Source organism: Oncorhynchus kisutch, unplaced genomic scaffold (assembly GCF_002021735.2).
Source record: "Oncorhynchus kisutch isolate 150728-3 unplaced genomic scaffold, Okis_V2 scaffold496, whole genome shotgun sequence".
Lineage (NCBI taxonomy): Eukaryota > Metazoa > Chordata > Actinopteri > Salmoniformes > Salmonidae > Oncorhynchus > Oncorhynchus kisutch.
In genome coordinates, this window is record NW_022262441.1 from 10,333 (window position 1) to 154,511 (window position 144,179).

The 144,179-nt window shown below is 47.4% G+C and overlaps 1 protein-coding gene across 2 annotated transcripts; it reads right to left on the reverse strand.

Annotated features, from left to right (window-relative positions):
* Positions 1–48,277: 48,277 nt before the first annotated feature.
* LOC109884263 (isthmin-1) lies at positions 48,278–118,040 on the reverse strand. Of its 2 annotated transcripts, XM_031815696.1 has the most exons (7): positions 117,285–118,014; positions 116,791–117,062; positions 99,698–99,922; positions 83,051–83,366; positions 76,891–77,034; positions 71,833–71,922; positions 48,278–50,891 (listed from the first exon to the last, which is right to left on the reverse strand). In XM_031815696.1, exons 2-7 carry the CDS (start codon positions 116,929–116,931, stop codon positions 50,374–50,376), a joined length of 1,434 nt encoding a protein of 477 aa, XP_031671556.1. In that variant the 5' UTR covers positions 116,932–117,062; positions 117,285–118,014; the 3' UTR covers positions 48,278–50,373. The 2 variants fall into 2 exon arrangements, with proteins under 2 accessions (XP_031671556.1, XP_031671555.1); XM_031815695.1 differs by having other exon boundaries at positions 116,791–118,040.
* Positions 118,041–144,179: the final 26,139 nt, after the last annotated feature.

Sequence of the window (144,179 nt, forward strand, 5' to 3'; positions counted from 1 at the left end):
GGGCGGGGGGAGAGGGAGGGGGGGGAGAGAGGGAAGTAGGAAGAGAGAGAGAGAGAGAGAGAGAGAGAGAGAGAGAGAGAGGGAGGGGGGAGAGAGAGAGGGAGGGGGAGAGAGAGGGAGGGAGGGGGGAGAGAGAGAGGGGGAGAGAGAGAGAGGGAGGGAGGGGGAGAGAGAGGGAGGGAGGGGGGAGAGAGAGAGAGGGAGGGAGGGGGGGGAGAGAGAGAGAGGGAGGGAGGGGGAGAGAGAGGGAGGGAGGGGGAGAGAGAGAGGGGGAGAGAGAGAGAGAGAGAGGGGGAGAGAGGGAGGGGGAGAGAGAGGGAGGGAGGGGGGAGAGAGAGAGAGGGAGGGAGGGGGGAGAGAGGGAGGGAGGGGAGAGAGAGGGAGGGAGGGGGGGGAAAGAGAGGGAGGGAGGGGGAAAGAAGAGAGGGAGGGAGGGAGGGGGAAAGAGAGGGAGGGAGGGGGGAGAGAGAGAGAGGGAGGGAGGGGGGGGAAACGAGAGGAAGGGGGGAGGTGTTAGCTTTTGCTTCCAGCACTACAGAACTATCCCTATAGCCACTGTCTGCTTCCAGCATGTACTGTATGCCAACTTTACCTTAACGCCCCCAGCCTACAATACCACAATCCACATACCAACACCTCGCCTCCAGTCTCTCACCTAAACTAGACTTCATGGTATCATCATCGGTTTGTTTCATTCTTTTTCTTCTTCGTCTTTTTGTTAACTAAAGGCACTGTCCTTCTACTGTATATAATCTAGGAAAACAGGGTGAACAATATTCATTTCTATTGTACATTTTTCTTAGTTTTTAATACTTGAGATTTATTAATGGTTATTATTGCGAACTTTCAAGTGCTGCTGCTCCTTGAATGCGGAAAAAAAACAACAACAACAACATTGGTTTTGTGTAATTTGGAAACATGTTGAATTGTGATGGTTTTTAGGATGTTACTCGACGGCTTCTGTTACAGAAAGGATCCTAAACGTGTGTAACATTGTGTCTGGGAGAATTTTGTACGTAAGGGTTGAGAAATATTATAATTAATGATAAAAGCAATCCTTTGGGATCACTTTTCAAGAGGCTAAGTTGACTTATGTACAGGTGCACTGCTTAGTTAAAACCTAGAATCATCACATTTGATTGGACTGTAAAAGTAAGCATCAAATCTGATTGGACTGTAAAACTAAGCATCATCAAATCTGATTGGACTATGTCTGTAGCGTAGAGAATCCTTCTATGGTCCATAGCCTTACCATTCCACCAAATTTGATGAAAATTGCAAAAAATGAGAAATTAAAGCTAGAATCCTCAGTTGTTACATTTGACATTTGTGGACTTACAAATGAATGGTACATTTCCTTCAAAAAGTTGTTTTCACACCCCTTGATTTTTTTAAATACATGTTTTGTTGTTGCAGACTGAATTTTAAATGGATTAAATTGCGATGCAAGATGTCACTGGCCTACACACAACATCATGTCAAAGTGAAATTATGTTTTAAAAAATGTTTATAAGTTCATTAAAAATTAAAAGCTGGAACGTCTTGAGTCAATCCATTTTCAACCCCAAACCTAAACAATTTCCAAAATGTGCTTAACAATTTACATAAGTTGGCTGGACTAATAGTTAAGAAATAAAATGAAAAGCCTTGAGCTGGTGAAGTCATTAATTACACATTGGATGGTGTATCAATACACCTAGTCACTATAAAGATACATGCATCCTTCCTAACTCAGTTGCCGGAGAGGAAGGAAACCACTCAGCGATTTTCACCATGAGGCCAATGGTGACTTTAAAACAGTTACAGAGGTTAATGGCTGTGATCAAGAGAACTGAGGATGGATCAACAACATTGTAGTTACTCCACAATACTAATATAAATGACGGAGGGAATAGAAGGAAGCCTGTACAGAATACAAATATTCCAAAACTTGCATCCTGTTTGCAACAAGGCACTAAAGTAAAACTGTTGAAAATGTGGCATAGATATTAACTTTGTCATGAATATAAAGTGTTATGTTTGGGGCAAATCCAACTCATCACTGAGTACCACTCTTCATATTTTCAAGCATGTTGGTGGCTGCATCATGTTATGGGTATACTTGTCATCGGCAAGGAATTAGGGAGTTTTTTTTTGGGATAAAACAAAACGGAATAGAGATAAGCGCAAGCAAAATCCGAGAGGAAAACCTGGTTCATTCTTCTTTCCAACAGACACTGGGAAATTAATTCACCTTTCAGCAGAACAATAACCTATAACACAAGGCCAAATCTACACTGGAGTTGCTCACCAAGAAGATGGTAAATGTTCCTGACTGGCCGAGTTACAGTTTTGACTTCAATCTACTTGAAAATCTATGGCAAGACCTGAAGATGGTTGTCTAGCAATGATCAACAGCCAACTTGACAGAGAATTTGGAAAATAATTTAATGGGTAACTTTTGCACAATCCAGGTGTGCAAAGCTCTTAGAGACTCAGCCAGAGCTGAGCTGAGCAGAACAGCTCTTAGCAACTTACTCAGAAAGACTCACAGCTGTAATCGCTGCCAAAAGTGATTCTAACATGTATTGACTCAGGGGTGTGAATACTTATGTAAATTAGATATTTCTGTATTTCATTTTCAAAAAATGTTTTTTTTTACAGGGTATCGTGTGTAAATGGGTGAGAAGAATTATATATTTAATCCAATTAAATCAGGCTGTAACATAACAAAATGTGGAATAAGTCAAGGGGTATAAATATCTTCTGAAGGTTGTTTTGTCTGATTCTTGAAGAATAGAAATGCCTCATCAACAAGCTGTAATAAAAATAAATGTGAAAAAAAACTGCATGTACAAAAACAAGAACCTAAGTCAACCTCTACCTACGTGTGTACGTAGGGTCTTCTTGATGACCTGTCGATATACAGGTGTTTCAATATGTCATGTTTTCAGTACTGAAGCTGCATAGGGCTCAGGTATATAACTTGACCCCATCACCACCACCACCACCACCACCCAGTTAGTAAGTCACCGTTTAAGAAACAACACTTTATATTTGTAAAAGTCACATGACAAGACATCTGTATTTTGTAGTTTAAGAGAGAATTAAGACGTCATTTTGCCAATGAATGATGCTATTAAAGGTCGGAGTTAAACTACTGTATTGGACAACATGAAAAAAGGGTCTATTGTTACTGAGGTCTTTTCATAGGATAATAAAAAATGGAGAAAGGTGTATATTCTTTTACTATCTTAGTTTTCATTTTGAGACTCTCGCTTATTTCGTTATAATTAAAGTACACGTATGTTTTCAATAAATAAATACAGCATAAATGTATTATTCCTTGAAACCGTAAAGAAATGTAATATGAAGTGTTATAAAGCTATTATTAATATCACTGCCATGTAAAACCGTAAGCAATAAATAGCAATATTAGTGTTTTTTTAAAACAGTTGGAAGTATATTATATATAGTATATAGTATATATATAATATATGTATTAAAGTATATTATATATATAGATAGTACATGTATTAAAGTATATTTTATATAGTATATATATAATATATGTATTAAAGTATATTATATACATATATTATAGTATGTTTTAAAGTATATTATATATAGTATATATAGTATATGTATTAAAGTATATTATATATAGTATATATATAATATATGTATTAAAGTATATTTATATAGTATATATATAATATATGTATTAAAGTATATTATATACATATATTATAGTATGTTTTAAAGTATATTATATATAGTATATATAGTATATGTATTAAAGTATATTATATATAGTATATATATAATATATGTATTAAAGTATATTATATACATATATTATAGTATGTTTTAAAGTATATTATATATAGTATATAGTGTATATATAGTATATGTATTAAAGTATATTATATATAGTATATACTATATGTATTAAAGTATATTATATATATATATACTATATATATAGTATATGTATTAAAGTATACTATATATACATATAGTATATAGTATATGTATTAAAGTATATTATATATATATATATATAGTAAATAGTATATATATAGTATATGTATTAAAGTATATTATATATACATATAGTATATAGTATATGTATTAAAGTATATTATATATATATATATATTATAGTATGTTTTAAAGTATATTATATATAGTATATAGTGTATATATAGTATATGTATTAAAGTATATTATATATAGTATATAGTATATGTATTAAAGTATATTATATATATATACTATATATATAGTATATGTATTAAAGTATATTATATATACATATAGTATATAGTATATGTATTAAAGTATATTATATATATATATATATTATAGTATGTTTTAAAGTATATTATATATAGTATATAGTGTATATATATAGTATATGTATTAAAGTATATTATATATAGTATATAGTATATGTATTAAAGTATATTATATATATATACTATATATATATAGTATATGTATTAAAGTATATTATATATACATATATATAGTAAATAGTATATATATAGTATATGTATTAAAGTATATTATATATACATATAGTATATAGTATATGTATTAAAGTATATTATATATACATATAGTATATAGTATATGTATTAAAGTATATTATATATACATATAGTATATAGTATATGTATTAAAGTATATTATATATACATATAGTATATAGTATATGTATTAAAGTATATTATATATACATATAGTATATAGTATATGTATTAAAGTATATTATATATACATATAGTATATAGTATATGTATTAAAGTATATTATATATACATATAGTATATAGTATATGTATTAAGTATATTATATATATATATAGTAAATAGTATATATATAGTATATGTATTAAAGTATCATCTGTATTTATGTATCTATCTGCATGCAGATATATACAGTGGGGCAAAAGAGAGGCCTGTAATTTTCATCATAGGTACACTTCAACTATGACAGAGAAAATAAGAAGAAAAAAATCCAGAAAATCACATTGTAGGATTTTTAATGAATTTATTTGCAAATTATGGTGGAAAATGAGTATTTGGTCAATAACAAAAGTTTACCTCAATACTTTGTTATATACCCTTTGTTGGCATTGACAGAGGTCAAATGTTTTCTGGAAGTCAAGTGTACCTATGATGAAAATTACAGGCCTCCCTCATATTTTTAAGTGGGAGAACTTGCACAATTGGTGGCTGACTAAATACTTTTTTTTGCCCCACTGTATACATCACGTAATGACATGCGGAGTGGCATTTACAGCTGCACTGAACTAAACTATAAACGCCACATGCAACAATTTCAACGATTTTACTGAAGTTACAATTTCATATGAGGAAATTGGTCAATTGAGAACTTAATTCGGCCTATATGTCTATGGATTTCACACGACTGGGAATACAGATATGGATCTGTTGGTCTTAAAAGAAAAAGGTAGTGTCACGTCCCCTGATCTGTTTTTCCCCTGTCTTTGTGATTGTCTCCACCCATCTCCAGGTGTCGCCCATCTTCTCCCATTATCCCCTGTGTATTTATACCTGTGTTCTCTGTTTGTCTGTTGCCTGTTCGTCTTGATTGTCAAGTCAACCAGCTGTTTTGTTCTCAGCTCTTCTGCTTTTCCCCAAGTCGCTCTTTTTCTTCGCCCTCCTGGTTTTGACCCATTCCTGTCCTGACTCTGAGCTCGCCTGCCTGACAACTCTGCCTTAGTCTGCCTTATCGACCCCTGCCTGCCTCGACCTGTCGTTTGCCTGCCCCTGTTACTGTAATTAACATTGTTACTTCAACACAGTCTGCACTTGGGTCTTACCTGAAATGTAATAGGTAGGGGCGTGGATCAGAAAAAACAGTCAGTATCTGGTGTGACCACCATTTGCCTCATGCATGCAGCGCAACACATCTCCTTCACATAGAGTTGATCAGGCTGTTGATTGTGGCCTGTGAAATGTTGGTCCCACTCCTCTTCAATGTGAAGTTGCTGGATATTGTCAGGAAGTGGAACACGCTGTCATACATGTCAATCCAGAGCATCCCAAACATGCTCAATGGGTGACATGTCTGGTGAGAATGCAGTCCATGGAAGAACTGGGACATTTTATTTTATTTGTGTTCGTTGTCTGTAGTTTATGCCTGCCCGTACCACAACCCCACCACCACCATGGGGCACTCTGCTCACAACGTAGAGATTAGCAAACCGCTCGCCCACACGACGGCCGGTACAGTTGAACCAGTGAAGAGTGAACCGTGAAGAGAACTTTTCCCGTAGCCATCGAGGGTAAACATTTTTCCACAGAAGTTGGTTACGACGCCGAACTGCATTCATGTCAAGACCCTGGTGAGGACGACGAGCACGCAGATGAACTTCCCTGAGATGGGTTTCTGACTGTGCGGAAGTTTTTCGGTTGTGCAAACCCACAGTGTCATCAGCTGTCTCAGACATCTTCCCGCAGGTGAAGAAGCCGGATATGTTGGTCCTTGACTGGCATGGTGAGTCTGGTTGGACGTACTGACCAAATGTTGGATGACATTTGAGGTGGCTTATGGTAGAGAAATTAAATGTAAATGATCTGGTAATAGTTCTAGTGGACATTCCAGCAGTCATCTGTGGCATTGTGCTGTCTGACAAAACTGCACATATTAGAGTGGCCTTGTATTGTCCCCAGCACAAGGTGCACCTGTGTAATGATCATGCTGTTTAATCAGTTTCTTGATATGCCACTCCATTCAGGTGGTTTGATTATCTTGGCAAAGGAGAAATGCTCACTAAAAGGGATCTAAACATTTTTTTTTCTCCAGAAAATGTAAGATAAATATAATTTTTTGTGTTTGGAAAATGTCTGAGATATTTTTATTTCAGCTCATGAAAACATGTGACCAAAACCTTACATTTGTTCAGTACTGTGATGGTCCTAAGACTGATCCCTGAGGAACCCCCATTGTAAACAATGTCATTTTCTAATTGATTCTAACAGATAGTTGAGATTTGTTACTTTCATCCAAACATGTAAGTATATTATGCTGCTGTGTGTCTTGTATAGCATGAGATGTAGGCTGCTGTAGTTCTCCACTTCCATAGCCTTGTCATCTTGAAACCTAAACACATCATGCTATTTGTAGACCAGCATATATTTTTTTTGTTAGGCCAATGCCAGACAGACAGCTTATAGGTCTGTCCCTATCCACTCCACATATCATAGCTATAACTGTGGGCTGCCAAAGATTTGTAGTCTAGGGATAAATTACACCCTGGACAATAACCCTTAAGCAGAAATAGAAGTCTGCAGAAAAAGCTTCTGAACATATAAATGGTTTGTTAGTCTGAAGTTAAATTAGAGATAATGATTGTGTCTGCTAGTCCAGGTTCCCTTCTCCGGAGAACCTTGCCGGGCACTAAAATGTTCAGCCTTATGTTCATTTTTAGTAACATTTTTTTTCACTTGAGGTTTGTTTTAAACAAGCTTCACTCTATTCTCTTGCCTTTTTAGTCATCCAGAGAATATTTCTGTTTTTCTCTTAGTGAAGCGTTTCCCAAACTCGGTCCTGGGGACTCCAAGGGGTACACACCTGATTCAAATAATAAATTTTTTATCACGTTTTGATGATCTGAATCAGTTGTGTAGTGCTAGGGCCCCCCCCAAAAAAATGGCAATGTGCACCCCTTTGGAGTCCCTAGGACAGATTTGAAAAACGCTTTTTAGTGTAGAGGTAGCATAGCGTAACATATAGTATTAGCTTAGCACAGTGTAAAACATAGCGTAACATATAGTATTAGCTTAGCACAGTGTAAAACCTAGCATAGCATATAGTATTAGCTTAGCACAGTGTAAAACGTAGCGTAGCATATATTATTAGCTTAGCACAGTTTAAAATGTAGCGTAGCACCTCTTCTTCTGGAAGTCTGTGTATCACTGAGAATCCCCATTGTTTCCCCCTCTGCTGGCCTGAATAAGGTCTAATGGTGTCTGGTCTTTGATGCTTCTCGGTCATCCAGCCCCAAGGCAAACCACATGTCCTGGAGGATACTTTGTGTTGCTATATCTAACACACGTGTCTAACACCCACATGCCCAGCACAGATTGGTTCCAGGTTAATGAAATGGTCCAATAGCCAGAGAGTAGTACTTTTAACAGTCGTATCAGTCAGTCTCCTTAAGACCAGAGTTTATCCAGCTGTTGATTCTGGAAGGGAACTAAGAGGGAATGTTATGTATGATAGAGATGTTAAGAAGGATAAATATATTCTCTGTCCTAGAGAGATCAGAGAGAGAGGGGGGGGGGGGGGTGAGATGCTTCCCTGGCAGTCACTTGCATGTTTCCTTTTGTGTTTTTGGCTTCTGGAGGGGATGAAAGGCTATTTCTGCCTGGCGCTCTTCAGACCCGGGTAGGCTCGGTCATTATTAATTTCTCGAGCGAGGACAAAGAGCCAGCCGATTTGAAATTCAGGAGATAAGCTTGACCATACGATATATATATCTCTGTCTCTCTCGCGAGTAGTAGACCACGGCGCATTTCGTTGCTTGCCGCGTGTTCCGGTTAAAACATCGTCAAAATACGCCACAAAGGGTTTGAACATAATACGTTATAACCTTTCCTTTGCCAAGGGAATCCTATGTGCTGCATTTTCAGGCACAAAGGAGGGTTTAGCTTGCATGCTAAAGCTAACAAGGGAATCCTATGTGCTGCAGTTTCAGGCACAAAGGAGGGTTTAGCTTGCATGCTAAAGCTAACAAGGGAATCCTATGTGCTGCAGTTTCAGGCACAAAGGAGGGTTTAGCTTGCATGCTAAAGCTAACAAGGGAAAATAGCCATTTTGTTTTCTTGTGCTACGTTGAAATTCCTCCGCCTTGCGGAAACAGAAGTCCCACCCCGGGTATTACCGTTTGATTTCAGCGTGTGAAATCATTGATCGTGGAAGTGTGCCCAGTATATTCGTTCATGAAGAATTATTCAGGTCACACTCAAGTCATTACTTATGATATCCAGACGGATATCAATGTCTCATTCAAATTTAACTAATAAGTGTAAATCTGGCTATTTACATTCTGAAATAGATATATTAAATCATTTCCAAATTGATGAGTTTTCTAAATAAGACATTGTAAACTTTTCCCGAACTATCCTAGATGAAGGAACTTCTCAGGTTAATTAAAGTTTAATTCCCAAATAGCCTATACAGGTCTACTTTATCATTAAATTGATCAATCAGTAAAATTTGTTTTTTGCAAAACCATTCAGTAATCCAGTACTGACAGAAGCCCCGCCCCCAGCGGGAATCCCATGTGGCTTCGGGAGAAGTGCACCAGTGTTGAATGTTTCCAACATTTGATCTACTGTTTACACTTATGATATCCAATCAATGGAGATTGTATGGATTATCGTCTCAGTCAATTTAATAAGTTAAATTGTCGAACATAACTTAATGTTCTTCCAATCAAATGAGACACTTTTAAACTTCTCATATTAACCTGGATGAAGAAACTTCTCATATTAACCTGGATGAAGAAACTTCTCATATTAACCTGGATGAAGAAACTTCTCATATTAACCTGGATGAAGCAACTTCTCATATTAACCTGGATGAAGAAACTTCTCATATTAACCTGGATGAAGAAACATCTCATATTAACCTGGATGAAGAAACTTCTCATATTAACCTGGATGAAGAAACTTCTCATATTAACCTGGATGAAGAAACTTCTCATATTAACCTGGATGAAGCAACTTCTCATATTAACCTGGATGAAGAAACTTCTCATATTAACCTGGATGAAGAAACTTCTCATATTAACCTGGATGAAGAAACTTCTCATATTAACCTGGATGAAGAAACTTCTCATATTAACCTGGATGAAGAAACTTCTCATATTAACCTGGATGAAGAAACTTCTCATATTAACCTGGATGAAGAAACTTCTCATATTAACCTGGATGAAGAAACTTCTCATATTAACCTGGATGAAGAAACCTCTCATATTAACCTGGATGAAGAAACTTCTCATATTAACCTGGATGAAGAAACTTCTCATATTAACCTGGATGAAGCAACATCTCATATTAACCTGGATGAAGAACTTCTCATATTAACCTAGATGAAGAAACTTCTCATATTAACCTGGACGAAACCTTCCTCATAGGAACCTGATGAAGAAACTTCTCATATTAACCTAGATGAAGAAACTTCTCATATTAACCTAGATGAAGAAACTTCTCATATTAACCTGGATGAAGAAACTTCTCATATTAACCTGGATGAAGAAACTTCTCATATTAACCTAGATGAAGAAACTTCTCATATTAACTGGATGAAAGAAACTTCATATTAACCTGGATGAAGAAACTTCTCATATTAACCTGGATGAAGCAACCTCTCATATTAACCTGGATGAAGCAACTTCTCCTATGAACCTGGATGAAGAAACTTCTCATATTGAACCTGGATGAAGAAACTTCTCATATTAACCTGGATGAAGAAACTTCTCATATTAACCTGGATGAAGAAACTTCTCATATTACCTGGATGAAGAAACTTCTCATATTAACCTGGATGAAGAAACTTCTCATATTAACCTGGATGAAAGACTTCTCATATGAACCTGATGAGAAACTTCTCATATTAACCTGGATGAAGAAACTTCTCATATTAACCTGGATGAAGAAACATTCCATATTAACCGTGGATGAAGAAACTCTCATATTAACCTTGATGAAGAAACTTCTCATTGAACCTAGATTAATGACAACTTCTCATATTAAACCTGGATGAAGAAACTTCCTCATATGTAACCTGGATGAAGAAAGACTTCTCAATATTAACCTGGATGAAGAAACTTCGCAGATTAACCTGGATGAAGAAACTTCTCATATTAAACCTGGATGAAGAACTTCTCATAGTAACCTAGAATGAAGAAACTTCTCATATTAAACCTAGAGGAAGAAACTTCTCATATTAACCTGGATGAAGAAACTTCTATATTAACCTGGATGAAGGAAACTTCTCATATTAACCTGGATGAAGAAACTGTGCTGTCAATATTAACCTGGATGAAGAAACTTCCTCATATTAACCTGGATGAAAGAAACTTCTCATATTAACCTGGATGAAGAAACTTCTCATATTAACCTAGATGAAGAAACTTCTCATATTAACCTAGGATGAAGAAACTTCTCATATTAAACCTGGATGAAGAAACTTCTCATATTAACCTGATGAAGAAAACTTCTCATATTAACCTGGATGAAGAAACTTCTCATATTAACCTGGATGAAGAAACTTCTCATATTAACCTGGATGAAGAAACTTCTCATATTAACCTAGATGAAGAAACTTCTCATATTAACCTAGATGAAGAAACTTCTCATATTAACCTGGATGAAGAAACTTCTCATATTAACCTGGATGAAGAAACTTCTCATATTAACCTGGATGAAGAAACTTCTCATATTAACCTGGATGAAGAAACTTCTCATATTACCGGATGAAGAAACTTCTCATATTAACCTGGATGAAGAAACTTCTCATATTAACCTAGATGAAGAAACTTCTCATATTAACCTGGATGAAGAAACTTCTCATATTAACCTGGATGAAGAAACTTCTCATATTAACCTGGATGAAGAAACTTCTCATATTAACCTGGATGAAGAAACTTCTCATATTAACCTGGATGAAGAAACTTCTCATATTAACCTAGATGAAGAAACTTCTCATATTAACCTGGATGAAGAAACTTCTCATATTAAACCTGGATGAAGAAACTTCTCATATTAACCTGGATGAAGAAACTTCTCATATTAACCTGGATGAAGAAACTTCTCATATTAACCTGGATGAAGAAACTTCTCATATTAACCTAGATGAAGAAACTTCTCATATTAACCTGGATGAAGAAACTTCTCATATTAACCTGGATGAAGAAACTTCTCATATAACCTGGATGAAGAAACTTCTCATATTAACCTAGATGAAGAAACTTCTCATATTAACCTGGATGAAGAAACTTCTCATATTAACCTGGATGAAGAAACTTCTCATATTAACCTGGATGAAGAAACTTCTCATATTAACCTGGATGAAGAAACTTCTCATATTAACCTGGATGAAGAAACTTCTCATATTAACCTAGATGAAGAAACTTCTCATATTAACCTGGATGAAGAAACTTCTCATATTAACCTGGATGAAGAAACTTCTCATATTAACCTGGATGAAGAAACTTCTCATATTAACCTGGATGAAGAAACTTCTCATATTAACCTGGATGAAGAAACTTCTCATATTAACCTAGATGAAGAAACTTCTCATATTAACCTGGATGAAGAAACTTCTCATATTAACCTAGATGAAGAAACTTCTCATATTAACCTGGATGAAGAAACTTCTCATATTAACCTGGATGAAGAAACTTCTCATATTAACCTGGATGAAGAAACTTCTCATATTAACCTGGATGAAGAACTTCTCATATTAACCTGGATGAAGAAACCTCTCATATTAACCTGGATGAAGCAACCTCTCATATTAACCTGGATGAAGAAACTTCTCATATTAACCTAGATGAAGAAACTTCTCATATTAACCTGGATGAAGAAACCTCTCATATTAACCTGGATGAAGAAACTTCTCATATTAACCTGGATGAAGAAACTTCTCATATTAACCTGGATGAAGAAACTTCTCATATTAACCTGGATGAAGAAACCTCTCATATTAACCTGGATGAAGCAACCTCTCATATTAACCTGGATGAAGAAAACTTCTCATATTAACCTAGATGAAGAAACTTCTCATATTAACCTAGATGAAGAAACTTCTCATATTAACCTGGATGAAGAAACTTCTCATATTAACCTGGATGAAGAAACTTCTCATATTAACCTGGATGAAGAAACTTCTCATATTAACCTAGATGAAGAAACTTCTCATATTAACCTGGATGAAGAAACTTCTCATATTAACCTAGATGAAGAAACTTCTCATATTAACCTGGATGAAGAAACTTCTCATATTAACCTGGATGAAGAAACTTCTCATATTAACCTAGATGAAGAAACTTCTCATATTAACCTAGATGAAGAAACTTCTCATATTAACCTGGATGAAGAAACTTCTCATATTAACCTGGATGAAGAAACTTCTCATATTAACCTAGATGAAGAAAACTTCTCATATTAACCTGGATGAAGAAACTTCTCATATTAACCTGGATGAAGAAACTTCTCATATTAACCTGGATGAAGAAACTTCTCATATTAACCTGGATGAAGAAACTTCTCATATTAACCTGGATGAAGAAACTTCTCATATTAACCTGGATGAAGAAACTTCTCATATTAACCTGGATGAAGAAACTTCTCATATTAACCTAGGATGAAGAAACTTCTCATATTAACCTGGATGAAGAAACTTCTCATATTAACCTGGATGAAGAAACTTCTCATATTAACCTGGATGAAGAAACTTCTCATATTACCTGGATGAAGAAACTTCTCATATTAACCTGGATGAAGAAACTTCTCATATTAACCTGATGAAGAAACTTCTCATATTAACCTGGATGAAGAAACTTCTCATATTAACCTGGATGAAGAACTTCTCATATTAACCTGGATGAAGAAACTTCTCATATTAACCTGGATGAAGAAACTTCTCATATTAACCTGGATGAAGAAACTTCTCATATTAACCTGGATGAAGAAACTTCTCATATTAACCTGGATGAAGAAACTTCTCATATTAACCTGGATGAAGAAACTTCTCATATTAACCTGGATGAAGAACTTCTCATATTAACCTGGATAAGAAACTTCTCATATTAACCTGGATGAAGAAACTTCTCATATTAACCTGGATGAAGAAACTTCTCATATTAACCTGGATGAAGAAACTTCTGAGGTTAATTAAAGTTTAATACCCAGAAAGCCTACCCAGGTAGGATTAATCATTGGCATTGATTAATTAATTCAATTTGCTTTGCAAATTCATTCACGTCCAAGTTTTCGAATAATGTGCAAGCTGGTGGTCGCCACTCCTCCGCTAATTAGTGAACCTCCACCCATAAATGGATTGACCTCTGCCCTCAGCAGCGATACCAACCCTAATTATACCATTAGCGAAAAAAAAGCCGAAATTGCGAACACTCTCCAAAATCAACCATCAAACACAGGCTTTGTGACGGTTCTCTCCACTTTTGCATTGATGTATCGCCATAAAAATGTGTCATCGGTCCAATACCACAGTGCACAGCTGAAGCATGTGCCAGACATGGCTAACATGAGGGGACAGGTGGAGAGAACTGAGCAACTATTGACAAAAGCAGGAAATTAAAACATTCTGCTAGTCAAGGAACTGCTATTGAAATCTGAACAACAAAATCGTTGTCTCCAGGAACAACTCGATTTAGCCAAAATGAAATACGATGTTGTCCACTCCAAACTAGATAAATCTGTTGAATTATCTACAAACAGAAGCGCGCAACTTGATAACATGCAGGCAGTTCTGTTGAACGTTACTCAGAGTAACACGGTTCTATTCAAAATTCTGGAGACCAAAGACGATCAGATAATGGACACAATGACCAAGTTGGATGACAAATCAGCAGAACTCATTGAAGTCGCTGACCAAATGAATGATGAGCGAACTCAGGTGAGGAAGGTGGAAATCTTGCTTTCTAAGCAAGAGCAAGAAATCTCATCACTGAATATCTCACTCCGTACTCAAGACCTCTATCTGCAAACCATGACAGATAAGTTTGAGACCGAAAAGAGCAAGTGCGACACTCACGTGTCCAAAATCGGGGAGAGGGGGAGTGGTGGTGGGGGGGGGTTGGGGTGAGAGGGGGAGTGGTAGGGGAGGTTTGGTGTGAAAGGGGGAGTGGTAGGGGGAGGTTTGGGGTGAGAGGGGGAGTGGTCGGGGGAGGTTTGGGGTGAGGTAGGGGGGATGTTTGGGGTGAGAGGGGGAGTGGTAGGGGTGAGAGGGGGAGTGGTAGGGGGAGGTTTGGGGTGAGAGGGGGAGTGGTAGGGGGAGGTTTGGGGTGAGAGGGGGAGTAGTAGGGGGGAGGTTTGGGGTGAGAGGGGGAGGTTTGGGGTGAGAGGAGGAGTGGTAGGGGGAGGTTTGGGGTGAGAGGGGGAGTGGTAGGGGGGAGGTTTGGGTGAGAGGGAGTGGTAGGGGTCCGTGTTGCTAGGGTCTGGAGGTTCTCTGTGTTGCTAGGGTCTGGAGGTTCTCTGTGTTGGGTCTGGAGGTTCTCTGTGTTGGGTCTGGAGGTTCTCTGTGTTGGGTCTGGAGGTTCTCTCTGTTGCTAGGGTCTGGAGGTTCTCTGTGTTGCTAGGATCTGGAGATTCTCTGTGTTGCTAGGATCTGGAGGTTCTATGCTCGAGACACAGGCAGATGCACCATTTGGTTGATTGTGTGTCATTTCAGAGAGTGGAGACCCCCATTCATCAGAGTTATTCTGGGTTACTGGAAGACCCTGAAGAACCCCCGCCACACACACACACACACTTTGAAACAAAACCCCCGGTCTTAAAAAGAGGTCAGTTGTGCCAGGCTGAGCCAGTCTGTAAAAGAGTACCTGGGTCCCAGACTGAGCCAGTTTTAAAAGAGAACCTGGGTGCCAGGCTGAGCCAGTCTTTAAAGAGGACCTGGGTGCCAGACTGATCCAGTCTTCAAAAGAGGACCTGGGTGCCAGGCTGAGCCAGTCTTTAAAGAGGACCTGGGTTCCAGGCTGAGCCAGTCTTTAAAAGAGGACCTGGGTGCCAGGCTGAGCCAGTCTTTAAAAGAGGACCTGGGTGCCAGGCTGAGCCAGTCTTTAAAAGAGGACCTGGGTGCCAGGCTGAGCCAGTCTTTAAAAGAGGACCTGGGTGCCAGGCTGAGCCAGTCTTTAAAAGAGAACCTGGGTGCCAGGCTGAGCCAGTCTTTAAAAGAGGACCTGGGTGCCAGGCTGAGCCAGTCTTTAAAGAGGACCTGGGTGCCAGGCTGAGCCAGTCTATAAAAGAGGACCTGGGTGCCAGGCTGAGCCAGTCTTTAAAGAGGACCTGGGTGCCAGGCTGAGCCAGTCTTTAAAAGAGGACCTGGGTGCCAGGCTGAGCCAGTCAAGGTGTCAAAAGCCTTTCTCTCTCAGCACGACCTCCTAAACTCAAACCAGACGACAGAGAAAATGAAAATCAAGGCCTCCACCAGCCCAGCCTGCTGTCCTCACATGACAAGCACTGGTGTCACTGTGAATCACAACTATGGGGCTCAACGTGCACACTTACACACACACACATACATACATACACACCCCATGGCTACAAAGCCTCACAACACACCCCCCCAACGGACCACTGTCTTACACCACGACCACCACACACACACACACACACAAAGCACAACCCATGGGCTAGTCATACCTTTGTCTCACAGGGGCAGGCTAGAAATAATCATATGTGACCCTGACACGTGAGCTCAACCAGCTAACAGCACGCTCTCCCCTCTCTTCTCTCCTCCCCTCTTCTCTCCTCCCCTCTCCTCCCCTCTCCTCTTCTCCCCTCTCTTCTCTCCTCCCCTCTTCTCTCCTCCCCTCTCCTCCCCTCTCTTCTCTTCTCTCCTCCCCTCTTCTCTCCGCCTCTTCTCTCTTCCCCTCTCCCCTCTCTTCTCTCCTCCCCTCTCCCCTCTCTTCTCTCCTCCCCTCTCTCCTCTTCTCTCTCCTCTTCTCCCCTCTCTCATCTGCTCCTCTTCCCTTCCTTCCTCTCCTCTCTTCCTCTCCTCTCCTCCCTGCTTTGCCTGGATGCTGTCCGTCCGTCAGACAGACAGCAGGGTTAAACAAGGCCCTTTCAGATGCTCTACAGCTAGTTGACCAGCCGGCCCGGGCACGTCTGACACGCGCACAAACCTCACTCACTCACCCACCCCCCTTGTTCCTGTGCCAACGAGGCAAGCATGGGTCAGATTCGGCGCTGGGGCAAGCGTCTCCTCTACTCAGACGGATCGCTCAGGATCCACTGTGAAGTTAAGCAGGATGTCAGGAGATGATGCCAAACCGGCAACTAGGGGCGATACTGAGCTCGATTACCATGAAGTAGGCATGGGTTTTGCTAGGATGCTGTGTTAGGGAATAGCGAATGTGCGTAAACCGTGAGATCCAGCTTCGAGGGTCGCACTTTCAATCCCAGTGGGGGACACTTATTTGGTGAGGACAGTGGAGAGGGTGAGGACAGTGGAGAGGGTGAGGAGGGGAGGGTGAGGAGGGGAGAGTGAGGACATTGGAGAGGGTGAGGAGGGGAGAGTGAGGACAGTGGAGAGGGTGAGGACAGTGGAGAGAGTGAGGAGGGGAGAGTGAGGAGGGGAGGGTGAGGACAGTGGAGAGGGTGAGGAGGGGAGGGTGAGGACAGTGGAGAGGGTGAGGAGGGGAGGGGAGGGTGAGGACAGTGGAGAGGGTGAGGAGGGGAGGGTGAGGACAGTGGAGAGCGTGAGGAGGGGAGGGTGAGGACAGTGGAGAGGGTGAGGAGGGGAGGGTGAGGACAGTGGAGAGGGTGAGGACAGTGGAGAGGGGAGGGTGAGGACAGTGGAGAGGGTGAGGAGGGGAGGGTGAGGACAGTGGGGAGGGTGAGGACAGTGGAGAGGGTGAGGAGGGGAGGGTGAGGACAGTGGAGAGGGTGAGGAGGGGAGGGTGAGGACAGTAGAGAGGGTGAGGACAGTGGAGAGGGTGAGGACAGTGGAGAGGGTGAGGAGGGGAGGGTGAGGACAGTGGAGAGGGTGAGGACAGTGGAGAGGGTGAGGACAGTGGAGAGGGTGAGGACAGTGGAGAGGGTGAGGACAGTGGGGAGGATGAGGACAGTGGAGAGGGTGAGGACAGTAGAGAGGGTGAGGACAGTGGAGATGGTGAGGACATTGGAGATGGTGAGGACAGGGAAGACGGTGAGGACATTGGCGAGTATGAGGACAGTGGAGAGGGTGAGGGATGACAGTGGAGATGGTGAGGACAGTGGAGAGGAGGTTCAGCCTCAGTGTCAGCGACATTGTGTTCCAGGTCAGCTATGTATTGGAAAGGAGTGGAGAAGAGAGGAGAGGGGGAGAGGAGAGGAAGCACCCAAGTCAACCTTTTAATTAGGTCTGCCATGCAGCTCAGCGAGGCCCTGCGGTACTGCGGCCCAGACACTTCCTGCTGCAGTACACCACCCATAAAGTGGAAGAGCAAACGAGGGAGCGAGAGAAAGAAAGAGGTGGAGGCTAAATGTGGCCCTCGTGCCACATCTGCAGCACCACGTCAGAAGAAGACAAAGATCTGCCTACACGGTCTGTCTGAGGCCTGGTCTGTCTGAGTTCTCCCTGGGCACCGTCTGTCTGAGTTCTCCCTGGGCACGGTCGGTCTGAGTTCTCCCTGGGCACGGTCGGTCTGAGTTCTCCCTGGGCACGGTCGGTCTGAGTTCTCCCTGGGCACGGTCGGTCTGAGTTCTCCCTGGGCACGGTCTGTCTGAGTTCTCCCTGAGCACGGTCTGTCTGAGTTCTCCCTGGGCACGGTCGGTCTGAGTTCTCCCTGGGCACGGTCGGTCTGAGTTCTCCCTGGGCACGGTCGGTCTGAGTTCTCCCTGGGCACGGTCTGTCTGTCTACAACCATGTGTGTACCCAGTGGTCTCCTGCATTGAGTTTAACCAGTAGTAGTAGTCCCAAAGCAAAGTCCCAAAGCAAAGCACCTGCATTTCTCAAAATCAGCATCAGATATTTTTATTTATTTGTGCAGTCATGATAGCGAAAAGAGGGCTAGGGATAGGGTTAGAAGTTACCAAGGTTACAATAACATTCTGTCTCCCCCCGTATAACAAGGTTAGAACAACAGACCCACTGCTCTCTGTTCGTCTCTCTCCTCATCTCCTTGTCAACCAGAGGACTCAGACTTCCCAGAACCCTTAGCCTTTTCAGACTGCACAGGAGACCAGCGTATTGGACACAGCTTCACTCTCGTAATGGAACTAGAGGTAAAATAGCAGCAATCCCATTATCTTGGTAACATTAATGAGCCCCTTTCAGATTTTTTGACAATAAACCACTAATATGCTGGTTCACATCCTGTGCTCTCATACTCAGCAGACAGGATAAACATGAATCCTGAGCCTCAGGTCACACCGCTGCTGCTGTGTAGTGTGTGCAGGGTAGTATGTAGTGAAATCTGTGTAGTGAGCAGGGTAGTGTGTAGTGTAATCTATGTAGTGAGCAGGGTAGTATGTAGTGTAATCTGTGTAGTGAGCAGGGTAGTATGTCGTGTAATCTGTGTAGTGTGTGCAGGGTAGTATGTAGTGTAATCTGTGTAGTGAGCAGGGTAGTATGTAGTGTAATCTGTGTAGTGTGCAGGGTAGTGTGTAGTGTAATCTGTTTAGTGAGCAGGGTAGTATGTAGTGTAATCTGTGTAGTGTGTGCAGGGTAGTAAGTAGTGTAATCTGTGTAGTGTGTGCAGGGTAGTGTGTAGTGTAGTGAGGACAGTAGAGAGGGTGAGGACAGTGGAGATGGTGAGGGATGACAGTGGAGATGGTGAGGACAATGGAGATAGTGGAGAGGGTGAGGACAGTGGAGAGGAGGTTCAGCCTCGGTGTCAGCGACATTGTGTTCCAGGTCAGCTAATCTGTGTAGTGAGCAGGGTAGTATGTAGTGTAATCTGTGTAGTGTGCAGGGTAGTGTGTAGTGTAATCTATGTAGTGTGTGCAGGGTAGTATGTAGTGTAATCTGTGTAGTGAGCAGGGTAGTATGTAGTGTAATCTGTGTAGTGTGCAGGGTAGTATGTAGTGTAATCTATGTAGTGTCGCAGGGTAGTGTGTAGTGTAATCTGTGTAGTGTGCAGGGTAGTATGTAGTGTAATCTGTCTAGTGTGCAGGGTAGTATGTCGTGAAATCTATGTAGTGTGTGCAGGGTAGTATGTAGTGTAATCTGTGTAGTGTGCAGGGTAGTATGTAGTGTAATCTATGTAGTGTGTGCAGGGTAGTATGTAGTGTAATCTGTGCAGTGAGCATGGTAGTATGTAGTGTAATCTATGTAGTGTGTGCAGGGTAGTGTGTAGTGTAATCTGTGTAGTGTGTGCAGGGTAGTGTGTAGTGTAATCTGTGTAGTGTGTGCAGGGTAGTGTGTAGTGTAATCTGTGTAGTGTGTGCAGGGTAGTATGTAGTGTCATCTATGTAGTGTGTGCAGGGTAGTGTGTAGTGTAATCTATGTAGTGTGTGCAGGGTAGTATGTAGTTTAATCTATGTAGTGTGTGCAGGGTAGTATGTAGTGTAATCTGTGTAGTGAGCAGGGGAGTGTGTAGTGTAATCTGTGCAGTGAGCATGGTAGTATGTATTGTGTAGGGTAGTGTAATCTGTAGTGTGTAGTGTAATCTGTGCAGTAAGCAGGGTAGTATGTCGTGTAATCTATGTAGTGTGTGCAGGGTAGTATGTAGTGTAATCTGTGTAGTGTGCAGGGTAGTATGTAGTGTAATCTATGTAGTGTGTGCAGGGTAGTATGTAGTGTAATCTGTGCAGTGAGCATGGTAGTATGTAGTGTAATCTATGTAGTGTGTGCAGGGTAGTGTGTAGTGTAATCTGTGTAGTGTGTGCAGGGTAGTGTGTAGTGTAATCTGTGTAGTGTGTGCAGGGTAGTATGTAGTGTAATCTATGTAGTGTGTGCAGGGTAGTGTGTAGTGTAATCTATGTAGTGTGTGCAGGGTAGTATGTAGTTTAATCTATGTAGTGTGTGCAGGGTAGTATGTAGTGTAATCTGTGTAGTGAGCAGGGGAGTGTGTAGTGTAATCTGTGCAGTGAGCATGGTAGTATGTATTGTGTAGGGTAGTGTAATCTGTAGTGTGTAGTGTAATCTGTGCAGTAAGCAGGGTAGTATGTAGTGTGCAGGGTAGTGTAATCTGTAGTGTGTAGTGTAGTGTGTGCAGGGTAGTATGTAGTGTAATCTGTGTAGTGAGCAGGGTAGTAAGTAGTGTAATCTATGTAGTGTGTGCAGGGTAGTGTGTAGTGTAATCTATGTAGTGTGTGCAGGGTAGTGTGTAGTGTAATCTGTGTAGTGTGCAGGGTAGTGGTAGTGTAATCTGTGTAGTGTGCAGGGTAGTATGTAGTGTAATCTGTGTAGTGTGCAGGGTAGTATGTAGTGTAATCTATGTAGTGTGTGCAGGGTAGTGTGTAGTGTAATCTGTGTAGTGAGCAGGGTAGTATGTAGTGTAATCTGTGTAGTGTGCAGGGTAGTATGTAGTGTAATCTATGTAGTGTGTGCAGGGTAGTGTGTAGTTTAATCTGTGTAGTGTGCAGGGTAGTAAGTAGTGTAATCTATGTAGTGAGCAGGGTAGTATGTAGTGTAATCTATGTAGTGTGTGCAGGGTAGTATGTAGTGTAATCTGTGTAGTGAGCAGGGTAGTATGTAGTGTAATCTATGTAGTGTGTGCAGGGTAGTGTGTAGTGTAATCTGTGTAGTGAGCAGGGTAGTATGTAGTGTGCAGGGTAGTAAGTAGTGTAATCTATGTAGTGTGTGCAGGGTAGTGTGTAGTGTAATCTGTGTAGTGTGCAGGGTAGTATGTAGTGTAATCTGTGTAGTGTGTGCAGGGTAGTAAGTAGTGTAATCTGTGTAGTGTGCAGGGTAGTATGTAGTGTAATCTATGTAGTGTGTGCAGGGTAGTGTGTAGTGTAATCTGTGTAGTGTGCAGGGTAGTATGTAGTGTAATCTATGTAGTGTGTGCAGGGTAGTATGTAGTGTAATCTGTGTAGTGTGTGCAGGGTAGTATGTAGTGTAATCTGTGTAGTGTGTGCAGGGTAGTATGTAGTGTAATCTGTGTAGTGTGTGCAGGGTAGTATGTAGTGTAATCTATGTAGTGTGTGCAGGGTAGTGTGTAGTGTAATCTGTGTAGTGTGTGCAGGGTAGTATGTAGTGTAATCTGTGTAGTGAGCAGGGTAGTATGTAGTGTAATCTGTGTAGTGAGCAGGGTAGTAAGTAGTGTAATCTGTGTAGTGTGCAGGGTAGTATGTAGTGTAATCTGTGTAGTGAGCAGGGTAGTAAGTAGTGTAATCTATGTAGTGTGTGCAGGGTAGTATGTAGTGTAATCTGTGTAGTGTGCAGGGTAGTATGTAGTGTAATCTATGTAGTGTGTGCAGGGTAGTATGTAGTGTAATCTGTGTAGTGAGCAGGGTAGTATGTAGTGTAATCTATGTAGTGTGTGCAGGGTAGTATGTAGTGTAATCTGTGTAGTGTGTGCAGGGTAGTATGTAGTGTAATCTGTGTAGTGAGCAGGGTAGTATGTAGTGTAATCTATGTAGTGTGTGCAGGGTAGTATGTAGTTTAATCTATGTAGTGTGTGCAGGGTAGTATGTAGTGTAATCTGTGTAGTGAGCAGGGGAGTGTGTAGTGTAATCTGTGCAGTGAGCATGGTAGTATGTATTGTGTAGGGTAGTGTAATCTGTAGTGTGTAGTGTAATCTGTGCAGTAAGCAGGGTAGTATGTAGTGTGTGCAGGGTAGTGTAATCTGTAGTGTGTAGTGTAGTGTGTGCAGGGTAGTATGTAGTGTAATCTGTGTAGTGAGCAGGGTAGTAAGTAGTGTAATCTGTGTAGTGAGCAGGGTAGTAAGTAGTGTAATCTATGTAGTGTGCAGGGTAGTATGTAGTGTAATCTGTGAGGTGAGCAGGGTAGTAAATAGTGTAATCTATGTAGTGTGTGCAGGGTAGTGTGTAGTGTAATCTGTTTAGTGTGCAGGGTAGTATGTAGTGCAATCTGTGTACTGTGCAGGGTAGTATGTAGTGTAATCTGTGTAGTGTGCAGGGTAGTAAGTAGTGCAATCTGTGTAGTGAGCAGGGTAGTACGTAGTTTAGTCTATGTAGTGTGTGCAGGGTAGTATGTAGTGTAATCTGTGTAGTGAGCAGGGTAATATGTAGTGTAATCTGTGTAGTGTGCAGGGTAGTATGTAGTGTAATCTATGTAGTGTGTGCAGGGTAGTATGTAGTGTAATCTATGTAGTGTGTGCAGGGTAGTGTGTAGTGTAATCTGTGTAGTGTGCAGGGTAGTATGTAGTGTAATCTATGTAGTGTGTGCAGGGTAGTATGTAGTGTAATCTGTGTAGTGAGCAGGGTAGTATGTAGTGTAATCTATGTAGTGTGTGCAGGGTAGTATGTAGTGTAATCTATGTAGTGTGTGCAGGGTAGTATGGAGTGTAATCTGTGCAGTGAGCAGGGTAGTATGTAGTTTGTAGGGTAGTGTAATCTGTAATGTGTAGTGTAGTGTGTGCAGGGTAGTATGTAGTGTAATCTGTGTAGTGAGCAGGGGAGTGTGTAGTGTAATCTGTGCAGTGAGCAGGGTAGTATGTAGTGTGTAGGGTAGTGTAATCTGTAGTGTGTAGTGTAATCTGTGCAGTGAGCAGGGTAGTATGTAGTGTGTAGGGTAGTGTGATCTGTAGTGTGTAGTGTAATCTGTGCAGTGAGCAGGGTAGTATGTAGTCTGTAGGGTAGTGTAATCTGTAGTGTGTAGTGTAATCTGTGCAGTGAGCAGGGTAGTATGTAGTCTGTAGGGTAGTGTAATTTGTAGTGTGTAGTGTAATATGTGTAGTATGCACGCTATTGTGTAGTGTAATCTGTGTCGTAAGCAGGGTAGTGTGGAGGGTAGTATTTAGTGTGTAGTGTAATCTGTGTCGTGAGCAGGGTAGTGTGGAGGGTAGTGTGTAGTGTAATCTGTGTCGTGAGCAGGGTAGTGTGGAGGGTAGTATGTAGTGTCTAGTGTAGTATGTAGTGTGTAGTGTAGTGTGGAGGGTAGTATGTAGTGTGTAGTGCAGTATGTAGTGTGTAGTGTAATCAAATCAAACTTTATTGGCCACGTTCGTCGAATACAAGTGTAGACTTCACCGTGAAATGCTTACTGACAAGCCCTTAACCAACAGCACAGTTTAAGAAGAAGAAAATATTTACCAAGTAGACTAAAATAAAAAGTAACAATAAGAATAACAATAACGAGAATGTATACAGGGTAGTGTGCAGGGTAGTGTGTAGGGTAGTGTGTAGTGTAGTATGTAGTGTGCAGGGAAGTGTGTAGGGTAGTGTGTAATGTAATCTGTGTAGTGTGGAAGGTAGTGTGTAGTGTAGTATGTAGGGTGCAGGGAAGTGTGTAGTGTGTAGGGTAGTGTGTGTTGTGCAGGGTAGTGTGTAGTGTAGTATGTAGTGTGCAAGGAAGTGTGTAGTGTGCAGGGAAGTGTGTAGTGTGCAGGGTAGTGTAGTATGTAGTGTGCAGGGAAGTGTGTACTGTGTAGTGTGTAGGGTAGTGTGTGTTGTGCAGGGTAGTGTGTAGTGTAGTATGTAGTGTGCAGGGAAGTGTGTTGTGTAGTATGTAGTGTGCAGGGTAGTGTGTTGTGTAGTATGTAGTGTGCAGAGTAGTGTGTAGTGTAGTATGTAGTGTGCAGGGAAGTGTGTACTGTGTAGTGTGCAGGGTAGTGTGTGTAGTGTAGTATGTAGTGTGCAGGGAAGTGTGTAGTGTGCAGGGTATAGTGTTATGTAGTGTGCAGGTTAGTGTGTAGTGTGCAGGGTAGTGTAGTATGTAGTGTGCAGGGAAGTGTGTATTGTGTAGTGTAGTGTGTAGGATAGTGTGTTGTGCAGGGTAGTGTGCAGGGAAGTGTGTAGTGTGCAGGGTAGTGTGTAGTGTTGTATGTAGTGTGCAGGGAAGTATGTAGTGTGCAGGGAAGTGTGTAGTGTAATGACGAGGACCAGGTGTGTGTAATGATGAGGACCAGGTGTGTGTAATGACGAGGACCAGGTGTGTGTAATGACGAGGACCAGGTGTGTGTAATGATGGGGACCAGGTGTGTGTAATGATGAGGACCAGGTGTGTGTAATGATGAGGACCATGTGTGTGTAATGATGATTGCCAGGACTGGTTGTTAGTAGACTGGCGACATTGAGAGGGGGAGAGGGAGTTAGCGTGACAGTACCTGCTCCCGAAGCGGCTCCAGCCGCAGGACGACGCCAGCCAGGAGTACGGCCCAGAGGGCGAGGAACGGTCCGGACATGGAAATGCCTGACGATGTTGGGGTCCAGGCTGTTGGCCATCGTGACCCAACAGCACTCCTACGGACCTTACCCCTCCTATTCCACCAAGTACTGAAGCCGTCCCCCACAACGCCGAGAGTCTAGTAGGGATCTGACGGCATAGGCGGTGTTCCCATCGATGTCCAGGGAGGCGGAGGGGTGTCGTGGGGGTACGGCATCAGCCAGAAGACCAAGAACCACCGGCCGGTGGAGGTAAACATTAAAAGAGGATGAGATCTGGTAGTTGGTGGGGAGTTGTAAGTGATATGCTACCTCGTTGACCCTCCGGAGGACCTTGAAGGGCCCCACAAACCAGGGGCTCAGCTTCCAGCAGGGCAAGCGGAACGGGATGTTCCCGGTGGAGAGCCAGATGTGGTCACTAGGATGGAACACAGGAGCCTCACTGCGGTGGTGGTCCGCCTGCTCCTTCTGGCGGTAGAACCCCTCGTCCACCGCAGGGGCTTCGGTCTGGCTCGGGGTCCACGGGGCCAGGGCCGGCTGATATCCCATTACGCACAGGGATATCAGCCCGGTGGAGGAGTGACGAAGTGAGTTCTGGCCGTACTCCGCCCAGGGAAGGAACCGTGTCCTGGCAGTGGCTTTCTTGGCGCATGGGTCCCACGGTGAGGGTGAGTGGTGCTGTGATGTGCGTGATTGTGCCTGATCCCAACGGTCGATTATCCGGAAAGGGAAAGGAGAGCGGGTACGAGGTGATGTTCAGGGAAAGGCTAGGGCCTGGTCGATGAAATTCCCCATAGCACCGGAGTCCACCGGAGCAGTAGAGACAACACCTGAGGGACACCTGAGGGACAGCCAGCCAGTGAAAATGATGATGATGGAATACCCACACCTACCCTGGGAGACGGAAGATCATGGAGCCGCCCCTCTGCTCTAGTGGACCCGGGGTTGGGACGCACCGGATACCGCTGAAGCTGGTCCCCCTCCTGGCCGCAATAGGAACCCAGCACTTCCTCTCTCCCAAACACCCTCACGGTCAGCAGGGAAAATACTGTGGCAATCTTGGACCTGTCGGTGGTGGGGGCTCCCATCTGATGGGAGGGATCACTGGAGTAGGAAGCTACGGCATTTGGATGGAGTTCCGTCATACTTGTCCGGGAGGGACAGTCAGTCATTGCCTCCCTGGGCGGACTGCTAGGTAGGCTGGGTGGCTGGCTCGCTGAGACAACTCATGGTAGGAAGCCCTCCCTCCCTGGGCATACTGCTGGGTAGGCTGGGGGGCTGGGTCCCTGGGTCCCTGGGTGTACCGCTGGGGGGCTGGGTCCCTGGGTGGACCGCTGGGTCCCTGGGTGGACCGCTGGGGGGCTGGGTCTCTGGGTGGACTGCTGGGGGGCTGGGGAGCTGGGTCCCTGGGTGGACTGCTGGGGGGCTGGTTCCCTGGGTGGACTGCTGGGGGGCTGGGTCCCTGGGTGGACCGCTGGGGGGCTGGGTCCCTGGGTGGACCACTGGGGGGCTGGCTCGCTGAGTTGACTCATGGTAAGAGGTCCTCTGCTAGTTTTGGGCGGTGTCGAGGCGGTGGAAGATCTCATCCATAGCCACACCCAGTTGTGCCAGCTGATCGTGGTGTTGGCGGAGTAGGCGTCCCTGTTCACCAACTGTCTGGGAGATGTCTTTCTCTTCTGCTACTTTCATATAGTGAGGCAATATTCTGTAACGTGCACACTGGTAGTCAGGTGAGTTTAATGACGAGACAGAAGGCAGGTAAACAAAACAGGAGAAGCGTACTGAACGTGACCAAAACCAACTGCCTGACGACTGAGGCTACTGAGGGCTAAATAAAGGCAGATTAATCAAGGTGATGATGAGGTCCAGGTGTACGTAATGACCGGTGGTTAGTAGACTGGTGATGTTGAGCGCTGGAGATGGTAACGGGAGTAGTTGTGGCACTTCTAAAGAAAATTCATCTAGTTTCTTCAGCTCTTAGCAATTTTCGGGTTAATCTCCAACCTTCCATTTTTAAGAAAAATTCTGGAAAAATTGGTTTTCAAACAGCTAAATTATTTATCAAGTGCCAATTGTATTTTTCAAAAATTCCAATCTGGTTTTTGTGCCCACCACAGCACAGAGACAGCCTTATTAAAGTGGTACATGATCTTAGAGGCAGCATAGATGCCAAACAGATTTAAGTGCTGCCTTCAACACTGTTGACCATGATGTTCTTCTGGACAGACTGGAGAGGTGGGTTGACCTCCCAGGTCCAGTTCTAAATTGGTTTAGAACCTAAACATGGCTCAGAGAAAACACATATCACATGTTGCGTTCCACAAGATTCCATTTTGGGTCCGTGTGTAGCGAGTCAGGCGCAGGACAGCAGATATGAGTAATCAACGTACTTTACTCAAAATTACAAAAAAACAAGGCAACATAGCGAGCCCACAAAAACAAATGTACAAAGAACAACCACTCACAAACAACACATGGGGAACAGAGAGTTAAAGGTTGAGTGAAGCCAGGTGTGATAAGACAAAGACAAAACAAATGGAAAAGCGGATCGGCGGTGGCTAGAAGGCCGGTGACGTCGACCGCCGCCCGAACAAGTAGAGGGACCAACTTCGGCGGAGGTCGTGACAGTCCGGTACTGTTCAGTTTATATATGTTACCCCTTTCTCCAGATAAATCAAGGCAAGACCGAATGCTGCAGCACGGGTACTGACCAAGACCAGATGGAGGGCAGACATTACACTAGTGTTAAGGTCTCTGCACTGGCTGCCTGTGAGTTCTAGAATACATTTGAAGATTCTTCTATTGGTTTTTAAATCAACGATTGTGCACCCCCGATACATGTCAGACATACTTTTAAGTTATGTACCCAGTAGGTCCCTCATGTCCTCTGGCTCTATCCCAAAGTCTAGGACCAAAAGGCATGGAGAGGCCTCCTTTAGTTATTATGCCCCCAGCCTTTAGCTATTATGCCCCCAGCCTCTGGAATAGCCTGCCAGAGATCCTGAGGAGGACCAAGAGGCATGGAGAGGCAGCCTTTAGTTACTATGTCCCCAGCCTTTAGTTACTATGCACCCCAGCCTTTAGTTACTATGCCCCCAGCCTGTAGTTACTATGCCCCCAGCCTTTAGTTACTATGTCCCCAACCTCTAGTTACTATGTCCCCAGCCTTTAGTTATTATGTCCCCAGCCTTTAGTTATTATGTCCCCAGTCTTTAGTTATGTCCCCAGCCTTTAGTTATTATGCCCCCAGCCTTTAGTTATTATGCCCCCAGCCTTTTAGTTATTATGTCCCCAGCCTTTAGTTACTATGACCCCAGCCTCTGGAATAGTATGCCAGAGGTCCTGAGGAGGACCAAGAGGCATGGAGAGGCAGCCTTTAGTTATTATGCCCCCAGCCTTTAGTTATTATGTCCCCAGCCTTTAGTTATTATGCCCCCAGCCTCTGGAATAGTATGCCAGAGATCCTGAGGAGGACCAAGAGGCATGGAGAGGCAGCCTTTAGCTATTATGCCCCCAGCCTCTGGAATAGCCTGCCAGAGATCCTGAGGGGGACCAAGAGGCATGGAGAGGCAGTCTTTAGTTACTATGTCCCCAGCCTTTAGTTACTATGCCCCCAGCCTGTAGTTACTATGCCCCCAGCCTTTAGTTACTATGTCCCCAACCTCTAGTTACAATGTCCCCAGCCTTTAGTTATTATGCCCCCAGCCTTTAGTTATTATGTCCCCAGCCTTTAGTTACTATGCCCCCAGTCTTTAGTTACTATGCTCCCAACCTCTAGTTACTATGTCCCCAGCCTTTAGTTATTATGTCCCCAGCCTTTAGTTATTATGTCCCCAGCCTTTAGTTATTATGTCCCCAGCCTTTAGTTACTATGCCCCCAGCCTCTGGAATAGTATGCCAGAGATCCTGAGGAGGACCAAGAGGCATGGAGAGGCAGCCTTTAGTTATTATGCCCCCAGCCTTTAGTTACTATGTCCCCAGCCTTTAGTTACTATGTCCCCAGCCTCTGGAATAGCCTGCCAGAGATCCTGAGGGGGACCAAGAGGCATGGAGAGACAGCCTTTAGTTATTATGTCCCCAGCCTCTGGAATAGCCTGCCAGAGATCCTGAGGGGGACCAAGAGGCATGGAGAGACAGCCTTTAGTTACTATGTCCCCAGCCTTTAGTTACTATGCTCCCAGCTCCCAAACAGCCTGCCAGAGAACCTGAGGAGGCCGAAACTGTGGACATATTTAGAAGAGATCTTAAAACACACCTTTTTAGATTTGCTTTTCCTTAGGTTGCTTTTTAAATATGATTTTTAATTGTTATTATTTAGTTTTTTCATCCTCTTAAATTTGTTGAGTAGTAAATGTTTCCATTTGTAAAGATAGCCGTAAAAATATTTTTTGGGGTGGAGTTTTCATTCAGTAGTGTTTTCAGTAGTTTTATCTTAAGCCATCCCTTTAAGTGCGGTGTACCTTTTAATTAGAAGTTTGCCTAAATATCTAAATATACGCATTTTCGTCTCTGTTTCAGCATTGATTGATAGATTTAAAAATACTCTGATCTTGTAGATTATTTAGTCAAATATTTATGAACCAATAAACAAACAAACAATAACAAACAAACAATAACAAACAAACAATAACAAACAGGTTTAGAAAGCTTTTAAATTACATTTATATTGATGGATAAAAACAATTAAAAAGTTGGTTTGATTCATCCTGAAAGTTGCCATATTCAAGTTCATCAACCCATGGTAATGTTGGAAGATTAGTGTACATTTAATTATAACAGGGAGAATCGTGTACAAAAGTAGGCTATATCCTGGTTTATTGCCCGCACTGACCGTGGAACTGTGTGATGGCACAGCCAATGTCATGTTCTGACCTTAGTTCTTTTGTTATGTCTTTGTTTTTTTAGTATGGTCAGGGCGTGAGTTGGGGTGGGTTGTCTATGTTCGTTTTTCTATGTTGTGTTTTTTGTGTTTGGCCTGGTATGGTTCTCAATCAGAGGCAAGTGTCGTTAGTTGTCTTCTGATTGAGAATCATACTTAGGTAGCCTTTTTCCACCTGTGTTTCGTGGGTGTTTATTTCCTGTTCTGTGTTTGTATTTCACCGTTCAGGACTGTTTTCATTTCGTTCTCGTGTTTTGTTGGTTTTGTTCGAGAATTCGTTTTCATTAAAAGAGAATATGAATACTTACCACGCTGCACCTTGGTCCTCCTCTCTCTCTCCCATCGACGAGCGTTACAGCCAAGTATTGCGTCATGTGTCGGCTTCAAACTGTTAGTGTCTGCACACCTTTCTACACCGCTCTTTTTACATGTCATTTGTTTTAGGACCATTCTGATGCCTCTGAACCACACATGCAGAGATTATCCTTGTACATGTCATTTGTTTTAGGACCATACTGATGCCTCTGAACCACACATGCAGAGATTATCCTTGTACATGTAATTTGTTTTAGGACCATACTGATGCCTCTGAACCACACATGCGGAGATTATCCTACTCTACGTCTCACAAAGACATGTCGGTTGGAATCCCAAAAAATCTCAAATTTGGACTCATCAGACCAGAAGTCAAATAACCACCGGTCTAATGTCCATACTGATGCCTCTGAGGGGATGAAGTTGAATTGTTTTTGGAAAAAATACCTCTAACATGCTGACCACATTGCGTTACGTGCGCAAGCATTGCAAAATAAATGTACACGTGTATGTTGTTGATCAATTGTTAAATCCAAACTGCTTGCGTGCGTCAATGAGCATCTGCGTAGTCAATGAGCATCTGCATAGTCAATGAGCATCGGCGTAGTCAATGAGCATCTGCGTAGCCAATGAGCATCTGCGTAGCCAATGAGCATCTGCGTAGTCAATGAGCATCTGCGTAGCCAATGAGCATCAGCGTAGTCAATGAGCATCAGCGTAGCCAATGAGCATCTGCGTAGTCAATGAGCATCTGCGTAGTCAGGCGCTAAAAACAGAACTTGGTTCTATTTGCAAGTCCCGCCTCTCCTCATTGGTTTTTAGGAGCATATACAGTTGCTATGGGGTGTTTATGTTGCTATGGGGGGGGGGGGGGTTATGTTGCTATGGGGTGTTTACGGTGGGGCAAAAAAGTATTTAGTCAGCCACCAATTGTGCAAGTTCTCCCACTTAAAAAGATGAGGCCTGTAATTTTCATCATAGGTACACTTCAACTATGACAGACAAAATTATAAAAATAAAAAAATTACAGGAAATCACATTGTAGGATTTTTAATGAATTTATTTGCAAATTATGGTGGAAAATAAGTATTTGGTCAATAACAAAAGTTTATCTCAATACTTTGTTATATGCCCTTTGTTGGCAATGACAGAGGTCAAATGTTTTCTGTAAGTCTTCACAAGGTTTTCACACACTGTTGCTGGTATTTTGGCCCATTCCTCCATGCAGATCTCCTCTAGACCACTGTACCCGCGTGGGTGATTGAAAAATAAACTGAGGTCCACACTCCAGTCCAGTTGGTGGTGGTAATGCACCTTAAAGTTGGTTGCCAACCGCCATATAGTCCAAAGAAGAAGAAGAAGAAGCCTGAAGGAGAAGAGATTACTAGAAACTAACTAGGTTTAAACTAACTAGGTTTACCCTTTTATCTGTGGATTAATCATAGGAGTAGAGGATCTTGTGCATTTCAGGTAAAATAACAACCCAATGTTTATTTCCCAGAACAAATTAGCTAGCTAGTGAGCAGCCGCACACAAGCCTAAGATCACCATGCATAATGCCAAGAATTGTCTGGAGTGGTGTAAAGCTCGCTGCCATTGGCCCCCGGAGCAGTGGATACGGGTTCTCTGGTGAGATGATTTAACACTTCACCATCTAGCAGTCCAACGGATGAATCTGGGTTTGGCGGATGCCATGAGAACGCTACCTGCCCGAATGCATAGTGCCAACTGTAAAGTTTGGTGGAGGACGAATAATGGTTGAGGGCTGTTTTTAATGGTTTGGGCCCATTAGTTCCAGTGAAGGGAAACATCAACTATACATTACCAGTCAAAAGTTTGGACACATCTACTCATTCAAGGGTTTTTCTTTATGTTCACTATTTTATACATTGTAGAATAATACTGAAGATAGCTAAACTATGAAATAACACATATGGAATCATTTAGTAACCAGAAATCTGTTTCACAAAGATTCTTCAAAGTAGTCAAACATTTAAGACGATTTGAGTCCAAACTGTTACTAGGCCACTCAGGAACATTCAATGTCATCTTGGTAAGCAACTCCAGCATATATTTGGCTTTGTGTTGTAGGTTATTGTCCTGGTGAAAGATGCATTAATCTCCCAGTGTCTGGTGGAAACAGACTGAACCAGGTTTTCTAGGATTTTGCCAGTGCTCTTTCCATTCCTTTTTTTTATCCCAAAAATCTCCCTAGTAGTTGTCGATGGCAAGCATACCCATAACACGATGCAGCCACCACCATGCTTGAAAACATTGGGAGTGGTACTCAGTGATGTGTTGTGTTGGATTTGCCCCAAACATTACACTTTGTATTCAGGACATTAAGTTCATTTCTGAAGTTTTACTTTAGTGCCTTATTGCCAACAGGAAGCATGTTTTGGAAAAAAATTATTCTGTACAAGCTTTCTTCTTTTCACTCTGTCCTTTAGGTTAGTATTGTGGAGTGACTACAATGTTGTTGATCCATTCTCAGTTTTCTCCTATCACAGCCATAAAACTCTGTAACTGTTTTAAAGTCACCATTGGCCTCATGGTGAAAATCCCTGAGCGGTTTCTTTTCTCTCCAGCAACTGAGTTAGGAAGGACGCCTGTATCTTTGTAGTGACTGGGTGTATTGATACACTATCCAAAGTGTAATTAATAACTTAATCATTCTCAAAGGGATATTCAATGTCTGCTTTTAATTTTTATTTTGTAGCCATCTACCAATAGGTGTCTTTGTGAGGCGTTGGCCAGTTGCTTCGTGGGATGTATTGTTGTCTCTACCTTCTTGCCTTTGTGTTGTTGTCTGTGCCCAATAATGTTTGTACCACATTTTGTGCTGCTACCATGTTGTTCTGCTGCCATGTTGTGTTGCTACCATGTTGTTGTCATGTTGCTACCATGCTGTGTTTTTGTCTTAGGTCTGTCTTTATGTAGTGTTGTGTTGTCTCTCTTGTTGTGATGTGGTCTCTCTATGTGTTTTTGTCCTATATTTTTTTACATTTTTAATCCCCGCAGGAGGCCTTTTGCCTTTTGGTAGGCCATCATTATAAATAAGAATTTGTGATCCCAGAAATCATTCAGAGTATCTCTACCGCTCCTGCTGTCTCTAGAGAGTTGAAGCAGCAGGTCAGAGACAGGAAGCACATCCGGTGAACAGGTCAGGGTTCCATAGCCGCAGGCAGAACAGTTGAAACTGGAGCAGCAGCACGACCAGGTGGACTGGGGACAGCAAGGAGATATCAGGCCAGGTAGTCCTGAGGCATGGTCCTAGGGCTCAGGTCCTCCGAGAGAGAGAAAGAGAGAAAGAATGAAAAAGAGAGAATTAGAGAGAGCATACTTAAATTCACACAGGACACCGCATAAGACAGGAGAAATACTCCAGATATAACAGACTGACCCTAGCCCCCCGACACATAAACTACTGCAGCATAAATACTGGAGGCTGAGACAGGAGGGGTCGGGAGACAATAACCCCGGACAGGGCCAAACAGGCAGGATATAACCCCACCCACTTTGCCAAAGCACAGCCCCCACACCACTAGAGGGATATCTTCAACCACCAACTTAACATCCTGAGACAAGGCTGAGTATAGCCCACAAAGATCTCCGCCACAGCACAACCCAAGGGGGGAGCCAACCCAGACAGGAAGATAACGTCAGTGACTCAACCCACTCAAGTGACGCACCCTTCCTAGGGATGGCATGAAAGAGCACCAGCAAGCCAGTGACTCAGCCCCTGTAATAGGGTTAGAGGCAGTGAATCCCATTGGAGAGAGGAACCGGCCAGGCAGAGACAGCAAGGGCGGTTCGTTGCTCCAGAGCCTTTCCGTTCACCTTCCCACTCCTGGGCCAGACTACACTCAATCATATGACCCACTGAAGAGATGAGTCTTCAGTAAAGACTTAAAGGTCGTGACCGAGTCTGTCTCTCACATGGACAGTGTCATTGACATCATTATTTTATCAAATCAATTCTCATTAATTATAATTACATGATTATTCTAATCATGTAAATGTAATTCACTAGGCACCAAGGAAAATATTCAGATTACAAAGTTATAATTTTCCTAAAATAACTCTTCAGATATTTTAATATCTGATCAATTAGTCTTTACCTCACGTTAGTCTCATTCCATAGCTGCAGACTAGTAATTAGTATCAAAGATTTGCTCTTATTCTGTCGGTGTCGACAGTCTCAGAGTTTCAACAACCATTACAACCTTAGTTTATATTCAGTTTTATAGTCTCTACTCAAACCTCTCGGTTATCGAGGTAAACTGGTCTAAAGGGAAATCCTTCAGGTGGGAGTTATATTCGTAACAGCAGAAAAGGCTGTCCCATGACGCCAGGTCAATGTCTGTGCTCATGGGGTGGGCCTATGACTTAGTTAAACTCCAAAGGGAATTGGAGTTTCCTTCATTAAACAGTTTATAATCTCATTAGATAATTTCAAAAATAATTTCATCTTTACTCGTTCATTTTATACAACAATTAGATGCAAGCCTCACAACTGAGACGCTTGTATAAACAGAGTTATGGTAATGTGGCTGTATTGTCTCATGAGTTTCACAAACATTAAATTAAATGGACCGGTCATAACTGGATTCTTCTCAGACCGTGTACACATTCTCCGAAACATGGACAATGTTCAGTTCAAGTTCTGTGATGTGGAAGAGGTTCCTTTGTCCTCCTGTGCAAATGTCTCTCTCTATACTGTCTGGCCATGAGGAGAGAGACTCCTCTAGGAATTTATGACCTGCCTCTGATTGGGAACCATATCAGGCCACCATAGACATACATATTACCTAGACCTACAAAACCCCTAGACATATAAAACCCCTAGACAATACAAAAACTAACGTACCCACCCTAGTCACACCCTGACCTAACCAAAATAATAAAGAAAACAGAGATATCTCAGGTCAGGGCGTGCCACTCTGTGCATGATTTCCCGCAAGACCGGAATGTCAGTGTTCTGCCATGGCCAGCGAAGAGCCTGGATCTCAATCCCCCCAGAAATGTCCGGGAACTTGCAGGTGCCTTGGTGGAAGAGTGGGGTAACATCTCACAGCAAGAACTGGCAAATCTGGTGCAGTCTATGAGGAGATGCACTGCAGCACTTAATGCAGCTGGTGGCCACACCAGATACTGACTGTTACTTTTGATTTTGACCCCCCCCTTTGTTCAGGAACACATTATTCAATATCTGTTAGTCACATGTCTGTGGAACTTGTTCAGTTTATGTCTCAGTTGTTGAATCTTATATTTACACATATTAACTTGTTATGGCTGCAATCCCGATATCTGGATAAGTGTCATCAACAACCGCAGAATAGCATAGCGCTACATACAATAAATATTACTATAAATATTTATATATTTATAGTATTTATATATAGGAAATCCACCTGTCATGTCAGATTTTGAAATGATGCTTTACATCGAAAGCAATCCAAGCGTTTGTGTAAGTTTATCGATCGCACGAAAAAAACATTAAGTACACTTAGCATCAGGTAGCTCGGTCACGAAAATCAGAAAAGCAATGAAATTAATCGTTTACCTTTGATGATCTTCAGATGTTTTCACTCACGAGACTCCCAGTTACACAACAAATGTTCCTTTTGTTCCATAAAGACTATTTTTATATCCTCAGGTTGTTTTTAAAATATATAATCGATAATATATCAACCGCAAATGTCTTTCACAGTAGGAGAGGGGAAAACAATGGCTGTCGAAATTCTGTTGAGCGAGCAAAACTCATGTGACCACGAAGCGATGTTATCGTTTTGGCTCATTTTTCAAAATAAAAGCCTGAAACTATGTCTGAAGACTGTTGACACCTTGAGGAAGTGATAGGAAAAGGAATCTGGTTGATATCCCTTTAAATGGAGCAAAGAGAGGCTATGGAACATGGAATTTTCAAAATAGAAGCCACTTCCTGCTTTGATTTTCCTCAGGGTTTCGCCTGCAATATCAGTTCAGTTATACTCACAGACAATATTTTGACAGTTTTGGAAACTTTAGAGTGTTTTCTATCCAATACTAATAATAATATGCATATATTAGCAACTGAGACTGAGGAGCTGGCCGTTTATAATGGGCACCTTTTCATCCAAGCTACTCAACACTGCCCCTGCAGCCATAAAAAGTTAAGTTTGCTGAAAATAAACGCAGTTGACAGGACGTTTCTTTGTTTTGATGAGTTTAACTCTTTTACAAAATGTTGTTTAAAAAAATCTGAAAATGAAAATATCGTGTTTTGGAATGAAGCCCTTCAAGCGTTATCGGTTTTGAGTATTGTACTTATTAGTATGTTTTGAAAACATACTGAAAAATGTGCTAAAGTGATTGACAATTTTTTTTTAAACGTGCTGCTGGGTGGAATTCTGAGGAGGTTTGTGTTGACTCTCTGCTTTAGAGACACATGGAGCCTACCTAGGAAGGAGCTGGGGCGAAGTGTGTGTGTGTGTGTGTGTGCATGTCGCCACTTAGCGCTTGATGGTTTGAAGTAAAAAGGAGTACCTTGATGTCTGTATAGCAGACATTCAGACAGACAGCGTGATTAGATAATGATCGCTGGTGCCTTTTCCCCCCCGCTGCCCGACCAACTGCAACAGTAACAGCTGCTTGAACAGATACAAGACAACAACAATCTTAAAGATCTGAACGCTCTGCTGTAGGCCGAACATCATGCTATCGCTCTGCTGTAGGCCGAACATCATGCTATCGCTCTGCTGTAGGCCGAACATCATGCTATCGCTCTGCTGTAGGCCGAACAAACATCATGCTATCGCTCTGCTGTAGGCCGAAGAACATCATGCTAACGCTCTGCTGTAGGCCGAAGAACATCATGCTATAGCTCTGCTGTAGGCCAAACATCATGCTATCGCTCTGCTGTAGGCAAACATCATGCTATAGCTCTGCTGTAGGCCAAACATCATGCTATCGCTCTGCTGTAGGCCGAACATCATGCTATCGCTCTGCTGTAGGCCAAACATCATGCTATAGCTCTGCTGTAGGCCAAACAAACATCATGCTATAGCTCTGCTGTAGGCCGAACAAAAATCATGCTATAGCTCTGCTGTAGGCCGAACAAACATCATGCTATAGCTCTGCTGTAGGCCAAACAAACATCATGCTATAGCTCTGCTGTAGGCCAAACAAACATCATGCTATAGCTCTGCTGTAGGCCAAACAAACATCATGCTATAGCTCTGCTGTAGGCCGAACAAACATCATGCTATAGCTCTGCTGTAGGCCAAACAAACATAATGCTATAGCTCTGCTGTAGGCCAAACAAACATCATGCTATAGCTCTGCTGTAGGCCAAACAAACATCATGCTATAGCTCTGCTGTAGGCCGAACAAACATCATGCTATAGCTCTGCTGTAGGCCGAATAAACATCATGCTATAGCTCTGCTGTAGGCCGAACAAACATCATGCTATAGCTCTGCTGTAGGCCGAACAAACATCATGCTATAGCTCTGCTGTAGGCCGAACAAACATCATGCTAACGCTCTGCTGTAGGCCGAACAAACATCATGCTATAGCTCTGCTGTAGGCCGAACAAACATCATGCTAACGCTCTGCTGTAGGCCGAACATCATGCTATAGCTCTGTTGTAGTCCAAACAAACATCATGCTATAGCTCTGCTGTAGGCCCGAACAAACATCATGCTATCGCTCTGCTGTAGGCCGAACAAACATCATGCTATAGCTCTGCTGTAGGCCGAACAAACATCATGCTATAGCTCTGCTGTAGGCCGAACAAACATCATGCTAACGCTCTGCTGTAGGCCGAACAAACATAATGCTATAGCTCTGCTGTAGGCCGAACAAACATCATGCTATAGCTCTGCTGTAGGCCGAACAAACATCATGCTATAGCTCTGCTGTAGGCCAAACATCATGCTATAGCTCTGCTGTAGGCCGAACAAACATCATGCTATTGCTCTTCTGTAGGCCGAACAAACATTATGCTATAGCTCTGCTGCAGGCCAATCAAACATCATGCTATAGCTCTGCTGTAGACCGAACAAACATCATGCTATAGCTCTGCTGTAGGCCGAACATCATGCTATAGCTCTGCTGTAGGCCGAACATCATGCTATAGCTCTGCTGTAGGCCAAACATCATGCTATAGCTCTGCTGTAGGCCAAACAGCATCTACTGTATCTTGCCTATGCTGCTCTGTACCATCACTCATTCATATATCCTTATGTACATATTCTTTATCCCCTTACACTGTGTATAAGACAGTAGTTTTTTTGGAATTGTTAGTTAGATTACTTGTTTGTTATTACTGCATTGTCGGAACTAGAAGCACAAGCATTTCGCTACACTCGCATTAACATCTGCTAACCATGTGTATGTGACAAATAAATTTTGATTTGATTTGATTTGACATCATGCTATAGCTCTGCTGTAGGCCAAACAAACATGCTATAGCTCTGCTGTAGGCCAAACATCATGCTATAGCTCTGCTGTAGGCCAAACAAACATCATGCTATAGCTCTGCTGTAGGCCAACCAAACATCATGCTATAGCTCTGCTGTAGGCCGAACAAACATCATGCTATAGCTCTGCTGTAGGCCGAGCAAACATCATGCTATCGCTCTGCTGTAGGCCGAACAAACATCATGCTATAGCTCTGCTGTAGGACAAACAAACATCATGCTATAGCTCTGCTGTAGGCCGAACAAACATCATGCTATAGCTCTGCTGTAGGCCGAACAAACATCATGCTAACGCTCTGCTGTAGGCCGAACAAACATCATGCTATAGCTCTGCTGTAGGCCGAACAAACATCATGCTAATGCTCTGCTGTAGGCCGAACATCATGCTATAGCTCTGCTGTAGACCAAACAAACATCATGCTATAGCTCTGCTGTAGGCCGAACAAACATCATGCTATCGCTCTGCTGTAGGCCGAACAAAGATCATGCTATAGCTCTGCTGTAGGCCGAACAAACATCATGCTATAGCTCTGCTGTAGGCCGAACAAACATCATGCTATAGCTCTGCTGTAGGCCGAACAAACATCATGCTATAGCTCTGCTGTAGGCCAAACATCATGCTATAGCTCTGCTGTAGGCCGAACAAACATCATGCTATTGCTCTTCTGTAGGCCGAACAAACATCATGCTATAGCTCTGCTGTAGGCCAATCAAACATCATGCTATGGCTCTGCTGTAGACCGAACAAACATCATGCTATAGCTCTGCTGTAGGCCGAACATCATGCTATAGCTCTGCTGTAGGCCGAACATCATGCTATAGCTCTGCTGTAGGCCAAACATCATGCTATAGCTCTGCTGTAGGCCAAACATCATGCTATAGCTCTGCTGTAGGCCGAACAAACATCATGCTATTGCTCTTCTGTAGGCCGAACAAACATCATGCTATAGCTCTGCTGTAGGCCGAACAAACATTATGCTATAGCTCTGCTGTAGGCCGAACAAACATCATGCTATAGCTCTGCTGTAGGCCGAACAAAGATCATGCTAACGCTCTGCTGTAGGCCGAACAAACATCATGCTATAGCTCTGCTGTAGGCCGAACAAACATCATGCTAACGCTCTGCTGTAGGCCGAACATCATGCTATAGCTCTGCTGTAGACCAAACAAACATCATGCTATAGCTCTGCTGTAGGCCGAACAAACATCATGCTATCGCTCTGCTGTAGGCCGAACAAACATCATGCTATAGCTCTGCTGTAGGCCGAACAAACATCATGCTATAGCTCTGCTGTAGGCCGAACAAACATCATGCTATAGCTCTGCTGTAGGCCGAACAAACATCATGCTATAGCTCTGCTGTAGGCCAAACAAACATCATGCTATTGCTCTTCTGTAGGCCGAACAAACATCATGCTATAGCTCTGCTGTAGGCCTATCAAACATCATGCTATAGCTCTGCTGTAGGCCAAACATCATGCTATAGCTCTGCTGTAGGCCAAACAAACATCATGCTATAGCTCTGCTGTAGGCCAAACAAACATCATGCTATAGCTCTGCTGTAGGCCAAACATCATGCTATAGCTCTGCTGTAGGCCAACCAAACATCATGCTATAGCTCTGCAGTAGGCCAAACAAACATCATGCTATAGCTCTGCAGTAGGCCAAACAAACATGCTATAGCTCTGCTGTAGGCCGAACAAACATCATGCTATAGCTCTGCTGTATGCCAAACATCATGCTATAGCTCTGCTGTAGGCCGAACAAACATCATGCTATCGCTCTGCTGTAGGCCAAACATCATGCTATAGCTCTGCTGTAGCCCAAACATCATGCTATAGCTCTGCTGTAGGCCAAACATCATGCTATAGCTCTGCTGTAGGCCAAACATCATGCTATAGCTCTGCTGTAGGCCAAACATCATGCTATAGCTCTGCTGTAGGCCAAACATCATGCTATAGCTCTGCTGTAGGCCAAACATCATGCTATAGCTCTGCTGTAGGCCGAACAAACATCATGCTATAGCTCTGCTGTAGACCAAACATCATGCTATAGCTCTGCTGTAGGCCGAACAAACATCATGCTATAGCTTTGCTGTAAGCCAAACATCATGCTATAGCTCTGCTGTAGGCCGAACAAACATCATGCTATCGCTCTGCTGTAGGCCAAACATCATGCTATAGCTCTGCTGTAGGCCAAACATCATGCTATAGCTCTGCTGTAGGCCAAACATCATGCTATAGCTCTGCTGTAGGCCAAACATCATGCTATCGCTCTGCTGTAGACCAAACAAACATCATGCTATAGCTCTGCTGTAGGCCAAACATCATGATATAGCTCTGCTGTAGGCCAAACATCATGCTATAGCTCTGCTGTAGGCCAAACATCATGCTATAGCTCTGCTGTAGGCCGAACATCATGCTATAGCTCTGCTGTAGGCCGAACATCATGCTATAGCTCTGCTGTAGGCCAAACATCATGCTATAGCTCTGCTGTAGGCCGAACAAACATCATGCTATAGCTCTGCTGTAGGCCGAACAAACATCATGCAATAGCTCTGCTGTAGGCCGAACAAACATCATGCTATAGCTCTGCTGTAGGCCGAACAAACATCATGCTATAGCTCTGCTGTAGGCCGAACAAACATCATGCTATAGCTCTGCTGTAGGCCGAACAAACATCATGCTATAGCTCTGCTGTAGGCCGAACAAACATCATGCTATAGCTCTGCTGTAGGCCAAACATCATGCTATAGCTCTGCTGTAGGCCGAACAAACATCATGCTATTGCTCTTCTGTAGGCCGAACAAACATCATGCTATAGCTCTGCAATAGGCCAATCAAACATCATGCTATAGCTCTGCTGTAGACCGAACAAACATCATGCTATAGCTCTGCTGTAGGCCGAACATCATGCTATAGCTCTGCTGTAGGCCGAACAAACATCATGCTATCGCTCTGCTGTAGGCCAAACATCATGCTATAGCTCTGCTGTAGGCCAAACATCATGCTATAGCTCTGCTGTAGGCCAAACATCATGCTATAGCTCTGCTGTAGGCCAAACATCATGCTATAGCTCTGCTGTAGGCCAAACATCATGCTATAGCTCTGCTGTAGGCCAAACATCATGCTATAGCTCTGCTGTAGGCCAAACATCATGCTATAGCTCTGCTGTAGGCCGAACAAACATCATGCTATAGCTCTGCTGTAGACCAAACATCATGCTATAGCTCTGCTGTAGGCCGAACAAACATCATGCTATAGCTTTGCTGTAAGCCAAACATCATGCTATAGCTCTGCTGTAGGCCGAACAAACATCATGCTATCGCTCTGCTGTAGGCCAAACATCATGCTATAGCTCTGCTGTAGGCCAAACATCATGTTATAGCTCTGCTGTAGGCCAAACATCATGCTATAGCTCTGCTGTAGGCCGAACATCATGCTATAGCTCTGCTGTAGGCCGAACATCATGCTATAGCTCTGCTGTAGGCCAAACATCATGCTATAGCTCTGCTGTAGGCCGAACAAACATCATGCTATAGCTCTGCTGTAGGCCGAACAAACATCATGCTATAGCTCTGCTGTAGGCCGAACAAACATCATGCTATAGCTCTGCTGTAGGCCAAACATCATGCTATAGCTCTGCTGTAGGCCGAACATCATGCTATAGCTCTGCTGTAGGCCGAACATCATGCTATAGCTCTGCTGTAGGCCAAACATCATGCTATAGCTCTGCTGTAGGCCGAACAAACATCATGCTATAGCTCTGCTGTAGGCCGAACAAACATCATGCAATAGCTCTGCTGTAGGCCGAACAAACATCATGCTATAGCTCTACTGTAGGCCGAACAAACATCATGCTATAGCTCTGCTGTAGGCCGAACAAACATCATGCTATAGCTCTGCTGTAGGCCGAACAAACATCATGCTATAGCTCTGCTGTAGGCCGAACAAACATCATGCTAACGCTCTGCTGTAGGCCGAACAAACATCATGCTATAGCTCTGCTGTAGGCCGAACAAACATCATGCTAACGCTCTGCTGTAGGCCGAACAAACATCATGCTATAGCTCTGCTGTAGGCCGAACAAACATCATGCTATAGCTCTGCTGTAGGCCGAACAAACATCATGCTATAGCTCTGCTGTAGGCCGAACAAACATCATGCTATAGCTCTGCTGTAGGCCGAACAAACATCATGCTATAGCTCTGCTGTAGGCCAAACATCATGCTATAGCTCTGCTGTAGGCCGAACAAACATCATGCTATTGCTCTTCTGTAGGCCGAACAAACATCATGCTATAGCTCTGCAATAGGCCAATCAAACATCATGCTATAGCTCTGCTGTAGACCGAACAAACATCATGCTATAGCTCTGCTGTAGGCCGAACATCATGCTATAGCTCTGCTGTAGGCCAAACATCATGCTATAGCTCTGCTGTAGGCCAAACATCATGCTATAGCTCTGCTGTAGGCCGAACAAACATCATGCTATTGCTCTTCTGTAGGCCGAACAAACATCATGCTATAGCTCTGCTGTAGGCCAATGAAACATCATGCTATAGCTCTGCTGTAGATCGAACAAACATCATGCTATAGCTCTGCTGTAGGCCGAACATCATGCTATAGCTCTGCTGTAGGCCGAACAAACATCATGCTATCGCTCTGCTGTAGGGCAAACATCATGCTATAGCTCTGCTGTAGGCCAAACATCATGCTATAGCTCTGCTGTAGGCCGAACATCATGCTATCGCTCTGCTGTAGGCCAAACATCATGCTATAGCTCTGCTGTAGGCCAAACATCATGCTATAGCTCTGCTGTAGGCCAAACATCATGCTATAGCTCTGCTGTAGGCCAAACATCATGCTATAGCTCTGCTGTAGGCCGAACAAACATCATGCTATCGCTCTGTTGTAGGCCAAACATCATGCTATAGCTCTGCTCTAGGCCAAACATCATGCTATAGCTCTGCTGTAGGCCAAACATCATGCTATAGCTCTGCTGTAGGCCAAACATCATGCTATAGCTCTGCTGTAGGCCAAACATCATGCTATAGCTCTGCTGTAGACCAAACATCATGCTATAGCTCTGCTGTAGGCCAAACATCATGCTATCGCTCTGCTGTAGACCAAACAAACATCATGCTATAGCTCTGCTGTAGGCCAAACATCATGCTATAGCGCTGCTGTAGGCCAAACATCATGCTATAGCTCTGCTGTAGACCAAACATCATGCTATAGCTCTGCTGTAGGCCAAACATCATGCTATCGCTCTGCTGTAGACCAAACAAACATCATGCTATAGCTCTGCTGTAGGCCGAACATCATGCTATCGCTCTGCTGTAGACCAAACAAACATCATGCTATAGCTCTGCTGTAGACCAAACATCATGATATAGCTCTGCTGTAGGCCAAACATCATGCTATAGCTCTGCTGTAGGCCGAACATCATACTATAGCTCTGCTGTAGGCCAAACATCATGCTATCACTTTGAGACATTCTACATATCTGCAACAACTCTTTAATTATTTTTAATTCAAATGTTTTAACACTTGATCGTGCATCTTATAGATGTGAATAACCACTTCTCTTTTCAATGATGTTTGAGTGAGATATGATCCTGATAGTATGAAATCCAATAGTATAGGAACATTGTTGTGCAGAACGTGAGAGTGATTGTAAGGAAGACATTCAGTGTGTGTGAGTGTGTGTGATTGTAAGGAAGACATTCAGTGTGTGTGTGTGTGTGTGTGTGTGATTGTAAGGAAGACATTCAGTGTGTGTGTGTGTAAGGAAGACATTCAGTATGAGTGGTTGTGATTGTAAGGAAGACATACAGTGTGTGTGTGTGTAAGGAAGACATTCAGTGTGTGTGTGTGTGTAAGGAAGACATTCGGTGTGTGTGTGTGTAAGGAAGACATTCAGTGTGTGTGTGTGTGTAAGGAAGACATTCAGTATGAGTGGTTGTGGAGAATGAATGAAGGAGTGCCTGAGGGGTGTGGAGCTGAGCTGGAACGTGCTGTGACCTGCTGAGAGAGTGGGAGGGTGAGGGGGGGGGCGAGATTTATGTTTATTTATTTTCCCATTTGCACATCGTTATAACATTGTATATAAACATAATATGACATTTGTAATGTTTACTGTTCATTTTTATTGTTTATTTCACTTCTGTATATTATCTACTTCACTTGCTATGGCAATGTTAACGTATGTTTCCCCACGACAATAAAGCCCATTGAATTTAATTGAATTGAGAGCCAGAGTGAGAGACAGACAGAGAGAGAGACGGACAGAGAGAGACAGACAGAGACAGAGTGAGAGATAGAGTGAGAGACAGACAGAGAGAGAGAGAGAGAGACAGAGAGAGAGACAGACAGAGAGACAGAGAGGACCCTGATACAACAGCCCAGCTGAGGCTCAGACACACACCACTATAGGCTCTGAGGAATGAGGCCAGCATGAAGACACACAACACTACAGGCTCTGAGGAATGAGGCCAGCATGAATGGATTTCTCTGTGTCACAATGATTGTAACACTTAGGGTATGTACACACACACACACACACACCTCAGGGAATGATCAGAGGGCCCTGTCTACTCCATGCGTGCATTTACACGCGTGTAAGTGTCGTGTGTGTGTGTCGTGTGTGTGTGAATGTGTGCAGTGTTCATACTCCGAGGAATGACTCAGAGGAATTTCAGGATACATGCCGAAGACAAAGAATGTGATCCACGTTGCTGCCTAAAGCTGTTCGTATACGTTTTCCCCCTGATAGATTTCCCTGACAGCAGCGAAGGAAAGCTAATAACAAGTCATCCCAATAACAAGTCATCCCAATAACAAGTCATCCCAATAACAAGTCATCCCAATAACAAGTCATCCCAATAACAAGGCATCCCAATAACAAGTCATCCCAATAACAAGTCATCCCAATAACAAGTCATCCCAATAACAAGTCATCCCAATAAGTCATCCCAATAACAAGGCATCCCAATAACAAGTCATCCCAATAACAAGTCATCCCAATAACAAGGCATCCCAATAACAAGTCATCCCAATAACAAGTCATCCCAATAACAAGTCATCCCAATAACAAGTCATCCCAATAACAAGGCATCCCAATAACAAGTCATCCCAATAACAAGTCATCCTAATAACCAGTCATCTTAAAAACAAGACAAGTCATCCCAATAACAAGTCATCCCAATAACAAGGCATCCCAATAACAAGTCATCCCAATAACAAGTCATCCTAATAACAAGTCATCTTAAAAACAAGACAAGTCATCCCAATAACAAGTCATCCCAATAACAAGGCATCCCAATAACAAGTCATCCCAATAACAAGGCATCCCAATAACAAGTCATCCCAATAACAAGTCATCCTAATAACCAGTCATCTTAAAAACAAGACAAGTCATCCCAATAACAAGTCATCCCAATAACAAGTCATCCTAATAACCAGTCATCTTAAAAACAAGACAAGTCATCCCAATAACAAGTCATCCCAATAACAAGGCATCCCAATAACAAGTCATCCCAATAACAAGTCATCCTAATAACAAGGCATCCTAATAACAAGGCATCCCAATAACAAGTCATCCCAATAACAAGTCATCCTAATAACAAGGCATCCCAATAACAAGGCATCCCAATAACAAGTCATCCTAATAACCAGTCATCTTAAAAACAAGACAAGTCATCCCAATAACAAGTCATCCCAATAACAAGTCATCTAATAACCAGTCATCTTAAAAACAAGACAAGTCATCCCAATAATAAGTCATCCCAATAACAAGTCATCCCAATAACAAGTCATCCCAATAACAAGTCATCCTAATAACAAGGCATCCTAATTCCTAAAACAAACTTGATAATAGTCCTATTCTATAATAAGCTCAAATCAAATCAAATCAAATTTATTTATATAGCCCTTCGTACATCAGCTGATATCTCAAAGTGCTGTACAGAAACCCAGCCTAAAACCCCAAACAGCAAGCAATGCAGGTGGAGAAGCACGGTGGCTAGGAAAAACTCCCTAGAAAGGCCAATACCTAGGAAGAAACCTAGAGAGGAACCAGGCTATGTGGGGTGGCCAGTCCTCTTCTGGCTGTGCCGGGTGGAGATTATAACAGAACATGGTCAAGATGTTCAATGTTCATAAATGACCAGCATGGTCGAATAATAATAAGGCAGAACAGTTGAAACTGGAGCAGCAGCACAGTCAGGTGGAAGTTGAAACTGGAGCAGCAGCATGGCCAGGTAGACTGGGGACAGCAAGGAGTCATCATGTCAGGTAGTCCTGGGGCATGGTCCTAGGGCTCAGGTCAGTTGAAACTGGAACAGCAGCATGGCCAGGTGGACTGGGGACAGCAAGGAGTCATCATGTCAGGTAGTCCTGGGGCATGGTCCTAGGGCTCAGGTCCTCCGAGAGAGAGAAAGAAAGAGAGAAGGAGAGAATTAGAGAACGCACACTTAGATTCACACAGGACACCGAATAGGACAGGAGAAGTACTCCAGATATAACAAACTGACCCCAGCCCCCCGACACATAAACTACTGCAGCATAAATACTGGAGGCTGAGACAGGAGGGGTCAGGAGACACTGTGGCCCCATCCGAGGACACCCCCGGACAGGGCCAAACAGGAAGGATATTACCCCACCCACTTTGCCAAAGCACAGCCCCCACACCACTAGAGGGATATCTTCAACCACCAACTTACCATCCTGAGACAAGGCTGAGTATAGCCCACAAAGATCTCCGCCACGGCACAACCCAAGGGGGGGGGGGGGGGGGGGCGCCAACCCAGACAGGATGACCACAACAGTGAATCAACCCACTCAGGTGACGCACCCCCTCCAGGGACGGCATGAGAGAGCCCCAGCAAGCCAGTGACTCAGCCCCTGTAATAGGGTTAGAGGCAGAGAATCCCAGTGGAAAGAGGGGAACCGGCCAGGCAGAGACAGCAAGGGCGGTTCGTTGCTCCAGAGCCTTTCCGTTCACCTTCCCACTCCTGGGCCAGACTACACTCAATCATATGACCCACTGAAGAGATGAGTCTTCAGTAAAGACTTAAAGGTTGAGACCGAGTTTGCGTCTCTGACATGGGTAGGCAGACCGTTCCATAAAAATGGAGCTCTATAGGAGAAAGCCCTGCCTCCAGCTGTTTGCTTAGAAATTCTAGGGACAATTAGGAGGCCTGCGTCTTGTGACCGTAGCGTACGTATAGGTATGTACGGCAGGACCAAATCAGAGAGATAGGTAGGAGCAAGCCCATGTAATGCTTTGTAGGTTAGCAGTAAAACCTTGAAATCAGCCCTTGCTTTGACAGGAAGCCAGTGTAGAGAGGCTAGCACTGGAGTAATATGATCAAATTTTTTGGTTCTAGTCAGGATTCTAGCAGCCGTATTTAGCACTAACTGAAGTTTATTTAGTGCTTTATCCGGGTAGCCGGAAAATAGAGCATTGCAGTAGTCTAACCTAGAAGTGACAAAAGCTCAGAGGTTGGGTTCTGCTTATTCCTCTTTTTACTGACTGTATAATCTGGCTACTCCACATTATGCACAGATCGTCATTATAAATTGACAGATAAAACTAAGAGAACAAATAAAATATAGGAAGTGCATTATCTCTTACATTTTACTTCATGTTTTTTATTTAAACATTTTTTATTTAAACATTTATATCACAATCTTTTTTTCCCGTACAGCTGTATTCACACATTTCCTATTCTTGTTTTCTTTTTTGGGCCGAATCCTAACTTGAGATGAGCGGCTCAATCCAAGTTTTTGGCTGAAAAAAAGATCTCTGATCAATATCAATCAATGAACGATTTAAGCCAATCGTGATGATTTCGTTTGAGTGCGGGTCCCATCTCAAGTTAGCATCTAGTCAGAAACCAATCAACGACAACGATCATGGACACCCAACATTTTGGGACATAAATCTACAGTTTAATAAATACTCTACAAAAAATAACGTGGGTTTTTTATACCGGAGATAATGATCTGGAGGGAGGAATCGATACGGAAGAGGGGAGATTGGGTAAAGAAGAAGAAAAACAGCATGCTAATACAGCTACCAATGAGCAGAATGCTAACCTGAATATTACAGCTACCAATGAGCAGAATGCTAACCGGAATATTACACCTACCAATGAGCAGAATGCTAACCGGAATATTACAGCTACCAATGAGCAGAATGCTAACCGGAATATTACAGCTACCAATGAGCAGAATGCTAACCGGAATATTACAGCTACCAATGAGCAGAATGCTAACCTGAATATTACAGCTACCAATGAGCAGAATGCTAACCTGAATATTACAGCTACCAATGAGCAGAATGCTAACCTGAATATTACAGCTACCAATGAGCAGAGTGCTAACCTGAATATTACAGCTACCAATGAGCAGAATGCTAACCTGAATATTACAGCTACCAATGAGCAGAATGCTAACCTGAATATTACAGCTACCAATGAGCAGAATGCTAACCCATCGCTCTGTAGATTCTGGATGTTACAAGACTCCTTTACACTCAGTTACAATTGACCTATTCTGATAGGTCAGGGATCTTCTCTGTCTCTCTCTGTCTCTCTTCTGATAGGTCAGGGATGTCTCTCTCTGTCACTCTTCTGATAGGTCAGGAATCTTCTGTCTCTCTCTCTCTTCTGATAGGTCAGGGATGTCTCTCTCTGTCACTCTTCTGATAGGTCAGAGATCTTCTCTGTCTCTCTCTCTCTTCTGATAGGTCAGGGATGTCTCTCTCTGTCTCTCTTCTGATAGGTCAGGGATCTCTCTCTCTGTCTCTCGCTTCTGATAGGTCAGGGATCTTCTCTGTCTCTCTCTCTTCTGATAGGTCAGGGATATCTTTCTCTCTCACTTCTGATAGGTCAGGGATGTCTCGCTCTCTCTCTTCTGATAGGTCAGGGATGTCTCGCTCTCTCTCTTCTGATAGGTCAGGGATGTCTCGCTCTCTCTCTTCTGATAGGTCAGGGATGTCTCGCTCTCTCTCTTCTGATAGGTCAGGGATGTCTCGCTCTCTCTCTTCTGATAGGTCAGGGATGTCTCTCTCTCTCTCTTCTGATAGGTCAGGGATGTCTCTCTCTCTCTCTCTCTCTCTTCTGATAGGTCAGGGATCTCTCTCTCTCTATTCTGATAGGTTAGGAGGGTGCGACTCAAAACATGGAGATTTGGATCTGATCATTCAGCCAATTAAGAATCCCTGTGCTCTCCTTTTGGCCAATCAGAAACAAACTAAAAACTTACAATACAAATCTAAAACATGAAAAGTAATTTTCCCTTTTTATGAAGCTACACCAAGCTATCCCTTTTAAACCAAACATTTATAGAATTATTATCAGAAAAAATATTTGTCAAAAATCCATCATACAGTTTGACTTTGAATATAATTTGATTTGATATGTCATAGAAATAAAGACATGACTTAATAGACTGTGATTATGATGAAGACGAGAACAGTTCCTCGTCTTCATCACGTTGGCTGATCAACAGACAGTCCTGTTCATATGGCACCGAGTTGTCTCTTCATCACTTTGGCTGATCAACAGACAGTCCTGTTCATATGGCACCTAGTTCCAAAGTCTAAAAACACTCATGGATGGTTTGAAGCACCAATTGAAGTACCAGATTCATAAACATTTCTCAGATCGTTTTCGTTTTTTTTCTCTCTCTCTTTCTCCTCTTTCTCATGTTCATCTCTCCAGTTCTAAAACTCTCGAGCGTCCTCCACCTGTTTGTGGTAATCCTCATCCAGGGGGTTGTCTGGACACTTCTGCCCGTTGTTAGGAGGCCTGACCTGGTTATAACGACTCCAGTCCCCCTTACAGATGATCCAGGGCAGGACGTCGACCTTGTAGTGGAGGTCAGCAGAGAACTCGTTGCTGATGAGGTTGGGTGTTCCTGCTCCTTTACCCCGGGTGATGAGCTTCATGTTGTCATTGTAGCAGCAGTGCTGTGCGGCCAGAGTAGTGGACTCTAGAGTTAACATGGAGCGGATGCAGCACCGGGCCGTGGGTTTGTAGATCTCTAGTTTCTCCTTGGGGCCGCTGGCGTCTTTCCAGCGGAAGTCCCGGCGTGTGGTGGGGTCGGGGACGTCGGCCGTGCTGTAGGCCACCTCGGTGGGGTAGGAGCAGGGGCAGCTGGGGAGGTCGTTGGAGACCTTGGTCATGTATTTCTTCAGAAACTCAGACTTACAGTTCATCCAGCGTTCACAGCTGTCCGTGTCTAGAAGACATTAGAGACAGAGACAGAGTTAGTCTGGATCTCTCCCTACAGCTGTCTGGGTCTAGAAGACATTAGAGACAGAGACAGAGTTAGTCTGGATCTCTCCCTACAGCTGTCCGTGTCTAGAAGACATTAGAGACAGAGACAGAGTTAGTCTGGATCTCTCCCTACAGCTGTCTGGGTCTAGAAGACATTAGAGACAGAGACAGAGTTAGTCTGGATCTCTCCCTAGAGCTGTCCGTGTCTAGAAGACATTAGAGACAGAGACAGAGTTAGTCTGGATCTCTCCATACAGCTGTCGGTGTCTAGAAGACATTAGAGACAGAGACAGAGTTAGTCTGGATCTCTCCCTACAGCTGTCGGTGTCTAGAAGACATTAGAGACAGAGACAGAGTTAGTTAGTCTGGATCTCTCCCTACAGCTGCCCGTGTCTAGAAGACATTAGAGACAGAGACAGAGTTAGTTAGTCTGGATCTCTCCCTACAGCTGTCTGGGTCTAGAAGAGACAGAGTTAGTTAGTCTGGATCTCTCCCTACAGCTGTCCGTGTCTAGAAGACATTAGAGACAGAGACAGAGTTAGCCTGGATCTCTCCCTACAGCTGTCTGGGTCTAGAAGAGACAGTGTTAGTTAGTCTTGATCTCTCCCTACAGCTGTCTGGGTTTAGAAGAGACAGAGTTAGTCTGGATCTCTCCCTACAGCTGTCTGGGTCTAGAAGAGACAGAGTTAGTCTGGATCTCTCCCTACAGCTGTCCGTGTCTAGAAGAGACAGAGTTAGTTAGTCTGGATCTCTCCCTACAGCTGTCTGGCTCTAGAAGAGACAGAGTTAGTTAGTCTGGATCTCTCCCTACAGCTGTCTGGGTCTAGAAGAGACAGAATTAGTCTGGATCTCTCCCTACAGCTGTCTGGGTCTAGAAGAGACAGAGTTAGTCTGGATCTCTCCCTACAGCTGTCTGGGTCTAGAAGAGACAGAGTTAGTTAGTCTGGATCTCTCCCTACAGCTGTCTGGGTCTAGAAGAGACAGAGTTAGCCTGGATCTCTCCCTACAGCTGTCCGTGTCTAGAAGAGACAGAGTTAGTTAGTCTGGATCTCTCCCTACAGCTGTCTGGGTCTAGAAGAGACAGAGTTAGTTAGTCTGGATCTCTCCCTACAGCTGTCTGGGTCTAGAAGAGACAGAGTTAGCCTGGATCTCTCCCTACAGCTGTCTGGGTCTAGAAGAGACAGAGTTAGTCTGGATCTCTCCCTACAGCTGTCTGGGTCTAGAAGAGACAGAGTTAGTTAGTCTGGATCTCTCCCTACAGCTGTCTGGGTCTAGAAGAGACAGAGTTAGTTAGTCTGGATCTCTCCCTACAGCTGTCTGGGTCTAGAAGAGACAGAGTTAGTTAGTCTGGATCTCTCCCTACAGTTGTCTGGGTCTAGAAGAGACAGAGTTAGTTAGTCTGGATCTCTCCCTACAGCTGTCTGGGTCTAGAAGAGACAGAGTTAGTCTGGATCTCTCCCTACAGCTGTCTGGATCTAGAACAGAGAGTTTGTTAGTCTGGATCTCTCCCTACAGCCGTCTGTGGCTAGAAGAGACAGAGTTAGTCTGGATCTCTCCCTACAGCTGTCCGTGTCTAGAAGAGACAGAGTTAGTTAGTCTGGATCTCTCCCTACAGCTGTCTGGGTCTAGAAGAGACAGAGTTAGTCTGGATCGCTCCCTACAGCTGTCTGGATCTAGAAGAGAGTTTGTTAGTCTGGATCTCTCCCTACAGCCGTCTGGGTCTAGAAGACAGAGAGTTAGTCTGGATCTCTCCCTACAGCTGTCTGGGTCTAGAAGAGACAGAGTTAGTCTGGATCTCTCCCTACAGCTGTCTGGGTCTAGAAGAGACAGAGTAAGTCTGGATCTCTCCCTACAACTGTCTGGGTCTAGAAGAGACAGAGTTAGTCTGGATCTCTCCCTACAGCTGTCTGGGTCTAGAAGAGACAGAGTTAGTTAATCTGGATCTCTCCCTACAGCTGTCCGTGTCTAGAAGAGACAGAGTTAGTTAGTCTGGATCTCTCCCTACAGCTGTCTGGGTCTAGAAGAGACAGAGTTAATCTGGATCTCTCCCTACAGCTGTCCGTGTCTAGAAGAGACAGAGTTAGTTAGTCTGGATCTCTCCCTACAGCTGTCTGGGTCTAGAAGAGACAGAGTTAGTTAGTCTGGATCTCTCCCTACAGCTGTCTGGGTCTAGAAGAGACAGAGTTAGTCTGGATCTCTCCCTACAGCTGTCTGGGTCTAGAAGAGACAGAGTTAGTTAGTCTGGATCTCTCCCTACAGCTGTCTGGGTCTAGAAGAGACAGAGTTAATCTGGATCTCTCCCTACAGCTGTCCGTGTCTAGAAGAGACAGAGTTAGTTAGTCTGGATCTCTCCCTACAGCTGTCTGGGTCTAGAAGAGACAGAGTTAGTTAGTCTGGATCTCTCCCTACAGCTGTCTGGGTCTAGAAGAGACAGAGTTAGTTAGTCTGGATCTCTCCCTACAGCTGTCTGGGTCTAGAAGAGACAGAGTTAGTTAGTCTGGATCTCTCCCTACAGCTGTCTGGGTCTAGAAGAGACAGAGTTAGTTAGTCTGGATCTCTCCCTACAGCTGTCTGGGTCTAGAAGAGACAGAGTTAATCTGGATCTCTCCCTACAGCTGTCCGTGTCTAGAAGAGACAGAGTTAGTTAGTCTGGATCTCTCCCTACAGCTGTCTGGATCTAGAAGAGAGAGTTTGTTAGTCTGGATCTCTCCCTACAGCCGTCTGGGTCTAGAAGACAGAGAGCTAGTCTGGATCTCTCCCTACAGCTGTCTGGGTCTAGAAGAGACAGAGTTAGTCTGGATCTCTCCCTACAGCTGTCTGGGTCTAGAAGAGACAGAGTTAGTCTGGATCTCTCCCTACAGCTGTCTGGGTCTAGAAGAGACAGAGTTAGCCTGGATCTCTCCCTACAGCTGTCCGTGTCTAGAAGAGACAGAGTTAGTTAGTCTGGATCTCTCCCTACAGCTGTCCGTGTCTAGAAGAGACAGAGTTAGTTAGTCTGGATCTCTCCCTACAGCTGTCTGGGTCTAGAAGAGACAGAATTAGTCTGGATCTCTCCCTACAGCTGTCTGGGTCTAGAAGAGACAGAGTTAGTCTGGATCTCTCCCTACAGCTGTCTGGGTCTAGAAGAGACAGAGTTAGTTAGTCTGGATCTCTCCCTACAGCTGTCTGGGTCTAGAAGAGACAGAGTTAGTTAGTCTGGATCTCTCCCTACAGCTGTCTGGGTCTAGAAGAGACAGAGTTAGTTAGTCTGGATCTCTCCCTACAGCTGTCTGGGTCTAGAAGAGACAGAGTTAGTTAGTCTGGATCTCTCCCTACAGTTGTCTGGGTCTAGAAGAGACAGAGTTAGTTAGTCTGGATCTCTCCCTACAGCTGTCTGGGTCTAGAAGAGACAGAGTTAGTCTGGATCTCTCCCTACAGCTGTCTGGATCTAGAAGAGAGAGTTTGTTAGTCTGGATCTCTCCCTACAGCCGTCTGGGTCTAGAAGACAGAGAGTTAGTCTGGATCTCTCCCTACAGCTGTCTGGGTCTAGAAGAGACAGAGTTAGTCTGGATCTCTCCCTACAGCTGTCTGGGTCTAGAAGAGACAGAGTTAATCTGGATCTCTCCCTACAGCTGTCCGTGTCTAGAAGAGACAGAGTTAGTTAGTCTGGATCTCTCCCTACAGCTGTCTGGGTCTAGAAGAGACAGAGTTAGTTAGTTTGGATCTCTCCCTACAGCCCTCTGGGTCTAGAAGAGACAGAGTTAGTTAGTCTGGATCTCTCCCTACAGCTGTCTGGGTCTAGAAGAGACAGAGTTAGTCAGGATCTCTCCCTACAGCTGTCTGGTCTAGAAGAGACAGAGTTAGTTAGTCTGGATCTCTCCCTACAGCTGTTTTTGGGTCTAGAAGAGACAGAGTTAATCTGGATCTCTCCTACAGCTGTCCGTGTCTAGAAGACAGAGTTAGTTAGTCTGGATCTCTCCTACAGCTGTCTGGGTCTAGAAGAGACAGAGTTAGTCTGGATCTCTCCTACAGCTGTCTGGATCTAGAAGAGAGAGTTTGTTAGTCTGGATCTCTCCCTACAGCCGTCTGGGTCTAGAAGACAGAGAGCTAGTCTGGATCTCTCCCTACAGCTGTCTGGGTCTAGAAGAGACAGAGTTAGTCCTGGATCTCTCCTACAGCTGTCTGGGTCTAGAAGAGACAGAGTTAGTCTGGATCTCTCCCCTACAGCTGTCTGGGTCTAGAAGAGACAGAGTTAGTTAATCTGGATCTCTCCCTACAGCTGTCTGGGTCTAGAAGAGACAGAGTTAGTTATCTGGATCTCTCCCTACAGCTGTCCGTGTCTAGAAGAGACAGAGTTAGTTAGTCTGGATCTCTCCCTACAGCTGTCTGGGTCTAGAAGAAGACAGAGTTAGTCTGGATCTCTCCCTACAGCTGTCTGGGTCTAGAAGAGACAGAGTTAGTCTGGATCTCTCCCTACAGCTGTCTGTGTCTAGAAGAGACAGAGTTAGTTGGTCTGGATCTCTCCCTACAGCGTCTGGGTCTAGAAGAGACAGAGTTAGTTAGTCTGGATCTCTCCTACAGCTGTCTGGGTCTAGAAGAGACAGAGTAGTTATCTGGATCTCTCCCTACAGCTGTCTGGGTCTAGAAGAGACAGAGTTAGTCTGGATCTCTCCCTACAGCTGTCTGGTCTAGAAGAGGACAGAGTTAGCTGGATCTCTCCCTACAGCTGTCTGGTCTAGAAGAGACAGAGTTGTTAGTCTGGATCTCTCCCTACAAGCTGTCCGTGGTCTAGAAGACAGGAGTTAGTTAGTCTGGATCTCTCCCTACAGCTGTCTGGGTCTAGAAGACAGAGAGTTAGTCTGGATCTCTCCCTACAGCTGTCTGGGTCTAGAAGAGACAGAGTAGTAGTCTGGATCTCTCCCTACATCTGTCTGGGTCTAGAAGAGACAGAGTTAGTCTGGATCTCTCCCTACAACTGTCTGGGGTCTAGAAGAGACAGAGTTAGATCTGGATCTCTCCCTACAGCTGTCTGGGTCTAGAAGAGACAGAGTTAGTTTCGGATCTCTCCCTACACTGTCCTGTGTCTAGAAGAGACGCTTTGTTAGTCTGGATCGCTCCCTACAGCTGTCTGTGTCTAGAAGAGACAGAGTTAGTCTGGATCTCTCCCTACAGCTGTCTGGTCTAGAAGAGACAGAGTTTAGTCTGGATCTCTCCCTACAGCTGTCTGGGTCTAGAAGACAGAGTTAGTATCTGGATCTCTCCCTACATCTGTCTGGGTCTAGAAGAGACAGAGTTAGTTCTGGATCTCTCCCTACAGCTGTTCTGGGGTCCGTAGGAAGAGACAGAGTTTAGTTAGTCTGGGGATCTCTCCCTACAGCTGTCTGGGTCTAGAAGAGACAGAGTTAGTCTGGATCTCTCCCTACAGCTGTCTGGGTCTAGAAGAGACAGAGTTAGTTAGTCTGGATCTCTCCCTACAGCTGTCTGGGTCTAGAAGAGACAGAGTTAGTCTGGATCTCTCCCTACAGCTGTCTGGGTCTAGAAGAGACAGAGAGTTAGTCTGGATCTCTCCCTACAGCTGTCTGGGTCTAGAAGAGACAGAGTTAGTCTGGATCTCTCCCTACAGCTGTCTGGGTCTAGAAGAGAGAGTTAGTTAGTCTGGATCTCTCCCTACAGCTGTCTGGGTCTAGAAGACAGAGAGTTAGTCTGGATCTCTCCCTACAGCTGTCTGGGTCTAGAAGAGACAGAGTTAGTCTGGATCTCTCCCTACAGCTGTCTGGGTCTAGAAGAGACAGAGTTAGTCTGGATCTCTCCCTACAGCTGTCTGGGTCTAGAAGAGACAGAGTTAGTTAGTCTGGATCTCTCCCTACAGCTGTCTGGGTCTAGAAGAGACAGAGTTAATTAGTCTGGATCTCTCCCTACAGCTGTCCGTGTCTAGAAGAGACAGAGTTAGTTAGTCTGGATCTCTCCCTACAGCTGTCTGGGTCTAGAGAGACAGAGTAGTTAGTCTGGATCGCTCCCTACAGCTGTCTGGATCTAGAAGAGAGTTGTTAGTCTGGATCTCTCCCTACAGCCGTCTGGGTCTAGAAGACAGAGAGTTAGTCTGGATCTCTCCCTACAGCTGTCTGGGTCTAGAAGAGACAGAGTTAGTCTGGATCTCTCCCTACAGCTGTCTGGGTCTTAGAGAGACAGAGTAGTCTGGATCTCTCCCTACAACTGTCTGGGTCTAGAAGAGACAGAGTTAGTCTGGATCCCTCCCTACAGCTGTCTGGGTCTAGAAGAGACAGAGTAGTTAATCTGGATCTCTCCCTACAGCTGTCCGTGTCTAGAAGAGACAGAGTTAGTTAGTCTGGATCTCTCCCTACAGCTGTCTGGGTCTAGAAGAGACAGAGTTAATCTGGATCTCTCCCTACAGCTGTCCGTGTCTAGAAGAGACAGAGTTAGTTAGTCTGGATCTCTCCCTACAGCTGTCTGGGTCTAGAAGAGACAGAGTTAGTTAGTCTGGATCTCTCCCTACAGCTGTCTGGGTCTAGAAGAGACAGAGTTAGTCTGGATCTCTCCCTACAGCTGTCTGGGTCTAGAAGAGACAGAGTTAGTTAGTCTGGATCTCTCCCTACAGCTGTCTGGGTCTAGAAGAGACAGAGTTAATCTGGATCTCTCCCTACAGCTGTCCGTGTCTAGAAGAGACAGAGTTAGTTAGTCTGGATCTCTCCCTACAGCTGTCTGGGTCTAGAAGAGACAGAGTTAGTTAGTCTGGATCTCTCCCTACAGCTGTCTGGGTCTAGAAGAGACAGAGTTAGTAGTCTGGATCTCTCCCTACAGCTGTCTGGGTCTAGAAGAGACAGAGTTAGTTAGTCTGGATCTCTCCCTACAGCTGTCTGGGTCTAGAAGAGACAGAGTTAGTTAGTCTGGATCTCTCCCTACAGCTGTCTGGGTCTAGAAGAGACAGAGTTAATCTGGATCTCTCCCTACAGCTGTCCGTGTCTAGAAGAGACAGAGTTAGTTAGTCTGGATCTCTCCCTACAGCTGTCTGGATCTAGAAGAGAGAGTTTGTTAGTCTGGATCTCTCCCTACAGCCGTCTGGGTCTAGAAGACAGAGAGCTAGTCTGGATCTCTCCCTACAGCTGTCTGGGTCTAGAAGAGACAGAGTTAGTCTGGATCTCTCCCTACAGCTGTCTGGGTCTAGAAGAGACAGAGTTAGTCTGGATCTCTCCCTACAGCTGTCTGGGTCTAGAAGAGACAGAGTTAGCCTGGATCTCTCCCTACAGCTGTCCGTGTCTAGAAGAGACAGAGTTAGTTAGTCTGGATCTCTCCCTACAGCTGTCCGTGTCTAGAAGAGACAGAGTTAGTTAGTCTGGATCTCTCCCTACAGCTGTCTGGGTCTAGAAGAGACAGAATTAGTCTGGATCTCTCCCTACAGCTGTCTGGGTCTAGAAGAGACAGAGTTAGTCTGGATCTCTCCCTACAGCTGTCTGGGTCTAGAAGAGACAGAGTTAGTTAGTCTGGATCTCTCCCTACAGCTGTCTGGGTCTAGAAGAGACAGAGTTAGTTAGTCTGGATCTCTCCCTACAGCTGTCTGGGTCTAGAAGAGACAGAGTTAGTTAGTCTGGATCTCTCCCTACAGCTGTCTGGGTCTAGAAGAGACAGAGTTAGTTAGTCTGGATCTCTCCCTACAGTTGTCTGGGTCTAGAAGAGACAGAGTTAGTTAGTCTGGATCTCTCCCTACAGCTGTCTGGGTCTAGAAGAGACAGAGTTAGTCTGGATCTCTCCCTACAGCTGTCTGGATCTAGAAGAGAGAGTTTGTTAGTCTGGATCTCTCCCTACAGCCGTCTGGGTCTAGAAGACAGAGAGTTAGTCTGGATCTCTCCCTACAGCTGTCTGGGTCTAGAAGAGACAGAGTTAGTCTGGATCTCTCCCTACAGCTGTCTGGGTCTAGAAGAGACAGAGTTAATCTGGATCTCTCCCTACAGCTGTCCGTGTCTAGAAGAGACAGAGTTAGTTAGTCTGGATCTCTCCCTACAGCTGTCTGGGTCTAGAAGAGACAGAGTTAGTTAGTCTGGATCTCTCCCTACAGCTGTCTGGGTCTAGAAGAGACAGAGTTAGTTAGTCTGGATCTCTCCCTACAGCTGTCTGGGTCTAGAAGAGACAGAGTTAGTCAGGATCTCTCCCTACAGCTGTCTGGGTCTAGAAGAGACAGAGTTAGTTAGTCTGGATCTCTCCCTACAGCTGTCTGGGTCTAGAAGAGACAGAGTTAATCTGGATCTCTCCCTACAGCTGTCCGTGTCTAGAAGAGACAGAGTTAGTTAGTCTGGATCTCTCCCTACAGCTGTCTGGGTCTAGAAGAGACAGAGTTAGTCTGGATCTCTCCCTACAGCTGTCTGGATCTAGAAGAGAGAGTTTGTTAGTCTGGATCTCTCCCTACAGCCGTCTGGGTCTAGAAGACAGAGAGCTAGTCTGGATCTCTCCCTACAGCTGTCTGGGTCTAGAAGAGACAGAGTTAGTCTGGATCTCTCCCTACAGCTGTCTGGGTCTAGAAGAGACAGAGTTAGTCTGGATCTCTCCCTACAGCTGTCTGGGTCTAGAAGAGACAGAGTTAGTTAATCTGGATCTCTCCCTACAGCTGTCCGTGTCTAGAAGAGACAGAGTTAGTTAGTCTGGATCTCTCCCTACAGCTGTCTGGGTCTAGAAGAGACAGAGTTAGTTAGTCTGGATCTCTCCCTACAGCTGTCTGGGTCTAGAAGAGACAGAGTTAGTCTGGATCTCTCCCTACAGCTGTCTGGGTCTAGAAGAGACAGAGTTAATCTGGATCTCTCCCTACAGCTGTCCGTGTCTAGAAGAGACAGAGTTAGTTAGTCTGGATCTCTCCCTACAGCTGTCTGGGTCTAGAAGAGACAGAGTTAGTTAGTCTGGATCTCTCCCTACAGCTGTCTGGGTCTAGAAGAGACAGAGTTAATCTGGATCTCTCCCTACAGCTGTCCGTGTCTAGAAGAGACAGAGTTAGTTAGTCTGGATCTCTCCCTACAGCTGTCTGGGTCTAGAAGAGACAGAGTTAGTCTGGATCGCTCCCTACAGCTGTCTGGATCTAGAAGAGAGTTTGTTAGTCTGGATCTCTCCCTACAGCCGTCTGGGTCTAGAAGACAGAGAGTTAGTCTGGATCTCTCCCTACAGCTGTCTGGGTCTAGAAGAGACAGAGTTAGTCTGGATCTCTCCCTACAGCTGTCTGGGTCTAGAAGAGACAGAGTAAGTCTGGATCTCTCCCTACAACTGTCTGGGTCTAGAAGAGACAGAGTTAGTCTGGATCTCTCCCTACAGCTGTCTGGGTCTAGAAGAGACAGAGTTAGTTAATCTGGATCTCTCCCTACAGCTGTCCGTGTCTAGAAGAGACAGAGTTAGTTAGTCTGGATCTCTCCCTACAGCTGTCTGGGTCTAGAAGAGACAGAGTTAATCTGGATCTCTCCCTACAGCTGTCCGTGTCTAGAAGAGACAGAGTTAGTTAGTCTGGATCTCTCCCTACAGCTGTCTGGGTCTAGAAGAGACAGAGTTAGTTAGTCTGGATCTCTCCCTACAGCTGTCTGGGTCTAGAAGAGACAGAGTTAGTCTGGATCTCTCCCTACAGCTGTCTGGGTCTAGAAGAGACAGAGTTAGTTAGTCTGGATCTCTCCCTACAGCTGTCTGGGTCTAGAAGAGACAGAGTTAATCTGGATCTCTCCCTACAGCTGTCCGTGTCTAGAAGAGACAGAGTTAGTTAGTCTGGATCTCTCCCTACAGCTGTCTGGGTCTAGAAGAGACAGAGTTAGTTAGTCTGGATCTCTCCCTACAGCTGTCTGGGTCTAGAAGAGACAGAGTTAGTTAGTCTGGATCTCTCCCTACAGCTGTCTGGGTCTAGAAGAGACAGAGTTAGTTAGTCTGGATCTCTCCCTACAGCTGTCTGGGTCTAGAAGAGACAGAGTTAGTTAGTCTGGATCTCTCCCTACAGCTGTCTGGGTCTAGAAGAGACAGAGTTAGTTAGTCTGGATCTCTCCCTACAGCTGTCTGGGTCTAGAAGAGACAGAGTTAGTTAGTCTGGATCTCTCCCTACAGCCGTCTGGGTCTAGAAGACATAGAGTTAGTCTGGATCTCTCCCTACAGCTGTCTGGGTCTAGAAGAGACAGAGTTAGTCTGGATCTCTCCCTACAGCTGTCTGGGTCTAGAAGAGACAGAGTTAATCTGGATCTCTCCCTACAGCTGTCCGTGTCTAGAAGAGACAGAGTTAGTTAGTCTGGATCTCTCCCTACAGCTGTCTGGGTCTAGAAGAGACAGAGTTAGTTAGTCTGGATCTCTCCCTACAGCTGTCTGGGTCTAGAAGAGACAGAGTTAGTTAGTCTGGATCTCTCCCTACAGCTGTCTGGGTCTAGAAGAGACAGAGTTAGTCTGGATCTCTCCCTACAGCTGTCTGGGTCTAGAAGAGACAGAGTTAGTTAGTCTGGATCTCTCCCTACAGCTGTCTGGGTCTAGAAGAGACAGAGTTAATCTGGATCTCTCCCTACAGCTGTCCGTGTCTAGAAGAGACAGAGTTAGTTAGTCTGGATCTCTCCCTACAGCTGTCTGGGTCTAGAAGAGACAGAGTTAATCTGGATCTCTCCCTACAGCTGTCTGTGTCTAGAAGAGACAGAGTTAGTTAGTCTGGATCTCTCCCTACAGCTGTCTGGATCTAGAAGAGAGAGTTTGTTAGTCTGGATCTCTCCCTACAGCCGTCTGGGTCTAGAAGACAGAGAGCTAGTCTGGATCTCTCCCTACAGCTGTCTGGGTCTAGAAGAGACAGAGTTAGTCTGGATCTCTCCCTACAGCTGTCTGGGTCTAGAAGAGACAGAGTTAGTCTGGATCTCTCCCTACAGCTGTCTGGGTCTAGAAGAGACAGAGTTAGCCTGGATCTCTCCCTACAGCTGTCCGTGTCTAGAAGAGACAGAGTTAGTTAGTCTGGATCTCTCCCTACAGCTGTCCGTGTCTAGAAGAGACAGAGTTAGTTAGTCTGGATCTCTCCCTACAGCTGTCTGGGTCTAGAAGAGACAGAATTAGTCTGGATCTCTCCCTACAGCTGTCTGGGTCTAGAAGAGACAGAGTTAGTCTGGATCTCTCCCTACAGCTGTCTGGGTCTAGAAGAGACAGAGTTAGTTAGTCTGGATCTCTCCCTACAGCTGTCTGGGTCTAGAAGAGACAGAGTTAGTTAGTCTGGATCTCTCCCTACAGCTGTCTGGGTCTAGAAGAGACAGAGTTAGTTAGTCTGGATCTCTCCCTACAGCTGTCTGGGTCTAGAAGAGACAGAGTTAGTTAGTCTGGATCTCTCCCTACAGTTGTCTGGGTCTAGAAGAGACAGAGTTAGTTAGTCTGGATCTCTCCCTACAGCTGTCTGGGTCTAGAAGAGACAGAGTTAGTCTGGATCTCTCCCTACAGCTGTCTGGATCTAGAAGAGAGAGTTTGTTAGTCTGGATCTCTCCCTACAGCCGTCTGGGTCTAGAAGACAGAGAGTTAGTCTGGGTCTCTCCCTACAGCTGTCTGAATCTAGAAGAGACAGAGTTAGTCTGGATCTCTCCCTACAGCTGTCTGGGTCTAGAAGAGACAGAGTTAATCTGGATCTCTCCCTACAGCTGTCCGTGTCTAGAAGAGACAGAGTTAGTTAGTCTGGATCTCTCCCTACAGCTGTCTGGGTCTAGAAGAGACAGAGTTAGTTAGTTTGGATCTCTCCCTACAGCTGTCTGGGTCTAGAAGAGACAGAGTTAGTTAGTCTGGATCTCTCCCTACAGCTGTCTGGGTCTAGAAGAGACAGAGTTAGTCAGGATCTCTCCCTACAGCTGTCTGGGTCTAGAAGAGACAGAGTTAGTTAGTCTGGATCTCTCCCTACAGCTGTCTGGGTCTAGAAGAGACAGAGTTAATCTGGATCTCTCCCTACAGCTGTCCGTGTCTAGAAGAGACAGAGTTAGTTAGTCTGGATCTCTCCCTACAGCTGTCTGGGTCTAGAAGAGACAGAGTTAGTCTGGATCTCTCCCTACAGCTGTCTGGATCTAGAAGAGAGAGTTTGTTAGTCTGGATCTCTCCCTACAGCCGTCTGGGTCTAGAAGACAGAGAGCTAGTCTGGATCTCTCCCTACAGCTGTCTGGGTCTAGAAGAGACAGAGTTAGTCTGGATCTCTCCCTACAGCTGTCTGGGTCTAGAAGAGACAGAGTTAGTCTGGATCTCTCCCTACAGCTGTCTGGGTCTAGAAGAGACAGAGTTAGTTAATCTGGATCTCTCCCTACAGCTGTCCGTGTCTAGAAGAGACAGAGTTAGTTAGTCTGGATCTCTCCCTACAGCTGTCTGGGTCTAGAAGAGACAGAGTTAGTTAGTCTGGATCTCTCCCTACAGCTGTCTGGGTCTAGAAGAGACAGAGTTAGTCTGGATCTCTCCCTACAGCTGTCTGGGTCTAGAAGAGACAGAGATAATCTGGATCTCTCCCTACAGCTGTCCGTGTCTAGAAGAGACAGAGTTAGTTAGTCTGGATCTCTCCCTACAGCTGTCTGGGTCTAGAAGAGACAGAGTTAGTTAGTCTGGATCTCTCCCTACAGCTGTCTGGGTCTAGAAGAGACAGAGTTAATCTGGATCTCTCCCTACAGCTGTCCGTGTCTAGAAGAGACAGAGTTAGTTAGTCTGGATCTCTCCCTACAGCTGTCTGGGTCTAGAAGAGACAGAGTTAGTCTGGATCGCTCCCTACAGCTGTCTGGATCTAGAAGAGAGTTTGTTAGTCTGGATCTCTCCCTACAGCCGTCTGGGTCTAGAAGACAGAGAGTTAGTCTGGATCTCTCCCTACAGCTGTCTGGGTCTAGAAGAGACAGAGTTAGTCTGGATCTCTCCCTACAGCTGTCTGGGTCTAGAAGAGACAGAGTAAGTCTGGATCTCTCCCTACAACTGTCTGGGTCTAGAAGAGACAGAGTTAGTCTGGATCTCTCCCTACAGCTGTCTGGGTCTAGAAGAGACAGAGTTAGTTAATCTGGATCTCTCCCTACAGCTGTCCGTGTCTAGAAGAGACAGAGTTAGTTAGTCTGGATCTCTCCCTACAGCTGTCTGGGTCTAGAAGAGACAGAGTTAATCTGGATCTCTCCCTACAGCTGTCCGTGTCTAGAAGAGACAGAGTTAGTTAGTCTGGATCTCTCCCTACAGCTGTCTGGGTCTAGAAGAGACAGAGTTAGTTAGTCTGGATCTCTCCCTACAGCTGTCTGGGTCTAGAAGAGACAGAGTTAGTCTGGATCTCTCCCTACAGCTGTCTGGGTCTAGAAGAGACAGAGTTAGTTAGTCTGGATCTCTCCCTACAGCTGTCTGGGTCTAGAAGAGACAGAGTTAATCTGGATCTCTCCCTACAGCTGTCCGTGTCTAGAAGAGACAGAGTTAGTTAGTCTGGATCTCTCCCTACAGCTGTCTGGGTCTAGAAGAGACAGAGTTAGTTAGTCTGGATCTCTCCCTACAGCTGTCTGGGTCTAGAAGAGACAGAGTTAGTTAGTCTGGATCTCTCCCTACAGCTGTCTGGGTCTAGAAGAGACAGAGTTAGTTAGTCTGGATCTCTCCCTACAGCTGTCTGGGTCTAGAAGAGACAGAGTTAGTTAGTCTGGATCTCTCCCTACAGCTGTCTGGGTCTAGAAGAGACAGAGTTAATCTGGATCTCTCCCTACAGCTGTCCGTGTCTAGAAGAGACAGAGTTAGTTAGTCTGGATCTCTCCCTACAGCTGTCTGGATCTAGAAGAGAGAGTTTGTTAGTCTGGATCTCTCCCTACAGCCGTCTGGGTCTAGAAGACAGAGAGCTAGTCTGGATCTCTCCCTACAGCTGTCTGGGTCTAGAAGAGACAGAGTTAGTCTGGATCTCTCCCTACAGCTGTCTGGGTCTAGAAGAGACAGAGTTAGTCTGGATCTCTCCCTACAGCTGTCTGGGTCTAGAAGAGACAGAGTTAGCCTGGATCTCTCCCTACAGCTGTCCATGTCTAGAAGAGACAGAGTTAGTTAGTCTGGATCTCTCCCTACAGCTGTCCGTGTCTAGAAGAGACAGAGTTAGTTAGTCTGGATCTCTCCCTACAGCTGTCTGGGTCTAGAAGAGACAGAATTAGTCTGGATCTCTCCCTACAGCTGTCTGGGTCTAGAAGAGACAGAGTTAGTCTGGATCTCTCCCTACAGCTGTCTGGGTCTAGAAGAGACAGAGTTAGTTAGTCTGGATCTCTCCCTACAGCTGTCTGGGTCTAGAAGAGACAGAGTTAGTTAGTCTGGATCTCTCCCTACAGCTGTCTGGGTCTAGAAGAGACAGAGTTAGTTAGTCTGGATCTCTCCCTACAGCTGTCTGGGTCTAGAAGAGACAGAGTTAGTTAGTCTGGATCTCTCCCTACAGTTGTCTGGGTCTAGAAGAGACAGAGTTAGTTAGTCTGGATCTCTCCCTACAGCTGTCTGGGTCTAGAAGAGACAGAGTTAGTCTGGATCTCTCCCTACAGCTGTCTGGATCTAGAAGAGAGAGTTTGTTAGTCTGGATCTCTCCCTACAGCCGTCTGGGTCTAGAAGACAGAGAGTTAGTCTGGATCTCTCCCTACAGCTGTCTGGGTCTAGAAGAGACAGAGTTAGTCTGGATCTCTCCCTACAGCTGTCTGGGTCTAGAAGAGACAGAGTTAATCTGGATCTCTCCCTACAGCTGTCCGTGTCTAGAAGAGACAGAGTTAGTTAGTCTGGATCTCTCCCTACAGCTGTCTGGGTCTAGAAGAGACAGAGTTAGTTAGTTTGGATCTCTCCCTACAGCTGTCTGGGTCTAGAAGAGACAGAGTTAGTTAGTCTGGATCTCTCCCTACAGCTGTCTGGGTCTAGAAGAGACAGAGTTAGTCAGGATCTCTCCCTACAGCTGTCTGGGTCTAGAAGAGACAGAGTTAGTTAGTCTGGATCTCTCCCTACAGCTGTCTGGGTCTAGAAGAGACAGAGTTAGTTAGTCTGGATCTCTCCCTACAGCTGTCTGGGTCTAGAAGAGACAGAGTTAGTCTGGATCTCTCCCTACAGCTGTCTGGATCTAGAAGAGAGAGTTTGTTAGTCTGGATCTCTCCCTACAGCCGTCTGGGTCTAGAAGACAGAGAGCTAGTCTGGATCTCTCCCTACAGCTGTCTGGGTCTAGAAGAGACAGAGTTAGTCTGGATCTCTCCCTACAGCTGTCTGGGTCTAGAAGAGACAGAGTTAGTCTGGATCTCTCCCTACAGCTGTCTGGGTCTAGAAGAGACAGAGTTAGTTAATCTGGATCTCTCCCTACAGCTGTCCGTGTCTAGAAGAGACAGAGTTAGTTAGTCTGGATCTCTCCCTACAGCTGTCTGGGTCTAGAAGAGACAGAGTTAGTTAGTCTGGATCTCTCCCTACAGCTGTCTGGGTCTAGAAGAGACAGAGTTAGTCTGGATCTCTCCCTACAGCTGTCTGGGTCTAGAAGAGACAGAGTTAATCTGGATCTCTCCCTACAGCTGTCCGTGTCTAGAAGAGACAGAGTTAGTTAGTCTGGATCTCTCCCTACAGCTGTCTGGGTCTAGAAGAGACAGAGTTAGTTAGTCTGGATCTCTCCCTACAGCTGTCTGGGTCTAGAAGAGACAGAGTTAATCTGGATCTCTCCCTACAGCTGTCCGTGTCTAGAAGAGACAGAGTTAGTTAGTCTGGATCTCTCCCTACAGCTGTCTGGGTCTAGAAGAGACAGAGTTAGTCTGGATCGCTCCCTACAGCTGTCTGGATCTAGAAGAGAGTTTGTTAGTCTGGATCTCTCCCTACAGCCGTCTGGGTCTAGAAGACAGAGAGTTAGTCTGGATCTCTCCCTACAGCTGTCTGGGTCTAGAAGAGACAGAGTTAGTCTGGATCTCTCCCTACAGCTGTCTGGGTCTAGAAGAGACAGAGTAAGTCTGGATCTCTCCCTACAACTGTCTGGGTCTAGAAGAGACAGAGTTAGTCTGGATCTCTCCCTACAGCTGTCTGGGTCTAGAAGAGACAGAGTTAGTTAATCTGGATCTCTCCCTACAGCTGTCCGTGTCTAGAAGAGACAGAGTTAGTTAGTCTGGATCTCTCCCTACAGCTGTCTGGGTCTAGAAGAGACAGAGTTAATCTGGATCTCTCCCTACAGCTGTCCGTGTCTAGAAGAGACAGAGTTAGTTAGTCTGGATCTCTCCCTACAGCTGTCTGGGTCTAGAAGAGACAGAGTTAGTTAGTCTGGATCTCTCCCTACAGCTGTCTGGGTCTAGAAGAGACAGAGTTAGTCTGGATCTCTCCCTACAGCTGTCTGGGTCTAGAAGAGACAGAGTTAGTTAGTCTGGATCTCTCCCTACAGCTGTCTGGGTCTAGAAGAGACAGAGTTAATCTGGATCTCTCCCTACAGCTGTCCGTGTCTAGAAGAGACAGAGTTAGTTAGTCTGGATCTCTCCCTACAGCTGTCTGGGTCTAGAAGAGACAGAGTTAGTTAGTCTGGATCTCTCCCTACAGCTGTCTGGGTCTAGAAGAGACAGAGTTAGTTAGTCTGGATCTCTCCCTACAGCTGTCTGGGTCTAGAAGAGACAGAGTTAGTTAGTCTGGATCTCTCCCTACAGCTGTCTGGGTCTAGAAGAGACAGAGTTAGTTAGTCTGGATCTCTCCCTACAGCTGTCTGGGTCTAGAAGAGACAGAGTTAATCTGGATCTCTCCCTACAGCTGTCCGTGTCTAGAAGAGACAGAGTTAGTTAGTCTGGATCTCTCCCTACAGCTGTCTGGATCTAGAAGAGAGAGTTTGTTAGTCTGGATCTCTCCCTACAGCCGTCTGGGTCTAGAAGACAGAGAGTTAGTCTGGATCTCTCCCTACAGCTGTCTGGGTCTAGAAGAGACAGAGTTATTCTGGATCTCTCCCTACAGCTGTCTGGGTCTAGAAGAGACAGAGTTAGTCTGGATCTCTCCTTACAGCTGTCTGGATCTAGAAGAGAGAGTTTGTTAGTCTGGATCTCTCCCTACAGCCGTCTGGGTCTAGAAGACAGAGAGCTAGTCTGGATCTCTCCCTACAGCTGTCTGGGTCTAGAAGAGACAGAGTTAGTCTGGATCTCTCCCTACAGCTGTCTGGGTCTAGAAGAGACAGAGTTAGTCTGGATCTCTCCCTACAGCTGTCTGGGTCTAGAAGAGACAGAGTTAGTTAATCTGGATCTCTCCCTACAGCTGTCCGTGTCTAGAAGAGACAGAGTTAGTTAGTCTGGATCTCTCCCTACAGCTGTCTGGGTCTAGAAGAGACAGAGTTAGTTAGTCTGGATCTCTCCCTACAGCTGTCTGGGTCTAGAAGAGACAGAGTTAGTCTGGATCTCTCCCTACAGCTGTCTGGGTCTAGAAGAGACAGAGTTAATCTGGATCTCTCCCTACAGCTGTCCGTGTCTAGAAGAGACAGAGTTAGTTAGTCTGGATCTCTCCCTACAGCTGTCTGGGTCTAGAAGAGACAGAGTTAGTTAGTCTGGATCTCTCCCTACAGCTGTCTGGGTCTAGAAGAGACAGAGTTAATCTGGATCTCTCCCTACAGCTGTCCGTGTCTAGAAGAGACAGAGTTAGTTAGTCTGGATCTCTCCCTACAGCTGTCTGGGTCTAGAAGAGACAGAGTTAGTCTGGATCTCTCCCTACAGCTGTCTGGATCTAGAAGAGAGTTTGTTAGTCTGGATCTCTCCCTACAGCCGTCTGGGTCTAGAAGACAGAGAGTTAGTCTGGATCTCTCCCTACAGCTGTCTGGGTCTAGAAGAGACAGAGTTAGTCTGGATCTCTCCCTACAGCTGTCTGGGTCTAGAAGAGACAGAGTAAGTCTGGATCTCTCCCTACAACTGTCTGGGTCTAGAAGAGACAGAGTTAGTTAGTCTGGATCTCTCCCTACAGCTGTCTGGGTCTAGAAGAGACAGAGTTAGTCTGGATCTCTCCCTACAGCTGTCTGGGTCTAGAAGAGACAGAGTTAGTTAATCTGGATCTCTCCCTACAGCTGTCCGTGTCTAGAAGAGACAGAGTTAGTTAGTCTGGATCTCTCCCTACAGCTGTCTGGGTCTAGAAGAGACAGAGTTAATCTGGATCTCTCCCTACAGCTGTCCGTGTCTAGAAGAGACAGAGTTAGTTAGTCTGGATCTCTCCCTACAGCTGTCTGGGTCTAGAAGAGACAGAGTTAGTTAGTCTGGATCTCTCCCTACAGCTGTCTGGGTCTAGAAGAGACAGAGTTAGTTAGTCTGGATCTCTCCCTACAGCTGTCTGGGTCTAGAAGAGACAGAGTTAGTCTGGATCTCTCCCTACAGCTGTCTGGGTCTAGAAGAGACAGAGTTAGTTAGTCTGGATCTCTCCCTACAGCTGTCTGGGTCTAGAAGAGACAGAGTTAATCTGGATCTCTCCCTACAGCTGTCCGTGTCTAGAAGAGACAGAGTTAGTTAGTCTGGATCTCTCCCTACAGCTGTCTGGGTCTAGAAGAGACAGAGTTAGTTAGTCTGGATCTCTCCCTACAGCTGTCTGGGTCTAGAAGAGACAGAGTTAGTTAGTCTGGATCTCTCCCTACAGCTGTCTGGGTCTAGAAGAGACAGAGTTAGTTAGTCTGGATCTCTCCCTACAGCTGTCTGGGTCTAGAAGAGACAGAGTTAGTTAGTCTGGATCTCTCCCTACAGCTGTCTGGGTCTAGAAGAGACAGAGTTAATCTGGATCTCTCCCTACAGCTGTCCGTGTCTAGAAGAGACAGAGTTAGTTGGTCTGGATCTCTCCCTACAGCTGTCTGGGTCTAGAAGAGACAGAGTTAGTTAGTCTGGATCTCTCCCTACAGCTGTCTGGGTCTAGAAGAGACAGAGGTAGTTAGTCTGGATCTCTCCCTACAGCTGTCTGGGTCTAGAAGAGACAGAGTTAGTTAGTCTGGATCTCTCCCTACAGCTGTCTGGGTCTAGAAGAGACAGAGTTAGTCTGGATCTCTCCCTACAGCTGTCTGGATCTAGAAGAGAGAGTTTGTTAGTCTGGATCTCTCCCTACAGCCGTCTGGGTCTAGAAGACAGAGAGTTAGTCTGGATCTCTCCCTACAGCTGTCTGGGTCTAGAAGAGACAGAGTTAGTTAATCTGGATCTCTCCCTACAGCTGTCTGGGTCTAGAAGAGACAGAGTAAGTCTGGATCTCTCCCTACAACTGTCTGGGTCTAGAAGAGACAGAGTTAGTTAGTCTGGATCTCTCCCTACAGCTGTCTGGGTCTAGAAGAGACAGAGTTAGTCTGGATCTCTATCTACAGCTGTCTGGGTCTAGAAGAGACAGAGTTAGTTAGTCTGGATCTCTCCCTACAGCTGTCTGGGTCTAGAAGAGACAGAGTTAATCTGGATCTCTCCCTACAGCTGTCCGTGTCTAGAAGAGACAGAGTTAGTTAGTCTGGATCTCTCCCTACAGCTGTCTGGGTCTAGAAGAGACAGAGTTAATCTGGATCTCTCCCTACAGCTGTCCGTGTCTAGAAGAGACAGAGTTAGTTAGTCTGGATCTCTCCCTACAGCTGTCTGGGTCTAGAAGAGACAGAGTTAGTCTGGATCTCTCCCTACAGCTGTCTGGATCTAGAAGAGAGAGTTTGTTAGTCTGGATCTCTCCCTACAACTGTCTGGTTCTAGAAGAGACAGAGTTAGTTAGTCTGGATCTCTCCCTACAGCTGTCTGGGTCTAGAAGAGACAGAGTTAGTCTGGATCTCTCCCTACAGCAGTCTGGGTCTAGAAGAGACAGAGTTAGTTAATCTGGATCTCTCCCTACAGCTGTCCGTGTCTAGAAGAGACAGAGTTAGTTAGTCTGGATCTCTCCCTACAGCTGTCTGGGTCTAGAAGAGACAGAGTTAGTCTGGATCTCTCCCTACAGCTGTCTGGATCTAGAAGAGAGAGTTTGTTGGTCTGGATCTCTCCCTACAGCCGTCTGGTTCTAGAAGATAGAGAGTTAGTCTGGATCTCTCCCTACAGCTGTCTGGGTCTAGAAGAGACAGAGTTAGTCTGGATCTCTCCCTACAACTGTCTGGGTCTAGAAGAGACAGAGTTAGTTAGTCTGGATCTCTCCCTACAGCTGTCTGGGTCTAGAAGAGACAGAGTTAGTTAGTCTGGATCTCTCCCTACAGCTGTCTGGGTCTAGAAGAGACAGAGTTAGTTAGTCTGGATCTCTCCCTACAGCTGTCTGGGTCTAGAAGAGACAGAGTTAGTCTGGATCTCTCCCTACAGCTGTCTGGGTCTAGAAGAGACAGAGTTAGTTAGTCTGGATCTCTCCCTACAGCTGTCTGGGTCTAGAAGAGACAGAGTTAGTTAGTCTGGATCTCTCCCTACAGCTGTCTGGGTCTAGAAGAGACAGAGTTAGTTAGTCACCTCTGCACCCTCTCTCTCTCTTTCTCTTTCACCCCATTCTCTCTCTCTCTCCGTCTCTGTCTCATACAAGATGGGAATGGGAGGATGCATAAGTGTGCTAGCCTAGCTATTTATTTGATGGGTTCTTTTCTCCTGGCTAACTGAGGATATTGGAACAGACACAGAGAGCAGAAGATTACAGAATGCTTGGCTCTCTTCCTGTCCTGATGCAGAATGAGAAAGAATGACGAGTGGGCCCAGGATGGACTGGGCCATAGAAATATATTGACTAGAACAGACATATCCTCACAAATCAATGGGCTGCGCTGGAGGACTGGGCCATGGAAATATATTGACTAGAACAGACATATCCTCACAAATCAATGGGCTGCGCTGGAGGACTGGGCCATGGAAATATATTGACTAGAACAGACATATCCTCACAAATCAATGGGCTGTCTGGGAAGACTGGGCCACTGTTTGAGGTCAATTCTGAAAGTAACCCTGACCTGGACATTCATGCTGAATAGAATCGCTGTTGCGTTTGACAGTGGAGGAAACCTGATGTTTAGATACATGAGGGGAAAATGACTAAAAAGACTACTGAAAGAAGAGTCTTACCGACACCAAAGAGCTCTGTAGCGTTGAACTCATCGGTTCCAGCCAGCAGACTGACCTCAGTGGCGGCTGTCTTGAACGCCTCTTCAATACCTTTAGACAGACACACGGTCAGTTAATGATGCAACAGGAAGAAAGATGTAAGCACAGTAAACACACCGTGTACTTCCTGCTTCCTGTTTCACACGCTGTGTACTTCCTGTTTCCTGTTTCACACCACGTGTATTTCCTGTGTCACTCTGACCTCCGATAATACTGAAGTGATGTTAATTTAAAAAAATCTACAGGTATTTATCATCCCTTTAAATATCTACAGGTATTTATCATCCCTTTAAAAATCTACAGGTATTTATCATCCCTTTAAAAATCTACAGGTATTTATCATCCCTTTAAATATCTACAGGTATTTATCATCCCTTTAAATATCTACAGGTATTTATCATCCCTTTAAATATCTACAGGTATTTATCATCCCTTTAAATATCTACAGGTATTTATCATCCCTTTAAATATCTACAGGTATTTATCATCCCTTTAAATATCTACAGGTATTTATCATCCCTTTAAATATCTACAGGTATTTATCATCCCTTTAAATATCTACAGGTATTTATCATCCCTTTAAATATCTACGGGTATTTATCATCCCTTTAAATATCTACAGGTATTTATCATCCCTTTAAATATCTACAGGTATTTATCATCCCTTTAAATATCTACAGGTATTTATCATCCCTTTAAATATCTACAGGTATTTATCATCCCTTTAAATATCTACAGGTATTTATCATCCCTTTAAATATCTACAGGTATTTATCATCCCTTTAAATATCTACAGGTATTTATCATCCCTTTAAATATCTACAGGTATTTATCATCCCTTTAAATATCTACAGGTATTTATCATCCCTTTAAATATCTACAGGTATTTATGACCCGTAAAAATAAAATAAATGTAAATTTAAACATGTGACCTGGATCCAATAACACAAATAAAGAAAAATAGGTTCAGAACACACAGCCTGTCACACTCTCCTCACCTGGGCAGGTCAGCAAGCTGCCTCAATCAGGGGGTTCAGAACACACAGCCTGTCACACTGTCCTCACCTGGGCAGGTCAGCAAGCTGCCTCAATCAGGGGGTTCAGAACAAACAGCCTGTCACACTGTCCTCACCTGGGCAGGTCAGCAAGCTGCCTCAATCAGGGGGTTCAGAACACACAGCCTGTCACACTGTCCTCACCTGGGCAGGTCAGCAAGCTGCCTCAATCAGGGGGTTCAGAACACACAGCCTGTCACACTGTCCTCACCTGGGCAGGTCAGCAAGCTGCCTCAATCAGGGGGTTCAGAACACACAGCCTGTCACACTGTCCTCACCTGGGCAGGTCAGCAAGCTGCCTCAATCAGGGGGTTCAGAAGACACAGCCTGTCACACTCTCCTCACCTGGGCAGGTCAGCAAGCTGCCTCAATCAGGGGGTTCAGAACACACAGCCTGTCACACTGTCCTCACCTGGCCAGGTCAGCAAGCTGCCTCAATCAGGGGGTTCAGAACACACAGCCTATCACACTGTCCTCACCTGGGCAGGTCAGCAAGCTGCCTCAATCAGGGGGTTCAGAACACACAGCCTGTCACACTGTCCTCACCTGGGCAGGTCAGCAAGCTGCCTCAATCAGGGGGTTCAGAACACACAGCCTGTCACACTGTCCTCACCTGGGCAGGTCAGCAAGCTGCCTCAATCAGGGGGTTCAGAACACACAGCCTGTCACACTGTCCTCACCTGGGCAGGTCAGCAAGCTGCCTCAATCAGGGGGTTCAGAACACACAGCCTGTCACACTGTCCTCACCTGGGCAGGTCAGCAAGCTGCCTCAATCAGGGGGTTCAGAACACACAGCCTGTCACACTGTCCTCACCTGGGCAGGTCAGCAAGCTGCCTCAATCAGGGGGTTCAGAACACACAGCCTGTCACACTGTCCTCACCTGGGCAGGTCAGCAAGCTGCCTCAATCAGGGGGTTCAGAACACACAGCCTGTCACACTGTCCTCACCTGGGCAGGTCAGCAAGCTGCCTCAATCAGGGGGTTCAGAACACACAGCCTGTCACACTGTCCTCACCTGGGCAGGTCAGCAAGCTGCCTCAATCAGGGGGTTCAGAACACACAGCCTGTCACACTGTCCTTTACCTGGGCAGGTCAGCAAGCTGCCTCAATCAGGGGGTTCAGAACACACAGCCTGTCACACTGTCCTCACCTGGGCAGGTCAGCAAGCTGCCTCAATCAGGGGGTTCAGAACACACAGCCTGTCACACTGTCCTCACCTGGGCAGGTCAGCAAGCTGCCTCAATCAGGGGGTTCAGAACACACAGCCTGTCACACTGTCCTCACCTGGGCAGGTCAGCAAGCTGCCTCAATCAGGGGGTTCAGAACACACAGCCTGTCACACTGTCCTCACCTGGGCAGGTCAGCAAGCTGCCTCAATCAGGGGGTTCAGAACACACAGCCTGTCACACTGTCCTCACCTGGGCAGGTCAGCAAGCTGCCTCAATCAGGGGGTTCAGAACACACAGCCTGTCACACTGTCCTCACCTGGGCAGGTCAGCAAGCTGCCTCAATCAGGGGGTTCAGAACACACAGCCTGTCACACTGTCCTCACCTGGGCAGGTCAGCAAGCTGCCTCAATCAGGGGGTTCAGAACACACAGCCTGTCACACTGTCCTCACCTGGGCAGGTCAGCAAGCTGCCTCAATCAGGGGGTTCAGAACACACAGCCTGTCACACTGTCCTCACCTGGGCAGGTCAGCAAGCTGCCTCAATCAGGGGGTTCAGAACACACAGCCTGTCACACTGTCCTCACCTGGGCAGGTCAGCAAGCTGCCTCAATCAGGGGGTTCAGAACACACAGCCTGTCACACTGTCCTCACCTGGGCAGGTCAGCAAGCTGCCTCAATCAGGGGGTTCAGAACACACAGCCTGTCACACTGTCCTCACCTGGGCAGGTCAGCAAGCTGCCTCAATCAGGGGGTTCAGAACACACAGCCTGTCACACTGTCCTCACCTGGGCAGGTCAGCAAGCTGCCTCAATCAGGGGGTTCAGAACACACAGCCTGTCACACTGTCCTCACCTGGGCAGGTCAGCAAGCTGCCTCAATCAGGGGGTTCAGAACACACAGCCTGTCACACTGTCCTCACCTGGGCAGGTCAGCAAGCTGCCTCAATCAGGGGGTTCAGAACACACAGCCTGTCACACTGTCCTCACCTGGGCAGGTCAGCAAGCTGCCTCAATCAGGGGGTTCAGAACACACAGCCTGTCACACTCTCCTCACCTGGGCAGGTCAGCAAGCTGCCTCAATCAGGGGGTTCAGAACACACAGCCTGTCACACTGTCCTCACCTGGGCAGGTCAGCAAGCTGCCTCAATCAGGGGGTTCAGAACACACAGCCTGTCACACTGTCCTCACCTGGGCAGGTCAGCAAGCTGCCTCAATCAGGTGGTTCAGAACACACAGCCTGTCACACTGTCCTCACCTGGGCAGGTCAGCAAGCTGCCTCAATCAGGGGGTTCAGAACACACAGCCTGTCACACTCTCCTCACCTGGGCAGGTCAGCAAGCTGCCTCAATCAGGGGGTTCAGAACACACAGCCTGTCACACTGTCCTCACCTGGGCAGGTCAGCAAGCTGCCTCAATCAGGGGGTTCAGAACACACAGCCTGTCACACTGTCCTCACCTGGGCAGGTCAGCAAGCTGCCTCAATCAGGGGGTTCAGAACACACAGCCTGTCACACTGTCCTCACCTGGGCAGGTCAGCAAGCTGCCTCAATCAGGGGGTTCAGAACACACAGCCTGTCACACTGTCCTCACCTGGGCAGGTCAGCAAGCTGCCTCAATCAGGGGGTTCAGAACACACAGCCTGTCACACTGTCCTCACCTGGGCAGGTCAGCAAGCTGCCTCAATCAGGGGGTTCAGAACACACAGCCTGTCACACTGTCCTCACCTGGGCAGGTCAGCAAGCTGCCTCAATCAGGGGGTTCAGAACACACAGCCTGTCACACTGTCCTCACCTGGGCAGGTCAGCAAGCTGCCTCAATCAGGGGGTTCAGAACACACAGCCTGTCACACTGTCCTCACCTGGGCAGGTCAGCAAGCTGCCTCAATCAGGGGGTTCAGAACACACAGCCTGTCACACTGTCCTCACCTGGGCAGGTCAGCAAGCTGCCTCAATCAGGGGGTTCAGAACACACAGCCTGTCACACTGTCCTCACCTGGGCAGGTCAGCAAGCTGCCTCAATCAGGGGGTTCAGAACACACAGCCTGTCACACTGTCCTCACCTGGGCAGGTCAGCAAGCTGCCTCAATCAGGGGGTTCAGAACACACAGCCTGTCACACTGTCCTCACCTGGGCAGGTCAGCAAGCTGCCTCAATCAGGGGGTTCAGAACACACAGCCTGTCACACTGTCCTCACCTGGGCAGGTCAGCAAGCTGCCTCAATCAGGGGGTTCAGAACACACAGCCTGTCACACTGTCCTCACCTGGGCAGGTCAGCAAGCTGCCTCAATCAGGGGGTTCAGAACACACAGCCTGTCACACTCTCCTCACCTGGGCAGGTCAGCAAGCTGCCTCAATCAGGGGGTTCAGAACACACAGCCTGTCACACTGTCCTCACCTGGGCAGGTCAGCAAGCTGCCTCAATCAGGGGGTTCAGAACACACAGCCTGTCACACTGTCCTCACCTGGGCAGGTCAGCAAGCTGCCTCAATCAGGGGGTTCAGAACACACAGCCTGTCACACTGTCCTCACCTGGGCAGGTCAGCAAGCTGCCTCAATCAGGGGGTTCAGAACACACAGCCTGTCACACTCTCCTCACCTGGGCAGGTCAGCAAGCTGCCTCAATCAGGGGGTTCAGAACACACAGCCTGTCACACTGTCCTCACCTGGGCAGGTCAGCAAGCTGCCTCAATCAGGGGGTTCAGAACACACAGCCTGTCACACTGTCCTCACCTGGGCAGGTCAGAAAGCTGCCTCAATCAGGGGGTTCAGAACACACAGCCTGTCACACTCTCCTCACCTGGACAGGATGGCATGTCACAGGTGCGTGACTCAGTGGCAGTGCAGGCGTAACCACATGACCTGGTCCTCTTCTGGTTCCCGTTCTTACAGGTTACACTGCATGGAGACCAGTTACTCCAGTCACCCTCTCCGTCTATATAGTCTGGAGAGGAGCGCGAGAGAGAGGAGTGCGAGAGAGAGGGGGGAGGAAGAGAGAGGGGGGAGGAAGAGAGAGAGATCAACATCAACAAAAAGTGTCGACTTTACAGTGAAACTTACGAGCCGTTTCCTAACAATGCAGTGAAAAAGTATGAAAATGAACAAATAAATGAAAAGAAAATAGTACCACAATAAATAACAAAAAAGAGGCTATATAGAAGTAGTACAGGTACAGAGTCAGTGTCCCGGGGTACGAGGTAGTAGTGAGTCGGTGTCCTGGGGTACGAGGTAGTAGTGAGTCAGTGTCCCGGGGTACGAGGTAGTAGTGAGTCGGTGTCCTGGGGTACGAGGTAGTAGTGAGTCGGTGTCCTGGGGTACGAGGTAGTAATGAGTCAGTGTCCTGGGGTACGAGGTAGTAGTGAGTCAGTGTCCCGGGGTACGAGGTAGTAGTGAGTCAGTGTCCTGGGGTACGAGGTAGTAATGAGTCAGTGTCCCGGGGTACGAGGTAGTAGTGAGTCAGTGTCCCGGGGTACGAGGTAGTAATGAGTCGGTGTCCTGGGGTACGAGGTAGTAATGAGTCAGTGTCCCGGGGTACGAGGTAGTAATGAGTCAGTGTCCTGGGGTACGAGGTAGTAATGAGTCGGTGTCCTGGGGTACGAGGTAGTAATGAGTCAGTGTCCCGGGGTACGAGGTAGTAATGAGTCAGTGTCCCGGGGTACGAGGTAGTAGTGAGTCGGTGTCCCGGGGTACGAGGTAGTAATGAGTCGGTGTACTGGGGTACGAGGTAGTAATGAGTCGGTGTCCTGGGGTACGAGGTAGTAATGAGTCAGTGTCCCGGGGTACGGGGTAGTAATGAGTCGGTGTACTGGGGTACGAGGTAGTAATGAGTCGGTGTCCTGGGGTACGAGGTAGTAATGAGTCGGTGTCCTGGGGTACGAGGTAGTAATGAGTCGGTGTCCTGGGGTACGAGGTAGTAATGAGTCGGTGTCCTGGGGTACGAGGTAGTAATGAGTCGGTGTCCTGGGGGTACGAGGTAGTAATGAGTCGGTGTCCTGGGGTACGAGGTAGTAATGAGTCGGTGTCCTGGGGTACGAGGTAGTAATGAGTCGGTGTCCTGGGGTACGAGGTAGTAATGAGTCGGTGTCCTGGGGTACGAGGTAGTAATGAGTCGGTGTACTGGGGTACGAGGTAGTAGTGAGTCGGTGTCCCGGGGTACGAGGTAGTAGTGAGTCGGTGTCCTGGGGTACGAGGTAGTAATGAGTCAGTGTCCCGGGGTACGAGGTAGTAGTGAGTCAGTGTCCTGGGGTACGAGGTAGTAGTGAGGCAGTGTACTGGGGTACGAGGTAGTAGTGAGTCAGTGTCCTGGGGTACGAGGTAGTAGTGAGTCAGTGTCCTGGGGTATGAGGTAGTAATGAGTCAGTGTCCTGGGGTACGAGGTAGTAGTAAGTCGGTGTACTGGGGTCATGGACGGAAGGGTCATGGAGGGAGTGTGGGGGGTCATGGAGGGGGTGGGGGTCATGGAGGGATTGTGAGGGGCCATGGAGAGGGGGTGGGGGGTCATGGAGGGGGTGGGGGTCATGGAGGGATTGTGAGGGGTCATGGAGGGGGTGGGGGTCATGGAGGGGGATGTGGTGTCATGGAGGGGGGTGTGGGAGGTCATGGATGGGGTGTGGGGGGTCATGGAGGGGGGGTGGGGGTCATGGATTGGGTGTGGGGTCATGGTGGGGGTGTGGGGGTCATGGATGGGGTGTGGGGGTCAAGGATGGGGTGTCGGGGTCAAGGATGGGGTCATGGATGGGGGTGTGGGGGTCATGGAGGGGGTGTGGGGGTCATGGTGGGGGGAGGGGGTCAAGGATGGGGTGTGGGGGTCATGGAGGGGGTGTGGGGGTCATGGATGGGGTGTGGGGGTCATGGATGGGGTGTGGGGGTCAAGGGGTGGGGGTCATGGATGGGTTGTGGGGTCATGGATGGGGTGTGGGGGTCATGGTGGGGGGGTCATGTTTGAGTGTGGGGTAATGGATGGGGTGTGGGAGGGGTCATGGATAGGGTGTGGGGGGTCATGGTGGGGGGGTGGGAGTCAAGGATGGGGTGTGGGTGTAATGGATTGGGTGTGGTGTCATGGATGGGTTGTGGGGGTCATGTCATGGGGGGGGTGTGGTCTTGGAGGGGGGGATAATAGTTCCCTTTGACTCTCAGACAAGCTTACACACTCACACTCACACACAGGGCAGAGTGAGGGTTTTCAGTGTTTACAAAAAACACACCAGGAAGCATTTGGCAAAAAAACAAACAATATAATCCAGGAAAGCTCTACTACAAACCGGGGAGGTTAACACACTTAAATAATTACAAATGAGGTGTAAAGTTTTTTTTTTTAAATGGTTTTGTTTTAGCATAAGACACATTCAAATGAGTCTGGGCTGGGGTTGGTTCAGTCTAGAGTTTTTCTTGAAGTGGGGGCTGAAATGCCAAGAAATCCTCTTTTACTTCCAATTATCATTCAAGGGATCAGTTTGATAATCATACCTGGAAACCTTTCCTCTGCCCGGGCTCAGGAGAATGTTTTTCACATGTGGGAGTTCTCTTACATGTGCACGGCAAATATGATTATCCACATGTGCACTGCAAATATAATTATCCACATGTGCACTGCAAATATAATTATCCACATGTGAATGTTTTTACGTGAAATTGCATAATCGACACGTTGAAAGTTTTTAACGTTGAAACCGCACATTTCAATTCACATGTTATTTTCCACACATGTGAAACGGTGTTGTAAACATGTGGACTCCAAATGTAAATACATTACATGTGAAATTTAAACTCAACATGTGAAAACAGTTATTTCATGTGTTTTTGTTGTTGTTATTGTTGTTGTTGTAAGGGCAGCTGTGAGATCACAGTCTATCTCCTGTTTCTGTAGTGAGACAGCTTGATGTAAAGGACACCCCCTGGACAGGACACTAGTCTATCTCCTGTTTCTGTAGTGAGACAGCTTGATGTAAAGGACACCCCCTGGACAGGACACTAGTCTATCTCCTGTTTCTGTAGTGAGACAGCTTGATGTACCAGGAGACCTCCTGGACAGGACACTAGTCTATCTCCTGTTTCTGTAGTGAGACAGCTTGATGTACCAGGACACCCCCTGGACAGGACACTAGTCTATCTCCTGTTTCTGTAGTGAGACAGCTTGATGTACCAGGACACCTCCTGGACAGGACACTAGTCTATCTCCTGTTTCTGTAGTGAGACAGCTTGATGTACCAGGAGACCCCCTGGACAGGACACTAGTCTATCTCCTGTTTCTGTAGTGAGACAGCTTGATGTACCAGGACACCTCCTGGACAGGACACTAGTCTATCTCCTGTTTCTGTAGTGAGACAGCTTGATGTACTAGGACACCCCCTGGACAGGACACTAGTCTATCTCCTGTTTCTGTAGTGAGACAGCTTGATGTACCAGGACACCTCCTGGACAGGACACTAGTCTATCTCCTGTTTCTGTAGTGAGACAGCTTGATGTACCAGGACACCTCCTGGACAGGACACTAGTCTATCTCCTGTTTCTGTAGTGAGACAGCTTGATGTACCAGGACACCTCCTGGACAGGACACTAGTCTATCTCCTGTTTCTGTAGTGAGACAGCTTGATGTACTAGGACACCCCCTGGACAGGACACTAGTCTATCTCCTGTTTCTGTAGTGAGACAGTTTGATATACCAGGACACCCCCAGGACAGGACACTAGTCTATCTCCTGTTTCTGTAGTGAGACAGCTTGATGTACCAGGACACCTCCTGGACAGGACACTAGTCTATCTCCTGTTTCTGTAGTGAGACAGCTTGATGTACCAGGACACCTCCTGGACAGGACACTAGTCTATCTCCTGTTTCTGTAGTGAGACAGCTTGATGTACCAGGACACCCCCTGGACAGGACACTAGTCTATCTCCTGTTTCTGTAGTGAGACAGCTTGATGTACCAGGGCACCTCCTGGACAGGACACTAGTCTATCTCCTGTTTCTGTAGTGAGACAGCTTGATGTACCAGGACACCTCCTGGACAGGACACTAGTCTATCTCCTGTTTCTGTAGTGAGACAGCTTGATGTACCAGGACACCCCCTGGACAGGACACTAGTCTATCTCCTGTTTCTGTAGTGAGACAGCTTGATGTACCAGGACACCCCCTGGACAGGACACTAGTCTATCTCCTGTTTCTGTAGTGAGACAGCTTGATGTACCAGGACACCCCCAGGACAGGACACTAGTCTATCTCCTGTTTCTGTAGTGAGACAGCTTGATGTACCAGGAGACCCCCTGGACAGGACACTAGTCTATCTCCTGTTTCTGTAGTGAGACAGCTTGATGTACCAGGACACCTCCTGGACAGGACACTAGTCTATCTCCTGTTTCTGTAGTGAGACAGCTTGATGTACCAGGACAGTCCAATAGGAGACAACTAGATAGTTGTCCATCCTCTGTGATTAAACATTGGATTTCAGTTTGAACAAGAACGTAACAGATGGATAAATTATATTTCTTGTCTCTCCATAACACCCACATTCCTCTGTAACCGTTGTTATGTTGGAGTCGGTGGACAGGCTGAGACACGGTTGAGGATGGTACGGCTTCGCGAGGAGGGCGAATTCTTCCACAGCAGATTTATCTACCTAGCGGGCCAGTTGAGAATGTTATGAGTGTTTGTTGTGTGGCAGCGCTAACAGAAGTGTTCTAAACACTAGGGAACAAGGTGTCATCTGGGACACAGCCCTGGTGTCGACCCGGTTCCTGTCTGGGGACGTTGACGCCAGGGGCGTTTAAACTGTGCGTACGTATACACATGTACACACACACAGTTCAGCTCCACGGACAAATCCAGCTCATGGAACTAAAGAATGTTAAAAGCTTCAATCACAGCCCAATCTGGCCTGAAAGGACTGGAACCAGTACACTGTAGTTATTATGGTGTCAGCTATCTGCTAACTACACTGTAGTTATTATGGTGTCAGCTATCTGCTAACTACACTGTAGTTATTATGGTGTCAACTATCTGCTAACTACACTGTAGTTATTATGGTGCCAGCTAACTACACTGTAGTTATTATGGTGTCAGCTAACTACACTGTAGTTATTATGGTGTCAACTATCTGCTAACTACACTGTAGTTATTATGGTGTCAGCTAACTACACTGTAGTTATTATGGTGTCAGCTAACTACACTGTAGTTATTATGGTGTCAACTATCTGCTAACTACACTGTAGTTATTATGGTGTCAGCTAACTACACTGTAGTTATTTTGGTGTCAACTATCTGCTAACTACACTGTAGTTATTATGGTGCCAGCTACCTGCTAACTACACTGTAGTTATTATGGTGCTAGCTAATTACACTGTAGTTATTATGGTGTCAGCTATCTGCTAACTACACTGTAGTTATTATGGTGCCAGCTAACTACACTGTAGTTATTATGGTGATAGCTAAATTACACTGTAGTTATTATGGTGTCAGCTGTCTGCTAACTACACTGTAGTTATTATGGTGCCAGCTATCTGCTAACTACACTGTAGTTATTATGGTGTCATCCATCTGCTAACTGCACTGTAGGTATTTTGGTGTCAGCTAACTACACTGTAGTTATTATGGTGTCAGCTATCTGCTAACTACACCATAGTTATTATGTTGTCAGCTCTCTGCTAACTACACTGTAGTTATTATGGTGTCAGCTATCTGCTAACTACACTGTAGTTATTATGGTGTCAGCTATCTGCTAACTACACTGTAGTTATTATGGTGTCAGCTATCTGCTAACTACACTGTAGTTATTATGGTGTCAGCTAACTACACTGTAGTTATTATGGTGCCAGCTATCTGTCTATGTGGCTAGGTCCCATCAGAACCAGACCTCTAGACTGTCTATGTAGCTAGGTCCCATCAGAACCAGACCTCTAGACTGTCTATGTAGCTAGGTCCCATCAGAACTAGAACCGTCAGTCCGCCTCACACACACACAACACTCACCATATTCAGTCTGAGCCTTGCTGGTGCCTCCTCCTCCTCCTCCTGTGCCTCCTCTCCTCTCCCAGTCCCCAAGTGGCTTTAGGAAGTTACTATCCTCTGTGTTACCAACACCTCCTTTACCTCCCCCTCGTTCTTCTCCTTCTCCCCTGTAGGGCGCCTGCTCCTCGGGCCTGCGGGGGTCGAGACCGAGGAGGAGGTGGAGGAGGTTTTCCACCAGTTTCTCCAGTTGGGAGCAGCCCATCCTGGTTTGTTCTCTTTCTTCAAGGCCTTTCTCAGGCTCTGCTGCCTCTAGACCGTCCACCACCTCTATGGTCACCTGGAGGAGAGAGAGAGAGAGAGAGAGAGAGGCTCAGGGTCAAAGGTCAGAGTCTGTCTGGAGAAACAACTGCCCTTATGTATTGGAGTTGCACTTCATCAAGCTGTCTGCATCGTTTCCCTTCTAATACTACATCAATGTCTGCATCGTTTCCTTCTAATACTACATCAATGTCTGCATCGTTCCTTCTAATACTACATCATGTTGCATCGTATCTTCTAATACTAGCATCAATGTCTGCATCGTTTCCTTCTAATACTACATCAATGTCTGCATCGTTTCCTTCTAATACTACATCAATGTCTGCATCGTTTCCTTCTATACTACATCAATGTCTGCATCGTTTTCCTTCTATACTACATTCAATGTCTGCATCGTTTCTTCTAATACTACAATCATAATGTCTGCATTCGTTTCCTTCTAATACTACAATCAATGTCCTCGTGCCCATCGTTTCCTTGTAATACTACATCATGTTCGCATCGTTTCCCTTCTAGATGACTACACTCAAATGTCTTGCCATCGATTTCCTTCTAATACTACATCAATGTCTGCATCGTTTCTTCTAATACTACATCACTGTCTGCATCGTTTCCTTCTAATACTACATCAATGTCTGCATCCGTTTCCTTCTAATACATATACATCAATGTCCTGCATCGTTTCCTTCTAATACTACATCAATTCGCATCGTTTCCTTCTAATAACTACAATCAATGCTGCAATCGTTCCTCCTTCTAATACTACATCAATGGTCTGCATCGTTTCCTTCTATACTACATCAATGTCTGCATCGTTTCCTTCTAATACTACATCAATGTCTTGCATCGTTTCCTTCTAATACTACAATCAAATGCGCTGCATCGTTTCCTTCTAGATACTACAATCAAGTCTGGTGCACATCGTTTCCTTCTAATACACAATCAATGTCTGGCAATCGTTTCCTTCTAATACTACAAAATGGACATTGTCTGCATCGTTTCCTTCTAATACTAACACATCAATGTCTGCATCGTTTCCTTCTAATACTACATCAATGTCTGCATCGTTTCCTTCTAATACTACATCAATGTCTGCATCGTTTCCTTCTAATACTACATCAATGTCTGCATCGTTTCCTTCTAATACTACATCAATGTCTGCATCGTTTCCTTCTAATACTACATCAATGTCTGCATCGTTTCCTTCTAATACTACATCAATGTCTGCATCGTTTCCTTCTAATACTACATCAATGTCTGCATCGTTTCCTTCTAATACTACATCAATGTCTGCATCGTTTCCTTCTAATACTACATCAATGTCTGCATCGTTTCCTTCTAATACTACATCAATGTCTGCATCGTTTCCTTCTAATACTACATCAATGTCTGCATCGTTTCCTTCTAATACTACATCAATGTCTGCATCGTTTCCTTCTAATACTACATCAATGTCTGCATCGTTTCCTTCTAATACTACATCAATGTCTGCATCGTTTCCTTCTAATACTACATCAATGTCTGCATCGTTTCCTTCTAATACTACATCAATGTCTGCATCGTTTCCTTCTAATACTACATCAATGTCTGCATCGTTTCCTTCTAATACTACATCAATGTCTGCATCGTTTCCTTCTAATACTACATCAATGTCTGCATCGTTTCCTTCTAATACTACATCAATGTCTGCATCGTTTCCTTCTAATACTACATCAATGTCTGCATCGTTTCCTTCTAATACTACATCAATGTCTGCATCGTTTCCTTCTAATACTACATCAATGTCTGCATCGTTTCCTTCTAATACTACATCAATGTCTGCATCGTTTCCTTCTAATACTACATCAATGTCTGCATCGTTTCCTTCTAATACTACATCAATGTCTGCATCGTTTCCTTCTAATACTACATCAATGTCTGCATCGTTTCCTTCTAATACTACATCAATGTCTGCATCGTTTCCTTCTAATACTACATCAATGTCTGCATCGTTTCCTTCTAATACTACATCAATGTCTGCATCGTTTCCTTCTAATACTACATCAATGTCTGCATCGTTTCCTTCTAATACTACATCAATGTCTGCATCGTTTCCTTCTAATACTACATCAATGTCTGCATCGTTTCCTTCTAATACTACATCAATGTCTGCATCGTTTCCTTCTAATACTACATCAATGTCTGCATCGTTTCCTTCTAATACTACATCAATGTCTGCATCGTTTCCTTCTAATACTACATCAATGTCTGCATCGTTTCCTTCTAATACTACATCAATGTCTGCATCGTTTCCTTCTAATACTACATCAATGTCTGCATCGTTTCCTTCTAATACTACATCAATGTCTGCATCGTTTCCTTCTAATACTACATCAATGTCTGCATCGTTTCCTTCTAATACTACATCAATGTCTGCATCGTTTCCTTCTAATACTACATCAATGTCTGCATCGTTTCCTTCTAATACTACATCAATGTCTGCATCGTTTCCTTCTAATACTACATCAATGTCTGCATCGTTTCCTTCTAATACTACATCAATGTCTGCATCGTTTCCTTCTAATACTACATCAATGTCTGCATCGTTTCCTTCTAATACTACATCAATGTCTGCATCGTTTCCTTCTAATACTACATCAATGTCTGCATCGTTTCCTTCTAATACTACATCAATGTCTGCATCGTTTCCTTCTAATACTACATCAATGTCTGCATCGTTTCCTTCTAATACTACATCAATGTCTGCATCGTTTCCTTCTAATACTACATCAATGTCTGCATCGTTTCCTTCTAATACTACATCAATGTCTGCATCGTCCTTCTAATACTTACATCAATGTCTGCATCGTTTCGCTCTAATACTACATCAATGTCTGCATCCGTTTCCTTCTAAGTACTACATCAATGTCTGCATCGTTTTCCTTCTATACTACAATCATGTCCTGCATCGTTTCCTTCTAATACTACATCAATGTCTGCATCGTTTCCCTTCAATACTACATCAATGTCTGCATCGTTCCTTCTAATACTACAATCAATGTCTGCATCGTTTCCTTCTAATACTACAATCAATGTCTGCATCGTTTCCTTCTAATACTACATCAATGTCTGCATCGTTTCCTTCTAATACTACATCAATGTCTGCATCGTTTCTTCTAATACTACATCAATGTCTGCATCGTTTCCTTCTAATACTACATCAATGTCTGCATCGTTTCCTTCTAATACTACATCAATGTCTGCATCGTTTCCTTCTAATACTACATCAATGTCTGCATCGTTTCCTTCTAATACTACATCAATGTCTGCATCGTTTCCTTCTAATACTACATCAATGTCTGCATCGTTTCCTTCTAATACTACATCAATGTCTGCAATCGTTTCCCTTCTAATACTACATCAATGTCTCATCGTTTCCTTCTAATACTACATCAATGTCTGCATCGTTTCCTTCTAATACTACATCAATGTCTGCATCGTTTCCTTCTAATACTACATCAATGTCTGCATCGTTTCCTTCTAATATGACATCATGTCTGCATCGTTTCCTTCTAATACTACATCAATGTCTGCATCGTTTCCTTCTAATACTACATCAATGTCTGCATCGTTTCCTTCTAATACTACATCAATGGTCTGCATCGTTTCCTCTAATACTACATCAATGGTCTGCATCGTTTCCTTCTAATACTACATCAATGTCTGCATCGTTTCCTTCTAATACTACATCAATGTCTGCATCGTTTCCTTTCTAATACTACATCAATGTCTGCATCGTTCCTTCTAATACTACATCAGTCTGCATCGTTTCCTTCTAATACTACTTCATTGCTGCATCGTTTCCTTCTAATACTACATCAATGTCTGCATCGTTTCCTTCTAATACTACATCAATGTCTGCATCGTTTCCTTCTAATACTACATCAATGTCTGGCATCGTTTCCTTCTAATACTACATCAATGTCTGCATCGTTTCCTTCTAATACTACATCAATGTCTGCATCGTTTCCCTTCTAATACTACATCAATGTCTGCCATCGTTCCCTTCTAAATACTACATCAATGTCTGCATCGTTTCTTCTAATACTACATCAATGTCGCATCGTTTCCTTCTAATACTACATCAATGTCTGCATCGTTTCCTTCTAATACTACATCAATGTCTGCATCGTTTCCTTCTAATACTACATCAAGTCTGCATCGTTTCCTTCTAATACTACATCAATGTCTGCATCGTTTCCTTCTAATACGTACATCAATGTCTGCATCGTTTCTTCTAATACTACATCAATGTCTGCATCGTTTCCTTCTAATACTACATCAATGTCTGCATCGTTTCCTTCTAATACTACATCAATGTCTGCATCGTTTCCTTCTAATACTACATCAATGTCTGCATCGTTTCTTCTAATACTACATCAATGTCTGCATCGTTCCTTCTAATACTACATCAATGTCTGCATCGTTTCCTTCTAATACTACATCAATGTCTGCATCGTTTCCTCTAATACTACATCAATGCTGAATTCGTTTCCTTCTAATACTACATCAATGTCTGCATCGTTTCCTTCTAATACTACATCAATGTCTGCATCGTTTCCTTCTAATACTACATCAATGTCTGCATCGTTTCCTTCTAATACTACATAATGTCTGCATCGTTTCTTCTAATACTACATCAATGTCTGCATCGTTTCCTTCTAATACTACATCAATGTCTGCATCGTTTCCTTCTAATACCTACATCAATGGTCTGCATCGTTTCCTTCTAATACTAATCAATGTCTGCATCGTTTCCTTCTAATACTACATCAATGTCCTGCATCGTTTCCTTCTAATACTACATCAATGTCTGCATCGTTTCCTTTCTAATACTAATCATGTCTGCATCGTTCCTTCTAATACTACCTCAATGTCTGCATTCCTTCTAATACTACATCAATGTCTGCATCGTTTCCTTCTAATACTACATCAATGTCTGCATCGTTTCCTTCTAATACTACATCAATGTCTGCCATCGTTTCCTTCTAATACTACATCAATGTCTGCATCGTTTCCTTCTAATACTACATCAATGTCTGCATCGTTTCCTTCTAATACTACATCAATGTCTGCATCGTTTCCTTCTAATACTACATCAATGTCTGCATCGTTTCCTTCTAATACTACATCAATGTCTGCATCGTTTCCTTCTAATACTACATCAATGTCTGCATCGTTTCCTTCTAATACTACATCAATGTCTGCATCGTTTCCTTCTAATACTACATCAATGTCTGCATCGTTTCCTTCTAATACTACATCAATGTCTGCATCGTTTCCTTCTAATACTACATCAATGTCTGCATCGTTTTCCTTCTAATACTACATCAATGTCTGCATCGTTTTCCTTCTAATACTACATCAATGTCTGCATCGTTTCCTTCTAATACTACATCAATGTCTGCATCGTTTCCTTCTAATACTACATCAATGTCTGCATCGTTTCCTTCTAATACTACATCAATGTCTGCATCGTTTCCTTCTAATACTACATCAATGTCTGCATCGTTTCCTTCTAATACTACATCAATGTCTGCATCGTTTCCTTCTAATACTACATCAATGTCTGATCGTTTCCCTTCTAATACTACATCAATGTCTGCATCGTTTCCTTCTAATACTACATCAATGTCTGCATCGTTTCCTTCTAATACTACTCAATGTCGCATCGTTTCCTTCTAATACACATCAATGTCTGCATCGTTTCCGTCTAATACTACATCAATGTCTGCATCGTTTCCTTCTAATACTACATCAATGTCTGCAGTCGTTTTCCTTCTAATACTACATCAATGTCTGCATCGTTTCCTTCTAAATACTACATCAATGTCTGCAATCGTTTCCTTCTATACTACATCAATGTCTGCATCGTTTGCTTCTAATACTACATCAATGTCTGCATCGTTTCCTTCTAATACTACATCAATGTCTGCATCGTTTTCCCTTCTAATACTACATCAATGTCTGCATCGTTCCTTTGCTAATGACTATCTATGTCTTGCATCGTTTCCTTCTAATACTACATCAATGTCTGCATCGTTTCCTTCTAATACTACATCAATGTCTGCATCGTTTCCTTCTAATACTACATCAATGTCTGCATCGTTTCCTTCTAATACTACATCAATGTCTGCATCGTTTCCTTCTAATACTACATCACTGTCTGCATCGTTCCTTCTAATACTACATCAATGTCTGCATCGTTTCCTTCTAATACTACATCAATGTCTGCATCGTTTTCCTCTAATACTACATCAATGTCTGCATCGTTTCCTTCTAATACTACATCAATGTCTGCATCGTTTCCTTCTAATACTACATCAATGTCTGCATCGTTTCCTTCTAATACTACATCAATGTCTGCATCGTTTCCTTCTAATACTACATCAATGTCTGCATCGTTTCCTTCTAATACTACATCAATGTCTGCATCGTTTCCTTCTAATACTACATCAATGTCTGCATCGTTTCCTTCTAATACTACATCAATGTCTGCATCGTTTCCTTCTAATACTACATCAATGTCTGCATCGTTTCCTTCTAATACTACATCAATGTCTGCATCGTTTCCTTCTAATACTACATCAATGTCTGCATCGTTTCCTTCTAATACTACATCAATGTCTGCATCGTTTCCTTCTAATACTACATCAATGTCTGCATCGTTTGCTTCTAATACTACATCAATGTCTGCATCGTTTCCTTCTAATACTACATCAATGTCTGCATCGTTTCCTTCTAATACTACATCAATGTCTGCATCGTTTCCTTCTAATACTACATCAATGTCTGCATCGTTTCCTTCTAATACTACATCAATGTCTGCATCGTTTCCTTCTAATACTACATCAATGTCTGCATCGTTTCCTTCTAATACTACATCAATGTCTGCATCGTTTCCTTCTAATACTACATTCAATGTCTGCATCGTTTCCTTCTAATACTACATCAATGTCTGCATCGTTTCCTTCTAATACTACATCAATGTCTGCATCGTTTCCTTCTAATACTACATTCTAGATATTTCTGACACAAAATAGCAGTTGCTCTGATCTAACGATCACCCCTGAGCAGTCCCACTGAGCCCGTCTGGGTAGCAGCAGTCGAATTTAATGTGGTTAATTGGTTCAATCGCTCCTTCTCCCCAGACCTGCACCCTCTCTTCCTGCATCTTGAGATACCTATACCCTTCTCGTCTACTCCTATACCCTGAACCCCGTCTGTCTTATTGTTGACTCTTCTCCTTGTCTCCTCCTATACCCTGAATCCCGTCTGTCTTATTGTTGACTATTCTCCTCGTCTCCTCCTATACCCTGAACCCCCCCTGTCTTAATGTTGACTCTTCTCCTCCTATACCCTGAACCCTCTGTCTTATTGTTGACTCTTCTCCTCCTATACCCTGAACCCCCTCTGTCTTAATGTTGACTCTTCTCCTCGTCTCCTCCAATACCCTGAACACTCTGTCTTAATGTTGACTCTTCTCCTCATCTCCTCCTATACCCTGAACCCACTCTGTCTTAATGTTGGCTCTTCTCCTCGTCTCCTCCTATACCCTGAACCCTGTCTTATTGTTGACTCTTCTCCTCCTATACCCTGAACCCACTCTGTCTTAATGTTGGCTCTTCTCCTCGTCTCCTCCTATACCCTGAACCCTGTCTTATTGTTGACTCTTCTCCTCCTTTACCCTGAACCCTGTCTTAATGTTGACACTTCTCCTCGTTTCCTCCTATACCCTGAACCCCCTCTGTCTTAATGTTGACTCTTCTCCTCGTAAACTCCTATACCCTGAACCCTGTCTTAATGTTGACTCGTCTCCTCCTATACCCTGAACCCCCTCTGTCTTAATGTTGGCTCTTCTCCTTGTCTCCTCCTATACCCTGAACCCCCTCTGTCTTATTGTTGACTCTTCTCCTCGTCTCCTCCTATACCCTGAACCCTGTCTTATTGTTGACCCTTCTCCTCATCTCCTCCTATACCCTGAACCCCTTCTGTCTTATTGTTGACTCTTCTCCTCTGTCTTAATGTTGACTCTTCTCCTCGTCTCCTCCTATACCCTGAACCCCCTATGTCTTATTGTTGACTCTTCTCCTCGTCTCCTCCTATACCCTGAACCCTGTCTTATTGTTGACTCTTCTAATCGTCTCCTCCTATACCCTGAACCCTGTCTTATTGTTGACTCCTCTCCTCATCTCCTCCTATACCCTGAACCCCCTCTGTCTTAATGTTGGCTCTTCTCCTCGTCTCCTCCTTTACCCTGAACCCTGTCTTATTGTTGACTCTTCTCCTCGTCTCCTCCTATACCCTGAACCCTGTCTTATTGTTGACTCCTCTCCTCATCTCCTCCTATACCCTGAACCCCCTCTGTCTTAATGTTGGCTCTTCTCCTCGTCTCCTCCTTTACCCTGAACCCTGTCTTATTGTTGACTCTTCTCGTCTCCGCCTATACCCTGAACCCCCTCTGTCTTATTGTTGACTCCTCTCCTCGTCTCCTCCTATACCCTGAACCCCCTCTGTCTTATTGTTGACTCTTCTCGTCTCCTCATATACCCTGAACCCTGTCTTATTGTTGACTCTTCTCCTCGTCTCCTCCTATACCCTGAACCCTGTCTTATTGTTGACTCCTCTCCTCATCTCCTTCTATACCCTGAACCCCCTCTGTCTTAATGTTGGCTCTTCTCCTCCTTTACTCTGAACCCTGTCTTATTGTTGACTCTTCTCCTCGTCTCCGCCTATACCCTGAACCCCCTCTGTCTTAATGTTGACTCTTCTCCTCGTCTCCTCCTATACCCTGAACCCCCCTCTGTCTTAATGTTGACTCTTCTCCTCGTCTCCTCCTATACCCTGAACCCCCTCTGTCTTAATGTTGACTCTTCTCCTCGTCTCCTCCTATACCCTGAACCCTGTCTTAATGTTGACTCGTCTCCTCCTATACCCTGAACCCCCTCTGTCTTATTGTTGACTCTTCTCCTCGTCTCCTCCTATACCCTGAACCCTGTCTTATTGTTGACTCTTCTCCTCATCTCCTCCTATACCCTGAATCCCCTATGTCTTATTGTTGACTCTTCTCCTCGTCTCCTCCTATACCCTGAACCCTGTCTTATTGTTGACTCTTCTCCTCGTCTCCTCCTATACCCTGAACCCTGTCTTATTGTTGACTCCTCTCCTCATCTCCTCCTATACCCTGAACCCCCTCTGTCTTAATGTTGGCTCTTCTCCTCGTCTCCTCCTTTACCCTGAACCCTGTCTTACTGTTGACTCTTCTCCTCGTCTCCTCCTATACCCTGAACCCTGTCTTATTGTTGACTCTTCTCCTCGTCTCCTCCTATACCCTGAACCCTGCCTTATTGTTGGCTCTTCTCCTCGTCTCCTCCTTTACCCTGAACCCTGTCTTATTGTTGACTCTTCTCGTCTCCGCCTATACCCTGAACCCCCTCTCTCTTATTGTTGACTCCTCTCCTCGTCTCCTCCTATACCCTGAACCCCCTCTGTCTTATTGTTGACTCTTCTCCTCGTCTCCTCCTATACCCTGAACCCTGTCTTATTGTTGACTCTTCTCCTCGTCTCCTCCTATACCCTGAACCCTGTCTTATTGTTGACTCCTCTCCTCATCTCCTCCTATACCCTGAACCCCCTCTGTCTTAATGTTGGCTCTTCTCCTCGTCTCCTCCTTTACTCTGAACCCTGTCTTATTGTTGACTCTTCTCCTCGTCTCCGCCTATACCCTGAACCCCCTCTGTCTTAATGTTGACTCTTCTCCTCGTCTCCTCCTATACCCTGAACCCCCTCTGTCTTAATGTTGACTCTTCTCCTCGTCTCCTCCTATACCCTGAACCCTGTCTTAATGTTGACTCGTCTCCTCCTATACCCTGAACCCCCTCTGTCTTATTGTTGACTCTTCTCCTCATCTCCTCCTATACCCTGAACCCCCTCTGTCTTATTGTTGACTCTTCTCCTCATCTCCTCCTATACCCTGAACCCCTTCTGTCTTATTGTTGACTCTTCTCCTCCTATACCCTGAATCCCCTCTGTCTTAATGTTGACTCTTCTCCTCGTCTCCTCCTATACCCTGAACCCCCTATGTCTTATTGTTGACTCTTCTCCTCGTCTCCTCCTATACCCTGAAACCTGTCTTATTGTTGACTCTTTTCCTCGTCTCCTCCTATACCCTGAACCCTGTCTTATTGTTGACTCCTCTCCTCATCTCCTCCTATACCCTGAACCCCCTCTGTCTTAATGTTGGCTCTTCTCCTCGTCTCCTCCTATACCCTGAACCCTGTCTTATTGTTGACTCTTCTCCTCGTCTCCTCCTATACCCTGAACCCCTTCTGTCTTATTGTTGACTCTTCTCCTCCTATACCCTGAATCCCCTCTGTCTTAATGTTGACTCTTCTCCTCGTCTCCTCCTATACCCTGAACCCCCTATGTCTTATTGTTGACTCTTCTCCTCGTCTCCTCCTATACCCTGAACCCTGTCTTATTGTTGACTCTTCTCCTCGTCTCCTCCTATACTCCGAACCCTGTCTTATTGTTGACTCCTCTCCTCATCTCCTCCTATACCCTGAACTTCCTCTGTCTTAATGTTGGCTCTTCTCCTCATCTCCTCCTATACCCTGAACCCTGTCTTATTGTTGACTCTTCTCCTCGTCTCCTCCTATACCCTGAACCCTGTCTTAATGTTGACTCGTCTCCTCCTATATCCTGAACCCCCTCTGTCTTAATGTTGACTCTTCTCCTCGTCTCCTCCTATACCCTGAACCCTGTCTTATTGTTGACTCCTCTCCTCATCTCCTCCTATACCCTGAACCCCCTCTGTCTTAATGTTGGCTCTTCTCCTCGTCTCCTCCTTTACCCTGAACCCTGTCTTATTGTTGACTCTTCTCCTCGTCTCCTCCTATACCCTGAACCCTGTCTTATTGTTGACTCCTCTCCTCATCTCCTCCTATACCCTGAACCCCCTCTGTCTTAATGTTGGCTCTTCTCCTCGTCTCCTCCTTTACCCTGAACCCTGTCTTATTGTTGACTCTTCTCCTCGTCTCCTCCTATACCCTGAACCCTGTCTTATTGTTGACTCCTCTCCTCATCTCCTCCTATACCCTGAACCCCCTCTGTCTTAATGTTGGCTCTTCTCCTCGTCTCCTCCTTTACTCTGAACCCTGTCTTATTGTTGACTCTTCTCCTCGTCTCCGCCTATACCCTGAACCCCCTCTGTCTTAATGTTGACTCTTCTCCTCGTCTCCTCCTATACCCTGAACCCCCTCTGTCTTAATGTTGACTCTTCTCCTCGTCTCCTCCTATACCCTGAACCCCCTCTGTCTTAATGTTGACTCTTCTCCTCGTCTCCTCCTATACCCTGAACCCCCCTCTGTCTTAATGTTGACTCTTCTCCTCGTCTCCTCCTATACCCTGAACCCTGTCTTAATGTTGACTCGTCTCCTCCTATACCCTGAACCCCCTCTGTCTTATTGTTGACTCTTCTCCTCGTCTCCTCCTATACCCTGAACCCTGTCTTATTGTTGACTCTTCTCCTCATCTCCTCCTATACCCTGAACCTCCTCTTTCTTAATGTTGGCTCTTCTCCTCATCTCCTCCTATACCCTGAACCCTGTCTTATTGTTGACTCTTCTCCTCGTCTCCTCCTATACCCTGAACCCTGTCTTAATGTTGACTCGTCTCCTCCTATATCCTGAACCCCCTCTGTCTTAATGTTGGCTCTTCTCCTCGTCTCCTCCTTTACCCTGAACCCTGTCTTATTGTTGACTCTTCTCCTCGTCTCCTCCTATACCCTGAACCCTGTCTTATTGTTGACTCCTCTCCTCATCTCCTCCTATACCCTGAACCCCCTCTGTCTTAATGTTGGCTCTTCTCCTCGTCTCCTCCTTTACCCTGAACCCTGTCTTATTGTTGACTCTTCTCCTCGTCTCCTCCTATACCCTGAACCCTGTCTTATTGTTGACTCCTCTCCTCATCTCCTCCTATACCCTGAACCCCCTCTGTCTTAATGTTGGCTCTTCTCCTCGTCTCCTCCTTTACTCTGAACCCTGTCTTATTGTTGACTCTTCTCCTCGTCTCCGCCTATACCCTGAACCCCCTCTGTCTTAATGTTGACTCTTCTCCTCGTCTCCTCCTATACCCTGAACCCCCTCTGTCTTAATGTTGACTCTTCTCCTCGTCTCCTCCTATACCCTGAACCCCCTCTGTCTTAATGTTGACTCTTCTCCTCGTCTCCTCCTATACCCTGAACCCCCTCTGTCTTAATGTTGACTCTTCTCCTCGTCTCCTCCTATACCCTGAACCCTGTCTTAATGTTGACTCGTCTCCTCCTATACCCTGAACCCCCTCTGTCTTATTGTTGACTCTTCTCGTCTCCTCCTATACCCTGAACCCTGTCTTATTGTTGACTCTTCTCCTCATCTCCTCCTATACCCTGAACCCCCTATGTCTTATTGTTGACTCTTCTCCTCGTCTCCTCCTATACCCTGAACCCTGTCTTATTGTTGACTCTTCTCCTCGTCTCCTCCTATACCCTGAACCCTGTCTTATTGTTGACTCCTCTCCTCATCTCCTCCTATACCATGAACCCCCTCTGTCTTAATGTTGGCTCTTCTCCTCGTCTCCTCCTTTACCCTGAACCCTGTCTTATTGTTGACTCTTCTCCTCGTCTCCTCCTATACCCTGAACCCTGTCTTATTGTTGACTCTCATCCTCGTCTCCTCCTATACCCTGAACCCTGTCTTATTGTTGACTCCTCTCCTCATCTCCTCCTATACCCTGAACCCCCTCTGTCTTAATGTTGGCTCTTCTCCTCGTCTCCTCCTTTACCCTGAACCCTGTCTTATTGTTGACTCTTCTCGTCTCCGCCTATACCCTGAACCCCCTCTGTCTTAATGTTGACTCTTCTCCTCGTCTCCTCCTATACCCTGAACCCCCTCTGTCTTAATGTTGACTCTTCTCCTCGTCTCCTCCTATACCCTGAACCCCCTCTGTCTTAATGTTGACTCTTCTCCTCGTCTCCTCCTATACCCTGAACCCTGTCTTAATGTTGACTCGTCTCCTCCTATACCCTGAACCCCCTCTGTCTTATTGTTGACTCTTCTCCTCGTCTCCTCCTATACCCTGAACCCTGTCTTATTGTTGACTCTTCTCCTCATCTCCTCCTATACCCTGAACCTCCTCTGTCTTAATGTTGGCTCTTCTCCTCATCTCCTCCTATACCCTGAACCCTGTCTTATTGTTGACTCTTCTCCTCGTCTCCTCCTATACCCTGAACCCTGTCTTAATGTTGACTCGTCTCCTCCTATATCCTGAACCCCCTCTGTCTTAATGTTGGCTCTTCTCCTCGTCTCCTCCTTTACCCTGAACCCTGTCTTATTGTTGACTCTTCTCCTCGTCTCCTCCTATACCCTGAACCCTGTCTTATTGTTGACTCCTCTCCTCATCTCCTCCTATACCCTGAACCCCCTCTGTCTTAATGTTGGCTCTTCTCCTCGTCTCCTCCTTTACCCTGAACCCTGTCTTATTGTTGACTCTTCTCCTCGTCTCCTCCTATACCCTGAACCCTGTCTTATTGTTGACTCCTCTCCTCATCTCCTCCTATACCCTGAACCCCCTCTGTCTTAATGTTGGCTCTTCTCCTCGTCTCCTCCTTTACTCTGAACCCTGTCTTATTGTTGACTCTTCTCCTCGTCTCCGCCTATACCCTGAACCCCCTCTGTCTTAATGTTGACTCTTCTCCTCGTCTCCTCCTATACCCTGAACCCCCTCTGTCTTAATGTTGACTCTTCTCCTCGTCTCCTCCTATACCCTGAACCCCCTCTGTCTTAATGTTGACTCTTCTCCTCGTCTCCTCCTATACCCTGAACCCCCTCTGTCTTAATGTTGACTCTTCTCCTCGTCTCCTCCTATACCCTGAACCCTGTCTTAATGTTGACTCGTCTCCTCCTATACCCTGAACCCCCTCTGTCTTATTGTTGACTCTTCTCGTCTCCTCCTATACCTGAACCCTGTCTTATTGTTGACTCTTCTCCTCATCTCCTCCTATACCCTGAACCCCCTATGTCTTATTGTTGACTCTTCTCCTCGTCTCCTCCTATACCCTGAACCCTGTCTTATTGTTGACTCTTCTCCTCGTCTCCTCCTATACCCTGAACCCTGTCTTATTGTTGACTCCTCTCCTCATCTCCTCCTATACCATGAACCCCCTCTGTCTTAATGTTGGCTCTTCTCCTCGTCTCCTCCTTTACCCTGAACCCTGTCTTATTGTTGACTCTTCTCCTCGTCTCCTCCTATACCCTGAACCCTGTCTTATTGTTGACTCTCATCCTCGTCTCCTCCTATACCCTGAACCCTGTCTTATTGTTGACTCCTCTCCTCATCTCCTCCTATACCCTGAACCCCCTCTGTCTTAATGTTGGCTCTTCTCCTCGTCTCCTCCTTTACCCTGAACCCTGTCTTATTGTTGACTCTTCTCGTCTCCGCCTATACCCTGAACCCCCTCTGTCTTATTGTTGACTCCTCTCCTCGTCTCCTCCTATACCCTGAACCCCCTCTGTCTTATTGTTGACTCTTCTCCTCATCTCCTCCTATACCCTGAACCCTGTCTTAATGTTGACTCTTCTCCTCGTTTCCTCCTATACCCTGAACCCCCTCTGTCTTAATGTTGACTCTTCTCCTTGTCTCCTCCTATACCCTGAACCCTGTCTTATTGTTGACTCTTCTCCTTGTCTCCTCCTATACCCTGAACCCCCTCTGTCTTATTGTTGACTCTTCTCCTCGTCTCCTCCTATACCCTGAACCCTGTCTTATTGTTGACTCTTGTCCTCGTCTCCTCCTATACCCTGAACCCTGTCTTATTGTTGACTCTTCTCCTCGTCTCCTCCTATACCCTGAACCCCCTCTGTCTTATTGTTGACTCTTCTCCTCCTAGACAAAGACAGAGAGAGACAGAGGGAGAGAGAGAGAGAGAGAGAGAGAGAGAAGTGGGGAGATGGAAAGACAGAGACAGACAGAGAGAGAGAGACAGGCAGAGATAGAGAGACAGAGACAGAGACAGAGAGAGAGAGACAGAGAGAGAGAGACCGAGAGGGAGAGACAGAGAGAGAGACAGAGAGACAGGCAGAGACAGAGAGACAGAGACAGAGAGAGAGAGAAGTGGGGAGATGGAAAGACAGAGAGAGAGAGAGAGAGAGACAGAGAGAGAGGGGGGGGACAGAGAAAGGGGGTAGTGATGTGCACCAGTGTATTCTGCCTCTTCCTGTTTGGTCTTCCTGCTCAGTGTGCTTGGGCAGCCATGTGGTCACACACACACACACACACACACACACACACACACACACACAATGTTCTTCGTGGGGACCTAAAATGTATTTCCATTCAAAATCCTATTTTCTCTAAACCTAAACCTTACCATAACACTAACCCTAACCCTTACCTTAACACTAACCCTAACCCTTACCTTAACACTAACCCTAACCCTTACCTTAACACTAACCCTAACCCTTACCTTAACACTAACCCTAACCCTTACCTTAACACTAACCCTAACCCTTACCTTAACACTAACCCTTACCATAACACTAACCCTAACCCTTACCTTAACACTAACCCTTACCATAACACTAACCCTAACCCTTACCTTAACACTAACCTTGACCGGTAACCCTAACCCTTACCATAACACTAACCCTAACCCGTACCATAACACTAACCTTGACCGGTAACCCTAAACCTTACCATAACACTAACCCTGACCCCTAACCCTTACCATAACACTAACCCTAACCCTTACCATAACACTAACCCTGACCCCTAACCCTTACCATAACACTAACCCTAACCCGTACCATAACACTAACCTTGACCGGTAACCCTAAACCTTACCATAACACTAACCCTGACCCCTAACCCTTACCATAACACTAACCCTAACCCGTACCATAACACTATCCTTGACCGGTAACCCTAAACCTAACCATAACCCTATACCCTAACCTTACCCTAAACCCTAACCTTACCCTAACACTATACCCTAACCCTATACCCTATACGCTAACCCTATACCCTATACCCTAACCCTATACCCTAACCACTTACCTTAATTGTAACCCGAACCATAATTGTAACTGTACCCTAATTCTAATCCCTAAGATTAAATTGGACTTTTTCCTCACGGGGAACCTGGGAAATGTCCCGACGAGGGAGAATATTCCTTGTTTTACTGTCCTTGTGAGGACTTTTGTGGCTTTTTAGGTCCCATACGGATAGAAGAACCAACCAACTCCCTTTATTCATCTGTCTGTGTCTCAGTATTACCTGTATGTTGGGGTTCTGTCTGTTTATATCAGCCTTGGAGAGGTCAGGGAAGTTGCTGAGGTCCAGGAGGAAGGCCCCCGGCCCGTCTTTCTGCAGGCTGCCTCCGGTAGCCTGACTCTGGGCCCAAGGGAGGGCAGCAGGCCTCTGGGCTGACCGGTGCTCTGGTCCTCTCCGCTCCCCTGGGCCCTGGTGGGCTGATGAACTGCTCTCTTCTCTGACATTATTCTATATAGAAAGAAGACGGGGAGGGAGAGAGTAGGGGGGGAGCGAGAGAGAACGAGAGAGAGAGAGAGAGGAGGGGAGCAAGAGAGTGAGTGAGTGGGTGGGTGTAAGGGGGGAGTGAGGGGGAGAGAGAGAGGAGGGGAGCAAGAGAGGGAGAGTGAGTGAGTGAGGGAGAGAGGGGGGGGTGAGGGGGGAGAGAGAGGAAGTGAGAGAGAACGAGAGGGGGAGAGAGAGAGAGGAGGGGAGCAAGAAAGAGAGGGAGAGTGAGTGAGTGAGTGAGTGAGTGAGTGAGTGATGAGTGAGTGAGTGAGTGAGAGAGGGGGGAGAGAGAGGGAGAGAGGGGGGGAGCGAGAGAGAGATATTCCTTTAGATTACTTGATCATAAGGATGTATATTTCCTTCATGACCCCCAAACAGAGGATCCAATCTAACCATAAACTATCTGAAAATGATTATCATGCTACGAAGAAAAGAACACACAAGTCACAGCCAGTCAACTGCAAGTCATCTGGACAAAGTTCAGTTCACTCAACTACGTCAATTACCTGAAGACAAAGCAAGTGTACGTGAACAATATTTTGTTGTTGTTCACCTGTATTTAACCAGGTAGGCTAGTTGAGAACACCTTTATTTAACCAGGTAGGCTAGTTGAGAACACCTTTATTTAACCAGGTAGGCTAGTTGATAACAAGTTCTCATTTACAACTGCGACCTGGCCAAGATAAAGCAAAGCAGAGCGACAACAACAACAACACAGAGTTCCACATAAACCAACGTACAGTCAAAAACACAATAGAAAAATCTATATACAGTGTGTGCAAATGTAGTGAAATTGGGGAGATAAGGACAACCACTGTGTCAGGGTGAAAGACAACATATGCAGTCAATTTGACCTTCCTTAAACCAACAGAAAGAGAACCATTTCTTATGGCTCAGGTCTCCTGTTATTTCTGTGCCAGTTTGAGGGATGGGGAGGGTCAGTCTCTTCCTGTACAGCTGCCCCCCATAGAGACCTAGCTGACCTGACCCCCATAAAGAAACACTTAGCTACATTAGATTGATATTTCAGGATGACAGGGAAACATGGTTTACATGGACATGACAGAGGGCAGAGGGTTCAACCAGTCTAAACCAGCTGTCCCAGTCTAAACCAGCTGTCCCAGTCCAAACCAGCTGACCCAGTCTAAACCAGCTGACCCAGTCGAAACCAGTTGTCCCAGTCCAAACCAGCTGACCCAGTCTAAACCAGCTGTCCCAGTCCAAACCAGCTGACCCAGTCTAAACCAGCTGTCCCAGTCCAAACCAGCTGACCCAGTCTAAACCAGCTGACCCAGTCTAAACCAGCTGACCCAGTCTAAACCAGCTGACCCAGTCCAAGCCAGCTGACCCAGTCTCACACTAGAGGGCAGAGGGTTCAACCAGTCTAAACCAGCTGACCCAGTCTAAACCAGCTGACTCAGTCTAAACCAGCTGACCCAGTCCAAACCAGCTGTCCCAGTCTAAACCAGCTGACCCAGTCCAAACCAGCTGCCCCAGTCCAAACCAGCTGACCCAGTCTAAACCAGCTGACCCAGTCTAAACCAGCTGACCCAGTCCAAACCAGCTGTCCCGGTCCAAACCAGCTGAACCAGTTTGACACTAGCCGTGTCCCAGGTCTGTTCATGGCCCAACTTCTATGACCATCTTAATTGGTATGAAAATGACCACAGGAGCTGGCAAGACAGCACAAATAGATCTGGTTTCACGTCAGGGTTTTCCTGTTCCAAACCACAACTGTCCTTTAACCATACACCAGACATAACTCTATATCCTGGTACCACAACTGTCCTTTAACCATACACCAGACATAACTCTATATCCTGGTACCACAACTGTCCTTTAACCATACACCAGACATAACTCTATATCCTGGTACCACAACAGACATGTGCAAACATTGTCACAATTTTGCCTCTTTTGGGTGGACAGAAAACCACTCCTAGAGTCCTCTGTCTGACAGAAACACAGGCACACAAGGAAGCTGCTCAGAACTCTGGGACAAAATGGGCTCTGTAGGGGCCCTAAAGGAAGTTGCTCAGAACTCTGGGACAAAATGGGCTCTGTAGGGGCCCTAAAGGAAGCTGCTCAGAACTCTGGGACAAAATGGGCTCTGTAGGGGCCCTAAAGGAAGCTGCTCAGAACTCTGGGACAAAATGGGCTCTGTAGGGGCCCTAAAGGAAGCTGCTCAGAACTCTGGGACAAAATGGGCTCTGTAGGGGCCCTAAAGGAAGCTGCTCAGAACTCTGGGACAAAATGGGCTCTGTAGGGGCCCTAAAGGAAGTTGCTCAGAACTCTGGGACAAAATGGGCTCTGTAGGGGCCCTAAAGGAAGCTGCTCAGAACTCTGGGACAAAATGGGCTCTGTAGGGGCCCTAAAGGAAGCTGCTCAGAACTCTGGGACAAAATGGGCTCTGTAGGGGCCCTAAAGGAAGTTGCTCAGAACTCTGGGACAAAATGGGCTCTGTAGGGGCCCTAAAGGAAGCTGCTCAGAACTCTGGGACAAAATGGGCTCTGTAGGGGCCCTAAAGGAAGCTGCTCAGAACTCTGGGACAAAATGGGCTCTGTAGGGGCACGCAAGGAAGCTGCTCAGAACTCTGGGACAAAATGGGCTCTGTAGGGGCCCTAAAGGAAGTTGCTCAGAACTCTGGGACAAAATGGGCTCTGTAGGGGCCCTAAAGGAAGTTGCTCAGAACTCTGGGACAAAATGGGCTCTGTAGGGGCCCTAAAGGAAGTTGCTCAGAACTCTGGGACAAAATGGGCTCTGTAGGGGCCCTAAAGGAAGCTGCTCAGAACTCTGGGACAAAATGGGCTCTGTAGGGGCCCTAAAGGAAGCTGCTCAGAACTCTGGGACAAAATGGGCTCTGTAGGGGCCCTAAAGGAAGCTGCTCAGAACTCTGGGACAAAATGGGCTCTGTAGGGGCCCTAAAGGAAGTTGCTCAGAACTCTGGGACAAAATGGGCTCTGTAGGGGCCCTAAAGGAAGCTGCTCAGAACTCTGGGACAAAATGGGCTCTGTAGGGGCCCTAAAGGAAGTTGCTCAGAACTCTGGGACAAAATGGGCTCTGTAGGGGCCCTAAAGGAAGCTGCTCAGAACTCTGGGACAAAATGGGCTCTGTAGGGGCCCTAAAGGAAGTTGCTCAGAACTCTGGGACAAAATGGGCTCTGTAGGGGCCCTAAAGGAAGTTGCTCAGAACTCTGGGACAAAATGGGCTCTGTAGGGGCCCTAAAGGAAGCTGCTCAGAACTCTGGGACAAAATGGGCTCTGTAGGGGCCCTAAAGGAAGTTGCTCAGAACTCTGGGACAAAATGGGCTCTGTAGGGGCCCTAAAGGAAGCTGCTCAGAACTCTGGGACAAAATGGGCTCTGTAGGGGCCCTAAAGGAAGCTGCTCAGAACTCTGGGACAAAATGGGCTCTGTAGGGGCCCTAAAGGAAGTTGCTCAGAACTCTGGGACAAAATGGGCTCTGTAGGGGCCCTAAAGGAAGCTGCTCAGAACTCTGGGACAAAATGGGCTCTGTAGGGGCCCTAAAGGAAGCTGCTCAGAACTCTGGGACAAAATGGGCTCTGTAGGGGCCCTAAAGGAAGTTGCTCAGAACTCTGGATGCATTATAAATGTAAACTACATGCGGGTACATCACCAGGCATAGAGCGAGAGAAGGGCATCACACTCTGGTCCTCACAGTGACACTAGACATACTGGACAACCTTACCTATACAGGAGGATCTCTGTGTATTTCTTGTTGTGCTACACATTATTACACAGGTGATATTTCTCCTTGTGGTTTAATAAAGGGCTTTCAGACAAGACAAGTGGGGAGGGGGGGGGGGGGGGAACCCCAGACCTTCCCTATATTCAAAGGAAGGACATGAACTCTAACCAAAGCTCCTCTATCTCAATCAAAACACAGAATGTCATCATTTTGATCATCAAATTGTACAAAACAAAGTCGTTAAAAATGCAAAAGATGGAAGTGCGGCAATTGAAACATTTAGAATATGAGAAGAACGACGCACAACTGCCACCACAAAGAGCCTTTAAGACCAGGATTGGCTGGGAGCTAAACAGGATATGGTAAGGGCTCATTTCAGCACGGCAGGATACACACACACAGAGCCCTGGCCCCCAGCCACTGTCTACCCCTCCATATGAACATCACAGGAACCTCTGTGGTTGTTTCAGGGTGGTCTAAGATCAGATGGCCATGTGATAACCTTCTCTTCCAGGCCCTCAGAAGTCCCTGTTTGTAATTGAACTCCTGAGAGAGTAAAGAAGGGCTCTTCTGGACAGGCACACTCATTTCATCCTACTGATATAATTTCACCCTACAGATATCTGGAGAAACAGGACACAGTCTCCCACAGATATCTGGAGAAACAGGAAACAGTCTCCAACAGATATCTGGAGAAACAGGACACAGTCTCCCACAGATATCTGGAAAACCAGGAAACAGTCTCCTACAGATATCTGGAGAAACAGGAAACAGTCTCCAACAGATATCTGGAGAAACAGGACACAGTCTCCAACAGATCTCATGCAGCCTACCTTTGGGCCAATCCAGATATCCCAGTGTGGACCTAAGTCCAGTGTTATAGAGCCTTTAAGACCAGTTATTCATGCTAGATCTTCCCCCTTTCCTCACCACCAAGGAAGTGTTTTCATTTGAAGATCAAAACAATTTCTCAGGTAATCCGGGGCCTCCCGCGATTCTGTTACTCTCCCCTCTCCTCACACCCTGAAAACCCATGAATGAAACTCCGCACACAGAGGTCCTATTTTTACCCCCCTTTTCCTGCTTCCTCCTTTTTCACTTTGCCAGGAGATTAGGAGGAGGAAGGAGGCAGAGAAGACGAGTAGATGAGGAGGTAGAGAAGAGGAGAAGACGAGGAGCAGAAAAGGGGATGAGGAGGGAGAGGAGGAGGAGGAGAGGGGAAGGAAGAGGAGAAGGAGGATGTTTTCCAATGGGTAACCACTCAGGGGGCAGTCCCCCCTGGGGAAAGGGACAGGAAATGAAGGCAGGGTACACTGGGCCCAGATGCTGCTGCTCAACCAGCTGCCCCCCCCCCCCTGTGTTTTCTTTCCGTGTGATCTCTCAAACTTGGTAAACTGTATATATCTTGTTTTTAAAATATTTGACTTTAAATCAATTAAAGCTACAATATGTAACTTTATGGACGACCTGACCCCCAAATTCACATAGAAATGTGAGTTATAGATCTGTCATCCTCATTGAAAGCAAGTCTGAGAGGCGGTAGATCTGTTCTGTGTGTGCTATTTCTGTGCTTCCCATTCCTAAGTTTTGTTTTTGAATCTTGTACTTTTGGTTTTGTACACCAGCTTCAAACAGTTGAAAATACAATGTTTTTGGTTATGGACAATGTATTTCACAGCGGTTTAGATGGTACAGTGATTCTCTACACTATAGTTACTTGTTTTGTCACATAAACTGAAATTAGGCAAACTATTAGATTAAAATTTTAGCAACCAGGACATGGAGGAGCGCTTTCTGCATAGTGCATCTTTAACACAAGGAGAAGGAGGACATCACATTTGCAGATTGTAAATCACTTGACTATTACGGTGTGGAGATCAACTGGGAAGAAATGCATACCCCGATTCCAAGGTCAACTCATACAACGTGAATAGGTTGTATTTGCCTAAATAAGCTGTTAATGTGTTATTGTTCCTCGGTGGAAGGCTCATCTTCCTGTGAGTCGGTGGCGAGGATATTGTTCTCCTGCCACCACACTTCCTGTGAGTCGGTGGCGAGGATATTGTTCTCCTGCCACCACACTTCCTGTGAGTCGGTGGCGAGGATATTGTTCTCCTGCCACCACACTTCCTGTGAGTCGGTGGCGAGGATATTGTTCTCCTGCCACCACACTTCCTGTGAGTCGGTGGCGAGGATATTGTTCTCCTGCCACCACACTTCCTGTGAGTCGGTGGCGAGGATATTGTTCTCCTGCCACCACACTTCCTGTGAGTCGGTGGCGAGGATATTGTTCTCCTGCCACCACACTTCCTGTGAGTCGGTGGCGAGGATATTGTTCTCCTGCCACCACACTTCCTGTGAGTCGATGGTGAGGATATTGTTCTCCTGTCACCACACTTCCTGTGAGTCGGTGGCGAGGATATTGTTCTCCTGCCACCACACTTCCTGTGAGTCGGTGGCGAGGATATTGTTCTCCTGCCACCACACTTCCTGTGAGTCGGTGGCGAGGATATTGTTCTCCTGCCACCACACTTCCTGTCTGCCAACGCTGGGTCTAAAAAAGGTCTATTCTCCGTTCTACAGGTGCACATCCTGTCCCATTTGTGTCTCAGTGAATGGGCTCTTTAAATATGACACCTTCCCATGAAAATAACCCCCTGGTGCGTGACAAGGCAAGGGGGGGAGGTGACATCATCGTCTTCAGTGGCAGACCAGTCAACCAGATCTGGGCATCACTGCCAGAGCAGAGCAAAGTCTTTCACAGAACACAAAACCCATTCTGTTCTAACAACAGAACTCAGGTTCGCTATGCAGCGAAGTTGTATGCGGACTGGTGCAATGTTAAAAATTCACTGTGCGGCTGAGTGGTGGCTGACTCAATTCCTATGAGAAATTTTAAAAATGTTTTCATGAATTTCTATCTTCTACAGTATTTTAAATAGTGGTTCAGGTTTTCCAGACTCAGATTAAGCCTACTCCTAAACTAAAAAAAAAAACATGTTAATTGGAGATTCTACATTAAAAGTGCCTCTTGTTCCAGGACTCGGCTTAATCTGAGTCCGGGAAACTGGCCCTTTATGTTCAGTAGAGTTCATACATCAATGTTGCACAGTGTTAGGTGTCATCTCTAGCCAGGTTAGGGCTGATATTTGGGGGTTCAACCAGTCCAACCCAGCTGCCCCAGTCCAAACCAGCTGATCCAGTCCAAACCAGCTGACCCAGTCCCACAATAGAGGGCAGAGGGTTCAACCAGTCCAAACCAGCTGCCCCAGTCTAAACCAGCTGACCTAGTCCAAACCAGCTGTCCCAGTCCAAACCAGCTGATCCAGTCCAAACCAGCTGACCCAGTCCCACAATAGAGGGCAGAGGGTTCAACCAGTCCAAACCAGCTGCCCCAGTCTAAACCAGCTGACCCAGTCCAAACCAGCTGTCCCAGTCCAAACCAGCTGACCCAGTCCAAACCAGCGGTCCCAGACCAAACCAGCTGACCCAGTCTCACACTAGAGGGCAGAGGGTTCAACCAGTCCAAACCAGCTGGCCCAGTCCAAACCAGCTGACCCAGTTTGACACTAGCCGTGTCCCAGGTCTGTTCATGGCCCAACTTCTATGACCATCTTAATTGGTATGAAAATGACCACAGGAGCTGGCAAGACAGCACAAATAGATCTGGTCTCACGTCAGGGTTTTCCTGTTCCAAACCACAACTGTCCTTTACAACAGACATAACTCTATATCCTGGTACCACAACTGTCCTTTAACATACAACAGACACAACTCTATATCCTGGTACCACAACAGACATAACATTATATCCTCTCCTGACAGGTTAGGGGTGATATTTGGGGGTGATATTTAGGGGTGATATTTGGGGAGTGATATTTGGGGGGTGATAAACCACAACTGTCCTTTAACATACAACAGACATAACATTATATCCTCTCCTGACAGGTTAGGGGTGATATTTAGGGGTGATATTTGGGGGGTGATATTTAGGGGTGATATTTGGGGGGTGATATTTGGGGAGTGATATTTAGGGGTTATATTTAGGGGTGATATTTAGGGGTGATATTAGGGAGTGATATTTGGGGGTGATATTAGGGAGTGATATTTAGGGGTGATATTTGGGAGTGATATTTAGGGGTGATATTTGGGAGTGATATTTAGGGGTGATATTTAGGGGTGATATTTGTACTTTAACTTCCCTCTTCTCTCTTGGAATGGCTTCCCTTGGCTTCTCTTGTGCGTAGTGTTGGAACAGTCATAAACTATTCCAAGTCTGTTCCAACATTCTGCAGTGCGACACACACTCTGTAAATTCCTGGGATATTTCCTATTCCTGTGGTTCTGCCGAATATGCTGCAGCTAGCCAATCAAATCACAAAAGACAGGACTGCTATACCTGAATCTAATTGTGTTGTTGATATATTTACCGCAGGTAGTTTTTAATCTATTAAAAACTAGATGAGCAGCAGAACATTCATGCACATCAAAGCTCCTCCAAGCTTCCAGTTGTATTAGTCGTATGTACGGTGCACATGGTACACATCGTCCAACTAAATGTTTACCTGCAGATTGCTTCTCGACAATGCAACAACAATAAGAAACAATAGAAGACAAGAATATGAATATAAAGTAAATGGCATTAGAGTAGAATAAACATTTTAGCATCAGTGTAATACAGGAAGGCACAATTATAGTCCAATATTTGGAGAGGAACCGGCATTTCTTCACCGCCTTAGGAAGTAGAGGCGCCGTTGCACCCTCTTGACCAGAGTGGTGGTGTTGTTGGTCCGTGTCAAATCCTCTGTGATGCGGACAACGAGGAACTTAAAACTACTGACTCTCTTTACTGTAGTCCCGTCGATGTGGATCGGGGCATGTTCCCTCCTCTGCTTCCTGAAGCCGACAATCAACTCCTTTGTTTTTGCCGACGTTGAGGGAGAGGTTGGTGTCCTGGCACTCCAATGCCAGTTCACTTACCTCCTCCCTATAGGCTGACTCTTCATTGCTGGTTATCAGGCCAACAACCGTGGTGTCGTCAGCAAACTAGATGATGGAGTTAGTGTCGTGAAAAGCCTCACAGTCGTGGGTGAACAGGGAGTACAACAGAGGACTGAGGACACACCCCTGGGGGGCCCCTAAGGGAGTACAGCAGAGGACTGAGGACACACCCCAGGGGGGCCCCTAAGGGAGTACAGCAGAGGACTGAGGACACAACCCTGGGGGGGCCCTGTGTTAAGAGTCAGTTGTGGGTGAACAGGGAGTACAGCAGAGGGCTGTGGACACACCCCTGGGGGGCCCCTAAGGGAGTACAGCAGAGGACTGAGGACACAACCCTGGGGGGGCCCTGTGTTAAGAGTCAGTTGTGGGTGAACAGGGAGTACAGCAGAGGGCTGAGGACACACCCCTGGGGGGCCCTGTGTTAAGAGTGAGGAGGAGGTGTTGTTGCCAATCCTCACAGCATGTGGTCTGCCAGTCAGGAAGTCCAGGATTCAGTTGCAGAGGGTGGTGTCCAGACCCCGGGCTCTGAACTTGGTGTCAACTTTGGAAGGGAAAGATAGTGTTGAATAATGAACAGCATTCTCACATAGGTGTTCCTCTTGTCCTGATGTGTTACGGCCGTGTGAATAGCAATGGCAATGGCATCTTCCGTGGATCTGTTGCAGCAGTAGGAAAATTGGATCAGCCTCGGAGAGTGAAAGCACCTGGTCGTCCGGAACAACAAGAGTCCTCCTGGATGACTTGGTATTGTCGGCCTTGAAGCGAGCATAGAATGTGTTAATTTCATCTGGGAGGGAGGCAGGATTTGCATCCTGGATTTGCATCTGTAGTCTGTGAAAATCGGTAGTCCTTGCCACGTGCTGCGAGCCGGAGTTGTCGAACTTCAATTGAAGATTGAGTCTGTATTGTCTTTTTGCATCCTTAATGGATTCGCAGAGCTCGTACCTGCTTGCCTTGTATGCTTTGCGCACCACCAAGTCATCAGGGTTTGTTCTGTTGACATTGAATGCTGCAGTACGGGCTCTCAGCATTGTATGGATATCTCCGTTCATCCAGGGTTTTTGGTTGGGGTAAGTACGGATTGTTATTGTGGGTACAACATCATCAACACATTTCCTAATGAAGCCTGACTGACTATGTATATTCCTCAATGTTGATGGATGAGTCCTGGGTAGATTAATCTTTGAACATATTCTAATCACTATTCTCTAAACAGTCCTGCAGCATGGAGTCTGCCTCCTCTGTCCAGCGCCTCACTATTCTCTGTGTTGGTGGCTCCCTCTAGAGTTTATGCTTGTAGGCGAGGTGTAGGAACAGAGAGACGTGATCTAATTGGCCAAATTGGGGGTGGGGTATGGCTTTGCATCATGGATGTTTGTGTGTACATGGTAAAGCACACTGGATCCTCCTGTGGGGGAGGATACATGGTTTTGGGAAATATTGGTTTTAGACAGGCTTGGTTAAAGTTACCCGTGACAATAAAGACTGCTTCTGGGTGAGAGGATTCTTGCTGGATAATGAGCTTTTACAGTTCGCTGAGTGCTGCCTTGGTGTTTGCTTGTGGCGGTATGTACACAGCTGTGATAATAACACATGTGAAATTCCCTCGGCATATAGTGGGGTTGGCATTTTAGCATCAGAAACTCCAGGTCGCGTGAACAGGAGCTCGCAATGTTTTCAAATTCGATACACCAGGACTGATCTATGGAGAACACCCCCCCCCCCAACGCTTACCAGAAGCCACCGTTCAATCTAATCGGAATATGGAGAAGCCATCTGGTTGAATAGCAAGGTTGAGTTTATTGTCTGTAAGCCACGTCTCAGGGGAAGAAAAAACAAACATCCGATGTCCCACGTGTGATGTTCTGTTCATCTCCACACCGTTAATTCTTCTCACTTACTTTCACACCAAAATGTGTCCCTTAGCTCACCCCTAACCCACCAACCACCAGGCATAAATCAGTCCTGGATTGAAACATTATTTGAAATCTTTTGAAGTGCCGTCCCGGTGGGTGGGGTTTTTGGGGGGGACTATTGAATCCATTGCAACAGGTCAGGTCAATTAAGCACAGCTGAAGTATTTGAAATTATTTCAAGTAGTATTGAACCCACGTCTGGCACGAATCCCCATTTATCATGGTTGTTGTGTAGCAGGGCAGAGTGACAAGGGTATTTCAGTGGTACGCTATAAATACATCAAACAGAGCTGAGGGAGGGAGAGAGAGAGGAGGGGGGGACTGCTTAATGTAACAGCATCCCTCAGAACCGCCCTGTTGATTCTAGACCCCTCTTAACCCCGAGGTTGGATTCTGGGCTGTGTCCCAAATAGCATCCTATTCCATGTATAGTGCACTACTGGCTAATACAAACGTCTAACCCTCTGTCCTGTCCTGTCCTCTACTGAAGAGTTAAACCAGCCTTCTGGCTGCTATAGACGTCTAACCCTCTGTCCTGTCCTGTCCTCTACTGAAGAGTTAAACCAACCTTCTGGCTGCTACAGATGTCTAACCCTCTGTCCTGTCCTGTTCTCTACTGAAGAGTTAAACCAACCTTCTGGCTACTACAAACGTCTAACCCTCTGTCCTGTCCTGTCCTCTACTGAAGAGTTAAACCAGCCTTCTGGCTGCTATAGACGTCTAACCCTCTGTCCTGTCCTGTCCTCTACTGAAGAGTTAAACCAGCCTTCTGGCTGCTACAGATGTCTAACCCTCTGTCCTGTCCTGTCCTCTACTGTGGATCTTTTAGATGTTCTGCTAAAACCACAGAATTAGAATGACTGATTTTAGAATTAGAATGGATGTCAGTTCAAGTAATTCTGGTGGTGGTGAGTCCTACTGGCAGCAAGTAGCCTAGTGGTTAGAGTGTAGGGACGGTAGGTAGCCTAGTGGTTAGAATGTAGGGACGGCAGGTAGCCTAGTGGTTAGAATGTAGGGACGGCAGGTAACCTAGTGGTTAGAGTGTAGGGACGGCAGGTAGCCTAGTGGTTAGAGTGTAGGGACGGTAGGTAGCCTAGTGGTTAGAATGTAGGGACGGCAGGTAACCTAGTGGTTAGAATGTAGGGACGGTAGGTAGCCTAGTGGTTAGATGTAGGGACGGCAGGTAACCTAGTGGTTAGAATGTAGGGACGGTAGGTAGCCTAGTGGTTAGAATGTAGGGACGGTAGGTAGCCTAGTGGTTAGAGTGTAGGGACGATATTTAGCCTAGTGGTTAGAATGTAGGGACGGCAAGTAGCCTAGTGGTTAGAGTGTAGGGACGGCATGTAGCCTAGTGGTTAGAGCATTGGGCCAGTAACCAGAAGGTTGCTAGATCGAATCCCCCGAGCTGACAAGGTTCAAATCTGTTGTTCTGCCCCTGAACAAGGCAGTTAATACACTGTCATTGTAAATAAGAATTTGTTCTTAACTCACTTGCCTAGTTAAATAAATACTAGGGTATTAACAATACTGACCTGGTTAAAACCTCACCAATGTAACAGGTGGATGCCTCACCAAACAGACACATTTTCAGGCATCAAGAGGGGAGAAAATATGAGTAAAAGGGGGAGACAAAAAATATGGTTTCTTTTGGTTGTAAAACTGCATGCTAGTTGATTAAAATTAAAGCAACAACAGTGTGGTGGATGTGCGGGAGAGAGAGCGCTCTAACTGAAGGGCTCTAACTGAAGGGCTCTAACTGAAGAGCTCTAACTGAAGGGCTCTAACTGAAGGGCTCTAACTGAAGGGCTCCAACTGAAGGGCTCCAACTGAAGGGCTCTAACTGAAGGGCTCTAACTGAAGGGCTCTAACTGAAGGGCTCCAACCGAAGGGCTCCAACCGAAGGGCTCTAACCGAAGGGCTCTAACCGAAGGGCTCCAACCGAAGGGCTCCAACCGAAGGGATCTAACCGAAGGGCTCTAACCGAAGGGCTCCAACCGAAGGGCTCCAACCGAAGGGTTCCAACCGAAGGGCTCTAACCGAAGGGCTCTAACCGAAGGGCTCTAACCGAAGGGCTCCAACCGAAGGGCTCCAACCGAAGGGCTCTAACCGAAGGGCTCCAACCGAAGGGCTCCAACCGAAGGGTTCCAACCGAAGGGCTCTAACCGAAGGGCTCTAACCGAAGGGCTCCAACCGAAAGGCTCTAACCGAAGCGCTCCAACCGAAGGGCTCTAACCGAAGGGCTCTAACCGAAGGGCTCCAACCGAAGGGCTCTAACCGAAGGGCTCCAACCGAAGGGATCTAACCGAAGGGCTCTAACCGAAGGGCTCCAACCGAAGGGCTCCAACCGAAGGGTTCCAACCGAAGGGCTCTAACCGAAGGGCTCTAACCGAAGGGCTCTAACCGAAGGGCTCCAACCGAAGGGCTCTAACCGAAGGGCTCTAACTGAAGGGCTCTAACTGAAGGGCTCTAACTGAAGGGCTCTAACCGAAGGGCTCTAACCGAAGGGCTCTAACCGAAGGGCTCCAACCGAAAGGCTCCAACCGAAGGGCTCTAACCGAAGGGCTCTAACCGAAGGGCTCTAACCGAAGGGCTCCAACCGAAGGGCTCCAACCGAAGGGCTCTAACCGAAGGGCTCCAACCGAAGGGCTCCAACCGAAGGGTTCCAACCGAAGGGCTCTAACCGAAGGGCTCTAACCGAAGGGCTCCAACCGAAAGGCTCTAACCGAAGTGCTCCAACCGAAGGGCTCTAACCGAAGGGCTCTAACCGAAGGGCTCCAACCGAAGGGCTCTAACCGAAGGGCTCCAACCGAAGGGATCTAACCGAAGGGCTCTAACCGAAGGGCTCCAACCGAAGGGCTCCAACCGAAGGGTTCCAACCGAAGGGCTCTAACCGAAGGGCTCTAACCGAAGGGCTCTAACCGAAGGGCTCTAACCGAAGGGCTCCAACCGAAGGGCTCTAACCGAAGGGCTCTAACCGAAGGGCTCTAACCGAAGGGCTCCAACCGAAGGGTTCCAACCGAAGGGCTCTAACCGAAGGGCTCTAACCGAAGGGCTCCAACCGAAAGGCTCTAACCAAAGCGCTCCAACCGAAGGGTTCCAACCGAAGGGCTCTAACCGAAGGGCTCTAACCGAAGGGCTCCAACCGAAGGGCTCTAACTGAAGGGCTCTAACTGAAGGGCTCTAACTGAAGGGCTCTAACCGAAGGGCTCTAACCGAAGGGCTCTAACCGAAGGGCTCCAACCGAAAGGCTCCAACCGAAGGGCTCTAACCGAAGGGCTCTAACCGAAGGGCTCTAACCGAAGGGCTCTAACCGAAGGGCTCCAACCGAAAGGCTCCAACCGAAGGGCTCTAACCGAAGGACTCTAACCGAAGGGCTCTAACCGAAGGGCTCCAACCGAAGGGCTCCAACCGAAGGGCTCTAACCGAAGGGCTCTAACCGAAGGGCTCCAACCGAAGGGCTCTAACCGAAGGGATCTAACCGAAGGGTTCCAACTGAAGGGTTCCAACTGAAGGGTTCCAACTGAAGGGCTCTAACTGAAGGGCTCTAACTGAAGGGCTCTAACCGAAGGGCTCTAACCGAAGGGCTCCAACCGAAGGGTTCCAACCGAAGGGCTCTAACCGAAGGGCTCCAACCGAAAGGCTCTAACCAAAGCGCTCCAACCGAAGGGTTCCAACCGAAGGGCTCTAACCGAAGGGCTCTAACCGAAGGGCTCCAACTGAAGGGCTCTAACTGAAGGGCTCTTTCACAGTTTTAACTGAATTATAATATTTTTATTTATTTATTTAAATCATCTTTATTTAACTAGGAAAGTCAGTTAAGAAGAAATTCTTATTTACAATGACGGCCTATCGGGGAACAGTTTGGCCTACCGCGGCCAAACCCTTACGACGGCCTACCCCGGCCAAACCCGGACGCCGGCCTACCGCGGCCAAACCCTTACGACGGCCTACCCCGGCCAAACCCGGACGACGGCCTACGCCGGCCAAACCCGGACGACGGCCTACCCCGGCCGAACCCGGACGACGGCCTACCCCGGCCAAACCCTAAACCCGGACGACGGTCAAACCCGGACGACGGCCTACCCCGGCCAAACCCGGACGACGCTGGGCCAATTGAACACTGAATTTAGACTACCAAACGCCTATTTAAAACCACCATCACCATCTCTCCAAAGAACATACTAATTACAGTGAGTTTGTAAACATTCTTTGTGAAATGGGCTTTTAAACGATGTGAAACTTTGAAATGTTTGATGTAATGTTCATTTTAAGCGTGGTTAAAAATTCACGAGCATCTGTATGATTGTAGCATGATAAACTAAAGAAAAAAATACATTTTTATTACATTGTTGATATTTATATGTTTCTTTTTATGAAAATACAAACATTAATAGACACAAAATACCAACAAATCTCAAAATGAATAAATAAATGGATAGATGTAATTTCAGCCTTCGGTGCCTGGCCTTAACTCAAATCAAATCAAATTGTATTTGTCACAAACACATGGTTAGCAGATGTTAATGCGAGTGTAGCAATCCTGTGTGGTTAAAGTACCCAATCAATCAACCCAATCAATTTACAATGTACAAGGCAGCTAGTCTTCAACTTTTAACGGTTGAGCATTATGTCGTGTCCTGTCGGTCTGTTTTGCCCTGTAGTCGCTGCCAGTTTGGAAGACGTTGTTAAGGCCTCTAGAATGGGCCAAGTGATATAAAAACACGAATTATTCATTAATGTGCTGTAATGTGTAAACACTTTACCTAGCTAGCGCCAATAACTTGTAATTACAGGAAAAACTGTGAAATACAAAACCCCTCCCCTCAATGAATGAATGAAATTCATTAACTACGATTACAGTAGCAATTACTTGTCTTTTTTTTAATACAGTATAATACAGTCAATTTTACTGTGTCATTACACATTACTTGCTTTAATTTGTATATATATACATATAACAGTTGTTGTACTATAATATTAAATACAGAATGTTACTTGCCTGTAAATTGCTGTCGAACTCATAGTAACACCTTTACAATGTAGTCATTACTCCTTTACAATGTAGTCATTACTCCTTTACAATGTAGTCATTACTCCTTTACAATGTAGTCATTACTCCTTTACAATGTAGTCATTACTCCTTTACAATGTAGTCATTACCACTTTACAGTGTAGTCATTACCCCTTTACAGCGTAGTCATTACCCCTTTACAATGTAGTTTTACCCCCTTTGCAGTTTAGTCATTACCCCCTTTACAGTGTAGTCATTGCCCTTTTACAGTGTAGTCATTACCCCTTGACAATGTAGTCATTACTCCTTTACAATGTAGTCATTACCACTTTACAGCGTAGTCATTACCCCTTTACAGCGTAGTCATTACCCCTTTACAATGTAGTCATTACCCCTTTACAGTGTAGTCATTACTCCCTTTGCAGTGTAGTCATTACCCCCTTACAATGTAGTTTTACCCCCTTTGAAGTGTAGTCATTACCCCTTTACAGTGTAGTCATTACCCCCTTTGCAGTGTAGTCATTGCCCCTTCACGGCATAGTCATTACCCCTTTGCAGTGTACTCATTACCCCTTTACAATGTAGCCATTACCCATTTACAGTGCAGTCATTACCCCTTTACAACGAAGTCATTACCCCTTTACAGTGTAAGCATTACCCCTTTACAGTGTAGTCATTACCCATTTGCAGTGTAGTCATTACCCCTTTACAGCATAGTCATTATCCATTTACAGCGTAGTCATTATCCCTTTACAATGTAGCCATTGCCCCTTTACAGTGTAGTCATTACCCTTTTACCATGTAGTCATTACCCCTTTACCATGTAGTCATTACCCCTTTACCGTGTAGTCATTACCCCTTTACGGTGTATTCATTACCCCTTTACGGTGTAGTCATTACCCCTTTACGGTGTAGTCATTACCCCTTTACGGTGTAGTCATTACCTCTTTACAACGTAGTCATTACACATTTACAGTGTAGTCATTACCCCTTTGCAGTGTAGTCATTACCCCTTTACAGTGTAGTCAAAGAGCCCCTGTCAACTGATGCTGTGGTCTATCAACTTCTGCAGAATAGAAGTTAGAGGTTTATATTCCCCATTTTAAGCTCTAACCCCAAACTCAATAGCCGAAAGAGCCCCATCAATATATACTACAGGTGTCTGATAGAATGACACCGATTAATAAATAGCACTCACCTCTGCGAGCAACGTATCCTGCTGATCCTGGCTCAAAGTAAAATTCCCTTGGTGCAACGGGCTGCTCCGTAACACCGTGATATGTAAGGTAAGAAGTAGAAGTCCTAAAAGCAACAAGAGTTCTGCCGCCAATCGAACCATCCTTTTCACCTGACCGGTCTTTGGTCCCTGCGGTGATGCAGGGGGTCCTCCGCCAGCTCCTCCCGCTGCAGACACTCCCAGCTCCGGATCCGCTGCGGGCGAGGAGCCGCAACACCACTTCGGAGCCACTTCTGGATTCAGAATTACAATTTTAAGGGGAAAGGGGTGGGGGGGAAAGGAGAATAGAGGAATCAAGAAAAACAAATCGGTCAAAATGTCAAGTTTGGGACCACGTGGTTATGTTCATGTTCATTAACATCAGATCAGCGTCGGTGGAGAGCGGTCTTCAAGTGGAACAAAAAGTGGGTTCAGATTCAATGTGTAAAAACGATCAAAGTTAAAAAGGTCCATACAGCGAGGTTCAGGTTTCCTTTGGTATCCCCGTGGATGATATGCTTCTTCTATGTCGGAGTGGATCTCCAAAGTTATTTCTCCAAAATGCTGCCAGGGCGACTGTGTAAAACTGCCCATGGGTAAAGTAATGAAATAACTACGGAATTATTTGTTTGTTTGTTGCGCCCAACGTGTATACTATGTTAAAAAAAAACATGTAGTCTTATCGCGTGTTGCACTCCAGGTAGAGTCTTCTATCAAGAGACTTCCAGCCCGGTGTTTCCGGCGCCACGTTCTCCACCTTTTTTTTACCAGAATTAAACCTTTTCCTCGCCTTACTACAATCAAACCGTCTGGCTCTCTTCTCTCTCATCTGTGGTACGCAGGACTCCTTGGTTTTGATATTTTGGACACATTCTCCCTCCCGCCCATTATCTGGGCTATTATCTATCCAAAAGCGTCATATTCAATTCGCAGATGGCGATTAACGCGTTGGTGTGGTACACCTTTGGCACACCATCAAACCACCCAAAAAGTGGATCTCCCGGAAGAAGAAAAAACAACTAGTTTGAGGAGTTCTCCCTTTCAAGCACAACCGTTATCCATCCAGTCGCGAATCCAGACATGCTGCTGGCTATTCTCCGCAGTGTAAAACCAGTAGCCTTCCGATCCAAGCGTCAAGTGCGTCCCTCAGCTCTCACCGTGTCCAAAAAGTGTAAACCAAGAGAGCCTGTCCACACTGTATACACGCTGTTTTTCTCTCGCAGCCCTCTCCTGTAGGCGAAAGTGTTTGTATACGCCCCTCTTCTGGTTTGCTGTCAAGCCCCCCCCCCCCCGCCCCCCACCCCGTTTCTTAATTTAACCCTTTCTATCCTTTCAGCGCGCCGGTGACACGGGAGGGACGGTGGCAATGCAACTCAGCATGGCGCGGATAACATGCAGGCCACAGTCAACCCACTGGACACTCTGTAGCCCGGCATCTGCATATGTGCTCGATGTTATTGCATTAACTGATCATATTGACTTTAAAAGTGAAGATATTACAAATGATACATGATACATTGAAGCTATTAGGCTAGATTAGCAAAATGAATTGTGTCACCAGCCTTCTAGGCTACAGTGGGTGACTGACTCTGTTACTGCCAGGCTACAGTGGGTGACTGACTCTGTTACTGCCAGGCTACAGTGGGTGACTGACTGACTCTGTTACTGCCAGGCTACAGTGGGTGACTGACTCTGTTACTGCAAGGCTACAGTGGGTGACTGACTCTGTTACTACCAGGCTACAGTGGGTGACTGACTGACTCTGTTACTGCCAGGCTACAGCCGGTAACTGACTCTGTTACTGCTAGGCTACAGTGGGTGACTGACTCTGTTACTGCTAGGCTACAGTGGGTGACTGACTGACTCTGTTACTGCCAGGCTACAGTGGGTGACTGACTCTGTTACTGCCAGGCTACAGTGGGTGACTGACTCTGTTACTACCAGGCTACAGTGGGTGACTGACTGACTCTGTTACTGCCAGGCTACAGTGGGTGACTGACTCTGTTACTGCCAGGCTACAGTGGGTGACTGACTCTGTTACTACCAGGCTACAGTGGGTGACTGACTGACTCTGTTACTGCTAGGCTACAGTGGGTGACTGACTGACTCTGTTACTGCCAGGCTACAGTGGGTGACTGACTCTGTTACTGCTAGGCTACAGTGGGTGACTGACTCTGTTACTACCAGGCTACAGTGGGTGACTGACTCTGTTACTACCAGGCTACAGTGGGTGACTGACTCTGTTACTACCAGGCTACAGTGGGTGACTGACTGACTCTGTTACTGCTAGGCTACAGTGGGTGACTGACTCTGTTACTGCTAGGCTACAGTGGGTGACTGACTCTGTTACTGCCAGGCTACAGTGGGTGAATGACTGACTCTGTTACTACCAGGCTACAGTGGGTGAATGACTGACTCTGTTACTGCCAGGCTACAGTGGGTGACTGACTCTGTTACTGCCAGGCTACAGTGGGTGACTGACTCTGTTACTACCAGGCTACAGTGGGTGACTGACTGACTCTGTTACTGCCAGGCTACAGTGGGTGACTGACTCTGTTACTACCAGGCTACAGTGGGTGACTGACTCTGTTACTGCCAGGCTACAGTGGGTGAATGACTGACTCTGTTACTACCAGGCTACAGTGGGTGAATGACTGTCTCTGTTACTACCAGGCTATAGTGGGTGACTGACTCTGTTACTGCCAGGCTACAGTGGGTGAATGACTGTCTCTGTTACTACCAGGCTATAGTGGGTGACTGACTCTGTTATTGCTAGGCTACATTAGGTGACTGACTCTGTTACTGCTAGGCTACAGTGGGTGACTGACTCTGTTACTGCCAGGCTACAGTGGGTGAATGACTGACTCTGTTACTACCAGGCTACAGTGGGTGACTGACTCTGTTACTGCCAGGCTACAGTGGGTGAATGACTGTCTCTGTTACTACCAGGCTACAGTGGGTGACTGACTCTGTTACTGCCAGGCTACAGTGGGTGAATGACTGTCTCTGTTACTACCAGGCTATAGTGGGTGACTGACTCTGTTACTGCTAGGCTACAGTGGGTGACTGACTCTGTTACTGCTAGGCTACAGTGGGTGACTGACTCTGTTACTGCTAGGCTACAGTGGGTGACTGACTGACTCTGTTACTGCTAGGCTACAGTGGGTGACTGACTGACTCTGTTACTGCCAGGCTACAGTGGGTGACTGACTCTGTTACTGCTAGGCTACAGTGGGTGACTGACTCTGTTACTGCTAGGCTACAGTGGGTGACTGACTGACTCTGTTACTGCCAGGCTATAGTGGGTGACTGACTCTGTTACTGCCAGGCTACAGTGGGTGACTGACTCTGTTACTGCCAGGCTACAGTGGGTGACTGACTGTTACTACCAGGCTACAGTGGGTGACTGACTGTTGCTACCAGGCTACAGTGGGTGACTGACTCTGTTTCTACCAGGCTACAGTGGGTGACTGACTCTGTTACTGCCAGGCTACAGTGGGTGACTGACTGTTACTACCAGGCTACAGTGGGTGACTGACTGACTCTGTTACTGCTAGGCTACAGTAGGTGACTGACTCTGTTACTGCTAGGCTACAGTGGGTGACTGACTCTGTTACTGCTAGGCTACAGTGGGTGACTGACTGACTCTGTTACTGCTAGGCTACAGTGGGTGACTGACTCTGTTACTACCAGGCTACAGTGGGTGACTGACTCTGTTACTACCAGGCTACAGTGGGTGACTGACTGACTCTGTTACTGCTAGGCTAGAGTAGGTGACTGACTCTGTTACTGCTAGGATACAGTGGGTGACTGACTGACTCTGTTACTGCTAGGCTACAGTGGGTGACTGACTCTGTTACTACCAGGCTACAGTGGGTGACTGACTCTGTTACTGCCAGGCTACAGTGGGTGAATGGCTGTCTCTGTTACTACCAGGCTACAGTGGGTGACTGACTCTGTTACTGCCAGGCTACAGTGGGTGAATGACTGTCTCTGTTACTACCAGGCTATAGTGGGTGACTGACTCTGTTACTGCTAGGCTACAGTGGGTGACTGACTCTGTTACTGCTAGGCTACAGTGGGTGACTGACTCTGTTACTGCTAGGCTACAGTGGGTGACTGACTGACTCTGTTACTGCTAGGCTACAGTGGGTGACTGACTGACTCTGTTACTGCCAGGCTACAGTGGGTGACTGACTCTGTTACTGCTAGGCTACAGTGGGTGACTGACTCTGTTACTGCTAGGCTACAGTGGGTGACTGACTGACTCTGTTACTGCCAGGCTATAGTGGGTGACTGATTCTGTTACTGCCAGGCTACAGTGGGTGACTGACTCTGTTACTGCCAGGCTACAGTGGGGTGACTGACTGTTACTACCAGGCTACAGTGGGTGACTGACTGTTACTACCAGGCTACAGTGGGTGACTGACTCTGTTACTGCTAGGCTACAGTGGGTGACTGACTCTGTTACTGCTAGGCTACAGTGGGTGACTGACTGACTCTGTTACTGCTAGGCTACAGTGGGTGACTGACTGACTCTGTTACTGCCAGGCTACAGTGGGTGACTGACTCTGTTACTGCTAGGCTACAGTGGGTGACTGACTCTGTTACTGCTAGGCTACAGTGGGTGACTGACTGACTCTGTTACTGCCAGGCTATAGTGGGTGACTGATTCTGTTACTGCCAGGCTACAGTGGGTGACTGACTCTGTTACTGCCAGGCTACAGTGGGTGACTGACTGTTACTACCAGGCTACAGTGGGTGACTGACTGTTACTACCAGGCTACAGTGGGTGACTGACTCTGTTTCTACCAGGCTACAGTGGGTGACTGACTCTGTTACTGCCAGGCTACAGTGGGTGACTGACTGTTACTACCAGGCTACAGTGGGTGACTGACTGACTCTGTTACTGCTAGGCTACAGTAGGTGACTGACTCTGTTACTGCTAGGCTACAGTGGGTGACTGACTCTGTTACTGCTAGGCTACAGTGGGTGACTGACTGACTCTGTTACTGCTAGGCTACAGTGGGTGACTGACTCTGTTACTACCAGGCTACAGTGGGTGACTGACTCTGTTACTACCAGGCTACAGTGGGTGACTGACTGACTCTGTTACTGCTAGGCTAGAGTAGGTGACTGACTCTGTTACTGCTAGGCTACAGTGGGTGACTGACTGACTCTGTTACTGCTAGGCTACAGTGGGTGACTGACTCTGTTACTACCAGGCTACAGTGGGTGACTGACTCTGTTACTACCAGGCTACAGTGGGTGACTGACTGACTCTGTTACTGCTAGGCTACAGTAGGTGACTGACTGACTCTGTTACTGCCAGGCTACAGTGGGTGACTGACTGTTACTACCAGGCTACAGTGGGTGACTGACTCTGTTACTACCAGGGTACAGTGGGTGAATTACTGACTGTTACTACCAGGCTACAGTGGGTGACTGACTGACTCTGTTACTGCCAGGCTACAGTGGGTGACTGACTCTGTTACTGCTAGGCTACAGTGGGTGAATGACTGACTCTGTTACTGCTAGGCTACAGTAGGTGACTGACTCTGTTACTGCCAGGCTACAGTGGGTGACTGACTCTGTTACTACCAGGCTATAGTGGGTGACTGACTGTTACTACCAGGCTACAGTGGGTGACTGACTCTGTTACTACCAGGCTACAGTGGGTGAATGCCTGACTCTGTTACTGCCAGGCTACAGTGGGTGACTGACTCTGTTACTACCAGGCTACAGTGGGTGACTGACTCTGTTACTACCAGGCTACAGTGGGTGACTGACTCTGTTACTGCTAGGCTACAGTGGGTGAATGACTGACTCTGTTACTGCTAGGCTACAGTGGGTGACTGACTGACTCTATTACTACCAGGCTACAGTGGGTGACTGACTCAGTTACTGCCATGCTACAGTGGGTGACTGACTCTGTTACTGCTAGGCTACAGTGGGTGACTGACTCTGTTACTGCCAGGCTACAGTGGGTGACTGACTCTGTTACTGCTAGGCTACAGTGGGTGACTGACTGACTCTGTTACTGCCAGGCTACAGTGGGTGACTGACTCTGTTACTGCTAGGCTACAGTGGGTGACTGACTCTGTTACTGCTAGGCTACAGTGGGTGACTGACTGACTCTGTTACTGCTAGGCTACAGTGGGTGACTGACTGACTCTGTTACTGCTAGGCTACAGTAGGTGACTGACTCTGTTACTGCTAGGCTACAGTGGGTGACTGACTCTGTTACTACCAGGCTACAGTGGGTGACTGACTCTGTTACTACCAGGCTACAGTGGGTGACTGACTGACTCTGTTACTGCTAGGCTACAGTAGGTGACTGACTGACTCTGTTACTGCCAGGCTACAGTGGGTGACTGACTGTTACTACCAGGCTACAGTGGGTGACTGACTCTGTTACTACCAGGCTACAGTGGGTGAATTACTGACTGTTACTACCAGGCTACAGTGGGTGACTGACTGAGTCTGTTACTGCCAGGCTACAGTGGGTGACTGACTCTGTTACTGCTAGGCTACAGTGGGTGAATGACTGACTCTGTTACTGCTAGGCTACAGTAGGTGACTGACTCTGTTACTGCCAGGCTACAGTGGGTGACTGACTCTGTTACTACCAGGCTATAGTGGGTTACTGACTGTTACTACCAGGCTACAGTGGGTGACTGACTCTGTTACTACCAGGCTACAGTGGGTGAATGCCTGACTCTGTTACTGCCAGGCTACAGTGGGTGACTGACTCTGTTACTACCAGGCTACAGTGGGTGACTGACTCTGTTACTACCAGGCTACAGTGGGTGACTGACTCTGTTACTGCTAGGCTACAGTGGGTGAATGACTGACTCTGTTACTGCTAGGCTGCAGTGGGTGACTGACTGACTCTATTACTACCAGGCTACAGTGGGTGACTGACTCAGTTACTGCCATGCTACAGTGGGCGACTGACTCTGTTACTGCTAGGCTACAGTGGGTGACTGACTCTGTTACTGCCAGGCTACAGTGGGTGACTGACTCTGTTACTGCTAGGCTACAGTGGGTGACTGACTGACTCTGTTACTGCTAGGCTACAGTGGGTGACTGACTCTGTTACTGCTAGGCTACAGTGGGTGAATGACTGACTCTGTTACTGCTAGGCTACAGTGGGTGACTGACTGACTCTGTTACTGCTAGGCTACAGTGGGTGACTGACTCTGTTACTGCTAGGCTACAGTGGGTGACTGACTGACTCTGTTACTGCTAGGCTCAGTGGGTGACTGACTGACTCTGTTACTGCCAGGCTACAGTGGGTGACTGACTCTGTTACTGCCAGGCTACAGTGGGTGACTGACAGTTACTACCAGGCTACAGTGGGTGACTGACTGTTACTGCCAGGCTACAGTGGGTGAATGACTGACTCTGCTATTTGCATGTGTGTCTATTTCCTGCTCTTCTGCTCGCCATCGTGAATGGTGTGGCTGCTTTGCACCTCAGCGAAAGACAAATGGTGTGTGAGAGGCTGATCACCTTTCAAGCACTTTGTTTGTTTATTGCCCTCTTCAAAGGACCGGGCCACTGTGGTGTCAGGTTGTATAGCCAGTAGGATTTCCTTTCAGTTCCCGATAGCACACTTCCCTAAAACAAATGGTCACTTTAACAGACCGTGCGGAAGGTTCACTTTATGTAGGCTACTCAGGCATCTTATATTGTATTCTATTCTCATGCTTCCTTGATACAGTCTAGTCCATATAAACATCTTGTTTTCTATTCTCATGCTTCCTAGATACAGTCTAGTCCATATAAACATCTTGTTTTCTATTCTATTCTCATGCTTCATTGATACAGTCTAGTCCATTTAAACATATTGTATATCTATGATCTAGCCATTTTTTGTCCCTCTCTGATGGAAAGTTGGGCCCCAGATTATACACTTGTTTAAAAGGCCAGTTTCCACCTCATCAAATATCTCCCACTAGATTCTGCCCCTCTCTAGCCACCCTTTATAAATCCTTGCCTTAGTTATCTGTTGTAATCTCTCTTTCTGCTATAGGCCCAGCTTTCTCAAACATGTAGCCTATGATACCTCCGTACAGCTTCCTGTCTCCTCTGCTGCTCCACCTATAGTAACTCCATGCAGCCTCCTGTCTCCTCTGCTGCTCCACCTATAGTACCTCCATGCAGCCTCCTGTCTCCTCTGCTGCTCCACCTATAGTAACTCCATGCAGCTTCCTGTCTCCTCTACAGCTCCACCTATAGTACCTCCGTACAGCTTCCTGTCTCCTCTGCTGCTCCACCTATGGTACCTCCATGCAGCCTCCTGTCTCCTCTGCTGCTCCACCTATAGTACCTCCATGCAGCCTCCTGTCTCCTCTGCTGCTCCACCTATAGTACCTCCATGCAGCCGCCTCCTCTGCTGCTCCACCTATAGTACCTCCTTACAGCCTCCTGTCTCCCCTGCTGCTCCACCTATAGTACCTCCATGCAGCCTCCTGTCTCCTCTGCTGCTCCACCTATAGTACCTCCATGCAGCCTCCTGTCTCCTCTGCTGCTCCACCTATAGTACCTCTATGCAGCTTCCTGTCTCCTCTGCTGCTCCCCCTATAGTACCTCCATGCAGCCTCCTGTCTCCTCTGCTGCTCCACCTATAGTACCTGCATGCAGCTTCCTGTCTCCTCTGCTGCTCCACCTATAGTACCTCTATGCAGCCTCCTCCTCTGCTGCTCCACCTATAGTACCTCCCTACAGCCTTCTGTCTCCCCTGCTGCTCCACCTATAGTACCTCCATGCAGCCTCCTGTCTCCTCTGCTGCTCCACCTATAGTACCTCCCTACAGCCTCCTGTCTCCCCTGCTGCTCCACCTATAGTACCTCCATGCAGCCTCCTGTCTCCTCTGCTGCTCCACCTATAGTACCTCCATGCAGCCTCCTGTCTCCTCTGCTGCTCCACCTATAGTACCTGCATGCAGCTTCCTGTCTCCCCTGCTGCTCCACCTATAGTAGCTCCATGAAGCCTCCTCCCCTGCTGATCCACCTATAGTAGCTCCATGCAGCCTCCTCCTCTGCTGCTCCATCTATAGTACCTCCATGCAGCCTCCTCCTCTGCTGCTCCACCTATAGTACCTCCATGCAGCCTCCTCCCCTGCTGCTCCACCTATAGTACCTCCATGCAGCCTCCTCCTCTGCTGCTCCACCTATAGTACCTCCATGCAGCCTCCTGTCTCAGCTGCTGCTCCACCTATAGTACCTCCATGCAGCCTCCTGTCTCAGCTGCGGCTCCACCTATAGTACCTCCATGCAGCCTCCTCCTCTGCTGCTCCACCTATAGTACCTCCATGCAGCCTCCTCCTCTGCTTCTCCACCTATAGTACCTCCATGCAGCCTCCTCCTCTGCTGCTCCACCTATAGTACCTCCATGCAGCCTCCTCCTCTGCTGCTCCACCTATAGTACCTCCATGCAGCCTCCTCCTCTGCTGCTCCACCTATAGTACCTCCATGCAGCCTCCTCCTCTGCTGCTCCACCTATAGTACCTCCATGCAGACTCCTCCTCTGCTGCTCCACCCATAGTACCTCCATGCAGCCTCCTCCTCTGCTGCTCCACCTATAGTACCTCCATGCAGCCTCCTCCCCTGCTGCTCCACCGATAGTACCTCCATGCAGCCTCCTCCTCTGCTGCTCCACCTATAGTACCTCCATGCAGCCTCCTGTCTCAGCTGCTGCTCCACCTATAGTACCTCCATGCAGCCTCCTCCTCTGCTGCTCCACCTATAGTACCTCCATGCAGCCTCCTCCTCTGCTGCTCCACCTATAGTACCTCCATGCAGCCTCCTCCTCTGCTGCTCCACCTATAGTACCTCCATGCAGCCTCCTCCTCTGCTGCTCCACCTATGGTACCTCCATGCAGCCTCCTCCCCTGCTGCTCCACCGATAGTACCTCCATGCAGCCTCCTCCTCTGCTGCTCCACCTATAGTACCTCCATGCAGCCTCCTGTCTCAGCTGCTGCTCCACCTATAGTACCTCCATGCAGCCTCCTCCTCTGCTGCTCCACCTATAGTACCTCCATGCAGCCTCCTCCTCTGCTGCTCCACCTATAGTACCTCCATGCAGCCTCCTGTCTCAGCTGCTGCTCCACCTATAGTACCTCCATGCAGCCTCCTCCTCTGCTTCTCCACCTATAGTACCTCCATGCAGCCTCCTCCTCTGCTGCTCCACCTATAGTACCTCCATGCAGCCTCCTCCTCTGCTGCTCCACCTATAGTACCTCCATGCAGCCTCCTCCTCTGCTGCTCCACCTATAGTACCTCCATGCAGCCTCCTCCTCTGCTGCTCCACCTATAGTACCTCCATGCAGCCTCCTCCTCTGCTGCTCCACCTATAGTACCTCCATGCAGCCTCCTCCTCTGCTGCTCCACCTATAGTACCTCCATGCAGCCTCCTCCTCTGCTGCTCCACCTATAGTACCTCCATGCAGCCTCCTCCTCTGCTGCTCCACCTATGGTACCTCCATGCAGCCTCCTCCCCTGCTGCTCCACCGATAGTACCTCCATGCAGCCTCCTCCTCTGCTGCTCCACCTATAGTACCTCCATGCAGCCTCCTGTCTCAGCTGCTGCTCCACCTATAGTACCTCCATGCAGCCTCCTCCTCTGCTGCTCCACCTATAGTACCTCCATGCAGCCTCCTCCTCTGCTGCTCCACCTATAGTACCTCCATGCAGCCTCCTGTCTCCTCTGCTACTCCACCTATAGTACCTCCATGCAGCCTCCTGTCTCCTCTGCTGCTCCACCTATAGTACCTCCATGCAGCCTCCTGTCTCCTCTGCTGCTCCACCTACAGTACCTCCATGCAGCCTCCTCCTCTGCTGCTCCACCTATAGTACCTCCATGCAGCCTCCTCCCCTGCTGCTCCACCTATAGTACCTCCATGCAGCCTCCTGTCTCAGCTCCTACTCCACCTATAGTACCTCCATGCAGCCTCCTGTCTCAGCTGCTGCTCCACCTATAGTACCTCCATGCAGCCTCCTGTCTCCTCTGCTGCTCCACCTATAGTACCTCCATGCAGCCTCCTCCTCTGCTGCTCCACCTATAGTACCTCCATGCAGCCTCCTCCCCTGCTGCTCCACCGATAGTACCTCCATGCAGCCTCCTCCTCTGCTGCTCCACCTATAGTACCTCCATGCAGCCTCCTGTCTCAGCTGCTGCTCCACCTATAGTACCTCCATGCAGCCTCCTGTCTCCTCTGCTGCTCCACCTATAGTACCTCCATGCAGCCTCCTCCTCTGCTGCTCCACCTATAGTACCTCCATGCAGCCTCCTCCTCTGCTGCTCCACCTATAGTACCTCCATGCAGCCTCCTGTCTCCTCTGCTTCTCCACCTATAGTACCTCCATGCAGCCTCCTCCTCTGCTGCTCCACCTATAGTACCTCCATGCAGCCTCCTCCTCTGCTGCTCCACCTATAGTACCTCCATGCAGCCTCCTCCTCTGCTGCTCCACCTATAGTACCTCCATGCAGCCTCCTCCTCTGCTGCTCCACCTATAGTACCTCCATGCAGCCTCCTCCTCTGCTGCTCCACCCATAGTACCTCCATGCAGCCTCCTCCTCTGCTGCTCCACCTATAGTACCTCCATGCAGCCTCCTCCCCTGCTGCTCCACCGATAGTACCTCCATGCAGCCTCCTCCTCTGCTGCTCCACCTATAGTACCTCCATGCAGCCTCCTGTCTCAGCTGCTGCTCCACCTATAGTACCTCCATGCCGCCTCCTCCTCTGCTGCTCCACCTATAGTACCTCCATGCAGCCTCCTCCTCTGCTGCTCCACCTATAGTACCTCCATGCAGCCTCCTCCTCTGCTGCTCCACCTATAGTACCTCCATGCAGCCTCCTCCTCTGCTGCTCCACCTATGGTACCTCCATGCAGCCTCCTCCCCTGCTGCTCCACCGATAGTACCTCCATGCAGCCTCCTCCTCTGCTGCTCCACCTATAGTACCTCCATGCATCCTCCTGTCTCAGCTGCTGCTCCACCTATAGTACCTCCATGCAGCCTCCTCCTCTGCTGCTCCACCTATAGTACCTCCATGCAGCCTCCTCCTCTGCTGCTCCACCTATAGTACCTCCATGCAGCCTCCTCCTCTGCTGCTCCACCTATAGTACCTCCATGCAGCCTCCTGTCTCCTCTGCTACTCCACCTATAGTACCTCCATGCAGCCTCCTGTCTCCTCTGCTGCTCCACCTATAGTACCTCCATGCAGCCTCCTGTCTCCTCTGCTGCTCCACCTACAGTACCTCCATGCAGCCTCCTCCTCTGCTGCTCCACCTATAGTACCTCCATGCAGCCTCCTCCCCTGCTGCTCCACCTATAGTACCTCCATGCAGCCTCCTCCCCTGCTGCTCCACCTATAGTACCTCCATGCAGCCTCCTCCTCTGCTGCTCCACCTATAGTACCTCCATGCAGCCTCCTGTCTCAGCTGCTGCTCCACCTATAGTACCTCCATGCAGCCTCCTGTCTCAGCTGCGGCTCCACCTATAGTACCTCCATGCAGCCTCCTCCTCTGCTGCTCCACCTATAGTACCTCCATGCAGCCTCCTCCTCTGCTTCTCCACCTATAGTACCTCCATGCAGCCTCCTCCTCTGCTGCTCCACCTATAGTACCTCCATGCAGCCTCCTCCTCTGCTGCTCCACCTATAGTACCTCCATGCAGCCTCCTCCTCTGCTGCTCCACCTATAGTACCTCCATGCAGCCTCCTCCTCTGCTGCTCCACCTATAGTACCTCCATGCAGACTCCTCCTCTGCTGCTCCACCCATAGTACCTCCATGCAGCCTCCTCCTCTGCTGCTCCACCTATAGTACCTCCATGCAGCCTCCTCCCCTGCTGCTCCACCGATAGTACCTCCATGCAGCCTCCTCCTCTGCTGCTCCACCTATAGTACCTCCATGCAGCCTCCTGTCTCAGCTGCTGCTCCACCTATAGTACCTCCATGCAGCCTCCTCCTCTGCTGCTCCACCTATAGTACCTCCATGCAGCCTCCTCCTCTGCTGCTCCACCTATAGTACCTCCATGCAGCCTCCTCCTCTGCTGCTCCACCTATAGTACCTCCATGCAGCCTCCTCCTCTGCTGCTCCACCTATGGTACCTCCATGCAGCCTCCTCCCCTGCTGCTCCACCGATAGTACCTCCATGCAGCCTCCTCCTCTGCTGCTCCACCTATAGTACCTCCATGCAGCCTCCTGTCTCAGCTGCTGCTCCACCTATAGTACCTCCATGCAGCCTCCTCCTCTGCTGCTCCACCTATAGTACCTCCATGCAGCCTCCTCCTCTGCTGCTCCACCTATAGTACCTCCATGCAGCCTCCTGTCTCAGCTGCTGCTCCACCTATAGTACCTCCATGCAGCCTCCTCCTCTGCTTCTCCACCTATAGTACCTCCATGCAGCCTCCTCCTCTGCTGCTCCACCTATAGTACCTCCATGCAGCCTCCTCCTCTGCTGCTCCACCTATAGTACCTCCATGCAGCCTCCTCCTCTGCTGCTCCACCTATAGTACCTCCATGCAGCCTCCTCCTCTGCTGCTCCACCTATAGTACCTCCATGCAGCCTCCTCCTCTGCTGCTCCACCCATAGTACCTCCATGCAGCCTCCTCCTCTGCTGCTCCACCTATAGTACCTCCATGCAGCCCCCTCCCCTGCTGCTCCACCGATAGTACCTCCATGCAGCCTCCTCCTCTGCTGCTCCACCTATAGTACCTCCATGCAGCCTCCTGTCTCAGCTGCTGCTCCACCTATAGTACCTCCATGCAGCCTCCTCCTCTGCTGCTCCACCTATAGTACCTCCATGCAGCCTCCTCCTCTGCTGCTCCACCTATAGTACCTCCATGCAGCCTCCTCCTCTGCTGCTCCACCTATAGTACCTCCATGCAGCCTCCTCCTCTGCTGCTCCACCTATGGTACCTCCATGCAGCCTCCTCCCCTGCTGCTCCACCGATAGTACCTCCATGCAGCCTCCTCCTCTGCTGCTCCACCTATAGTACCTCCATGCAGCCTCCTCCTCTGCTGCTCCACCTATAGTACCTCCATGCAGCCTCCTCCTCTGCTGCTCCACCTATAGTACCTCCATGCAGCCTCCTCCTCTGCTGCTCCACCTATAGTACCTCCATGCAGCCTCCTGTCTCCTCTGCTACTCCACCTATAGTACCTCCATGCAGCCTCCTGTCTCCTCTGCTGCTCCACCTATAGTACCTCCATGCAGCCTCCTGTCTCCTCTGCTGCTCCACCTACAGTACCTCCATGCAGCCTCCTCCTCTGCTGCTCCACCTATAGTACCTCCACGCAGCCTCCTCCCCTGCTGCTCCACCTATAGTACCTCCATGCAGCCTCCTGTCTCAGCTCCTACTCCACCTATAGTACCTCCATGCAGCCTCCTGTCTCAGCTGCTGCTCCACCTATAGTACCTCCATGCAGCCTCCTGTCTCCTCTGCTGCTCCACCTATAGTACCTCCATGCAGCCTCCTCCTCTGCTGCTCCACCTATAGTACCTCCATGCAGCCTCCTCCCCTGCTGCTCCACCGATAGTACCTCCATGCAGCCTCCTCCTCTGCTGCTCCACCTATAGTACCTCCATGCAGCCTCCTGTCTCAGCTGCTGCTCCACCTATAGTACCTCCATGCAGCCTCCTGTCTCCTCTGCTGCTCCACCTATAGTACCTCCATGCAGCCTCCTCCTCTGCTGCTCCACCTATAGTACCTCCATGCAGCCTCCTCCTCTGCTGCTCCACCTATAGTACCTCCATGCAGCCTCCTGTCTCCTCTGCTTCTCCACCTATAGTACCTCCATGCAGCCTCCTCCTCTGCTGCTCCACCTATAGTACCTCCATGCAGCCTCCTGTCTCAGCTGCTGCTCCACCTATAGTACCTCCATGCAGCCTCCTCCTCTGCTGCTCCACCTATAGTACCTCCATGCAGCCTCCTCCTCTGCTGCTCCACCTATAGTACCTCCATGCAGCCTCCTCCTCTGCTGCTCCACCCATAGTACCTCCATGCAGCCTCCTCCTCTGCTGCTCCACCTATAGTACCTCCATGAAGCCTCCTCCCCTGCTGCTCCACCGATAGTACCTCCATGCAGCCTCCTCCTCTGCTGCTCCACCTATAGTACCTCCATGCAGCCTCCTGTCTCAGCTGCTGCTCCACCTATAGTACCTCCATGCCGCCTCCTCCTCTGCTGCTCCACCTATAGTACCTCCATGCAGCCTCCTCCTCTGCTGCTCCACCTATAGTACCTCCATGCAGCCTCCTCCTCTGCTGCTCCACCTATAGTACCTCCATGCAGCCTCCTCCTCTGCTGCTCCACCTATGGTACCTCCATGCAGCCTCCTCCCCTGCTGCTCCACCGATAGTACCTCCATGCAGCCTCCTCCTCTGCTGCTCCACCTATAGTACCTCCATGCAGCCTCCTGTCTCAGCTGCTGCTCCACCTATAGTACCTCCATGCAGCCTCCTCCTCTGCTGCTCCACCTATAGTACCTCCATGCAGCCTCCTCCTCTGCTGCTCCACCTATAGTACCTCCATGCTGCCTCCTCCTCTGCTGCTCCACCTATAGTACCTCCATGCAGCCTCCTGTCTCCTCTGCTACTCCACCTATAGTACCTCCATGCAGCCTCCTGTCTCCTCTGCTGCTCCACCTATAGTACCTCCATGCAGCCTCCTGTCTCCTCTGCTGCTCCACCTACAGTACCTCCATGCAGCCTCCTCCTCTGCTGCTCCACCTATAGTACCTCCATGCAGCCTCCTCCACTGCTGCTCCACCTATAGTACCTCCATGCAGCCTCCTGTCTCAGCTGCTACTCCACCTATAGTACCTCCATGCAGCCTCCTGTCTCAGCTGCTGCTCCACCTATAGTACCTCCATGCAGCCTCCTGTCTCCTCTGCTGCTCCACCTATAGTACCTCCATGCAGCCTTCTGTCTCCTCTGCTGCTCCACCTATAGTACCTCCATGCAGCCTCCTGTCTCAGCTGCTGCTCCACCTATAGTATCTCCATGCAGCCTCCTCCGCTGCTGCTCCACCTATAGTACCTCCATGCAGCCTCCTCCTCTGCTGCTCCACCTATAGTACCTCCATGCAGCCTCCTGTCTCAGCTGCTGCTCCACCTATAGTACCTCCATGCAGCCTCCTCCTCTGCTTCTCCACCTATAGTACCTCCATGCAGCCTCCTCCTCTGCTGCTCCACCTATAGTACCTCCATGCAGCCTCCTCCTCTGCTGCTCCACCTATAGTACCTCCATGCAGCCTCCTCCTCTGCTGCTCCACCTATAGTACCTCCATGCAGCCTCCTCCTCTGCTGCTCCACCCATAGTACCTCCATGCAGCCTCCTCCTCTGCTGCTCCACCTATAGTACCTCCATGCAGCCCCCTCCCCTGCTGCTCCACCGATAGTACCTCCATGCAGCCTCCTCCTCTGCTGCTCCACCTATAGTACCTCCATGCAGCCTCCTGTCTCAGCTGCTGCTCCACCTATAGTACCTCCATGCAGCCTCCTCCTCTGCTGCTCCACCTATAGTACCTCCATGCAGCCTCCTCCTCTGCTGCTCCACCTATAGTACCTCCATGCAGCCTCCTCCTCTGCTGCTCCACCTATAGTACCTCCATGCAGCCTCCTCCTCTGCTGCTCCACCTATGGTACCTCCATGCAGCCTCCTCCCCTGCTGCTCCACCGATAGTACCTCCATGCAGCCTCCTCCTCTGCTGCTCCACCTATAGTACCTCCATGCAGCCTCCTCCTCTGCTGCTCCACCTATAGTACCTCCATGCAGCCTCCTCCTCTGCTGCTCCACCTATAGTACCTCCATGCAGCCTCCTCCTCTGCTGCTCCACCTATAGTACCTCCATGCAGCCTCCTGTCTCCTCTGCTACTCCACCTATAGTACCTCCATGCAGCCTCCTGTCTCCTCTGCTGCTCCACCTATAGTACCTCCATGCAGCCTCCTGTCTCCTCTGCTGCTCCACCTACAGTACCTCCATGCAGCCTCCTCCTCTGCTGCTCCACCTATAGTACCTCCATGCAGCCTCCTCCCCTGCTGCTCCACCTATAGTACCTCCATGCAGCCTCCTGTCTCAGCTCCTACTCCACCTATAGTACCTCCATGCAGCCTCCTGTCTCAGCTGCTGCTCCACCTATAGTACCTCCATGCAGCCTCCTGTCTCCTCTGCTGCTCCACCTATAGTACCTCCATGCAGCCTCCTCCTCTGCTGCTCCACCTATAGTACCTCCATGCAGCCTCCTCCCCTGCTGCTCCACCGATAGTACCTCCATGCAGCCTCCTCCTCTGCTGCTCCACCTATAGTACCTCCATGCAGCCTCCTGTCTCAGCTGCTGCTCCACCTATAGTACCTCCATGCAGCCTCCTGTCTCCTCTGCTGCTCCACCTATAGTACCTCCATGCAGCCTCCTCCTCTGCTGCTCCACCTATAGTACCTCCATGCAGCCTCCTCCTCTGCTGCTCCACCTATAGTACCTCCATGCAGCCTCCTGTCTCCTCTGCTTCTCCACCTATAGTACCTCCATGCAGCCTCCTCCTCTGCTGCTCCACCTATAGTACCTCCAGGCAGCCTCCTGTCTCAGCTGCTGCTCCACCTATAGTACCTCCATGCAGCCTCCTCCTCTGCTGCTCCACCTATAGTACCTCCATGCAGCCTCCTCCTCTGCTGCTCCACCTATAGTACCTCCATGCAGCCTCCTCCTCTGCTGCTCCACCCATAGTACCTCCATGCAGCCTCCTCCTCTGCTGCTCCACCTATAGTACCTCCATGAAGCCTCCTCCCCTGCTGCTCCACCGATAGTACCTCCATGCAGCCTCCTCCTCTGCTGCTCCACCTATAGTACCTCCATGCAGCCTCCTGTCTCAGCTGCTGCTCCACCTATAGTACCTCCATGCCGCCTCCTCCTCTGCTGCTCCACCTATAGTACCTCCATGCAGCCTCCTCCTCTGCTGCTCCACCTATAGTACCTCCATGCAGCCTCCTCCTCTGCTGCTCCACCTATAGTACCTCCATGCAGCCTCCTCCTCTGCTGCTCCACCTATGGTACCTCCATGCAGCCTCCTCCCCTGCTGCTCCACCGATAGTACCTCCATGCAGCCTCCTCCTCTGCTGCTCCACCTATAGTACCTCCATGCAGCCTCCTGTCTCAGCTGCTGCTCCACCTATAGTACCTCCATGCAGCCTCCTCCTCTGCTGCTCCACCTATAGTACCTCCATGCAGCCTCCTCCTCTGCTGCTCCACCTATAGTACCTCCATGCAGCCTCCTCCTCTGCTGCTCCACCTATAGTACCTCCATGCAGCCTCCTGTCTCCTCTGCTACTCCACCTATAGTACCTCCATGCAGCCTCCTGTCTCCTCTGCTGCTCCACCTATAGTACCTCCATGCAGCCTCCTGTCTCCTCTGCTGCTCCACCTACAGTACCTCCATGCAGCCTCCTCCTCTGCTGCTCCACCTATAGTACCTCCATGCAGCCTCCTCCACTGCTGCTCCACCTATAGTACCTCCATGCAGCCTCCTGTCTCAGCTGCTACTCCACCTATAGTACCTCCATGCAGCCTCCTGTCTCAGCTGCTGCTCCACCTATAGTACCTCCATGCAGCCTCCTGTCTGCTCTGCTGCTCCACCTATAGTACCTCCATGCAGCCTTCTGTCTCCTCTGCTGCTCCACCTATAGTACCTCCATGCAGCCTCCTGTCTCAGCTGCTGCTCCACCTATAGTATCTCCATGCAGCCTCCTCCGCTGCTGCTCCACCTATAGTACCTCCATGCAGCCTCCTCCTCTGCTGCTCCACCTATAGTACCTCTATGCAGCCTCCTGTCTCCTCTGCTGCTCCACCTATAGTACCTCCATGCAGCCTCCTGTCTCCTCTGCTGCTCCACCTATAGTACCTCCATGCAGCCTCCTGTCTCCTCTGCTGCTCCACCTATTGTACCTCCATGCAGCCTCCTGTCTCCTCTGCTGCTCCACCTATAGTACCTCCCTACAGCCTCCTCCTCTGCTGCTCCACCTATAGTACCTCCATTCAGCCTCCTGTCTCCTCTGCTGCTCCACCTATAGTACCTCCCTACAGCCTCCTGTTTCCAATGCTACTCCACCTATAGTACCTCCATGCAGCCCCCTGTCTCCCCTGCTGCTCCACCTATAGTACCTCCATGCAGCCTCCTCCCCTGCTGCTCCACCTATAGTAGCTCCACGCAGCCTCCTCCCCTGCTGCTCCACCTATAGTACCTCCATGCAGCCTCCTCCTCTGCTGCTCCACCTATAGTACCTCCATGCAGCCTCCTGTCTCCTCTAATGCTCCACCTATAGTACCTCCCTACAGCCTCCTCCTCTGCTGCTCCACCTATAGTGCCTCCATTCAGCCTCCGGTCTCCTCTGCTGCTCCACCTATAGGAACTCCATGCAGCCTCCTGTCTCCTCTGCTGCTCCACCTATAGTACCTCCATGCAGCCTCCTGTCTCCTCTACTGCTCCACCTATAGTACCCCCATGCAGCTTCCTGTCTCCTCTGCTGCCTCACCTGTAGTACCTCCATGCAGCCTCCTCCTCTGCTGCTCCACCTATAGTACCTCCCTACAGCCTCCTGTCTCCCCTGCTACTCCACCTATTGTACCTCCATGCAGCCTCCTGTCTCCTCTACTGCTCCACCTATAGTACCCCCCATGCAGCTTCCCGTCTCCTCTGCTGCCTCACCTATAGTACCTCCATGCAGCCTCCTCCTCTGCTGCTCCACCCATAGTACCTCCATGCAGCCTCCTCCTCTGCTGCTCCACCTATAGTACCTCCATGCAGCCTCCTCCCCTGCTGCTCCACCGATAGTACCTCCATGCAGCCTCCTCCTCTGCTGCTCCACCTATAGTACCTCCATGCAGCCTCCTGTCTCAGCTGCTGCTCCACCTATAGTACCTCCATGCAGCCTCCTCCTCTGCTGCTCCACCTATAGTACCTCCATGCAGCCTCCTCCTCTGCTGCTCCACCTATAGTACCTCCATGCAGCCTCCTCCCCTGCTGCTCCACCGATAGTACCTCCATGCAGCCTCCTCTGCTGCTCCACCTATAGTACCTCCATGCAGCCTCCTGTCTCAGCTGCTGCTCCACCTATAGTACCTCCATGCAGCCTCCTCCTCTGCTGCTCCACCTATAGTACCTCCATGCAGCCTCCTCCTCTGCTGCTCCACCTATAGTACCTCCATGCAGCCTCCTCCTCTGCTGCTCCACCTATAGTACCTCCATGCAGCCTCCTGTCTCCTCTGCTACTCCACCTATAGTACCTCCATGCAGCCTCCTGTCTCCTCTGCTGCTCCACCTATAGTACCTCCATGCAGCCTCCTGTCTCCTCTGCTGCTCCACCTACAGTACCTCCATGCAGCCTCCTCCTCTGCTGCTCCACCCATAGTACCTCCATGCAGCCTCCTCCCCTGCTGCTCCACCTATAGTACCTCCATGCAGCCTCCTGTCTCGGCTGCTACTCCACCTATAGTACCTCCATGCAGCCTCCTGTCTAAGCTGCTGCCTCCACCTATAGTACCTCCATGCAGCCTCCTGTCTCCTCTGCTGCTCCACCTATAGTACGTCCATGCAGCCTTCTGTCTCCTCTGCTGCTCCACCTATAGTACCTCCCTACAGCCTCCTCCTCTGCTGCTCCACCTATAGTACCTCCATGCAGCCTCCTCCGCTGCTGCTCCACCTATAGTACCTCCCATGCAGCCTCCTCCTCTGCTGCTCCACCTATAGTACCTCCATGCAGCCTCCTGTCTCCTCTGCTGCTCCACCTATAGTACCTCCATACAGCCTCCTGTCTCCTCTGCTGCTCCACCTATAGTACCTCCATGCAGCCTCCTGTCTCCTCTGCTGCTCCACCTATTGTACCTCCATGCAGCCTCCTGTCCCCTCTGCTGCTCCACCTATAGTACCTCCCTACAGCCTCCTCCCCTGCTGCTCCACCTATAGTACCTCCATTCAGCCTCCTGTCTCCTCTGCTGCTCCACCTATAGTACCTCCCTACAGCCTCCTGTTTCCAATGCTACTCCACCTATAGTACCTCCATGCAGCCCCCTGTCTCCCCTGCTGCTCCACCTATAGTACCTCCATGCAGCCTCCTCCCCTGCTGCTCCACCTGTAGTACCTCCATGCAGCCTCCTCCTCTGCTGCTCCACCTATAGTACCTCCATGCAGCCTCCTGTCTCCTCTGCTGCTCCACCTATAGTACCTCCATGCAGCCTCCTGTCTCCTCTGCTGCTCCACCTATAGTACCTCCATGCAGCCTCCTGTCTCCTCTGCTGCTCCACCTATAGTACCTCCATGCAGCCTCCTCCTCTGCTGCTCCACCTATAGTACCTCCATGCAGCCTCCTGTCCTCTGCTGCTCCACCTATAGTACCTCCATGCAGCCTCCTCTCCCTGCTGCTCCACCTATAGTACCTCCATGCAGCCTCCTGTCTCCCTGCTGCTCCACCTATAGTACCTCCATGCAGCCTCCTCCTCTGCTGCTCCACCTATAGTACCTCCATGCAGCCTCCTCTCCTCTGCTGCTCCACCTATAGTACCTCCATGCAGCCTCCTCCTCTGCTGCTCCACCTATAGTACCTCCATGCAGCCTCCTGTCTCCTCTGCTGCTCCACCTATAGTACCTCCATGCAGCCTCCTGTCTCCTCTGCTGCTCCACCTATAGTACCTCCATGCAGCCTCCTGTCTCCTCTGCTGCTCCACCTATAGTACCTCCATGCAGCCTCTGTCTCCTCTGCTGCTCCACCTATAGTACCTCCATGCAGCCTCCTGTCTCCTCTGCTGCTCCACCTATAGTACCTCCATGCAGCCTCCTCCTCTGCTGCTCCACCTATAGTACCTCCATGCAGCCTCCTGTCTCCTCTGCTGCTCCACCTATAGTACCTCCATGCAGCCTCCTGTCTCCTCTGCTGCTCCACCTATAGTACCTCCATGCAGCCTCCTGTCTCCTCTGCTGCTCCACCTATAGTACCTCCATGCAGCCTCCTGTCTCCTCTGCTGCTCCACCTATAGTACCTCCATGCAGCCTCCTGTCTCCTCTGCTGCTCCACCTATAGTACCTCCATGCAGCCTCCTCCTCTGCTGCTCCACCTATAGTACCTCCATGCAGCCTCCTGTCTCCTCTGCTGCTCCACCTATAGTACCTCCATGCAGCCTCCTGTCTCCTCTGCTGCTCCACCTATAGTACCCCATGCAGCCTCCTGTCTCCTCTGCTGCTCCACCTATAGTACCTCCATGCAGCCTCCTCCTCTGCTGCTCCACCTATAGTACCTCCATGCAGCCTCCTGTCTCCTCTGCTGCTCCACCTATAGTACCTCCATGCAGCCTCCTCCTCTGCTGCTCCACCTATAGTACCTCCATGCAGCCTCCTCTCCTCTGCTGCTCCACCTATAGTACCTCCATGCAGCCTCCTGTCTCCTCTGCTGCTCCACCTATAGTACCTCCATGCAGCCTCCTGTCTCCTCTGCTGCTCCACCTATAGTACCTCCATGCAGCCTCCTGTCTCCTCTGCTGCTCCACCTATAGTACCTCCATGCAGCCTCCTGTCTCCTCTGCTGCTCCACCTATAGTACCTCCATGCAGCCTCCTCCTCTGCTGCTCCACCTATAGTACCTCCATGCAGCCTCCTGTCTCCTCTGCTGCTCCACCTATAGTACCTCCATGCAGCCTCCTGTCTCCTCTGCTGCTCCACCTATAGTACCTCCATGCAGCCTCCTGTCTCCTCTGCTGCTCCACCTATAGTACCTCCATGCAGCCTCCTGTCTCCTCTGCTGCTCCACCTATAGTACCTCCATGCAGCCTCCTGTCTCCTCTGCTGCTCCACCTATAGTACCTCCATGCAGCCTCCTCCTCTGCTGCTCCACCTATAGTACCTCCATGCAGCCTCCCTCCTCTGCTGCTCCACCTATAGTACCTCCATGCAGCCTCCTGTCTCCTCTGCTGCTCCACCTATAGTACCTCCATGCAGCCTCCTGTCTCCTCTGCTGCTCCACCTATAGTACCTCCATGCAGCCTCCTCCTCTGCTGCTCCACCTATAGTACCTCCATGCAGCCTCCTGTCTCTCTGCTGCTCCACCTATAGTACCTCCATGCAGCCTCCTCCTCTGCTGCTCCACCTATAGTACCTCCATGCAGCCTCCTGTCTCCTCTGCTGCTCCACCTATAGTACCTCCATGCAGCCTCCTGTCTCCTCTGCTGCTCCACCTATAGTACCTCCATGCAGCCTCCTGTCTCCTCTGCTGCTCCACCTATAGTACCTCCATGCAGCCTCCTGTCTCCTCTGCTGCTCCACCTATAGTACCTCCATGCAGCCTCCTGTCTCCTCTGCTGCTCCACCTATAGTACCTCCATGCAGCCTCCTCCTCTGCTGCTCCACCTATAGTACCTCCATGCAGCCTCCTGTCTCCTCTGCTGCTCCACCTATAGTACCTCCATGCAGCCTCCTGTCTCCTCTGCTGCTCCACCTATAGTACCTCCATGCAGCCTCCTGTCTCCTCTGCTGCTCCACCTATAGTACCTCCATGCAGCCTCCTCCTCTGCTGCTCCACCTATAGTACCTCCATGCAGCCTCCTGTCTCCTCTGCTGCTCCACCTATAGTACCTCCATGCAGCCTCCTCCTCTGCTGCTCCACCTATAGTACCTCCATGCAGCCTCCCTCCTCTGCTGCTCCACCTATAGTACCTCCATGCAGCCTCCTCCTCTGCTGCTCCACCTATAGTACCTCCATGCAGCCTCCTGTCTCCTCTGCTGCTCCACCTATAGTACCTCCATGCAGCCTCCTCCTCTGCTGCTCCACCTATAGTACCTCCATGCAGCCTCCTGTCTCCTCTGCTGCTCCACCTATAGTACCTCCATGCAGCCTCCTGTCTCTCTGCTGCTCCACCTATAGTACCTCCATGCAGCCTCCTCCTCTGCTGCTCCACCTATAGTACCTCCATGCAGCCTGTCTCCTCTGCTGCTCCACCTATAGTACCTCCATGCAGCCTCCTGTCTCTGCTGCTCCACCTATAGTACCTCCATGCAGCCTCCTGTCTCCTCTGCTGCTCCACCTATAGTACCTCCATGCAGCCTCCTGTCTCCTCTGCTGCTCCACCTATAGTACCTCCATGCAGCCTGTCTCCTCTGCTGCTCCACCTATAGTACCTCCATGCAGCCTCCTCCTCTGCTGCTCCACCTATAGTACCTCCATGCAGCCTCCTGTCCCTCTGCTGCTCCACCTATAGTACCTCCATGCAGCCTCCCTCCTCTGCTGCTCCACCTATAGTACCTCCATGCAGCCTCCTGTCTCCTCTGCTGCTCCACCTATAGTACCTCCATGCAGCCTCCTGTCTCCTCTGCTGCTCCACCTATAGTACCTCCATGCAGCCTCCTCCCTCTGCTGCTCCACCTATAGTACCTCCATGCAGCCTCCTGTCTCCTCTGCTGCTCCACCTATAGTACCTCCATGCAGCCTCCTGTCTCCTCTGCTGCTCCACCTATAGTACCTCCATGCAGCCTCCTGTCTCCTCTGCTGCTCCACCTATAGTACCTCCATGCAGCCTCCTCCTCTGCTGCTCCACCTATAGTACCTCCATGCAGCCTCCTCCTCTGCTGCTCCACCTATAGTACCTCCATGCAGCCTCCTCCTCTGCTGCTCCACCTATAGTACCTCCATGCAGCCTCCCTCCTCTGCTGCTCCACCTATAGTACCTCCATGCAGCCTCCTCCTCTGCTGCTCCACCTATAGTACCTCCATGCAGCCTCCTGTCTCCTCTGCTGCTCCACCTATAGTACCTCCATGCAGCCTCCTCCTCTGCTGCTCCACCTATAGTACCTCCATGCAGCCTCCTGTCTCCTCTGCTGCTCCACCTATAGTACCTCCATGCAGCCTCCCTCCTCTGCTGCTCCACCTATAGTACCTCCATGCAGCCTCCTCCTCTGCTGCTCCACCTATAGTACCTCCATGCAGCCTCCTGTCTCCTCTGCTGCTCCACCTATAGTACCTCCATGCAGCCTCCTGTCTCCTCTGCTGCTCCACCTATAGTACCTCCATGCAGCCTCCTGTCTCCTCTGCTGCTCCACCTATAGTACCTCCATGCAGCCTCCTGTCTCCTCTGCTGCTCCACCTATAGTACCTCCATGCAGCCTCCTCCTCTGCTGCTCCACCTATAGTACCTCCATGCAGCCTCCTGTCTCCTCTGCTGCTCCACCTATAGTACCTCCATGCAGCCTCCTGTCTCTCTGCTGCTCCACCTATAGTACCTCCATGCAGCCCCCTGTCTCCCCTGCTGCTCCACCTATAGTACCTCCATGCAGCCTCCTCCCCTGCTGCTCCACCTATAGTACCTCCATGCAGCCTCCTGTCTCCTCTGCTGCTCCACCTATAGTACCTCCATGCAGCCTCCTCTCCTCTGCTGCTCCACCTATAGTACCTCCATGCAGCCTCCTGTCCCCTGCTGCTCCACCTATAGTACCTCCATGCAGCCTCCTCTCCCTGCTGCTCCACCTATAGTACCTCCATGCAGCCTCCTCCCTCTGCTGCTCCACCTATAGTACCTCCATGCAGCCTCCTCCTCTGCTGCTCCACCTATAGTACCTCCATGCAGCCTCCTCCTCTGCTGCTCCACCTATAGTACCTCCATGCAGCCTCCTGTCTCCTCTGCTGCTCCACCTATAGTACCTCCATGCAGCCTCCTCCTCTGCTGCTCCACCTATAGTACCTCCATGCAGCCTCCTGTCTCCTCTGCTGCTCCACCTATAGTACCTCCATGCAGCCTCCTCCTCTGCTGCTCCACCTATAGTACCTCCATGCAGCCTCCTGTCTCCTCTGCTGCTCCACCTATAGTACCTCCATGCAGCCTCCTGTCTCCTGCTGCTCCACCTATAGTACCTCCATGCAGCCTTGTCTCCTCTGCTGCTCCACCTATAGTACCTCCATGCAGCCTCCTGTCTCCTCTGCTGCTCCACCTATAGTACCTCCATGCAGCCTCCTCCTCTGCTGCTCCACCTATAGTACCTCCATGCAGCCTCCTGTCTCCTCTGCTGCTCCACCTATAGTACCTCCATCAGCCTCCTGTCTCCTCTGCTGCTCCACCTATAGTACCTCCATGCAGCCTGTCTCCTCTGCTGCTCCACCTATAGTACCTCCATGCAGCCTCCTGTCTCCTCTGCTGCTCCACCTATAGTACCTCCATGCAGCCTCCTGTCTCCTCTGCTGCTCCACCTATAGTACCTCCATGCAGCCTCCTGTCCTCCTCTGCTGCTCCACCTATAGTACCTCCATGCAGCCTCCTCCTCTGCTGCTCCACCTATAGTACCTCCATGCAGCCTCCTGTCTCCTCTGCTGCTCCACCTATAGTACCTCCATGCAGCCTCCTCCCCTGCTGCTCCACCTATAGTACCTCCATGCAGCCTCCTCCTCTGCTGCTCCACCTATAGTACCTCCATGCAGCCTCCTCCTCTGCTGCTCCACCTATAGTACCTCCATGCAGCCTCCTGTCTCCTCTGCTGCTCCACCTATAGTACCTCCCTACAGCCTCCTCCTCTGCTGCTCCACCTATAGTACCTCCATGCAGCCTCCTGTCTCCTCTGCTGCTCCACCTATAGTACCTCCATGCAGCCTCCTGTCTCCTCTGCTGCTCCACCTATAGTACCTCCATGCAGCCTCCTGTCTCCTCTGCTGCTCCACCTATAGTACCTCCATGCAGCCTCCTGTCTCCTCTGCTGCTCCACCTATAGTACCTCCATGCAGCCTCCTCTCTGCTGCTCCACCTATAGTACCTCCTGCAGCCTCCTGTCTCCTCTGCTGCTCCACCTATAGTACCTCCATGCAGCCTCCTGTCTCTCTGCTGCTCCACCTATAGTACCTCCATGCAGCCTCCTGTCTCCTCTGCTGCTCCACTATAGTACCTCCATGCAGCCTCCCTCTGCTGCTCCACCTATAGTACCTCCATGCAGCCTCCTGTCTCCTCTGCTGCTCCACCTATAGTACCTCCATGCAGCCTCCTCCTCTGCTGCTCCACCTATAGTACCTCCATGCAGCCTCCTGTCTCCTCTGCTGCTCCACCTATAGTACCTCCATGCAGCCTCCTGTCTCCTGCTGCTCCACCTATAGTACCTCCATGCAGCCTCCTGTCTCCTCTGCTGCTCCACCTATAGTACCTCCATGCAGCCTCTGTCTCCTCTGCTGCTCCACCTATAGTACCTCCATGCAGCCTCCTGTCTCCTCTGCTGCTCCACCTATAGTACCTCCATGCAGCCTCCTGTCTCCTCTGCTGCTCCACCTATAGTACCTCCATGCAGCCTCCTCCTCTGCTGCTCCACCTATAGTACCTCCATGCAGCTCTGTCTCCTCTGCTGCTCCACCTAT

What these genes read in the sequence shown, in the direction of transcription:
- LOC109884263 (XM_031815695.1), bottom strand. Translation starts at nt 116,931, where the DNA reads ATGGTTCGATTGGCGGCAGAACTCTTGTTGCTTTTAGGACTTCTACTT. An exon ending in TGACATGCCATCCTGTCCAG is followed by an intron (nt 71,923 to 76,890) that starts GTGAGGAGAGTG and finishes GTCTGTCTAAAG; the next exon opens with GTATTGAAGAGGCGTTCAAG. An exon ending in TACAGAGCTCTTTGGTGTCG is followed by an intron (nt 50,892 to 71,832) that starts GTAAGACTCTTC and finishes AATGTCTTCTAG; the next exon opens with ACACGGACAGCTGTGAACGC.